Genomic DNA, 121,899 nt, shown 5'->3' with positions numbered 1-121,899 from the left:
CTTGAACTTTTCCAAAGCTGATGATGCCATTGTACATCATGTTTGACATTTAATCTTGTATAGCCTACATTATCTACTCTGAAGTCTTTTAGTTCTAATATTACCTTTTGTTTCCATGCATGTGTGTGTACATGCTTTTGCAGAAGCATACAACATTTAGGATGCAATATTGTAATTTTTGGGTTATAATTCTAAAGGCAATCTAACAGCCATTTTTTGTAACAATTTTCAGGCCAATCTAAGATCCTACATGTAGCAATAAGATACATGTGACCACTTTTATACATATGCCAGTGTGTTTATCCTAAATCTTTAATTTGTATGCATTGAGGACATCTCATTACTTTTATTGTGTCAATTCAGGAAGACACAATAGAACAATTCACAAACATAGAGGAGATGTACTGTACAATATTTGGAGTCCATTCTTCTTCGTAAATTGTACATTTGCATACACACAAACAGAAAATAGGACAGCCTTAATTATGTTACTGCACTTTTCCTTTTGTTAATATTAGGAGTTTAGACTTCATTAAAGCTAATTGCTCCGTTAGATTGTTGCTTTACTATTAGCAAGTAAAATCAAGCAACAAAAGCCTAATGTCTGATGGGCTGGAATAATCAAACAAAAATGTTTCTTAACATCATAATAATCAATACTGGCGACTAGTCTCAGCTAATGTACCAAAACTCTTATAAGGCATTTAGTTATACTGTCTGCTGTCAAATGAATATTCCTACTAGACAGCAAATAACTCCAGATGGCAAGACTTATTTGAGATTGTGCAGTGCAGGTAGAGATAGTGTGTGACTGGCATTCCACTGCACTATTAATACAGGGTGAATGGCTAAAATGTAGAGAATGTTCTTGCCTCAATAAGGGGACTGGAATGGAATGACAAAAAATTTTTTTAAACGTTCCACCTCATCTCCAGGGCATGGCATTTCCAAGAAAAGGAGGAGAATGATAAGTTGAGTCATTGAGTAGTAGTAGGTCCTACTCTTTGTATTTGAGCTGTCCTGACTTTCACCAGGGAACACTTTCGGCAACCTGTCGCATTGGTCATAATGTACGTGGTAGCTAGTGATTTCCAATTATGAAGGTATCTATGTTTAATTCAATTCAATTCAATTCAATTTTATTCATACTATCAAATCATAACAAGAGTTATCTCGAGACACTTTACAGATAAAGTAGGTCTAGACCACATTCTATAATTTACAAAGCCCCAACAGTGGCGAGGAAAAACTCCCTTTTAGGAAGAAACCTCGGCAGACCCAGACTCTTAGTAGGCGGTGTCGGTTGGGGGTGTGATGAACAGTGGCAATAATAGTCATAATAAAGATAATGGAACAGTGACTACAATGGTAGTCGTAGTAGTTCATGTCATAGTAGGGCACAGCGGGGTGTTACGGGGTGTAGTGTGGCACAGCAGAGCATGGGTGGACGCATGCGGATGCGGCAGGACGCACTGGCTTCATTTTATTTGCCAATTCTGGCAAGCTTGGAAACTTATTAGCGTCTGACAAACTGCTGCCAGACAGTCTGTTAGTCTCATTTTAATCAATAGCTTTTAATCTCTGTTCATTACCTGAGGCAAAGAGGCCCCATCAGGAGACTGATAGGGGTAACATGGTCTGAGTAAGTTATGTCTCATAAAGTGCAACCAAGGGGTTCTGTATTTGGAATTTCTTCTTCCTTCTATGTCTGTCAATACTGTCCTTAATACCTCCTCATCAGTGCTGGTCTGAGCCCCAAGGGTGATTTGCACTGAAGCCTTGAAAGAGTAGCTATGCCTGTTCTGACAGTGTAAATGTGGGGCACCTGGTAGATTGAAGGCATGTGATTTGCTGACTGGTGAGTTTAGCCTTTGGGTCCAGCTGGAGAGCATTAAAAAAAACTTTCCAGGAGCTCTTTTTCACTGCCTTTGAATTTAGTTCCTCGGTCTGACTAGAGTTTAAAAAAAAAAAACTTGCCACGTCTGGCAATAAAGTGTCAGAGAGCCATCAGATATGAATGTATGCTTATGAGGAAGCTAATATCAGTTACTGCAGTTACTACAGCTTTAACATTGAGATTTTAAATATTTCAAAATCAATTTCAAAATTATATTTTGCATTAAGTATAGCGGACCAGGTGAACACTAAGGCCTTGTTGACCTATACAGATGTGACCCGAGGCTTTAAGGGCCATTGGCATGCATGTCAATCCGAGCACATTTACAGGTAAAATGAATGATTTGATTACTAATCTTCTGACACAAAAAATATACAATGATGAAGACAAAACATATGTCAGGTAATGGAAAATATAATATATAAATAAATATAATAAAACAGAATGTTCAGAAGGACTAGCCTACATGATGATATATAGGCCTACTTTTGTTTTAATATATATATGTAGGCTACAGTATATTTATGTATATAGGCTATATATATTATCATTGTATTTTCTTGTTTTCAGTGTTTATTTTTTGTTTATTTTATTTGCTGAGAAGCATCGACGCTGTTAGCTATTAGTTGGCCGATGAGAGATATGTGAGATCTGGGCAGCAGCTCAGTGAGACAAACCTAACCAATAACACCCGGCTCCATATTCTCATTGAGCCTCATAATCGCACTGGCAGGACGGCAAGGATGGGATTAGAGAGATGCTCCTACACTCCCCTCCCGTCCAGCCTCCCTGGGATGTCTTCTTCTCTCTTCCTCTCTCTCTCTCTCTCTCTCTCTCTCTCTCTCTCTCTGCTCGGGCTTTGACGTCAGACGTGCTCCTGCTCGGTTGCTATGGCAACATATTTCCCTATACCACCTTCCTCTTCCCTCCCTCTCTCTCTCTGCTCTCGTAGGTCCACAATGGTACAGCCAGCATCAGCAAACCTCGGTTCCGTCCATCACTGCTTTTTTTCTTTCTTCATCGTCTTGTTTTGAGTCTTTTTTGTTCTCCTCCTCACCTCTTCGCCATCTTTATGCACGTTTAAAGTCAGCCTTTAGCTATGGTCACCGCAATGTTTCTAATCGGGATGTTTTGAAAAAGGACTGTCACCGGACTGGGATCGTCATCAGCTGGCACGGAATGGTAAGGCCGGGTGGGTTTGTTTTATGTGGATGCGATGCTTGCAACCTAGCTGCTTCGAGGGTGGAGTGATGAATATTGATCGGAAGGGAAGGTTAATGAAGTCCACTAGCGATGCCTCGGTGGGAAAGAGACAGCGACACATAGAGCTACACAACAAAAAAAAATTAACCCCATCTTGATACATTCACCACGATGTTGTTTTATAACAACTAGCAGCACTGTGCGGGGATTTCATTATGGCGTTAGACCTGACCTGACGAAATGTTGTCCATCCGCTCCATCCACACAGGCATCCTGCCATAGACTTCAATATCACAGAGCGTAATCATTAGTTTGTCCCTTATTGGACATTAAGAATAACTTCACATAATAGGCTCATATCCAGGCTGCTTCTCTTTCTCATTTAGCTAATATTCTGACTTTGAAATCCGCACCATTTATTTCTGTGAATAATATCCACATACTCTGACTGGTCTTAGGGTGAAAAAAAACACTGTTATGAAGCACGTTCTGCATTTTTGATTAGAAATGCAGGGGTGGTGCAAATGGATGATGCTCTTCAAAACACAAGGATTACATGGGCTACATACTGTAGGGCTTACATGCAGAGTTTGTCCCTCCTCCCCCTCAGAAGTCAGCTGCGCACCTTGTGCATTATGCAGACCATCACTACTTCACCAGGGATATGGGACCAGCCTCAGATCCATCATAAGTGCTAGAAAAGCAGATGTTCTCAGGCAAACAGTCGGAATTAATGGTGATTTATTGATTAATATAGGTATTTTTTCTCAATGGTGGTTTTAATACTGGTGCCTTAAGTGTGTGTGTGATACTAATTAAGGGAAGGTTTAGATCATTTCTGGAGGCTTTGTCATTAAAACTGAACTCATAACGCAGAGGGGATGGCATGTTGTTCACCCTAATGTGGGTTACATTCTGTGCAGGACACACTGGATTAAAAGAGATGCAGCCACAGAGGAAGGTAATTTCTTTTCATTTGTTTTGGGCATTCTTCTGCACACGGAAAGCCATTTAATTTCACTGTAAACCGACCTTGCCTATTATGCTGATTGCACAGGTACAAGTATAGAGAGAGTGTTGCATCAACTAAGCTTTCTTGCTTCTGTATTTGTGAGCACAAACAGCTGCATTTTTTTATTTGGCTTATATTTTTTAAGTTTGTCTTTCTTTCTGTATACTTGTTTGGTGCATGCCCATGGTCATGGACTAAACACAGGTGTTTTTCCGTGCCGTCAATGAAGGTTTAAAGGAGTCACAACAAACTCTCAATGTACAGGACAGAAAAGAGAGAGGTTTTAGCGCTGTGACCTTGGGTGCTGAATTATTCAGGAGCAGGCTTCCATGCTTGTGAAAGTGCTGCAGGGAACACGCTTAACAATTAAACAAAGCTTTTATGGGTGTTTCTGCAGTGGCTGAAGAGAGTAATTTAATATATAAATAGGTGCACCTTACCTCTCTTCATCCTCTTTATCATCATCATCATCATCATCATCATCTTGTGGCAAATCATGAATAGTTTTTCAATATTTCTGCTGAAATGCTAAAGTAGCTTCAGTTAATCAAACAATATGTTTTATTTGGTAGCCACTGCAGGTCTCCACAAAATGATATTCGGAATCGGTTATATTGATTTTTAGGTAGGCAGCTTAGTTTATCCAAGGGAGAATCATCAATTGAAATATCCAACAGCAGACCAACATTATCTTTAATTCCATTTTGTTTTTGCAGATTTCATACCATCGGTATACTTATCCTTTGTTGTGTAACAAAATAAGGTAATGTATTAAGACAAGATAACGGTAGGGTTGCAATCCAAACGGGGCAACAACTATTATACTATTATTATACTAACTATTAATTAAACAGCTGATTATTTTCCTGGTTAATTGATTATCTGTTTGGTCTGTTCATATTATGAAATAATTAAAATGTCCAACAGATGTATTGTTTTGTCCAACCAACAGTCCAAAACCCAAATATATTCCGTTTACAATTAAAAAGCTGACGTTATAGGAAATGCTGGGCATTTTTACTTAAAAAAAATAATATTTTGATTATTGGCTAATCATTGATCGAGGTAAATGGCTTAACTAGAGTGAAGTGGAACACAAGAGAAAGGAATAGTCTACAGGATTTGAACGAATTCTGGTGTTCCGGCAATCCCTGGATGATGGTAACAAAACAGGTCAGCATCTTAATTTTGACTAAAGGAATTAGAAACATCCATAACAGCATGAGCTGTCATGAAATATAATGTTTTCAGAGGAAAGGAGCATAACCAACAACAACAAAAAGACAAATAATGAAATACTAGTACAGTTCACGATAGCTGCGAAGGTTTAAAGAGGCTGAATGTGCGAAGTTCCAACACAATTCTTGCTGACCATCAATTACTTAAATGTCCTCATCAGTCTTATTGGGGCCATTCTGCCATGGTTCTCATGATTATATGGAAGGTCACAGTTGCCATTAGAAGAGGATGGATGACAAACGCTGACATAGTCTATCAACACCCAATTGCCCTGGCCGAGCGTTGTTCCTTGCTATTACTGTGGTTTTTATAACCCATCCCTCCATGAAGTAATGGTAATTTCAACAGTTGGGTCATGGTACAAAACCAAACAAGGAGGGGAAAAAAGAAGATAGACAAATAATTTGGTTGAGAAAAAGGTAGTATGAGAGAAATAAATGTATGTGAGGGGGTGAGGAGAGTCAGCATCACCTTTTTGAAGGAATAATAACATCTTAAGTATGACTGTGTTTGCATGAGCAGGAGTTTGTTCTCTTCATCCCTGATGTAATGTGTGGTTTATATTATTAAGCATTGACTATTACCAGAAGAAACAGTGACACAGTATTATAAATTCTTATGCAATTGAATTTTATTTACCCCGCCTGTGGTCGATCAAAATTAGCTTCTTAATGCTTTTATGAACGTGACTGCTGGCATTAAATTGCACATAATTATTATTACTGTAATAGACAAATAATGTTTTGTCTGACCGTATTTAGATCTGAAGTGATAGCTGTGTGTGGGGAACTACAGTCTTATTCTAATAAATAAAATGCAGTGATTGTTGCATGAAAGTTGATTCCCTAAGGCTGTAGCATTGCTTCCCACTACAGACCAGACAAACAGAGAAATGTGCCTGCAGAGTGAGATGCACAGTTACATAATTGGATTTGATCTGACAAATATGCAGCTTTTATTTGCTTTTATTTGCTCAGCAGATAGCTGAGTACAATACTTTAAGCTGTGTTAGATTTAGTCCCAATCTGCTTGCAGCACATCTGTGAAGAGACTTAAGAGTCACTAAGGGGTCGGGCATTGAGGCAACTCAGAGGCCATCAAAGGATTTTAGAGGGGGCAGTAAATCCAGGCTAAATACAATGCTGAAAACCTGCCTTATATCACCAAACTTTCCTCATTTAAGATTGGTGTCATTAAACACTGCTTAAGCTAAAGCCACATAAGAAATTCATAATCCAGTTTGTTATGAGGATGCACATATAAGTGATTTGGGCATATGACGAATATTAATGCATCAAGTGCAAGGTGTGGTAAAGTATATCAAGAGATGGACATATTTTTGCAGCAGTGATCTATTTTAGAAAAAAGTCTCTACTGCAACCATGGCATCAGGATAGCTCTGTGATCATGTCAATATGTTTAGTAGGTTGTTTTACAAAAGGCACAGTGGTTTCAATAAAATGTTGCGGCCTTTTTCCTTTACCTAATGAATTTCAGATTCTGTAAGAAAAGCTGTAAATCCGTTGAATGTGCTCATGCACCTGCCAAAGCTTTATGTGTTGCTACCATGCGGCTTATCAGAAAAGTGCAGAGTCAGCGTTTTTTCAGCTAACATGTCAGTTGTTTACTTCGAGGGAATCAAGGGATGTGAGTGAGACAACAAACACAAGACAGATAGTATACATGTTTTCTAGCTGTATAGAAAGAAATCAGTACGATTTCAGTGAACATTCAGATTCACAGTCTGTAGATGAGCTCGGGAGTCGGTGCTGTCTTGTTTTCCTGGCTTTATCTGCAGTTTGAAGTGCTTCCCTTCCCCTCCCCTGAGCCCAAATGGGGGGCTGTACTGCGTTTGGCTCGGGCTGCACAGTAAAGACAAGGCAAGGCTGAATACTGCAGGAGAGGCTGAGGCTGCTGAACCAAGCACTCACAATGGAGCTCCGAGGGAGGGGGAGGGGAGACAGTAGCAGCGAGGCTGGGAGCCTGGGAGCAGGAATGGTGGGAGCGAGGGAGAGACAAAAGAAAGGCAGGAAAAGGGAGAACGCAGGATCTCATCAGTGTTGAGGATGGAGGGAAGAATGATGACTATAGATGGATGATGTGGTGGTGCGACATTCACAAAATGTGTTTTAAGCCTGAATGCATGACAGAGGGAATAATGAGTGGTGGGAGGAGAGAAAACAAAGATGGATACGACAGGAAACAATAACACTGGTGTGCAGGCCAGGCAGGCACATTGTGTTTTATTAGTAGCCCTCTGGTTCTATAGCAGTCAATCAACCTATTTAATGCAGATATAAAACATTGTCTATAACTCAACTTAAATCCTAGCTGACACACGCAACTATGACATGTCTTTCTGTATATACCATACTGTGGGCTACGCTGAGTCAGAAACAATCTGTAAAATGCGATGTTCCTCTTTTTTCAGCAATCTATTTAAAATGTTTTCATGAGATATTTTACTACCAATGTTTCTATGAAATTAACATCTAGTCAAACACACCTTTCAGTAGATATTGGCATGGCATGTCCCCTGGCTGCACTTCTTCAACAAGTAATGAAATGGACTCTCATGACACACAGGAATTATCTCATATTCTCATGCACAATTCTTCGTATTGTAAGATATGTTGTCTATTCTTAGTTCCAGATGTGAAGCACTTTGGATACCTGCTGGTTGTTGTAAAGCGCTATACAAATAAATTTTGATTGATTGATTGATTGATATTCTGTCACAAAATAATGGTGTGCAGGTTTTTAACCTTAAGAAAAGCTCTAAATCAGATGAATGGGCCGATACACCTGCTTTGCCAAAGCTGAAAAACATCACACCGTTGCTGTAAGCATTTCATGTCAGATGTTATAAATAGATTGAATATTCATAATTTGCAGCGATCCATATAACATGTTAGTCTTTGTTGTTTACCACACTCACAGAACCACAACTTTGTTGGCTAGCATACCTTGCATAGTAAAATCTTTATATGGGTGGTTTGCATTTTATTTATCTGTTGCTTCTGATGTTGTCATGTTGTGGTTGATCTAACTTGCTCAATCAGGCATAGGACTTCACTATTTCTGAATACAGAAATGGTAGACAAGTACTGGTGTGTAATGTAAGATTTGGGAGGAAATGTGTGATCATTCAAGGAAGTGAGTAGTCCTTGTGTACTTTTAACTTCTTATCCCATCACACAGTGGCGTGTTCTGTTTCATTGCCAACAAACATTTTAATCATCACAGAAATGTCATATGTGTAATTAATAACACGAATGTTAGCTCCATTCTATGCATGCACAATAGACCCACAATAGACTTGCTGGAGCACTTAAATGTCAATCATTATATCTGTGCTTAACCTACTATAAGTCTAAATATTTGCTGTGAAAAGAGGATACAGCAGGCACCTAATAATGTTATTAGTTACATCTGTGTTTGATATGTCTTTTGATAATGCTGCGTTCACGTCAATCTTCAGACCATAAATACAAGCTGAGTGGGTGAAACCGTTCGTGTTGGCCTTTAAGACGGAGATATTGGGAATTTCTGACAGCAACGATATCTCCCACTTGTCATAAGGAACAGAAGTGTCAATAAACTGCCGGCAACATGGCTGCAAGGCCACCAACCCTGGCGGTTACTGAATAAATAAATAATATCCAATATTAATAATAGAATAAAGTCAGCTAATTTAAAGAGCTATACACTATTTAATAACACAGCAAAAGTAACTAATGTAAGCGATTTGTCTGGTGTGAGTATGTGAAAGTAACGTAAACTGTAACTAGTGCATTGGCTCAAAACAGTTTAATTACATTGGATCACAACATCCTCACATTCTTTAGTGTATCTCGATCATGGTCCTCAAGCCATCCAATCAGAGGCTGATATGCACCTTGGTTGCCAGGCGTGCACTGTAAACTAGCAGGTGGAACAAAAAAAAAACTAAAAGCGTCCCACAGTAGATTGTGCTGGGATTAAGAGCAAACGGGACCCAGTATGCAGTGTGATGATTGGTTTGCCTGAGGCATTGTTGTGCCCATGAGAGCAGATGTAACAGAATGCCCAGGATCCAAATACCAAAGACCAGCCACAACTGCAGAGCACAAACACACACAAACACACACACACACACACACACACACACACACACACACACACACACACACACACACACACACACACACACACACACACACACACACAAACACCAGCACAATTCAGCATCAGCATGGCCATGCAGCACTGGAGATAAATGGTCTACTGTATCAGTATTATGCATTAGCCCCTTCAAGATAATTAAAACCACTGCTCTCGCTTTTTTTTCTGTTTCATTGTTGAGTTTCTTTAGTTTTTTCTTACAGTAATAACGGTTGTCTCATTGGTGTAACAGACCCGGCCTTTTGTAATTGTGCAACACATTTGTGTCTGAAAGGGTTTGTGAGAGAGAGAGACGATGAGTGTGTTGCTTTGAACAGGTCTAAGTTATCTCTTAAACAGGTTTGAATTTGCGATCACAGACTGGTAAATTCAGAATACACTATGAGACATGAAGGAAGAAGCAGGAAAAGCAGCACTACAACATCCTGACTGACTGCTACAAATTGGCAATTTTAGACAATCTATAGAACTCCTGTGCAGAAACTCTGATGCAACACCAAGCAACACTCTTGAGTAAGCCTCAGGAGCTGTATACAGGAGGGGAAAACTTTTAAGAAATTGTAGTTGATGTTCATCTCATGCAAAAGTTATTTGATGCCAGTATATTCCCCTGATTTCTTTCTCTGAAGATCAAGCCACGATGTCATCTTTCTTTTCTTTTGAGTAGGGCTGGAAATGGAAATTTAATACTATTTGAGTACCAACCAAATTGTGTAGGTGGAACCAAGTATCAAACAAGTACGGATTGTTGAAAATGTGGCTACTTTTGTTAAATAAAAAGCAAAAAAATGCTTCACAAAGGGAATAAATAACTGTAGCGTGATTTGATTTGTCATTTTTGTTACATTTTCGTGATTAAACGTTACCGATAATTACACCGATCAATTCAGGTTTTTTTAATGACATGACAGTCCTCGCTTCCTGTCTTATTACTGTTAGTCTGTGTACATTTTCAAAAACTACAGCTGCAAGGTAAATTGTTTATAGTCCTTATCCAGTTAAGATGCCGCATAGTTTTATGGTTCGGCTCCATATTTATTGATCAAACATCTATTGTTTGACATTTCATCGGAAATAATCCACCAGGTATTAGTGAATATGAAAGATCCAGTCCACTTGAATTGGGCAACATATAAAAAGACTGAGATTCTTGAAAATGCACAATATTTGTCATGATTTAATTTTAACACAGAAATGAAAAGCTTAACATCATGATTCTGTTTTTCTTTCCTCTTCATCCGTGTTTTTTTCTCCTATCTTACTAAAGGGGTGTGAAATCATGCTATTTTTTTACTATTCAGTATTATATACTATCGTTCAAAAGTTTGGAATCACTTGTGATGGTTTTCTTCTTTCCTTTATTAACATAAAAACAGTATAATTCAGACACCAAATGTATTAGTTACAATTTAGCAACATTATGACCTATTTCCTAATTTGTTTAGTTGTTTTATGATATAATCAGATTATATTATGAAATAAAGAGAAAACCACAATCTAAACCAAATATGTTTGTCCGGTGTAGGTGTATGAAATATAGTGCTATCTATTGCCCACACAGCCTAACATCCTGGTGATGTTTGAATTATTAAAGTGTGCTGCTGGATCACAAACATTTTGGCCAAGTGAGAGGTTTAATATGTTATGTACACAGATGGCTAAAGATTAAAGCGACACAGATGGAGCTAGCTAGGTGGCGGGGCTTATTTCAGTGTTGACCTGTTAGATTAATAGCAAATATTGTGCTGGTTAATGTGGTGGCAGTGATGTTTGTCATGTTAAACATACAGCTGTGATAGGAAATTACAACAGTGGTTTGAAGGATTGCAAATGGTGTACTGTATATGGACGCACTAAAAAAAATCACATCTTAAACCTTTTCTTATAACCATTCCCATCCCTGTGCATGATTTCTCCAACCCGGTCTCATGCCAGGTCGTTATATAGTCACGTTATTGTAATCTATTAAGTCGTGGACAGGTTGTTCAGTCTGTATATGACTATTTTAGTTCTAGTCATACAGCCACTTTAGTGAATCAGAATCTTCAAATTGCTTGGCATATGTTAAAACGTAACGGTGGTAGAGAAAAAGGTTGGCCCAAATAGGCCAAATCAGAAATCCCACACACACTTTGTGTCCCACATCTCCTTTTTAATGCTGCCCTGCTCTCTTTGGATTTAGCAGAGACACTAAAGCCTTGACTGTGACATTATTAGAGGACTGGTGGAGCTAAGTGATACATTTGTGTCCTAAAAGTCCTAGATTTACTTCCTGAGAGCAAATTGCAAACCCATATCCTTTCAACTGCTTTTCTAGGTTTTGTGAAAGATCCCAAACCATTTGGGGACATTTTTTGCTGTTTCATGATCACACGACCACTCTTGCTAGGCCAGTAAAAATCGCTTTATTTTCAGGGCCTACATAAACATCACATATCAATTTATTCAGAAGAGATGATTAGCACACTGGGAGCTTCATTACCTGGAAAACCCTTGAAGCCAGAGTCATTGTGAGCGATAACTGCAGCCCATCTAGCTCCTGCTTAATGTGGGAGCCATTGTTGTTCAGAGATTCCATCCATCCATCCATCCATCCATCTTCGTCCGCTTATCCGGTGTCGGGTTGCGGGGGGTGCAGCTCCAGCAGGGGACCCCAAGGTGTTCCCAGGCAAGGTTGGTGATATAATCCCAGCTTTGCCTTCTCGCTCAGCTCTCTTTTCGTCACAACGGTGCGATAAATTGAATGTAGTACCGACCAATCTCCCGCTCCATTGTCCCCTCACTTGCGAACAAGACCCCAAGGTATTTGAACTCCTTCACTTGGGGTAAGGACTCATTCCCTACCTAGAGTAGGCACTCCATCGGTTTCCTGCTGAGAACCATGGCCTCAGATTTAGAGGTGCTGATCCTCATCCCAACCGCTTCACACTCGGCGGCAAACCGATCCTGTGAGAGCTGAAGGTCACAGGCCGATGATGCCATCAGGACCACATCATCTGCAAAGCGCAGCGATGAGATCCCCAGCCCACGGTACTGCAACCCCTGCCCACCCCGACTACGCCTTGATATCCTGTCCATAAATATTACAAACAGGATTGGTGACAAAGCGCAGCCCTGGCGGAGGCCAACCCTCACCTGAAACGAGTCCAACTTACTGCCGAGAACCCGGACACAGCTCTCACTTTGGTCGTACAGAGATTGGATGGCCCTGAGAAGAGACCCCCTCACCCCATACTCCCGCAGCACCTCCCACAGTATCTCCCGGGGGACCCGATCATACGCCTTCTCCAAATCCACGAAACACATGTAGACTGGATGGGCATACTCCCAGGCTCCCTCCAGGATCCTTGCGAGAGTGAAGATCTGGTCCATTGTTCCACGAACAGGACGGAATCCACATTGTTCCTCTTCAATCTGAGGTTCGACTATCGGCTGAACCCTCCTTTCCAGCACCTTGGAGTAAACCAGAGAGGTTGAGAAGTGTGATGCCCCTGTAATTGGCACACCCTCTGGTCCCCCTTTTTGAAAAGGGGAACCACCACCCCGGTCTGCTACTCCTTTGGCACTGTCCCAGACTTCCACGCAATGTTGAAGAGGCGTGTCAACCAAGACAGCCCCTCCACACCAAGAGCCTTGAGCATTTCTGGACGGATCTCTTCAATCCCCGGGGCTTTGCCACTGTGGAGTTGTTTGACTACATCAGTGACTTCCGCCTGGGAAATTGACAACAGAATTAGGGCTACCGCTGTCTGAAAATACTGGTTAGCTGATTGGATAAACCATCTGTCTATCACCATCTAACCCGCCTCAAAACCAACGCTGATTAGCCCGGTTGTTTGGCGAACGGCTCCAAATTTTCTCTATCTCAAGATGCCAGACTGATCTGTGAGTGGAAAACTGGAGCTCGCGAGATCAGGATGGTCTCACGAGGCTACCATCATCCTCCAGCTCTGCCTCTAACGTTCAGAGATTCCTTTCTTCTTTATTCCTCTAATGCAATCTTTTGAACTGAACTGTCAACAAAAAAGCTCCAGAAAATTTGCAAATCTACATTTAAACCAAATTTACCCACTAGCTCTTTCAAAGCTTTGCCAACACATACTAGACTACTTTTATGCAAATGCAATGTCTGGTGGTACAAGCTCTTTGAAATCTTGCTTTGTGTGTGATAGCAGTATTACATTAAATATAACTCAATGAAACGGCATGCATTATCTCCTCCGTGTCTAAATAAACTCACAGGTCCCCTGAAGGTTGAAGGGGTTAATGAGTTTAGCGTCAAAGTGAAAAAGTGTGAGTCTGGATAAGTGCGCACAATGTCAAAGAGGATGACAGGAGAAATGTTTGTTATTTTGGTTGTTGACTGAACTATATTTTTATGTATTTGCGGTGCTAAGGTTAAAATCATTCACAAATGTAGGGAGTTGCACAACTCATATGTCACAGATATCATTACTTGAATTTACACTTTCAAAGGGATACATGTTAAAGCTTTCCGTTTTTTTAAAAGGATTTAAATAGGCTTATTGCCTTTTGATTCTGAGAATTAGATGAGAAGATCAATACCACTTTCATATCTATATGCTAAATATGAAGCTACAGCCAGTAGCAGTTAGCTTAGCATAAGACATGTACAAGAAAAGGAAGAAAAAGGATACGGAAAGTAGTGACATGTTGACATCATGTTATGATATCATCTTATCTGCAGGTAAAGGGGAGTACGAAGAGGAGAAATATTAGGCTTCAGCTTGCCAGGAAGTCACCAACAAACATGACCATATTTTCTTTCACTCCTTGATGGCGCCAGATATATTCAGGTCTCATTTTTTAAACCCAAGTCACACCAGCATCTTGAAACACAAAAACATTAGTCATTGTAGCCATGCTATATTGTACTCTGATGAAGAATTGATTATATGGGTCAATTCTAGTGTGACGACTTGTTTTTCTCACTCTTATTGACAATAATGGGGACAGAGTAGAGAGAACACAGCAGTGAATTCAATCCCACACCAGGAGAGGTGTAAGTACAATGGCCCAAACAACTATTCCATCACTGTGCACTAGAATATTTTACTCAGAAAGACTGTAAATCAAACTGCTGTAATGTAAATGATCTGTAATGTGTTGCAGGTGATTCAGGATGAATCCAGGTGTAGATGAATGTACCACTACTCTTTGTAGTTTATATGTTTGGGATCAGTTCATTTCCCATCATATATATACAGTACATAAGAAATTGCAGGTCACAGACTTAAAGTTCCTGTTACCGATCCTGTGTCCACACACACACACACACACACGCACACACACACACACACACACACACACACACACACACACACACACACACACACACACACACACACACACACACACACACTCACTCACTCACCTTGACTCTGTCTCTCCTCTGTTTGTGTCTTCCAGGTATTTATGAGCAGACATTTCTTATATAACTGCAGCCAACCAATCCTGGATGTGAAGATAGCCTTTTGTCAGGTGTGTGTTCCTTACAGGTAAAAAAGGTAGGGCACTCATTCACTTCCATTTCCCCTTCATTGCTCTATATGTTGTGGTATTGTTGTGTTTCTGTATGTAAAAAATAGATAACTTAAGAACAGTTTTAAAGACATTTCATCTGAAGAATAAATATATAAAGGAGCATAATCCTGTTAATGTGAATCTCAAAATGGGTACCACTTGTGATTAGTAGCTCTAGTGTTAATATCCTGTGACATTTTTTCAGAAGGTAAAGAGTTTATAGCCTTGTGTTTATAATTAATTTCATGCAAAGCTAAAAAATAATTCAGGTTGACCTGATTTTTCACTAAATTCAACACCTCCAGTGTTTATCTGACACTGAGATCTCAACTTAAGACAACACAGAGAAGTGGCTTCCTAACTGAAGCTTAATCTCCCTTCTCCTCTTGAATTGTGACAGTGTAAACGCAGACCTCCTGTGGGTATGTCATTTCATAAACTGTGCAGTCTATATCATAAGTCTGCATGTGTAAGGACTGCGTGGTGTGCTACAGCCTATTCCGCTATAGCTCAAATTATCATCATGTTTTGCATGGGATGTCTGCGTTACACATGCATGTGTAATGCTTGATGCTTAATAGCCACTATAGCTGCATACAGCAAAGACTGCAGTCCACTGTATTGGAATAATCAGATCATAGGTTTAGTTGACTTGCCGGGCCATGGTGAATTTTAATGTATTACATCATATATATAAATTTTTCATGGTGTCTGTGGGAAGTGTTTCAAACTTGTGCCCCTCAGTAAAACACAGCGGCACAGCTTTGTTTGGTTTGTGAGCTGTGCTGTAATTACCCAGTCTGTAATTACCTGATATTTTTGTCGTGGCACTGTTTGTTCGACTGTTCTGCCCAAGTAATCATAGCCTGATTATTATTGTGTGCACATTCATAAAAAAATAATGTCTTTAGTCTTGTGAATACAGTGTGTAGTGGCACTAATATCATTACATGTCTATTATAGGGTTTACATTTCTGCATGGAGACAGTGTTTAAACTCAACTGTATGTCCTGTCCTATTTATTCTACCTTCCCAGTTTGACCTTTTATGCCCTAACACACACTTTTTTGATGTTTGGAAAAGTACCAATATAGACGATAATAGAGAATAGCAGCAGCTAAATAGATATTGACTGTTTTAACTGATTTATTGATGGTTGATGATTTACCAATAACTAAACAATAATAACTTCACAAAATGAAATGTACAATATGAATTTTACTGTTGTTGTGCAAATTGATGATTCCTGTCCAGAGGTTTTATTGCCAGGTAAGAAAACACATACATCTTCTGCATCAGCACAAACTTTCTGAGTCTTTCTCTTTGCCCCATGCAGGGTTTTGGAAAACAAGTGGATGTGTCATATATCGCCAAACATTACAACATGAGCAAAAGCAAAGTGGACAACCAGTTCTACAGTGTGGAAGTGGGAGACTCCACCTTCACAGTTTTAAAACGTTACCAGAATTTAAAGGCCATTGGCTCTGGAGCTCAGGGAATTGTCTGGTAAGTGCTCAACTGTGCGTTTCTTTTATGCCTTGTTTTACATCATGTCACGCTATTTGATGTGTTTTTTAATCTAGCATTTAATGTGTGATTACCTCATTTGGCTGTTAGTTGTTACTTTAATTGTCTTGTAGTTTATTGCTGTGGGAGATTATTAAGGGAGGAGAATCTCTGCTTATTGTTTTGACTGTTGCGTGAGTGAAGGGCTGCAATATATAATTTTAGAAAATTGTATGAAGTTTCCATGATTGATTTGGCAATGGGAAAGTGTTTACAGTTCTCCTGAAACCCTGATGTGTTTCCATTTTGCCTGACCAATCATAACATCTGAGAGCACAGCATGCAGCATGACTCATCGTTGCAGAAATGTTGTGATGAACAACATGAAAGAGAATCAGCTCAATGTAAAGCTCATGCATGTAGAAATCTATTTACTTATTTCTTTAAGGGATCATTTTGTACATCCTTTGGATTTTAAATCTGCAATGGTAAATGGATAGAGGTTCCTTTGAAAGGGCAAATACATCTGGATAATGAATAGTTTCTGAAGCTGGTGAACAGGAATATTTTAGATCACAATTAGTTAAGAGAAACACAAATAATTTTTAATTATGTCATCTTTAGTTATTACTTTGAATATACTTGTAATTAACATGATTAACTGTATTGACTAGGCTTTAGCTAAACCACAAAGTCATAAAGTAGTAATGTGTTTGTTTCCCCAAAACAAATTCAGGAAAATGGCAGCAATTCAGTGGTCAAGAAAAATTTGAAAGAATCTCTCTCTGATGGTTTTGGTAAATTTTAATTGCATCTAACTGACCTAACCTTTTGAAGCACCTAAGATGAACCAATTAAATAGTGATATATTTATTTTATGTTAGAATTTAGAGGGTTCAAAGGGTAAATAATAAATAAGCCAACAAGAAAATGAAAGATTATTGCTGCTACTACTTGTGAAAGTGTCAAAATATCAGTAGTGTTTCTCAGTAGAAGCTGATAAATATCAAAAACATATTAAATATATGCCAAAAAAGCTAACAATCACAATCTCTATATTTAGTAGAGAAATCAGGATGAGGATTTTTGGCATTAGCAGTAGCTCAGTCTGTGCGGACCGGAGAGTTGCCACTTCAAGTCCCACGTATAAAGTGAGGACAGGAAGCTGGAGAGATACCTCCTGGGCACTGCAGTGGTACCCTTGAGCAAAGTCACTGAACCCACAACTGCTTAGGGCGCCATCCTATGAGGCAGCCCCCTCCCTCTGACATCTCTCCATACATAATGTGTGTGTGTGTGTGTGTGTGTGTGTGTGTGTGTGTGTGTGTATGTGTAAATATTAAGGATTATTAAAGTATACATTAAACATTAAATGTGGAGTGAATGGCCACTTATGGGCTGCTATGAGCTGATGACATATCTGTTGTGAAGAATATGGATGTGTAGACTGTAATGGCCGAACACGCTGGGCACTTACGTGAGTCCTTAATCCGGATTGCAGAGAGAGCTCGTATTCATTGTAATTCATCTCACGCCTGCCCTGTCAGAATGCAGTGGTGCCGCTGCCAAGGCTCCACTTAAAGGAATACATTTTACAGTTGTTGTCAAAAGACCAAACAAATATAAATTATATTTATGGTAATGCAGTGTCACTGTAGTGATATACCTGCCTCAAAGACGCTCCCTGGGATGAGCCAAGTTGACATGTTTTATAACTGTGTTTCTTATGTAGTGTTTAAAGAATCACTGGCTCTTAACACTCTAAACCCCCTTCCCCTCCACTTGCCCTTTTTTCAATGTCCTTTCTTTGCTTCCCATGCCCTCAGAACCTTCTCTCCTTATGCTCCAAAGCAATTTTGTGCATTTGCAAAGGAGCTTGGGCAGGCTATAACTGCTAATGCTGGGATTGCGCCCATTTGAATGATATTGTAGAGATAGATGGCAGGGAGAGAGTGCAAATCTAATTTAACCTGCTCTGCTGTGTGCTGCTTAGCTCTGCCCACAGCTGTCATTTGTGTCATATGGTGCCGACATTAGCCGGATCGAACCACATAAAACCCCAAAGACTAGAGATCATGAGACCATGACATGTGCATTTATGTTGGAAGAATGATTTTGTCTTAATGTGATGATAAAATGATTAGAGTGTCTTGCTTACTGTGCATTATTATCAGGTATCAGGTATTACTAGGTAAACATCGGTCTGATTTTGCACAGAATTTAATTCCTTTTCACCAACAGTTATAACATACATGCACTCACGACAGCTTGTATGTAAATAACAATATACATTTAAGAAAGGGAGTTATCCAAAAGATTATCAACAGTGAGTACAGTAAGTATTCATTCTGCTTTTCTTATGCAATGAGGAGTGTCTTGCCCCTGTAAAGCCTGAGAACATGTTAATGAGGGAACACTTGTATAACTGACACGGCTCAGACTCACTCCGCCAATGTTGTCGGCCACCAACACCCCAATCTGTGCACATCTCTGCCCTAATGACTTGTGTGCTTGGTCACGATGAGCTTTCAGAAGAATCTAAGAAGGGATAAAGGCTTTAAGTAGTGTAGCTGGTCATGACATCATCTTTCACTCACAAAAGTGATCACAGGCTTAAATCCCTATTGGAGCAATGCTTTTATGAAAGGCTCCACTGTTTCCATGGTCACACACCATCCCTGGCCTACAGTCTCCAGAGAAATGACAAATCCGTTGTAGCCCACCTAGCTGTCCACAAACCCACACACAGTGTCATTTTGATTAGGGCTGCAGTAAGCCTGCATACAGCATTGAAACTCAATTTATAGCATCTTTTAGGAGAGTTAGTCAGAAAAGGCTTTTCATTGAAAACAAACATAAATCTATACAAACATAAATCTATACAAAAGAAAATTCTCAGAGTTGGGATTGTGTTGAGTAAGCAAATAACTCACTCTGCCGTAATGACCTCCAAAATAGTTTGAGCCACTATGTGGAAAAAGAAGCCATGTACTTACATGTCCCCCTCTATTTCATTGCATTATGCTATTTGTTGTTGTAACACCAAGAATGTTCATCATATTATCAAGTATAATTCTATAAATGGATATTTCAAAAGAATTAGAAATGGGACAATTCAGTGTTTATGGTAGGCGGTAGTATCTGAATGGTTACATGTGGAATCAAAGGAATAGTTTGACATTTTGGGAAAAGGTTAGATGAGGCGACACATTTTTGGCCTGATGTTTTCTGTATGTTACGGAGGTGAACTAAACCACACTCACATCTGGCTGTCTTCATAACAACAATTCTGACAGATCCTCTTTTATTTAACCTTCAATAACATCATAAAATAAGCATAATACTGCACATTCTTGTTCTTAAGTCAGTCTGCCTGAATCTTAAGCTTTATTGGCCGGTCATGGTGACTTCCTGGAGTATTGTGCTGCATTCACACAATGTCAGCTGAATGGGAAAAACAGGAAAACTGACTTGGTTGCCCCCACTGCTAGCTTGTAGTCACATCATTTACGCTAAATCAGCTTTTATTTGCTAAAATTTCAAACTGTTTCTATAATTGCTGAAAAAATGCTTATGCTATTTTCCTGTTAACAGCCACACTGGATATGATTTCATTGTTTTCTTGTTACCGAGAAGATCATACCCTTGGAGAAAAATGTTTTCAGATAAAATTATAAGATTAAAACAAAGTCATCTGTCATCTTTTTCCATGAGTCTTTTGTTTTGTTGGAGATGTTTTTGTGACCAATGGCATTTAGGGTGTTTGATTGTCACAGTGTTACAGCCTAGAAATCCAGACCCAAATCTGAAAGATTAAGGGTCTCGCTTTGAGTAATGAAAATAGCCAGACTCGAGGGGCGGCACTAAGCATGCATTTGAAAATATCACTGCACGCAATTAGATAACACTACGACCAATCACAACAATACACGGCGGGACGTATCCAGAGCCCCATACGCTTAGCTACCAGCGGAGCTAACTAGTAGATTAAACTGTTGTCATCTGTTTAGCTCGCCTCTGGCCCGCCTATATCAGATACACCGATGTGATTTGTGCAACACGGCTACAAGGGCATAGTTAATGAGCATCATTACTCAATGACAGATTGACTCGCTGAGCAAATTCAAATTGTACTCTTGCGAGAACTCTGGATTTCCAGGGTAACAGCGTCATGCAAAATGATTCATCCAGCCATGAATACCGTACTAACATAAATTGTTCCATTGTTCTCCACGGTTTTTCGTCTGCAGTGCGGGTTATGATGCTGTCCTGGACAGAAATGTAGCCATCAAGAAGCTGAGCAGACCCTTCCAGAACCAGACCCATGCCAAGAGGGCATACCGGGAGTTGGTGCTCATGAAATGTGTCAATCACAAAAATGTAAGTGATTCAGCTGAGGGGTAACAGGAAGGAATGCAGGAAGAATAAAAATGTATCCAGTGTCAGAATGAAGCATAGTTTTAAACTATTCCCCATTCAGTGTCTATTTTTAGTTGATAAATCCCTCCGCTACAAAAAGGAGACAAGGCACTGCAACATTGTTACAAAATTCGATGCCTCAAGAAATGTACCGAACTGGCAGGAGAGTGAAACAGAGAGCACTCCAAGGCATGAATGCAGTCGCAAGTGCCGCAGTTTGAACTCTTTTCGTAGTCTCTTTTTTCTTCTCCTCCACGTTTATCCTCACTTTTCTGTTCCAACCCACTTGTTCAGTTTACTCAGCAGTGTCCTTCACCAGGGTCATTATCAACTCCCCGTCCCTTGCTGTAACTCAGTGTATATTTGCTCTTCTCTCTTTCAGATCATCAGTTTATTAAATGTCTTCACACCACAGAAATCATTAGAGGAATTCCAGGATGTGTGAGTATACTAAACCCTTTCTTGCATAATTACATTTCCATGAAAAGTAATGATTTAGCCCATATAACAGACAAAGAAAAGTTACTTCAAATGACAGGGGGGGAAAGAAGGGGACTGATTCTGTGATGCATTATATGCTTATAACTCCTTCGCACCTGCAGTTGTAAGAACACAACTGCTGTAGTCAGTGTAGTCCACACTTGTCAAACTCAAGGCCCTCGGGCCAAATCCGGCCCGTTGCAGTTTTAGATCTGGCCCGTATATCAATTTGGTTTCACAATAAATTTTGGCCCACCTAGTTGTGCGCCAAACCAAAAATGCAGGAAAGTGTTTTTTAAACTGCAAGAACTACCTGACATTCAAAGCAGAATATGCGACAAAAAATGTACAAAAATGTTGGAAAAAGTAACAAATTTACAGAAAAGTGACAAATATTTGAGAAAGCCACAAAAAAGTTGGAACAAAAATGAGAAAAAAAGCTACCAAAATTTAAAAAACATGCATGCATGCATACTCTACATGTCTGGCCCTTGGTGTGATTCTCTTTTTCCAGTGTGGCCCTTAGTGAAAATGAGTTTGACACCCCTGGTGTAGTCAGTGAAAGTACTGTAGGTGTAACCCAAGGCTGCTGGAGGTATCCTGTTCTCAGACTGAATGATAAATGAGAGCACATTCACATTAAGAATGAGGTACAGACTACTGCAGAAGGATTAATGTGTCTTGGTGGTACCTCTTTCAAATGGTTGAGGAATGCTCAGTTTATGATTTCCACTGAGAGCTGTAGTTTTCAAATTACTTTGGTAAACAGCTAACTCATCAAATAATAGTCTGTCAACCACTCATAGATCAATAAAACCTTTTCTCAGGTACCTAGTGATGGAGCTGATGGATGCCAACTTGTGCCAGGTGATTCAGATGGAGCTCGACCATGAGAGAATGTCCTACCTGCTCTACCAGATGCTGTGTGGTATCAAACATCTGCACTCAGCCGGCATTATTCACAGGGTAGGAAAGCAAGACAGCTCAATTTCTTGTTTGACTGCTGAATATGGTTTGGGTTGTGTGTGTGTTTTTTTTTTTTAAGTTTTGGGGATAGCAATTTGTAATTTGTAACATCAGTAGCCATACAATTTGACATCACCTTGGTTACCTATTTGGCAGGCAAGGGCTCAGAGGAAAGGTAAGGTTTAATTTCTGGTGCTTCCATCTTTACTAGCTGTTTAACACATCTAGCAGATGCAGTTTTTCAGGCCAAGGACCCCTTAGCTAAAAGAAAGACAGAGTAGGGACCCCCTACTACATATATTGTATAATATTATAGATGATTAAATAAGGTAATGTCTCCAAACTTACCTCAATTATAACTTGTCTCCTGCTAGTTGTACTACAGCACTAACTTTAAAAAAATAAGCATATGCCTATTTTTGAATTATACTGGGCCACATGGATAAAAATAAAATGCAGTGAATCATTAAGCTTAACTGTATGGCTACCGTAGTAGGCATAGTAAGCTTATCTTCAATGTGTAAATTACATTTTTTCTTCACAAACAGGTCAATTTATCTTTGCTATTAAAATGTTAGATTCATGTTAATTGTGCAGGGGCAAATTATAATTTCAGATTACGGAAAAAATAAACATTGCTTTCAAAAAATAAAGCTGAGTACTATCAAATTCCTGCTTCTAGTTCACTGTTTACAGTTTCAGGTAGCTCTGATTGAATTGATAGCAGGTATTGAAATTTAAAATAAACATTGCTCCAGTATATATATATATATATACTCATACTGTTATGAGTTTAAAAAAAGAAAAAGATTGACAGATATATATATATATATACATATATCTGTCAATCCTTAAACTCATAACCAATGTTCAAGTCAAATACCAGAAATCATTGAAACCTGTCAACAGAAAAGATGGTTTGTAAATGACATAAATATACTCTACATACACAGTTTCTCACACCAGTCTTTTTCCCATCTCCAGGATCTCAAACCAAGCAATATAGTGGTGAAGTCAGACTGCACCCTGAAGATCCTGGACTTTGGTCTGGCCAGGACCGCAGGCACCAGCTTCATGATGACCCCTTATGTGGTGACTAGATACTACAGAGCCCCAGAGGTTATCCTTGGCATGGGATACAAAGAGAACGGTGAGAATTCGCCAGCATTGATTGTGTTTGAGCCTGCATGGGTCAAATTTAGACAAATTTAAAGGACTACACTGTCTATTGTTTGTTCTCTTTATTAATGCACACAAAAAGTCTAACGTCCACTTTTCCACAGTCAATTGAAAGAATTCACACAGATTGTTTAGTGTTTGTATAGCAGTATTTGCTAATAGAGTACATCACTAAATGAGTTAATTGGAGCTATTGTCAGTATTCTCAAAACTGCACTCGTTTACTGTCTTGCTGCTGCTGCGAAGAGGAAAAACTAAAGTTAATACAGACTGGGAACCATCATCTACCTCTAGTCAAGTAATCAAACTTTTGAAGCAATTGTGTTAAAAAGTCATTTTTTAGAAGTAAATAACAGTATAGCAGCAGCATGTCTATGTGAGTATTTAAAGTCTTTTTAAACCCTAATGACTTACCTGCAGTATAATTTAAAGTGTACAATAAAGTATACATTATTATTATTAATTTGCAGTAAAACAGAATGCAAATGAGCTTCTGACTGTAGCAAAAAAAAGAGCAATGTTTGTCTTTTCATGAGCACTAATGATCAGTAAAATAAATAAATAAATATATATATATATATGAAAATTAGACAAATGTTATCCATTAATGATCCCAACTAATCTATGAAACAAATCTGATTGAGTGTTGAGTTGCACTTTTCAAATGAGCGAAAGTGAATTCTGTTGGCGGTGTGAGTCACTGATTAAAAGCCCCCACAACATCAGACATGTGATTGAATGCCAGCCTAAGCAATGACTCATCGTTAGCGATATTCCTCCCGTGGATAGAAGCATATAGACTTTAAGAATATTCTGCCGCTAGTTAGGCTCAGCTTTTCTGTCTTTTTTTTTTGTTGCTCTTCTTCTGCTCTATGTCTTTATTTCATTCACGTTCTTCATGCTCCTCACTAATTATTTTTCCCTCACTGATGGACAGCTAATCACTGTTGCTTCTCCCAGAAAGCTTGATGTATCTAACATTAACCTTTGCCTTCCTCTCTTTTTCTTTTGCTCCTTCTCTGTCTTACTGTCACCTCTATGCGTGCAGTGGATATATGGTCGGTGGGGTGCATTATGGGAGAAATGGTGCGCCACAAAATCCTCTTCCCTGGGCGGGACTGTATCCTTGTAATCTGATGGTAACACTATTTTTGTGCATTGGGTTTATGTCTGCTGTACATAGAAGAATCAATTTAAAAATCAATCATTCTTTGTTTGAAATACGACCATCCATGTTGGGTTTCACGTGTCTGACTCAAGATGGATTCAACTGACTCTTTGAGTCGAGTGCTTGGAGAGTTTGGAATTAATGAAATAGTAGTTACAGGTTTGTCGTCCAATATTCTTTTAAAACATGTAAATGTTTAATTCATGCGGTAATAACCGTGACATACTTTTCACATTGTATTTTGGTCAGTAACATTTACTTTGAAGATTATTCTGGCCTGATGTTCTCTGTATGTTACTGAGGTGAACTAAACCACACTCCCATCCGGTTGTCTTTATACCAACAATTCCATCTGATCCTCTTTTAACACTTTTAATTTACCCCGCGATAACATCATAAAATAAGCATTGGTTTTATAATTTTGGCAAGAGGGGACTTCTCTCTCTTTGTCTCTGAATATTCAGAGTGTTTCTCTGAGTGCTACCTGGTGTGTTCTCCTGCAGTGAGGGGGCTGTAATTGCATCCCCAAAAATGACTTCTTTTAGAATAATGGATTTAGATAAATAGTCACCGTGCTGAGTTTGTGCACGTGTGCACACGTGAAGTGCATCTGAGGGTGTTAGAAATGTGAGTCAGAAACAGTTAGTAATCATTTAGTGGATTAATAATGAAGGCTTTATGTTTCCATTTTGAACATCGGTTTAATAGCGGCTTAGATGAACCCACTTGGTGGTGTGAGGAAGTTAAAAGATTAAAGGTGTAGACTGAGAAAACGAAAAAGCTTTCATTATGGTAAAGTATTAATAATAGTATGATGCAAGGTAGAAATAATGTAAATATGTTAAAGGACTTGTCATGGAATTTGTTGACTTAACAAAAATATAAAATATCACCAGCCTCATTCTGTAAAACTATGATTTTACTATAAGTTGGTCTCTACGTCCCTGAACTTGCCGATCCTGAAAGATTAATGCTCTGGAGAACTAGAAAACCCCTGCAATGAGCTCTGCACTATCTCTCTTCCTCTGTCTCTGCTCTCACAATGACCTGAAATTCTTATCACATAACACCCCATCCTTTCATACTGTAGCTCAATGGACAGTAGCCATGCACACCTTTTGTTAATCTTCTGCTTATTGATCAGTTTCTGGGCTGGTACCCTGTCGTTGCTAATCTTAATTTAATTCATAGACTTTTCGACCTGAAGTATTGACCTGGCTGAAGTTATCTGCACCTTCCTGAGTGTCTGTCAAATTATGATATAGAAGAGCAGTGTGTCTATACAGGTCACAGCACAGTGAGCCTTAGGGTGACTGGGTGTTTGATGGCCATTTAGTACAACATTGTGTTAAATAAGTGACTATCGAGTGATGCAAGGTCACTGAAGTTGTATTTTGTGTTTGGCTTAGTAATTAGTAAGTAATTACCGGTAAAACACACATCTATGTGATGGCATAAGAAGAACTCGGCACAGTATTCCTTCATTTTAGGAATACCACACCTTGTTATTACTTTATAACGTACCAAGTCACAGTGAAACAGAAGTTATAGCATCTTGCTCTATAGCTATAGCTCCAGTAATGGGCTGTATTTCTGAGTGGAATGGAATATATGATGTGGAGTTTAAATCAAATCACACATTTGATTGGATCACTCAAAAGCAGAAGTGGCTTAGCTAATACTGCACGATGGAGCTGCAGAGAGGACTGTTGCCCTATATATATATATATATATATAACGTACATCGCGTTTAAAGGAAGCAACAAATTTCATGTACTGGGACCCTACTCTCTACCCCTTGACTCACAGACCTGGGGTCACATGAGGTTCGCAGCTGGACCCTTCTTCAAATCCCATTTGATTGGATAAATTAATGTAATCCCACCATGAGTTCAAGATGAGTCATTGAAAATATTCTTATGTTTCACAGGAAAAGAAAGAGAGGGATTTTAATATGCAAATACTCAAAAAGCAACACAGGGGTTCAGGATTAGAACTTGGAAAATTTATTTATGTGTACTTATATGTAAGTAATATAGGAGGTAGAAATGTTCAGAGATTTTCGATAGATGTTTGTAATGCGAGTGTGTGTGTGCGTGCTTGTGCATGTACCTGTGTGTGTGTGTGTGTGTGTGTGTGTGTGTGTGTGTGTGTGTGTGTGTGTGTGTGTGAACCCAGTGGACATGTGGTCAGTCGGCTGCATCTTTGGAGAGGTGATAAGAGGGACAGTGCTGTTCCCTGGGACTGACCGTATCCTTCTGACGTTCCCTCTCGCTGTCTCACATGTAAACCTGAATATCGTAGAAAGCCCACAGCATTTCCTTGAGGGCAGTTGCGTTCAGGTGCATGATGCCCTGATTCAAAACATGAATAACCACAAACACAGTGGAGCGTCATGCTTTTGTGGCAATGACCCACTGTGGAAAAACACCTCTAGCTGTCTGAGTGAATCCAACAACTCGTTAAAGAGCCATGCATAAGAACCTTAGAGGATAAAAAAATGCCTCTCTGAGCACTGGGTGGATCATGGCCAGTGTGCAATCGAGACAAAAAGGAGGTGGAAGTGCGTGGCGTTCCAGCAAGATGAAATAATGGGACACTATAGTGGCCCTGGCAGCTAACTGCCTCAACTGGCACCCTCTGTGAGAACATTGGGAGGGGAGGGGGTTATTCGGAGAGTGTGGAAGGGTAAAGGAGGAAGTATTTGTTGCCAACTAGAAAAACAAGCTGACACACCCCACAACCATATTTGCACACACACAAACACAACCTCATACTACATGTCTCCTATTAATTGAAAAATCATATATGTTCTGGTCAGGAGGTTTATTAGCAGGTTTGTTCTTTTTGACCCAATGCTTGCTTTTAAGTAAGCTCAACATTGTAAGGGGAATATACAGGTATTTTGTATTTTAAGGAGATATCAAGGCACAAAGTGAATGTGTTATATAGGTCAAGGGATCACTGGAGATCTTCGAGTCCCAGGAAGCCAAGAAAATAATAATTCCAACAAAACTGGATGCGTTTTTTGAGGAAAGTTATTAAAGGGAAGGAATTAGGAAGTAATAGAGGTGGGCAAAGTATTGATTGGATGCATACTGAGACCCATAATTCTCTTTTCTTAATGAGACAAAAATTAGACCAGAAATTAAAAACTTGGTGACAATTTGTGATTATGTTTTTAGCATGTTTTTTTTTTATTTATCTTTGCTGATGTTACTCTGTTTAACAGACCCAGTTCTTTATTTATTTATTATTATATTTTCTTTGGTCTCACAGCCTCCATTATTATTAGTCCAACCTTTTATGAGTAAATCAAAAGATTTCCATTTTTTTTCTTGTCCTAAATACACATAGTATTGTGTGGGTGTAGCACCTGAGTGGACACTGTGGCAAACAGGATGCTGCATATTCCATGTGTGTTTCCCTTAATCTTGACCCACCGCCCCAGACATCGACCAGTGGAACAAGGTAATTGAGCAGCTGGGCACACCCTCACCAGATTTCATGAAGAAGCTTCAGCCTACAGTGAGGAACTACGTCGAGAACCGGCCAAAGTACACAGGTCTCACCTTTCCCAAGCTCTTCCCTGACTGCCTTTTCCCTGCCGACTCTGAGCACAACAAACTCAAAGGTGAGAACTGGAGCTGCATGAATGAACTGTACTTTAGGCATTTTATGAGATTGCAGACAGATTGATTATTTGAATTTAAAACCTTTGCATGTCTGTGTATTTGGACAGACACACATACTAATGTCCCTGTGGTGTGTTTCTGTAGTGTAGAGCTCTGCAGAATTTACAGCAGGATCTCACAAAAGTAATAACCTATGTCATGATATCACTCATAGGATTTCTTGATGATCTTTGTTAAATACAGAAGCCCTGAAACATAAGGTGTAAATAAAATACAGTTTATCTCCCATGTAGGACATAATAACATTTACACACAAAATATCATGTGAGAGATAAAGTTATGTTGTGGCAGAGCAACTGTAATAAAAACCACACAAGTACTAGGGAGGCCTGTTAAAACCACAATGCCTGCTATAAATCATAACAGAAGACTGATGTATGTCCATTAAATGTTTCAATAAATTATAATGCCTTGGAGGTGTTTTGACTACCTCTGCTTCATAGCACATCTCACACAGGAAAGTAGTATTGCATTGTCACATGAGAAAATGTGTATATTTTTACTTGATAGGTGCTACCAACTTTAGCAGTACCAACAGATTAATTTATTTTTCAGATGGTTTTGAGTCAAATATTTTACTACTATTACATGGATTTATATGACATTTGTGGCAGACAACCATGTCCCCCTCAGGATGAATTAAAATAACTATGGTGATCTCTTCATTTTTCACTTAGGACATCAGGTCAAAATGAGGTTTATAAAAACTTGCAAGTGCAAAAAGAGTAGCCTGTGTTTGCTTTTTTAATAGTAGCCTAGTAGCTAAAATAATGAATAAGCACTTGTTTAACATCCAAGCCCTTCTCCCTTTAATCTTACAGTATAAAAAATGTCCAGTTTTAGCAACATATGAAATCAGATGTATCAAATAAATCCAACATAAGGCAAGCTGCAGAGTGTCTAATATAACGGTAATCGATTGGGTCACTCATGATGATTGTAAACCCAAAATATAACACTGCAGACTGACAGCGTTTGATGATGCTTAATGTTAAGTCATAGAAGGGCATTAAAAGGAATCAACGGACTAACGTACAGTTGGGCTACTACTGGGAACACATTCCGTGTCACTATGTTGATAATCACACATTCTTGGGAGTAAAGCTTAAATCCCACAAATGCTTGATCAAGGGTCCGGCCCGGCCTGAGGATAGAGGCGGGAAATATTGGCCCGACCCGATATTTCGGGCTCAGGCAGAGAATCTAAACTCTACTTGGGAGGGAAAGGGACAAAAAGGTGAGCAGAATTTAAGGTGTTTTGCTGCTGTTATCCTGGCTCAGGGATGCATTTTACAAAGTCTACAGACTACCACTTGTTGTTGGCATTAAGAGTATAATACTCCCACACTTTAGAAGACTGTGTGCGAGCCTTTTTCTCAACGTGTTATTGAACTTGGGAGGAATCCATACTTGCACTGTTGCTGAAGGCAGCCGTGTTATTTTTAGATTAATACGCGTGACACAAATTATTTGTGCCGACACATTTACGTAATCGATGACGTCAATGAATCGCCTCAGCTGTGCTTTGTGTTTAGTGCTAGCAAATGTTAGCATGCTAATACTCTACTACTCAAGTAAGCAGGTGAATATGGTAAACATACATTCTAATCATTGTGTTAGCAATTTTCATGGTAAGTATGTTAGGATGCTAATGTTAGCATTTAGCTCAAAGCAACGCTGTGCCTAAGTACAGCCTCACCGAGCAGCTAGCCCCATTTCCTCAATAGGGAACAAAATGTTTGTTTTGGTCAATTTTTACCTCAAAAAAATTGTATTTTACATTTTGCTTTTGGGCCTCCACATTATTGGGCCTCTGTGAATTCAGACTTTTCTTATGGAGAGGGTTAACCAAGACATCATTTCTTTCTTCTGTCTCAGTGAGACATACAACTTCTCTTCCCAGTATTTTTTTTTTTAGGAAAAGAAGCTTTTTCGGCTACCGAACTCCAACATCAAAGCTCCTGTCTGGTAAAATTCTCATGAATCACTTTTGTGTTCTGGCTGCTCCCTGCTGGAGTGACAATGTTAAAGGAAAGGCATCTAGAGAGAGAGTGTGGGAGGGTGTGAGACTGGGTTGAATGCTGCTGTTTTGTATGTTTTGTACTGTCACAGGAACTGAGGCAGACATCTTTTGGGCTTTAGTTATTTTTTTAACTGCATGAGGAAGAGGCAGACAGTACTGTAGGGCAGAGAGAAGAAAGATAGATAAGGAACAAGGAAAGTTGGAAGGAGAGCGATAGAGGAGTCATTTTACAGATTTACCATCCATTTGTTATTGATGTGTTGATACTGAGGCAAAATGCAGCGGGTGCGCCCGGCTCATCTGTCTTTCCCTGTTCACTTTCTTCAGTCCTTTGCTGATGTAGAGCTATTTATAATGGGGTCAGTGCGTGTAGGAGAGAGATGCTGTGGTTTAAGGGTTCTCGATTTCAGATCAGTCCAAAAGGGCTTGAGGGTAGAGAGACTGATCAACTCGACTGCTGATGCTGATGCTTTTGTATGTTGAGAAGCCAAGTGTTTGTGAAAAAATACACTTCAGTCTACGTGCTGATGTCCTTATAAAACTAAATTTAGAGAGACACCAGTGGGAACAGGTCATTTCTTAGATTTCAGGCATTATTCAAATTTAATCAGCCTGTAAAAAATAGCACCAATACAATATGGGACAAGCCAGAATCTTGAATTAGATCAAAAAGGCAGAGATATCTGAATGGTTGATAAAGTGTAAACATAACAGATAGCAGATCAACATAAATATTATCATTTTTGCCCACATAATTCAAAATAAATAGTCAAAATACTGTTTTCCAAAGCTCTCACTCTGTAAAAATGCTGTGTTTATTTGCTAATCCACATTTGATTAAGGCTTTGTGAGATCCTGGTTTCCTTTGACAAGCTGCTGTTGTTTATTATTCTCTTTAAAGCCTGACATTTCTCTCTCTTCTCTCTCTCGTCCTCCTTTTCTGCCTTATTGTGTTCCAATTTCCTTTTGGCACATTAGTGGCATAGAGGAATGTTTTCTTGCATTGCGATCTTAACCACATGTTTTTATTCTTCTTCAAATCACAGCTAGCCAGGCCAGAGACCTGCTGTCAAAGATGCTGATCATCGACCCTGCTAAACGGATATCAGTGGATGAAGCCTTACAGCACCCCTACATCAACGTGTGGTATGATCCAACTGAGGTGGAGGCGGTGAGTAGGCCTTTGGCAGAGCTGTATATTGATTACCATCCCCAACTCAATCCTCTCTCCTCTGTCTTTGATTGGTCAGCACTGTTTACTTTGTATTTTAATTTGCCGTATTTTATTAATCTGCAATTATAATGATTTACAACACTAACATCACATTTTAAACTAAAACCTGTTGTGTGTTAGTGATAATTGCTGCATCCGTGTATTTATGATTGTGTTTGAAAATGTTATTTCACATCTCATTATCATTTTTTCTTTATATCTGAACTTTAATAGTTTTTACGTTCAGTAAAATAACCCCCATGTTTTTGCTACTCCTTACATAAAGAAAGTTCATTTTGCTGCTATTTATAGTGCATTGTTCTGTTTTGTAATGTAAGAGTGGTGGTGTTCCTGGTTTATTTGGTGAAGTCTAATTTCTTCATCAGTGCCTCATTAGTATGAGGTGACAGTGAGATTGGGAAAAGGCCATCTGCAGCACCATAAAGTTGCACAGATCTACTTCTGCTTGCAGCAATACACTAATGAGTGCATGACCAGCTGATGAATTCCAGCATTAAATATCCTGCTGGTTAATAGTAGCTTTTTGTAAAGGAACCACATGACACACCTCCATTGTAATTCATTTGTAGAGGATTTCATGACTGTGCACTTGTCTAAGTTGTTTAGTTTTTGATTTAATGATGATATTGTTGTTAGAGTTGATGTGGTATGTATGATATGGCATTTCAACACATGTTCTGCTGTTTTCCCTTTCTCTAATGTCATCTCATGCTGATGAAGGCCAGGGATCTCATCCAAATATCCATGGTAAATAACAACCGCTCTACATCAAAGAAAATAAGTGAAGGTTAAATGAGACATATTTGTTTCAGCACTGTCAAACATTAACCATATTTTAAAAAAAAGATCATAATATACATGTTGTAGAGGATAGAATGCATATCTTGATAAATCATTGTTTGAGGATAAAAAACCTCTCACTTCTGTCCTGCTGTGGCTACTGAATGTAACTGTCCCTCCAAGGTCCTATCAGAGAGGTTTATTGGGGGTCCTGTCACCTGCAGTGAGATTATGGTGCAGGATCAGAAGGGTTGACTGGGTGCCAGACAGCACATCTGTGTCCAGTTAGATAAAATGACAATCCTATGGACATAGACATCTTAGCTGGACAACCAACCAGATTTATTCTTACCTCACTGTCTGTTCGTTGTTTAATCCAGATTTTTCTGTAATATTTTGATATATGTGGCAAACAATGTATTGGTATTTAACTGCTTATTTTTCCTTCATTTACATTATTTATTTTCTTCATAATCCACATGTGCGTACTTTGTTCCCCGGCATGTCTTTGTCTACACACAGTACATGTTAAAGGGCCAAATTAATAGTCATGTGTTTTCAAACTAAACTTGTATCCAAGTCGTTTGATATCCAGAGATATCAGCCATAATGAATCTTGTTGATTGGGTTGTGAAAATGTTTGTACTCTCCCCCCGTTTAGCCTCCACCTCAGATCTACGACAAGCAGCTGGATGAAAGAGAACACTCCATTGATGAATGGAAAGGTGAGAATTACTTATTCAAACCAAAAAACCAAATACTGTACGTTATCAGGAAATCACCAAAAGTGTGTGATCTGGCAATATCAGAAGACCAATGAGCAATAGATGTTATATACCACTTTGTACGTTTTAATGACCTATCTTTGCTCTTTGGCAGAACTAATTTACAAAGAGGTGATGAACTTTGAGGAGAGAACGAAGAATGGCGTTGTGAAGGGACAGCCTTCACCTTCAGGTACTCTCAGTGCATAACCCTAATCGCTCTGTAAGTGAATTTACTCTAACCTTACTGGAGTTTACTTGTAAATAGAGAAACCCATCGTGTTGTTGACCATGTGTCTCTGTCTTTTGCATCTCCTTAAAAAATGTTTAAAGTTAAATGTTGTTTTGTGTTTGTGCCAAGTGTATTTGTTAAATGGTATTGTTGGACAGCTAATAAGTGATTGCTATTGCCTCTTTATATATTCAATGGCAGATGCTGTATGCACTTTAAAGCTTTAGTGCGTAACTTTTTGATATTAATAAACGTCCGTTACATTCAAGCCATTGCTAAATGAGTTGCTACAAAGCTAATTAAGATTATCAGCTCCACACAACTCTCTCTGTATTTGTCATTATGGCTGTGTTCAGAAGATTGTGGCGTCCGCTTAGTTTCCCGCGCAGAAACTCGATTGAAGATAATTTTTTAATAATTTTTGTTTTTTTAATCCTCTGTGTCCTCCTTGGCTACTACCAACTGTGTGGAGGGGGGGGCGGGGCGAAGGCTTGTATCATGTGGAGCGGCAGAAACTACGCACTATAGCTTTAATGAGTGTGTATGTGTATGTATAACATGTCATGACTTAAGATTTGGGTCCTTTGGAGTCCATCACAGGACATATCAGTCCTCAGCTGCAGCTGGCATTTTATACTGTTCTGTTGTCTGTAAAAGGACCTCCAAGCACAGTGAGTGCTGTTCTCATTTTTATTTAATTTTTTAACAACTTTATTTGCATATTTTCACAAATATTATGTGATACAAACAGTTTTGGAACAACATACTTCAAAAATATATAAATAAGGCAGTCATTTCCATTCAACGATCATTACAAACTTACATAATGACATAAAATAAATAAACTTAAAAAGAAAGGTACTTAAATACACAGTGAAAAAAAGAAGAAAGTAAAAAAAAAATACTGAAATTGAAAAGTAGGCTATATAATCACATTTCCTTGAAAAAAACTTTTAGTACATCCGCTATATAAATAATTTTCTTATTATTAATAGTTTGGATAGATTCAAAATAATTCAGAAATTAAATTCTAAAGTGATCAAAGGCTGGCCGAGATTTTGAAAATGTAGCTTTATGGGATATCACATTTTCCTTGTAGAATAATAGGTCAGTGCTGTTCTCATAGTTAGCCACAGAGAGGCAGTATGGAGTCATGTTAGCACACTGACCAGACCACCCAGACATCACTGAAATAGCTTTCTGCTCAGTTAAAACAGCTTTTCTCCTGTAAAAGACACAAACTTCCATTTTGAGGATTAGAAAAGCAAACAGAAGCTAAATCTTTCAGAGACAGTAGCATCTGCTGACCATGGAGAGGTAACTGCCACATGTGACCGTAAAGAGAAATTAATGTGAGGTCTGAACAAATTCTCTCTCACAATACCAAAACACCAGTGTATAGAAAGCCTCTTATTGTAGAAGGTTTATACACCTTCTGCATGGAATATCTAGACAACAGGCAGTTCAAACTGCACACAAACAGTGTTGTCTTGCTTGTTGCATCTCTTCAAGCTAAACTATTACAAAGTGAAGATGAGACATTACTCTATAAAGAGCTCATTGCATTAATTTGACCCATTATGCAACAGCAACTTTTCAATTCTTCTTCTCTACTCTTGTTCTCACAAATTCATGACCTCCATCTTTCTTCTTTTTCTTTCTTTTTGGCATCCACTAGTAATTAAGCAGAGGGGCTGGTCTAGTGTCTGATGCAGCAGGAAAACACAAGAGCTTAGCGCACACATGATGACTCGTTCAGAACCCAGACGGGTCTTGCAGCTCTTTTTGTGTTACTGCGTGTGTGCAGACATTTTTTATGCCGTATTATTATTTATATAGATGTTACCAGGCCAGCGCTACAGATTTTGTTTGTGCCACACTATATATATCATCTACAATATTGTTAATATGTTTACTATCATTCCTCACATGAGCCTTTCATATCCAAAGATGGAAAGGGTAGTTCACTGAGTGCAGAGGGCGGCTGTACAGTGCAAGATTGAGAATGGTTCAGACCTTATTAGCGGTGCCACGGCAGCACATAACAAGAGTTATAATCTCACATCACAATTTTGGAGTTTCCCAAAGATCAGTCTTAATTATTTTTTATGGTTTAAAAGCTTAATTAATCTTCCATTTCAGTAATCTTTCTTACAACTACTAGTGGGGTTTATGCTCAAGTCATCTTTTAAGATTTAAATTTATACTGCACCCGCATGGTGCCTTTTAACAGATTTTTTTTTATGTATTAACTGTAAGTAAACTTACAAGTGAAGTGAATGCTGGAATTATAGCCAGCCATTAATCCTGCTTTGTTCTGCGTTTTAGTTTGGGTCAGCTGAAGTGCCCACTAGTCTCCATTAAGCAATTACCTCCCACAGGGAACAGACACAAACAGCTGATTTACAGTGGGCCTGCACTGTGCGTGTCCTCTATAGAAACGAGGAGACTGCTGGTATGCTTGGAAGTAAAAGTGGTTGTGCGATTTACTCATTTTGGCAATATTATCATCCTTTTTTAATCAGGCTTTACTCTTGCAACTACCATCCCAAAAGCAAACTGCCCATTTTTCTATTGATTTGCTCATAAACTTTAAATCAAAGAGAGAAGAACCCACTTGCTGAGGATTTAATGAAAGTGCTGTCAGTGAGCAGTTTGGTTCCTTGACACTTTCTGATCTTTCTTGTTCGAAACATCCTTGTCTGCTCATCTAAAGTTTAGTCCACAGATCCACACAGCATTGAAGAGACGTGTCCACCTCCAAACCTTAAAAAAATATTCAAAAACCTTAAATTTGCCTTTTTAATTCTGGAGATCAAATAGAGCATCCTTTATAGTTTCATTTAGCAAGGAGATGATCAGACAGAGATGACCAGGGTCTTTAATGAAGTGTTTATATCACTAGTAATGTCAGAATAGCAGCTGACTGGGCTGAATTAAGAGTTATTTAATGAAATCTCAAAAAGTTTACTGCCAGCTGCTTCCACCTTTGAATTCAAAACAAGATCAATATGAGAACATTGGATTGCAATGTAAAACATTGTGAATGCCTAAGCAAAAAAACCCTCTATATAACTGTATCATTAAAGGTTGCAGACACCTTTATTGATACATAAATACATACTTGCATACCAACATTTCTTAATGCCATCAAAACAAATACATTGACTTATGCCAGTATAAGATCCAATCCAGTCAACTGTGTTGGGCAAGTTACTTTCAAAATGTAATACATTATAGATTACTAGTTACTGTCATTTGAGAGTAATTAGTTATATTACAATATTACTGTCTCTGAATTGTAATGCGTTACACTACTTTTGCATTTGTAGTGGAAGTTTCCTTTGCAGCAGGGGGAAGAGTTTTCAGAGTTTAGTAAATTGAAACAAATAAGACAGACTGAGACTAAAACCAAGTTGGGTTTTTGTATTTATTTAAAAAAGATATATATATATGCAAATATAGGATCAACATGATTTCACAAAAGGCCGCAGCCCAGTGTGGAGTCAGTTTCTCAAATGAGTGAACAGAAACACCAGGCTTTTATGCATCTTCAGAGTGACAACACACACGCACTTGGCTTAGTATGACGCTACAATTTTGACAGGCAATCTGATACACGAGAAGACAATCAGAGAAATACAAGAGACATCTTGGAGTCATCTCACCTCCTCCTCCCTGTACGACTTTCACCCCCCCGTTACATCTTAACTGGCATAGGAAAACTAGAGATAGTTTTAGGGTGACCTTGTACCTTTATCGGTTCAGGCTAACAGTGCTCACATAATGTTCCAGACTGGATGTCTCACAAAGTTAGAATCAAAATCTGCATGTGGGAAATGAGATAAACTCTTTCAGCATTTGTGAGAGAAGTAAAGTACGAATTAAACATAAAAATATAAGGAATTGTGCTTAAATGTAATTTTCCCATTACATTCCACCCTTTTGATTACAACCTAATCACAATACACAAATTACTTTAATGATTACATATATTTTTTTGCAAATAGCGTCTTCCATGTCCATGTCTTCTATTGTCAGAGGTTGCTAGCACTTGACAAATCGTTGGAAACAATCTTTACCATTGTTTCGGGTGTGTGTGTGTGTGTGTGTCAGTGTGTGTGTGTGTGTGTGTGTGTGTGTGTGTTGTATGTGTGTGTGTGTGTGTGTGTGTGTGTGTGTGTGTGTGTGTGTGTGTGCTATGGCCTTGCTGCTCTGTAAGCTTAGTCTACAGTGAGGGTTGACCAATCACCTCACTGAGTGGCTCTACTGCTCTCATTGTGTTTGTTAGCATGTCATCAGGAATTTGTGCCTTTTACATAATACATAATACGTTACCAGTTGGTCCTCACACAGTGGTGTGTCTGGTGGGTGTCCTCTTTACCCAAGTCCAATGTGTGGAAGTGCTGTAAACAAAATCTCAAAAGGGTGACAGGTTAAGTCGCTTACGCGTGCACATTCTATACCTCAGTACAATAAGCAGAGCTTTTGTCAAATGTAGGCATGTTGCATTTTGAATGCAAACCACTATACTTGAGATTTTGGTAGGAATTCTCCATTTTGGAATTATTTCAGTAAGTAGGGCTTTGGCTCCTACACTAGCTGACAGTAGTCTTGATCCAAAAAGAAATCATTTGTGAACCAATGTTGCTTCACCATTGTGAAACAACTGTTTTTCCCTCAATTGTATTTCCATCATCCTAATCATACTTTTTACACCTGGTTTTAACCCATGTGTCAACTTTGCAAAATTTAGGAAAGAAAAAGCTGGATAGCTTTCTGTTAGGAAGAATGAGCTCTACTGCTTGTACTGAGAGATGAGATGGCAGAGGTCCAAATCGGATAGCATCAGGAACACCTACAACAGAGATGCCCACACGGTTAGGCCACTGCTAGAGTTTCTGGAAGAAGAACTGTTAACCTAAAAAAAAAAGAAATCGGGGTTAGTGAGAGGTGTGTCAGAGAGGTCAGGTCATGGTACCACCTGTAGCTCTGCAACACCATTGTTTCTCTCTGTCAACTGGTGTGTGGAGAAGAAAATCAGGGTTAAGAACAGTGCATCTGTTAGAGTAACGTTTTGCAATCTAACAGAGTAGTAATATCTAAGGTACCTGGCCACAGATAAATAGAGTTTTTCATTCTGTTCCCCCAAAATGTGTGACGCAGAATGTGGAACAGGACGTATTTAATGCTTCGAGGGGCAGAATCAACTTTAGCAGAGAAATTTGCAACCGGACGGAGTTTTGTCGCCGTGGTGTTACACATTACTTTTGAGTTACTTTCACCAAAATAATAGCGGAAGTTTGACTTGGCAGCTAGCTTGTGAATTTCACCACCGGATCAATAAAGTCTCCTCTTTATCCACTTTGATACATCATAGATTATTCATAATATTTTGTATAATTAATATGGATATGCAAAGTAACTAAAGCTATAAAAAATAGATAAGTAAAATGTACAATATACAAGTAGGAGAAAATGAAAATACTCAATTAAAAGTATCTTATGGTTGTATTGAAGTACGGCATTGTTGTAAAATGTTTGTTTAAAGCACTTGAATAAGAAATTTATGTTGTTTAGTTTAAAACAGTCTAAAGGAAATGGTCAATTATAGTGTGATTAAAACTAACTATTTACATTATTTACAGTACTTGATTTACTTGATTTACAGCTGATATGTGAAAAGGTCCAAACGCTTACTTTTTTTTAACAGTAATTTAGTTTTACTGCGAACCGTCACAGGAAGTGCTTTTATTTTGAAGTAGCCTACACGGAAGTTGTCTGTTGTGTACTCTTGCTAGCTTACTGAGATGCAACATGTCCGTCAAGCTAAGTTGCTCACTTTCTTGTTTGTAAAACTGCAACTGTAATAATTATTACCGTTCATGACAGCAACATATTGAACAGTAAATGGTCACAAAAGACAAGCGTTTTTGGTCGTCATTCGAAGCAGTTCCACTACAGGCAGAGTTACTCTCCACGGCTGATAAACTGCAATGATTTACGTGTAGCAAACCTAAACATTAATTCCCGATGTTTAAATCTGTCAGCGGCTCGGACACACTGCTGTCCGAGCTGACGTACCGTCACCTGTTGGGACACAGATGTTATGAAATAATACGCACGGCTTTTTTTTCTCCTGTGAACAAATGCTTTGCGGTGTTGGGAAATTCTTAAAAAATGTTGCATTAAAATGCGTTGTAACTCGCGTTACTGAGATTGTAACGGGTAATAATATTACCGAAATTTAATTAGTAATGCGTTATATTACTGCGTTACAGCATAAAGGAATACATTACTGTAATTGCGTTACTTTTGTGACGCGTTACTCCCAACACTGCCAGTCAATGTCTGGGCTTGTACTGAAACTATCAATTCCTTCCTGTGAAATCCATTGGACCCAAACCTTACTTACCCCTGTTTCATCATAGACACACTGTGGTTGTGGTGTCCCACAGGTGTTGTTCATGTTGTTGACGTCTTGACCTCATTGAACCAATTCAGCTACAGTACAACGTTTCACTGTGCACACTTACAAAATATCTAATCTACTAGTTGTATTTCTGCTCCTGTCTTTGCCAGGACTCTTTTACGTTGTAACCCCTTGCTGCTGTTGATTCCCTTAGCACAGGTGCAGCCGTGAACAGCAGCGAGAGCCTCCATCCCTCCTCATCCATAAACGACATCTCCTCCATGTCCACCGACCAGACCCTGGCCTCAGACACTGACAGCAGCCTGGAGACCTCTGCAGGACCCCTGGGGTGTTGCAGGTGACTAGCCGCCTGCCTGCGAAACCCCATGTTCTTCCGAAGGTGAAGAACCCAACCGCAAATGACCGACTGAAAAAACACAACAACAAAAAAAAGATCAAAATGAATATATTGAAATCTGAAATGATCAAATCTAAAGCCTGTGCATTGTCATTCAAAAACAGCAGTGGTATTTAAACTGAAGTAAATGAGCTAAGATATATGTTAATGATCCTCTAGTTGCTTTGCTTATATTACCCCACATATCATGTATATGGCATCCAAACAAAACGACCAAATGCTTTGACTTGCATCTCCTGTACAGTGCATATTGGCGGGCTGCAGGTCTCACAATTCCTTACAAAAGCATTTATGCTCCAATCATTGTGGCAAGGTGGGCTGCCATTTTTTCTCATCACTACTGTACAATACATTCTCCTTTCCCCTTTTCCCTTTTCCCTTATCCAATCCTTATGTAATGGCACTGCTGTATTTTAACCTCTTAGACATCCTCAATCCCCACCCAACACAATCCCCATTGTAAGGTTGCCTGATGTGTGTGTTTTTATGTGGTTATTCTGCAGGGATATGTAGTCGCTCTCACCCAGAGGGCGGCGCTCCCGGCGCTACTTGTAAATAATGTAATTCTGTACAGCTGAAGGGCACACAGAGTGGGACTGACGGCCAGTACACTGGGAGTTTATTTCTTGACTAGCGCACCTTGCCACATCACTGCTTTCCACCTCAGTTGCCCCTACCTATTGCTGTAGTCCTGCATGGTTAGATTTAAAACAATGCTAATCTCACTGTATGCTAAAATGAGTCTGAATAAAGACTTTTGTTTATATACGATGTAAACTAACTCAGCTCCAGACAAGGGGGGGTCTGGTCATAGAATAGGACGAGTGTGTGTGTGTGTGTGTGTGTGTGTGTGTGTGTGTGTGTGTGTGTGTGTGTGTGTGTGTGTGTGTGTGTGCACGCACGTGCGTGCACGTGTATGTGTGTATGTTTGTTTGTTTGTTTGTTACCAAGCCATTAAGACATTAGTAAAATGTCAGGGCTGAATTTGGGACTTGGGCGTCAGTACACTCTCAAATAAATTATTTTGATTGTTTTCAGACTTCATAAAATGACCTTTAAGGGGTTTAAAAAGTCTGATTTGTGTGTAATGTCCCTTTTATTTCTCCTGGCAGTGTATGATCGGTCCCTCCACCACCCCACGGACTGGCCCACAGCCCTGCATGTCATTGTGTACCATTAACCCCTCATAGGTACAGGAGGTTGGTCTGTTTCACTGTGGTGTTGCCACCAGGAAATGCTACTTATTTATTTGACTGTCTGAAAGATAGAAGGCTTTTAGAAAGAGATACAAATGATACAGCAGGTAGATTAAAGGCGGGCGATGAGTGTTAACCTCGTAGCAATGTATCTTTTTGTTCTAAAGTAAACTCATTTTACCACACACTACACAAAAGACAAAAATGTTTTTGTCAATAAAAAAGGATCTGGGATAGAGGCTACCCAACAGTTATGTTAACTACATTATTTCTTAGGTGGAAGATTTATTTATTTATTTATTTATTTTGATAGATGGAACCTGAATATGGCAAGTGCCTTTTGGAATGAAGCATTGCAAGTGCAGAAATTATATATATTTTTTGGTTATTTTTTTCTCTGCTTCTTCTTTTTCTGCCTTAAAACTGTCTGAATCCCCAAGCCACCAACATTGGTGGAAAAATTTAAGGAAGAAAAACACAGTTTGGCCAGATGTTGCCGCTTTTACTTAAGTTTCTAAAGTGACATTTTGTGGTGTGAAATCAAATTGCTCTCTTCAGATTGTATGGCTTAAGACGTACGTATGCTCATACTAGTTTTTGCACAACATGAAAGGTTTTCTGCCATTTTCCATAAGGATTTAATTTCTCCTTATAACTGAATCTCTATAAAATAGTGTGACCAGATTTTCTCAAACTGGGACATCGTCCAGTTACAGCCCACTACTGTAGGTCACATCCAATCGTTGATATTGCACCCAGAGCCAATGCCATCTGATGTCCATCTTAATCACTGCTCACAATAACATTTTAGCTACATTAGTTAATTTATGTTTTACTGCAGCTTTCTTCTCATGCTTTATATAAAATACAATCCAACGAGAAGCAGGTGATCTACAGTATAACATGTTTATTAGTTTGTGTATGTGTTATTTATACTTAGTTATATAATTCCACTGTCATATTCCATGTTCTCAGGCAGGTTGTGTGGGTTTATGGGAAAAGAACCATTAACAGAAGTTGGGTTGAGAAATCAGATTTTACCAGCAAAGAAATAACTTCAATAAACATTTTTTGTTGTTAGATGGACAGACATTCTAGTGTTTGTGTGAGAAACAGATTACTACTTGCTTTATGCATAAAAATTGGATTACCTGTCATCACTTGACAATCTGGTAACTGACAACATACAAAGATAAGGTTTCTGGACACTCAAGGATGCTTATTGCCCCTTGATGAATCAAACACAGACATCTGTGATTGTTTTTTGCACGTCAAAACAACAACTTTTTAAAATATTTCCTACTTATGGAAATTGCATGGCTCATATGTCCACTAGTTTAGACTAAAGGTTCAATCCCAGTCGTGACATTGTTACATCATTGAGCAGTAATGACAGCAGTGTTCAAGTGGACACCTCACATCTAACTGTAATCTCCGGTTCAGCTGCTACAGCACAGTGGTTTCCTTTCTGCATGGAGTCTTCCTAAAGCACCCTGTCCATGTACATACAATGTCTCAAAATCCCTCCCCCCAAAAAAATGATATACATAACTTCTAATGGCTACTTTGTTAACACTCTTTCTGCCTTTGGCTTGTGTACAGTGAACCACACACAGACTTACAGTACCTGACACAGAGGGTCACTGAGGGTGGCATCTACAGAATAAGCGACAGCTAGATCAGCTTTCTGGTCAGGGTCTGGCCAAGGCAATCTTTTAAAAAAACAGGGTGCAACTTTGAAATTCTTTGTGTGTTTAAAATGTTGAATCTTTCACAAAGGGGTCTAAGTGTTTTGAGTTGACTCCTACAACCACATATAATCACAACACTGTTGCAGTCATTGCTGCAAGGGCATTCTTACCCATCCCAACTGCATTCTTCTTCTCAAGTACAAATACTGAAACATCCTTTTTTCTTTGTCTTTCTCTGAATGTGATCTTTTTTTATAAAGACATCCCTCCAGACAATTATGCTGTAATAAAAAAAAGGTGCTTTTGGTTCTGTTTAATGCGCCTGAATTTGAGATGATTTCTAACAGCTGGGTTGTCAGCACTGAATGTAGAAATGAATTGTTTCACTTACGTCATTGCTGCTCTGCTTTGTCATTAGTGTGTGTGATTTCAAAGGAACCAGCATTCAACACAAACTGTCTGTAAAGTTGAATTGGAAGATATGATCTGGCAATCTGGACAGATTATCCAACAGTTCATGTTTTCACATCTTTCTTTCAATACAGGATTTTGTGAGATTGCTTTTAAGAATGTTGATGGCGCGTTGGTACAGTTGTGTGTTTGGAAGTAGTTCATGTGTGTATTCACGTTTAGTCACATAAACTTTAGAATTTAGAAATGTGTCTCCTACCAATCCTGATCCTAATTTTTGTTACGAGGGATTTGAAATTATCTCTTGTCGATTCAGGATTAGGCCAAATTCATGCCATTCATTTCTAATCTCAATATGGCTGACTTGTCATTCAGCCATAATGTTTTGCCAATATAAAGTCAGAAGTTAGGATACATCTTATACTCAGCTGTGCCAACATAAAATCTTTGGACTCAGTAAGTGAGACCCCCAGTTTATTAATTTTCACCTTTTTCTCTCAAGTCATATTGTAAATAACAACAATCCAACAATGCAATAAACAGTTTATTGCACTCAGACAGGGAGGCAAGCTACTGCAAGGGTCGGGTGACGCTAACATGTTTAAATGTGGATGATTAAAATGTGGAACTCTACAATGATGAATCCCTGTATAGCTCATCTGAATCAGGTGATGTTGTTCTTCAATTCCTTTTCGATTCCTTCTCTCTTGTTTCTTTTACTCCGTGCTGTTTTAATGAATCATTCTTTTGACATTGTCAGGTTGAAAAAAAGAAAATAAATTGTATCTGTTTTACGCTGATCTCAAAGCTTCAGGCTATGGCGTTTCAAATAAAGTCAAAACAATGCTAAAAGAAAAAGAAAAAAATGTACTGAAAGCTGTTACTGTAAACACAACATTTTAAAGGAACTGTGTATGTAAAAATAGTATATGTATGTGATTGAAAATAAATAAAATCTTTGATCTTGGACAGCGGTGTACCTTTTTTCTTTTTTCCTGGAGTGATTTGCAGTAGGAACCATTTGTCCAAACTGTCGCAGTGACACTAAATCCCACCTACACACCTATAGATTTTCTTATATCTTTCATACTGTGGTAACTATACCTTTTCTTGTTTTACATTAGGCAATTGTAAGTGATTGATGTTGTTTAGCTTATATGTGCCGCTTTAGTCATTACAATGTTCCGATTAGTTACAAATTCACAAACATGTTTCTATAAATATCTCTGCCCAACAACCAAATTTGTTTGTTAAATTGAAAAAGTTGCAAACTTGAAAGACTCTCTTACAAAAATGGAATAACAGAGGGACTCAAATGAAAATGCATTTTTATTCATATTAAGTCATTTTTTTTAAATTTCTTTTGTGTATCAAGTATCATGTCATGAAAATATTCCACTATCCCAGTCCTCCTCTCCCTCCTGCCCTGTGTCCATAATCTGCTCTTTTGTGTGGAATTCACAGAACGAGGTGCCACTGTCAGATCGGCTTAAGCCTATTACAATCCCGGTGGAGGTTGCAAAATGAGAAACGCAGGTCCCCCACTCTCTCCTTCAGTTGTTCAGGCACTTTTTTTCTCCCACCCTATGTGCACATTCCAGATGTCCTGCACTGACCAGCAGCAGGTTTAAAAGGACCTGGTCTTTAGAGGAAGAGTAGCCGGCAGCAGCTTCTTTTTGATAGAAGTCCAGTCTGTTTTGTACCCATCAGAAAATCCACATTGTGTGTGTGTATACATTTGGCTTAAAGCTACATAAATACACTCATAAAGACTTCATCAATATGCAGTCACTTTACAGACATTCACTTATTGTACACCGGCCCACATGGACTCATGCACCATCATGCACACACACACCGCTTGCTACTGAATCTAGCCACCAGGCTGTTAATGTCCTAAATGTTGACACACTCGATGCTATAATCCCAATATTTTCACAGTTATGACCAACAAACACAACTCTGTGTTGGTACTTTGTTGCTGCAGCTTGCTAAAAACCAGTTGTGTCAGGAGAGTATTTTTTTATAACTGGCATCTCATATGCTTCAAGACTAACTGTAATTTCCACGAGCATTCAGAGACTGACAGCAGCTACACATCTGTTAATGGGGACAGAGACAATTTGTTAACTGAAATTCTAAATTTACCACAGACATTTTTATTCTATCTGGGATTGATGCCAATGACCCATCGTGCAAGTCTTAAAATGTATCTCTACAAGCTACAAAACATTCTTCATCCTCAGTTTCCACTCAACACGTGCCATATCCATCTGAATATGTGTCAAACCACAGTGCAGAAGTAGTGTCTATGATTATCTATAAAATATTTACAGTACAGGCTCTTTTTTTTGGTCATGGGGGTAAATGAAACAGCACAGAAGCACAAGCACATATACAGTATACTGTCCGATTTCAATGGCACACACATTGACCGACAAAACATTCAGTACCACCTTGCTGAGACTAAACAAACATGTAAGTGCAAGGATAAATCTTAATACAAAATATCGCACATTGATAACTTTGCTTAAATATCAGATAAACAAGTATTACTTTTCTTTTTACATACATATGACACTGTTTTTTATGCATTGTTTCCCTACATAAGCAGATACAGAATTACATGGAACAATAACAATGTTTTTGGTTAGATTATTTTGTTTTCAGGTCCAAGGTGGTTGTTTTTTTTCACTGAACACAACCTTTTTAAACATTGTGCCTTCCCTCCTATATGCCTCTATGAGCTAAAGTAAAAATAATAAAAGTAATGTGTGTCATCATAGACTATGGTGTTCTGTGCCTTTACTCCTCTTCCCAGTCTGATAAATGATAACCACCACAGTTTGAGTAGGTTGGAGAGTCTGTGAGCTGTTTAAATAATGCTGTATTTACAGATAATGCCAGTCTGGCATCACTCCAGGTGATGTCTACATTTATACAGGTGGCTTGTAGCCCTACACCTCCTATTTTATTTAAATTATAACATGCCATCAACCATTGCATTGTAACTTCCCAATCTTCCCTCGAACAACCAGCAGCCAAATCCGGTTTGGAGCCCTGGTAATTATCACATCATATAATAAACCATTTCCAGTCTTCCCTGCCTCCCTTCACTTTATCCAGATGGTGTTGTTACGATCTGGTCGGCGGGGGTCGGTGGCTGTGGTGTTGCCAGTCGCAGTGAGGTCACTAAACGTGGAGAAAAACTGCTCCATCTCTTTCTGCAGCATCTGATTCCGCCGCTCAGCGTCGTCCTTGGCACGCTCGGCGTTGCGCAGCTTGATCTCCGCCATGGTGTACTTCTTTCTCTCCTGGTCCAGCTCTTCATTGAGGCTGACCATCTCCGTCTCCAGCTCCAAGTTACGCTGCTCCAAGCTGCAAAGGAGGTCAACACAGGGTTAGGAGAAGAGACTGCGTTCACTACAACAGAGTCTAATGACAAAACAAACAGCAGCAGTTTATTTTCATTTTCAATACGCTAAAGAAATTGCTGCTGAATTGTTGAGGTTACCCTAACATCGAAACCACATCCAGTCCTGTTTTGTAGTCATACAACAATATTTGAGCACATGCTCTAATGCAGTCATGTACAGTATAGCTTTCTTGCACATTCCCATTGCATTGTACTGTCTGTGAAACCTTTTTTTTTTTCAATCTGCCAGTGTGCCGTGAAATTTTAAAAGATATCAAACTTTGCAAGAAAAGTAAGTACAAAAAAGTGCTCTATTGTACTTAGAAATAAGAGAAGAAAAAATTCACATATAGTCATCTTTAAAAGGAATGGCTTAACATTTTGGGAAATACGCTTATTCGCTTTTCAGTCGAGAGTTGGATGGGCGGATTGATTCCACTCTCATATCTGTGCACTAAATATATCCAGCAGCCATGTTCATTTATCTTTAGCAATTTCTTTCTAATGTAATCAAAAAACACTATTTCTCACAGACGGGACTCTACCTCTTTATCCTGGCCTCGTACTCGGTCTTCTGCTTGTTCATCTCCTGTTTGAGACTGGCCACTAAACTGTGCAGAGCACTGTGACTGCCGGGTCCATTGCCAACAGTGTAAACATCACTATTATCACTACTGCTGGTGCCCCGACTGCTCCTTCCTGCTCCACCTCCACTGCCTTCTCTGTTGCTGTTGCTGTTTCTGCCCTCCCCTTCTCTTCCGCCGCCAGGCTGGGGAGGCTCATTGTCCTGTGCTGGTCCATCCAGGTCTTCATATTGACCTCCATAAAAGTCCTGCTCAGGGCAGGTAGTGGTGGAGGAGCGACAGGAAGTGGAGTTGTCAGGAAGAGAGATTTCACAGGAAGAGGTGGACCAGGTGGCGCTGTCTACACTCTGCTTGTCCTCGCAGCTGCTGTTCAGACACGTGTTGGTGATGTGGTTCTGCTGCTGCACGTTCTGATGGTTTAACTGGACATTGTCATACGTGGACAGACGGTTTTGATTGGCTGTTTGATCCCCCTTGGGGCAGTCACGTGTTTTGTTGTTTTCTCGTAACGTGACGCAGCCATTTGTTACCCAATGACCACTGCGGCCGTTCAGACTCCCTGTGACGATATCAGCGCCGGAAATGCCCATGCGCACAACTCCAGTCCCATTCCCTCCGGAGCTGCTTCCACCTGTCACGCCACCGGTGCCCATTTTCGTGCCGGATCCTTTGAGCGTCCCACTGCGCCGCACCAATAAACTCCCACCACCACCAGTCAAAGTCTGGCTCTTTTCTTGACTGGGGTCTGAAGACGGCGAGGAGCTGAAGGAGCCATTTGTAACAATCCCACTGCCTTTGCTGAAAGCGGGGTTCTTTTTAACAGTCAGTGGTGGACTGCGGGTGATGTCAAAGCGTCCTATGACACCATTACGAGGGCTTGCTGATCGCGGGGACCCACTGTTGTCCACGTGTTGGCGGTGCGACGGAGACTCGGGTGCTTCCCAAACACACTGCCGCACCACCTGTGTGTTGTTGTTCTCGGCGTTCTGAGATACTGTAGTGATCGCAGAGGTAGTTGTGGTGGCTTGTCGCTGTTGTAGCTCAATGTTGTTGTTGACGAGCTCAAGGACCGTGGGGCTGTCCTCATCCAGAGGGAAGAGCACGTCGTGGCGGCCAATCAAAACGGCCATGAGCTGCTGGACCAGAACAGTACCTGACAGCATGAGACCACAAATCATTATCATTACATTTAAAATGTTCATTTATTTAAGCTTAACGTCAAAAACTAAAACAAAAATGTCAGAAAGCAAGACACGAGCACACGACCAGCAGGAATACTGACCTTCCATAATAGCGACTGGATCCTCGACTTTTGGCCTCAAGATATTTGGCCCAAAGACTGTGGCCAAGTTTTGGACGCTCATTTTATTCACTCCTGAATATGACTGGACTTCATCTAGAAATCTGGAAAACAGGACAATATCATCTTTTCACTGTTCAATAGTGATCACAGTTTGAAGTATTATCTGCTTTAACTATTATTTAATACCTGCAGATGTACTTGAGAAGGTTGTAGTTCACTGGAGGTAGATTCTCCACAAGCTTTCTCAACTCCTTCATACCCTGCAGATGGTGCAGATCATTTTTAGATAACGTAGATTCAATTGAGAACAATAATTAATATCGATACCACATGTTCTGATCAATCAGGGGCAATTTACAGTGAATTTACATCAAATACGGTACAACAATCACACCCAGACCAGATAGAGAACAAAAGAAAAGATTATTCATCTGCCATCTAAAAACAATTACCAATACATTATTCCCATTACTTGGGAATCTGAAGTATGCAATGACTGAGGAAATACTGTATGTTTTTGTCTTCACAAGAAGATTATATATTTTAAGAGGATTACTTTCTATATTCATGTATCATCAGTCACCGGTGAATCTGAAGTGATCTCAAAAGATTACAAACAACCAAAAACTTGCTGCAATCTACGGGAAAACTGGTAACCTTTTGTTCAGGGATATTGTGAATTCTGCTTACTCCTAGGATGTTTTAAAGGCAGGGCAGCACTAATCTATGCTTGAGGTGTTAAAACTTAAATAACAGATCCACGCACATGCATACACAAAGCCAGAAACTTGGGCTCTTAAGTGAGAATAAGAAAGATGTTTTGGAAACTGTGGGAAAGCAAAAGACTCATCCCCTGCTGTGAAGCATTATATTTATGGAAGTGAAATAAATCCTATTTGGATGTTAGAGGTTAAGACAGGCACAACAAAGTCATTGTGTGAGAAACAGCTGAGCAGAGTATGGATGACCGAGCAGCTTTAATACTCCAGAACAGGACTTTGGATGATTTATGTGAGAGCTTTTCAGTGCTCACTTCTGTTGATACAAAGTATGTAAGGTATAGGTAAAGAGAAACTCATTTTTCTTACCATTTCATCATCTTTGCTGAGGAGCTTGGCGCAGGCCAGAAAATCATCATACTTGTGGAAGGGGACGACGGGCTCCGGCAGCTCTCTGAGATACAGCTTCAGTAGAGAGGCTACTGTATGCACGTCTGTGTTACTGGAAAAAAGACAGGGGAGGGTTATAATTTATTATGGGTACATGACATGGAGGTAAATACAAGAATCATCATGATTACTCCTGCAGCAAGAGGACTATTGGGAAATGGTGAAAAATGCAAATACAATACGTGACAAAAAACATACAGTACCACACATTAAGTGAAGAATTTAAAAGGAATAGTTTGACATTTTGGGAGATAAGCTTATTCATGTTTTGGCATTGGAAAGTAGAAAGAAAATTGATACCACATTTATCTGTTCATTATATATGAGGCCACAGCCAATAGCCATTTTGCATAGCAAAGACTGGAAACAGGGGAAATCACTAACATGGCTCTGTCCAATGCCAACCAAATCAACCAATCAGAAAGTATATAGCTCACTAAATAATAACTTATATTTAGTTTGTTTAATCCATACAAAAACAAAGTGTGTAACAACAATTTACTGTTTGCAAACTATTTCCTGGCTGGGAGCCTAATCAAAAAATCTAGGATTTCACATAAGATATTTAAGTTAACAAAAGAACTTTACGTGGGAGAATCATCAATCTTTAGCAAACTTAAGAAAGCAAACAGGACACAAGCAACAGAAAGACATACATTTAATAGCGAAAGCAACAGAGGGAGAAACAACAACACTAAGACAATTTATATGATCTGCCAAAAGGTAAGAGGATTTCCACTGTAGCTTCAGACACTAATAAGCCAACGAGGCGAGGCTGCTGGGGCAAGGGAATATAATAACGGAATCAGCAAGGTGAGGGACAGATAGGAACAACAATCAGACAGAAGAGGGTGGAGTTGTTGCCACGGCATGCCATGAGTTGTGTTAAAGCGGAGGTAGGAGGGCAGAGATGTGTCATTGTGCAGCTAACATGATGGTGTGATTTTGTAGTCTGTGTTTCTAGGAAGTGGTGAGATGTTGATGTACGACCTGGATCCTGACAGTCCTGTCCAGGTTTTATTTATGGAGTGGAAGTGAAAGAGGGAGAAAGACCAGAGAAGAAGAAGAGATGTAGAGCTGGCATGTAACATGTATTTATCTGTCATCCTGAGTTATGGATTAAGGTTGTCACATTTAAGAAACCATGTCTCAGTACAGCCACCTACATACCAGATTGTAACCCCAATTTAGTTGCAAGCTGATTTTTAAGATTGTGGACTTTGTACTGGCCAAGCAGCCAGTATGCTTACGGTTTCCTTACCAATCAAAAGAGGGTTTTTCTCCACAGTCGAAGGCATCCTGCAGCTCTTTGACCAGGTTGGCCTGTCCTGGGAGTCTGAAAAGGCCCTCCTCCCGAAGGCCCCACTGCCGGATGAAATCCACACACTGCTCTACCAACATAGGGGCCAACTTGTTCCCAAACCGGCGCTCATACCGCACAGTTTCCTCCAACTTCTGACCGAAGATCCCTGAAACACAAGACAAAATGTTTAATAATGGTACAATATTGATAAATGGCAATGCTTCAAGAGATTAGTATTGGGAGACCTGTTTTACCTTACACTTGAACATTTATATTTATTCATTCAATGACCAAGCTTTTATTTTTATTTTATTTATAGTAGGATATTAAACTGTTATGTGAATTCAACATATTAAAGAAGCTGAGGGCATTGTTTCCAGGGTTTAATTATGTTTCTAACACAGACGTATACAATCTGTTTCTCTCTTTACAGCCAAGTTATTAATTGCATGATTCCAAAATGAGAATTATATTTTATCCTTTGAAATATTAATACTGTTTAATATGCTGCACTATTTAACATTCTCTACCAAAGTGAAAGGAGCATTTTTCAGAGAATTAGAAAAAAAAACATTAGACTAGCATCCGCAGCTTAAGACACATCAAAGAGAGCAGCTAAATCGATTGAGAGAAAAAAAATTCTGATAAGGCCGGTTAGGCAGTCCAAGCAAAAAATATGTACACCCACAAAGCCTTAGTCTGATGATCAAATCTCAAACTTCCTGCTGTGCACCTCTTGCCTTTTGTCTGAGGCAGTCGGCATAAAAAAAGAAAGAAAAAAGACTGATTTGCATTTGCAGCCGTCTCATGTGGATGCAACACAAGAGGGGATTAAGGCAGCCTTCCTGAGAGATTTGGATCTGCATACTTTTCCGGTCTCCAGAGACAGACAGAGGCTACTCACACACATGCATACACGTGGTACGACAAGGTACCGTACGGTGACTGAATTAAACCGAGCTTACCAGGATCCCCGTGATTTTGACAGCATTTGACACAGCAAGAAATAGTTTTAAACCAACTGGGGTTAATGTGAAATGTACAGGTGTATGTATTGGTGCACCACACTAATTCAGAATGTACCTTTTTTAGTATGCTGATGCAAATGCCTCAATACATTTTTCATTAGACGCAAGTTGCTTTTCATTAAAAATATAATCGTATGATGTCATACTACCCTCCTCTTGAAACTGATACAACTTGTAAGCTCCCAGAAGAAATGCCTTTTAATAAATTTGTGATAAGACAAAACACCAAAAGTGCCAAACTTAGCATTCTAGCATTTTCCAAAAAACAGCCCCAGTTTTTACAGTTATGACAGAAAGCAAAACCAAGAACGCCTCAGTTTGATAGCAGGTCAGTCAAACTGTCTTCATTTTCATTTCTCGAAAAAAAATTTTTGAAGCATCTTTTCTTATAAAAAAGGAGCTGCTCAGAAGATAACAGCGGAGTGTGGTTTCACTCGCTTCAGAGACTTTTCCGCTTGACACTCAAATAAGACAAAACAAGTAAACGGTCACAAATTCCCATATTTAAAGCTGTGTATCCATTTCCAAAATCTTAGACGAATCAGAGTGAAATATAGAGAAGTCAAGCTCTACCAGAGTAAATAATGATGAATGCCCTCACCTAAAAGAACATCAGAGAACCAATGTGAGAAAAAGTGACTGGATGAAAATAAGGTCATCCCACCAGACATTCTGGTTATGAGTCTAGGAATGTTTTCCCTGGGTCACATGTAACCGTGTGTGTGTGTGTGTATGTGTTTGTGTGTGTACCAGCTTATGAAGAGCGTTTATATGTATGTTTGCTGGTTCGTACCACAACCACGAAGACTTTGGCAAATTAGAGTGACACCTCCACTCTGCCAACCCTCAGCAGGTCCCTTCAACACTGTCAGGCTCGGTCAGCTACACAGGCCGACTGCTGCACGCACACACACATGCGGAGAGAGGTCCAGACACAACACTTTCTGATTTTTCCCTTTCCGTGGCTTCCTATCTCATTTTCCTTTTCTGTGATTCTTCTTCTGCGGTGTGGTGGAAAAATATCCCTCAAATATGTGACATCATTGTGATATTAACGCTTTCTTTACTTTACCAAATGTTACATATTCATGGAGATGCACAGTGAAACAAAACCTCACGCCTCAACCGTGTACAGATTATACAGTAACCCCAAACAAATCTGAGTGAGTCATATATTGCATGACAACTCTGATACACAACCAGAAGGCAGGTACACATCACATTTTACTCTGGAGAGAACGTTTAACTGTGGTATCACACTAAACAAAATATTAACTGTGATAACGCTATATGTTAAATGTGAAACAGACACGACACATGAGAAATGTCGTACAGTATATGTTTTAGCATGAAGAACATTTAATAAGTTTTTATTTTCTACATAGCATTTATCTAACAGCAACAACAGTTTCAATTAAAAGGCTATCTCTTTACAAATAAACAATTGGTAATTACCATGAAATAAATCTCCAAAGATCCAGATGGAGAGGCCACAGCTGCACATGACTTTAAACTCTCTCTTGTCCAACTGTTTGTTCAAGCTGGCCAGTAATTAATTCAGCATCACAGCAAGTGTTCAGCACAACATGACAGCAAACCTTCAGGGGCTATGAGCTTTTCTGTGGGTCAAACGCAGGCTTCGTTTTGGGAGCTCCCCTCCCTGCCTGTTGCTCTCTGAACACATTTTTAATCACACTTCACCAGCCAATCAGGGCTAGGGCTCAGTTAGTCTCTGCTGCTACTGCAAAATGTGAAAGCCTGGAATATGTGTGTTTGTGCTCTGTGTGTGTGTGTGTGTGTGTGTGTGTGTGTGTGTGTGTGTGTGTGTGTGTGTGTGTGTGTGTGTGTGTGTGTGTGTGTTAGCCTGGCTCCGCTCCAACTTCTTGTGGCATCTTTGACAAGTGGCTCGTCCTTTTGAAAAGCAGTCAACTGCAATATACATCAAACTCCCTGCACTGAAAACAGAGGGGCCAGCTCAGCCTCATCCATTCACTGTGTTACAGAGAGCTGCCCAAACTGCCTGTCCGGTCTCAAACGCTGCACTTGTGCCCTATGCTCATGCACAATGTAGGCCGATGTCTGCCAGTAAAGTCAATAACAAGCTGTAGCGGCGCAGCAGGACACCCGGTAATCATCACACTGATCTCAGAAACAACTCCATGAGAACAATTACAACATCATGCACTTCAGCTATAAATCACAGCGTACTTGATGATTACTACATCGCCACTGTTTGTTGGTTTATTTGACACATTATAATTGTTTTTAACACATTAATTTCCTCTGTTTATTAGCATGAACAGGCTGGAAGAGAAAACAAACATGCAGGATGAGAGTAGAGATTTAAGCAGCATAAATCTAGTGCTGCAAATAATCCTCGGACTAAAGCTGTTCATACATCATATCATGGTGAGGTCAAGTATTGTAGTGATGCAGCCAACATGTGGCAGGACACCCACCATATGGAGTGAAACATGGAGGAAAAGAGGAGGCAACCTGTCGCTTTACCTGCCAAACACTCTGGAAACATGCCTGTTTTAGATACAACTTTGAAAATACAGTACTATAAGAGTCAGGGTAAAGATATTGTGGGAAAAATGCAGTCATCTGTTTCCTTACAGTCCTCTATTTAAAAAAGCAAAACCTGTAATATGTAATCACATCTAGTTGGCATTGTGAACATAAATGTGGTATTGTACCTGAAAATTACTGCTAAGTCCTGTCTCTGTCATGCACCCAAAAATGGATTTAGGTTACACTATTATCACTGTGCACAAAGCTACTAAAGTTTGTACTTTCAGTCCTTAGCCAAACACAGTATCTGCAATATAAAGGATGCATTTTGTCAGTGGGATCAGACCACACAGTCAGCAGTTTGATGGCATTGCTCACAGATTGAATATACACACTTATCCATCCCGTGGCACAGCTACTGGAAACTTTAAAAGCCATTTAAATAAACAACAGACTGCCTGTAGAAATCGCATTAACATCAACAAGTTATTCAGCTAATAAGAACAATGGTTGGGTGTAGACTGACCTCCACCAAAAGGAGCCCAGATGACTCTGCGGATCGTCTTCACCCAATCCTCCATGTCATTCTGGGTGCTGGCCATAAGAAGGTAGGTCTCATGGTTGGCTGTCATCCGCTCTCTGTCTCCCCCTGTTCAAACAAAAGAGACAGAAACATAGATGATTACAACATACTGTAGATAGTAGCCAAAGTCTCTCATTGAAAATCAAACTGTCATCAGCATTTCTGCTAATCTGATCTCTTTATCTATCCAAGTTCTCTCTGAACTTACAATATTCTGCACAGTGAAGCTCAAACATCCAAACAAAGGAAACAATAAGCACAATGCATTTTTGAATGGAAGATGACTCTAAGGTGAAGCTCCATGCGGATTCTGACCTCCTAGTAACCCAACACAGCACTGACTTTAAATGTCCTTAGATGACACGATACTCTACTTGAACCTATACAGTAGGTGTCTCTAAAAAAATAAGGCAATTTTGGACATGCACACACTGCACTTTTAACTCTAACGCAGTAATAAATCAAGAGAAATGTTTATATCTCTGGGTAGTAGTGTTCCATTAGAGGCAGGCTCAGCTATCCTGATTCGACTTGTGGATAATAGCCATGAGCACTCTACTGTCATGGGATATCAGTCAGAGTGCAGTGGAGGGTCTGGACCTGTTTCACATAACCAATCTGGTTGCAGCGATTACTATGACAACAGAACCATTTGTACCGCTCTGCTTCAGCTTTATTGAGATGAAACAAACAAACAAACAAACAATGCATGGCATTTCACAGAGATGCACCTGCTCTATTATAGGAAGAGATGAGCTATTAAGAGACAAATGGACGTGTCACACAACCGTTGAATTATTCATGACTGTGACCACCAGGGATCCTGCTCCATTGATTGTATCCCAGGATGAGATCTGTGTCTTGCATATAAAAAATATTTATAGACTGCTACAACATAACATGGCAGGTTACCAATATGAAGTCCTAATGACTTGAAATGAAGCAAAAAATGATACTTAAACTGTTTTCTGATTGCCCTCAGGGAAATTTGCTTTTCTTAAAGAGCATAGATACATACATAACAGCACATAGTATAACATAAAAACATAAAATATATTTTAAAAAAACATAAGATTTATAAAAAAAAAAATACACATCATATATTAAATCCATGGACGTTTTAAAATTCAAATCATCAAAATGGGATTAAAAACAACAACAAAACATAGTCAACAATGTCCAACCTGCTGACGGATCATTAAAATGTAAGGTCATTATTATCAATGTCACTATCATGAATTAACAACAAAAACGTCTGGGCTTAAGGACTTGTTGCTCTGACAGCAGTTCCAGATGTAAACCAGCTTCGAAGAATAAATAAATCCTTGACTGATCAAACTGTCAACAATTTAATCCAAATAACTGGACAGCTGTATTTGGAGCCAAACTTTGACAGTGATATTGATGCACTCTGTCAGTCTCAATGAGATCTCATTAGCTGGCAGCAGATGCCAGTGTTTGCCCTGTGTGGCATTCTGCATGTTGTTTATGCCTAATTAAAGCTTGCACAGACCAACTCTCACTTTAAAGACATTTCAGTTTTGACCCATAATGTGATCTGTGTCCAGGAAACAAGTTCTTCCTTTTAATAGTTTAATAGTGTATTGATTTACACATAGCCTATACAAATACTACAGATTAATATACACATACTCAATAAAAGATGTGAGAGATGCAAAAAAATAATCTTAATCTGGGCACTCTCCACTGCATACTCCAATTAAAATAGAAAGAAACTAAAATACAAGTGGGCATAATGTGATTAGTCAGTACCCGGTGTTGGCTTCAGCCTCAGAGCTCCCATTAATTACACGATTAAGTAGAGACGATTAATCACACCTCCATATTTAGACTTGAAAAGCAACATATAGGTTTTTTTTTGCGTTGAAGCTATTTGAACATTTGCTACATATCCATTCATGACTAAAACATAAACAAAGAGGCAGCTTCAGCTCACCTCTTAAGCGCAGGAATCACATCCACGATGTTATTTCATCTTTCGCTTCCTCAACCTGCGACGTGCAACAGATTTCCAACGAAGCGAGACGATGCACAATCCGCCGATAACTGTGCAGCTCACTTCATACATTCATACATGTGAGCGATTCTTCAACCGGTGGGAAAGCTCCGTCGCTCCAAAATACTTCAGACAGCGCTTCTCGTTTAGATTAGTCTTGCACCGCCACCTATCTCGACAGCGCTGTGTCAGCGAGGTCCTCACACCGGCTGATAAATAATGGATTTAATTCAGAGATTGCGAGAGGAAGAGAATATCGATGCGTCGGTGTGTCCACTGTGTAAGACTACCAGGGCCGTGCTACGCTTTTTAAGGGTCCGAAGCAAATCATGCAGCCCCAGTTCAATGTTTCCATTGGAAATGCAAGTCTTTAAGAATGTCTCACAAATATGTAAAACCTTTTTTTTGTTTTTTTTAAGGCGTTTTTAGTAAACATTACATAAACAGTAATACATTGGATTGAATGGATAAACCATGGATTAATACACATTTGATGCTCCAGTGAGATTTATGGATAGTATATGTGGGAAGTAAACATATACTAGGCTGCTTAATGTCACATGTCACACAGTGCAACAGTGTGGTTGGTTGAAGTGTTTTTTATTAGGTTTTGTGGAGCTCTATGACACAGAGGAATACATTTTATCAGGCTTTGGTCAAACATGGAATACTTGTTAATAGTTTTGGTCTTTTGGAATTTGTTGAAGAATAATAGAGAACATAGGGAACTTGAATAGCTAAAGGATAGCTTAAAGTGACTATATGTAATTATTTTTTTCTGAAGCTCTGTCATTTTTCATACAATTATCTTAAATGACCTGTAACAGCAAATGAGATGAGAACAGTGAAAAGAACACAATTTTTTGTTTTTTTTTATGGCATTTTTTGGCCTTTATTTGGATAGGACAGCTTAGACTTGAAAGGGGAGCGAGAAGGGGAATGACCTGCAGCAAAGGGCCACAGGTTGGAGTCGACCCTGTGGCCGCTGATTCGAGGAGTTAACCTCTATAAATGGGCACCTGCTCTACCAGGTGAGCTAACCAGGGGCCCAAAAAGGACACCATTTTTATATAGTTTTAAGTAAGGCTTCTGCCCAGGTTCGATTTTTCCCTCGCAGTCACAGAATGATTTGCGGCAGGTAGCCGCCGCGACAGTAACACCTTCTGATCTGGTCACAGATTTCTTTGTAACACCAGAATGCCTGTGTTAGCATATCCAGCCTTTTGAGCCAGGTAAAAGGAAGGAGGAGATTTCTTTATATGCCTAATTGTACTTTAATGTTATTTTACAAGTTATCTGCTGTAGTTATGGCTGATAAAAGCTAAAAGGGAAAGGAAAAGTGAAAGTGAAAGAAAATGGCGATAACGTGAGTCACACTCAATCAGGCTAATTTCCCCAGTGTGGGATTAATAAAGTCTATTTTATCTTATGTTTCAAAAACGTCCCTGAATTGGCCCTCAGGTATGTAATATGTCTATTTGTCACATGTTTATGTGACAGTGACAGTGATAACGTCACCCGGGTTAGCTCATGAGACATCCAAAGTAGACAAAGTTATCGTATGCAACACTTGAAATGCAATGATGCATGCTGGAACGTATTCTTTTATTGTAATGAATGATTTTCCATCTGAGCAAAACATTCATCGCAACTGTATGACCTCCCCGTAACGGTAACTCAGTAATACAGTGGTTAATACAGCACCGTAAAGAAAAGACCTTTACGACAACATGGAATATTGCTTGCATTGTTTGGTCCTTGAGAGAAAGAGATGTAGGTTCATATCAATTAAGGAAGGCTTCTGTCTATTTAACTACAACTGACATCTCTGGTTACCATGTAACAGTAGTGCAGGCTTTGTTTGCAGCCATTTATTAGGCTGTGAATTGGAAAATACACTTTGTTGTAAAACGTAGCCTAAGCTTTAAAAAATAAGTAAGTGTTGGTCAAAACCTGTTCAAAAAATATTGTAATACAATAAACCTTTATTTCATTATAAAGTATAAGAAAAAATTCCTATCTTGTAACATGACAGAAGGAGCATTTTCATGCACTATAGTATATTTCTGGAAAATTCTTGAAATGCTTGTCCTGCTTTCTTTGAGCTGCCCAACCATGTGTTTATGTACACTCCTGGTCAAAATGTCACATTCCTCTGCCCCCTCAGTCGGATGATAATGTGCTGACCGGTGAAGTGAATCTGTCACATGGGTTCCATATTGACAACACTTTTACTCACATTATCCAATTTGGCACACAAAGGTTTCTCAGTCACATTTGCATTGATTGTCATGCAAAGTACTGTAATTGTGATTCCCTGGGCCTTCTGTGAGTGCTTTTGTCCACGTTTAAAATCAATCAGTTCTTTCTGTTTCCATTACTTGCATGGCAAGACAGTATTTCTTTTTTGGAAACAACAGTTGTAAAGCTGTTAAACAAGCGTGCAACAGGATTATACAGCATACCATGGCTATTACAACACACTTTTCTTCCCCCTGCCATTTCCTGTTGATGCTTAACTTTCCTTCACAGTGGCTGGATTGGCCACATTGTTTATAAAGATGGGAGATGTGTCAAACTTACTTAGCACATGGACAACTTCTTGGACAAAACCTGTGAGAGAGCTGTTCCTGAGATCTATTTATGATTAAGGGAAATATTTACCACCTATACCCGTAACACTGTAACCTGTATTACAAGTATTAGTATAAATGTTAATCTGATTAATTTTTAGCACATTTGTGCTCAAGAGCTTAATTTATCATACAAAGGGGTTTATAGGAAAAACTGACTTAAATCTGGCAGCTGTAAAGATTAAGTCATCAGTTTGTGAATGACATAGGTGCTATAAACTGCTACAGGGATTAATGTAATAGTGTTAGGTAAATTCTCCATATCTGTCCACTAACTAAAACAACTGGAGGCTCCCCTTTGGCAGATTCTTTACCGGTGTGGTGAAGATGCCTGCAGGTATTATTCTCCATCAGACAATTTTCTGTGACTGGCACTGTCTCAAAAAACCCTCATTGCTTCTTAAATGAGTCCAATCCCAGCTGAATTTCCCTGCCAGAGACAGTCGACTTATAGCACGACTGTACCTGAAGAGACAACCGTGACAGCTGTCACAATTCCCCTGATTCACCCCGCTTCGGCACACTGCTCCAAAACTTTTATAAACTCAGTAGTGAACAATTGTCAGCTTCACAGAGGCGCACAGAGCAAACTGGTACACTTCAGAATACAGCTTGTTTTAAAGGAGGATTTCTTATTCACCTTGAGACTCACACCTCATGAAAAAGGTTCAGGAAAAGAGAAAAATGCCACACCCTGTCACATTTCAACTTCTGCTATTTACATTCAGGAAACACTCCAACTGCATCATGCTACAGCATAACCACAGACAGATGGTTAATAAAATCAAGCTCAAAACTGTGTACAGCATTAACCAAGGAAAGACATTGCTAAAATGAAACACATGCGTCCTAATAATCAAGCATATTAATAACACACCTATGAGAAATTGCATATACTCAAACAAAACTGTAACATATCACTGACAACCTTGAATCATATTAAATGATCTTGCTGCGCACTGTGTGTGTTATAATTACTATCTGAGTTGGGTTCAAAGCGCCAACAACTGTTCATTTCAGTTTTGTCCAACGGCGTTAATAAGTGGCCGAGCCCAGCTGCAGTCTAGTCTTTAACTAATGGCTCAAAAACAGGTGTGAGACAACAAAGGATCCCACTGTGCTGCAATTGCTCACAAATACCTGGCGCCCCGATACACGTCACTCTGACCTGTAGCTCTGTAAGTATGTCCTGTAAAACAACACGCAGTGCATCCATTCTACAGAATGTAGAGTGCTGCATTGGGTGGCTGGAATCACAGAATAAAAGGTTTAATTTTGTGCAAATAACAGTATTATATCTTTTACTATCCACTGTCATTGCCACAGCACTAAGTAACTTTCACAGACGGCTACAGTAGTACTATAAAATGTATGCAAACATTGCAAACTGTATGTATTGCTAAGACGTGTCTTTTTGTTGAAAGGAATAGGGAAATACAATTATTGTCTTTCTACTCGTGAGTTAGACGAGAAGATTGATACCACTCTCTGATTGAAAATTGTATCAATCTTCTCAACTTTCAGCCAGAAAGTCGATAAGCGTATCCAAACTGCAAAACTATTCCTTTCATGTGGTGATTACAGGGCAGAGTATACAACTGAAACCTTAAAAATCTCCCCACCTTCAAAGCAGCCCAACAATGTGATACACCTTATGTAACTCATTGCAAGGGTCTAACAATAAAAAATGGTCAGTTTGTCGTATTGGCAGACACTGCCCAAAAGAGAGTGGGTGTTAAAGGGTTAAAAAATATTCAGTATCCTCAAAGGTGGAATACATTTTGTGGGAGACTTGTTGTGAAAGTTCTTCCAGACTTTGATTGTGCTGCTTGCCAAGTGGAGGAAGCAGCTGCTGCTGGCCCAGAAAACAATGCAGACACTGTAACTACATTGTTTAATTTTAAATGACAAAAAAATTTGTCATATTTCACCCAGTGTGTGCATGTGCATGTGCATGTGCATGTGCATGTGCATGTGCGTGTGTGTGTGTGTGTGTGTGTGTGTGTGTGTGTGTGTGCGTGCCTGTGTGTGTGTGTGTGTGTGTGTTTGTGTGTGTGTGTGTGTGTGTGTGTGTGTGTGTGTACATACGGAGATTAAATGACTTCATCAATGTCTGTTCTCTCTCGTCTGCAAGAGCTCTCTTGTTTGCTTTGCAAGCAGGGGCAAGTTGAGATTCAATATTGTGTCTAATGATAGTGTTCTCCAAAGTCCACACATCATAAATACCTTCAACCGAACAGGGAGTCACTCACCGAGTGACAATGGTGACAAGGATTAAAAGTGGAAATAAAAACTACCGTTTACAAGTGATGGCGCCCCTTATATACAGTCTGCTTCATTCATGAGTGATATCACCTCCAGATGATATAATCCCTCAACAAAGTGCAGCTGTTGCAACAAGGAAGTCTGTCATAAAGACGTCTGTGTGTTTAGAAAAATGCATTCATTGTATTGCAGTGGAGAGATAGAAAGCTATAAACAGGCCTAAAACAGCCAAATAACACACTTAGTGTTGTTACCTTGATGTGAGGATAGTAAATCACATATTCCGTATTGTGGTAAACTATGAATCGCCTGATGAACCATGTCCATGTCTCCTCCACACTCCTATCTCTGGCAATCCAGAAATGAAGCTCCCTGAGTGGGCTGCAAAGTCCTGGCCACCTGGGTTAACTTGAGGACGGGAGTTCCTGACGGAGGAGCTGCTCTGTCAGCTTTTTGGCCTGGCTCAGAATGAGTGAGCACAGCTGAGAGGGTGTGAAAGAGAAAAGGGATGGAGGGGAGGGAGGTGAGGTTTGAAGAGGGGGTTGGGGAGCACCACACACACACACACACACACACACACACACACACACACACTCACACACATTCACATGCATACTTCTCTTAAGCACTGTGGGAACAATAGGCAGATCTTTGAAGGCTTGGGTTTAAAAAGGCCACGGGTTTGACTCAGGGCATGACCCCATAAGCAAACATGGGATGTCCCATTCACACTGCAATGCTTTGTTAGCAACTGTTTAGAGCAGAATAATGTCATAAAATTGACTTTTTGCATGTGGGAGTAAGAGCATATATATTATATTTATTTCTGGCATTGTATTGTAATATTTAACAAATGTAACTAACTATGCAGGCTTGAATAAGTAAGTAAAATGAATGTAGACAAAGTTAGAGTAATGACTGTTGGTCAAACAAATTAAACAATTTGAAGACAGGACATTGGGATTCAGGAAATTGGGCTAGGTTTTTAACAAAAATATTACTGACATTTAATGGACTAAATGGTTAGTTGATTAGTTGAAAAAATAATTTAATAATAACAACAGCTTAATCAATAAGGAATAATAATTGTTACTTGCAGCTCTACATGACAATAAAGTCCAATCACCTGATGGTTGACAATGATATGAAAACGGGAGATGCAATGATTAGTTGATTAATTCAGCGGTTGATCGAAGATTGGTTTAGGCAACTATATGAATCAAATAATCATTTCATTAAAAAATAACTAAAATACTTTCTATGTTTTAGTTTATTGGAAAATTACTTTCTTTGGGTTTTGACCGATTTATTGATAATGCAAACAATTGTTTTTGTCCATCCCTAGATTACAATGTACACCTAGCATCTTCATATCATGATGGTTGATAATTATGAAAAAAAAAGTCAAAATGATACTACATCTTACTCTTTCATATCCAAATATCTTAAACTCTCATTACAACCTATACATTTGTCATGCTGATAGCATGGCGTGTAAATCATCTCTCGCTGCAGCTATATCGTCCCATGTATCTATAATGGGTGTCCTGTTCCACCTGACCCCCTGTGAGGTATCAATGGCTAATTCTCTTCCTGGTGTCATGGTGGTCCTTGCCTGTCAATCGACATAATCTGAAGGCAGACACCACAACATTAGCCTCCCCAAAGACATTGTGTGGTGGAGAACACAGACTCCATAGAGCTACTTTGGCTATCCATTACCATCTGATGCCGAATGAGTAACAAAGTGAATAGCAGTGATAGAGGTCAAAGGGGACAAGGGTTGTTTGGCTCTACTGTCCCTCTAACAGGCGCCCATAGGGAAGAAGGTAATCATGGCACCAACAAAATGGAGAATAATGGCCACGTCAACTCTAAATTCTCTGTATTCTTTGGTGGTGAAAGGCAAACATGATACCTTGCTGTTGAGTAGTTTAAGTGAACAGAGTTTTAATGAGTTGTCATGAAGACAGTCGGGGGAAGCAGTGGGTCAGTCCGCTCAGGCAGGTCACAGGCATGTCAGAAAGCCAAGTGTCTCCGTTCTGATTTCATGCCAACTAAATAAAGAGCTGTGTCTGTGTGTCCTGCCAAGGCTGCTGTAAATATAGCATTATGTAAAGGGGAATCAATTTCAACTTTAGGAAAAGGAAACAGGGCTCAGACTTGACCTAAAGTCCAAAGCTTGTGTTGAAACATAATGATAACGTCGGCATGATAATTATGAAGACTAGAGACTAATACAGATGGAAATGTGAGTTGTACAGAGTCCCCTGGTGCATTTGGAATCAATCGTACGTGCCTTTTTGTATGTTCCACTACATTTAAACAGCATTTTCCAACAATGCTATCTTAATTTTCCAGTGTAACGGAAAAGAATACAGTATGTTTACGATGATGGATTATATGCGGTATCTTAAATTAAGTTAGAGTTTCCTAAAACTAAGTAAAATAAACTATATTTTACTTTGGAAAATGGTAGGACTATAAAGTATGTATGATTTATAGTAAATGTAAAGAATAATAATAACAAAAAAAGAAGTCCTGGAATGATCCTTTAATATTTAACTTAGCTTGAAGTGTCAACAGCCTAAACTGAAAATTGTAAATATAAATCACAAATGACATTTATAAAAGCTCTTAGCCATTGACCACATTCTGTTTAACCCATATTCATTTCTGTGGTGACTTGCAGTATAACGTGAAATTAACCACACATGACAAGACTTTGAGGTTTGTTAAAATACTAAAATCTTTACGAGTGAACCATTAAAACCACTGACAGCTTTGGTGACTACTGACTGGGGGATTAATATCCCATTAAAATGTTTGGAGTGTTGAGGTTTGTTGAGGGCTGGCAGCTGTTGTCACTTGAACACGTGCACGCAATGCTGGGTGGCTGAAACCTTACATCAGTGATACAAGCAGACTGATACTTCAGAGGGAGCTTCTGGAAAGGTGCAGTACATACAGTACATATCCAAGAGGAAAAACCGTGAGTGGCTCTGCATGACAGCTCTCTAAAATCAACCTGACACTAGTTTGCAGCATGGTATAATCACCATATCATGTTTCATGTAAAGCCATATGCACTTCAAACAGATATATTCTCTGTAACATGCATATGATGCTGTGTGTCTGTGTGAAACATTTAGTCATCCTTACGGTTCTGTAAACATATTTCACTATGACAGATCACCAATTGGACCAAGTGTATATATCATGCACTCATGGCCGTGAGACTATAAATCTGTGTGGCTTGCATGCCAGGAAATCATACTTGGTGTGCACTCTGCAACCCAAAACTAATGATCTCCCATGATGTTTGTCCAATTTCCAAATTAGTTTAGATTTAGATACAGGATGTTGTCAGTGTACGAACACACACACACACACACACACACACACACACACACACACACACACACACACACACACACACACACACACACACACACACAAACACACAAATGTAGATAAGGATGCTGCAGCTACAAATTATTTTCTGCAGGATGTTTTACTGTGAAAAGTGGAGATATAATAAGTAAATTGTTATTTTTGTCTGCAGCATAACATCACATCATTCACTTCAGTCTGCTGCTTTGTTTTTGTTTATGTTTCAGATATTGCAGCTTTCATCTTAATTACTAAGATAAAGAATGGAAGGAATAGACGTAGACAAACATCCTGGCACTCTGCGAATGGACTGAACCTCCCTTTATCCAGGCCAGAGAATGAAACAAGGAGTGGACTTGACAAAGTACCTGTTGCTCCGCTCACTAATACCTTCTAATATCACCTTTCAGCGCTGATGAGGGCTTCAGGGCAGATGCACACCTGCACTCCCCCACAGCCAAAATTGGTAGGCTGAGTCAGGCTGGCCTTTGGGAAAGCCCTTTGAACTTTTCAGACAGGGGTATAGAAACCTGACTTCTGGTTTATTGTGTGACTTATTCTATTTATTCTTATTCTTTCCCCATGAAATCCAAAGAGAAGTAGCAACAAAAGAGGATCATGAAGGAAACAAAAAAAGCTTGAGTCTTGCTGGATGTGCTGTTGCTGAAGACGTTTGACCAGACCAGAGAGATGCAACAAAAATGTGAAGAAGAAAAAATCCTGAAGAAAAAGCCTCCTCCTGATTTTCATTCACCTGAAGTAATTTCAAAAATGAACTCACTATGGTTATGTGTCATAGAGGCATTGAATCAACATTTTCATTTGCTTGATTGCTTTTGGAGATTGAAGGGCCTGTCAGAGTTGAACATTATTTTTGATAGAAAGCAGAGATAGCAGACATTCATCAATCATCACACTGAAAGAGCCTTTCCCACCACTTCATATTTCTACTTAGTGACTGATGAGATGGAATATGAGTGACACGATATGATAGTGTAGATATCACAAATGTGTTCCCAGTGCAGAAGCAATATGTGTCACTGTGTAATAAACTCTACCTTGAGTCTGTCTGTGCCAGTGCCACATACTTTTAACACATATCTGTGTGACATATGCACCACAAAACCTCACGTTGACTCGCCGCCCATTTATCTCGACAGCCAACGGACAGCATCCATCAGCTTTGGCAAAGATAAGCATGTTTTTGTTTTGACCATCGCAGCAGTCCTGTCTGCGTTGCCGCTCCACATCCTCGTTGTTTTCTCTGACAAAGCTGGCCAAAGCACTGCTGGCCTGAGAGGGCTGCAGTGCAGTGGGGGAGTGCAGGCAAGCTGGGTCAAAGAAAAAAATTGGTGGTGATCTAAGTGGAGAGACAGAGAAATGCTGACGACGAGATTGGCTCTTTGTGTGTTTGAGTGTGCGTTGCTGAACTGTTGTTAATGTTGTTCGGTCAAGTCTCTCGATTCAGACCTGTGCTATTGCAGTCAAAAATCTTAAACTGAGTGTCACTGAATGTCAAACCGAGTTTGACATTCAATATTGTTATGCCCAATCATTTAGTTGTATTGTCTAGTCACTTATTATTTGCTAAAGAGAGAGATGTGTTGAATTCAACCAACCAAGTATTTTATACATTTAGTTTTTTGAGTTCAACATCTCAAACATAAACACCTCTCTTCGCTTTCCTCCTCACTTCCATCAACAATTCTTGAAAACTTCTGCTCCAATATTTTACATATAGAGTATTTCTTCTTTCTCCCATCTGTTGCTACACATTTTTGCTTGAGAACGTCTATACCGGGATGGATTTACAGGCAGGCTGGGAGCCATGATTTCACAAGTCTGTTCTGTTATCTGCCTCAAGCAGCCAAGCAAAGTGAAATGTGACCCAGCTATGAGAATGCTTTTTTTGCTTAGCATGATTTTCTTCCCTCTGGCAAGATTTTTTTAAAGCTACATATCTAGTACAGCCACACCTGGGTGGCATTTAAACAACATACAATATATGGTTTAAAAGCTTATGTTAATATACAAGTTATTCCAAGGGCTCACATGGTTAAATCCTATACACATCATTTCAGTGTTGTTAGAATAGTATAGCCTTCCTTTAGTTAAAGTTGAAATATGTCATGATCAGTAGGGTGCAGGGCAGTAAAACATGTGGTTTGTTGGCATCTTTCATTTAAGCAAATAGTTTGCAATAACATCCAATTGGTTAATTACATTTTCAACACAAACCAACAATGAGGTGAAATAATTTTACAAGTGCAACATAATATGCTTGATCATCTTTGCTACTTTATACCTTGGTAGTAAGATACAGATGCTTTAGTATTTATTATATTAATATTAATATAGTGGAAAGGGAAACTGCAGATGTTACACATCACAGTCTGTGTATAGGTCTTGGGGAGTACTACTGTATATGAAAAGAAAAAAGTGAAAAGTTGTATATAGCCTTTTGTGGCTCTAGCGGAATGCCATTTCAGTCAGAATCAGTTGGGATTGAAGGCTACAAGTTTCAAAATGAAAGAAATCTGGGGGGTGTGGGGTTAGAAAGAAGTGAGCTCACCAGACTTCTGTAGCCCGCTCCTTATCTTAGCTCGTGGCTAACCACTTGAAGCAACATTAGCTGCTGTTAGCACAACACACACGAGTTCTGACTGAATTGTTGCAAGAGTTGCATTGTGGGTAATGTAGGCACTAAGTTTTGACAAGGAATATAAATGTGTGGAATAAATAAGGTACAATATCTCTGGTTCTGCTGCATCAATTTTGATACTTAAAAAAACTAAAACTATCCATTGTGCGTTGGACAGTGTTATTGTTATATAAAAATATATCTCCTTTATGAAAAGAAAATGAAACTGCAGTGTGTAGAAAGTGTAATGTATTGAAAATATAAATGAATGACATGTTCAGCATGAAGGAGTTTGATGGTCATTCCCATCCTGTTATTACAGTGCCACAGAGCAAAGCCCCTCTATAAAAAGATTTTTACTGCATATAAAATTAAGCATTGTGCGAGTAATAATAACTCAATTATTCACAGAGCAAGTTCGCCGATGTTTATATGGTGGACAAATAAAAAGGAACCTGCAGCAATGTCACCACAATGGCAGGGAAATTAGGAATGCATGCATCATAAACTGCTCATCTGAAATCACAGCTGCAATAAACATAAGCTATGAATTCTATCTTGTAAAATACCCATCTGCTGACATGATGAACAGACAGCACATGGAAAACACACTTCCTCAGTGAGAACAGAGAGTAAGTAAGAGTAAGTTTGAGACAAGTAAAGCTACCTGAGAAATCCTTCAACCCCTTCCTTCAGTCGTAACTTTAAACAGTACCCAGTCTAATAATATCACTGCCATCGTAATGACACGCTCCAAACCAGACACAAACATGTTAGTATTCATTACAGTAATGTATAGAGACAGACCTGGGTTGGAGTTAAGATCCATGGGGCGCAGAGGAAGACGGGCCCCCTTCTCAGCTGGAGCTTGAGGGAGCAAAAGCCACGCTGTCGCTGCTGACTGCCGGCCACCTGGTGCCACCTCTTCATCTGCTCTTGTTCGGTGCCACAGATAGATTTATCTACTTCTGTTTCTGCTAAAACAAACTCCACTACACTCACTATCCTTCCCACTCTCCCCCTCCACCTTCCTTTGCCTCTCGCTTCCCTCCACCTCATATAATTCTTAAGCCTAAAACTTCATTTTATTAAGTCAAAGGCAGGTCAATGTGACACACCAATCAGCAGCACTTAGGCAAGGGTCAGGCTAAGGCTAGTCTGTCTGCCTCTCGGAAGCCTTTCCTCTGCATATACTTCTGTCAAAGGAGCTGAAAGAGCAGAGGAAGCATATTTCGAAGTCACACACGAAAGAAGTGTAGGAGAGAGCGGCCGAGTGAAACCGAGTGAGACAGCGAGCCGAAGGCAAGATGGTCTCTGAAGGAAGTGAGAGGGGTGGGGTGGGGTGGGAGCTGGTGGTGGTGGAGGGGGAGGGGTGCGTTGTAAATCAAGCAGCCCTCCCCAAAGTGGGGACCTGTAAATCTGGTGAATGAAGAGTGGGCACTCGGCCAAATGAGTCATCCGCAGTGCTCTATAAATACTGCCGCGCAGGGTCGACGAGGCTGCTGCTACTGGTGGCCAAGAAGCACCGAGACACTGGGGTTTCTCCCTCTTGGAGGAGAGTCTTTAATAGCCTCCTTATCATTTATCAATCCAGACATAAAGGCGAACCCCGCATCGTTGGCTTCCATCAAATGGCAGAGGGCACCGTTTTCAATCTGAGCTTGGAGGAGGATAAGATTGAAGAACAACACTACCTGTTGGATTGAACTCAGAGGGGGGAAAAATGAGAAGTGGGCAGACATCTAAATATTTATCCAGACAGAAATCAGTTTACATACCATTGGTCTGAACATTCAAGTCAAGTGTCCCCAGCAGACAAACATACTGTAGTAACCCAGCAGAAACTTCACAGGAGGCCAAAAAGTGCCCTCGGTGAAACCTGGCCAACCTGATACTGTACATGTGGGAGCAGGAGTTAGAGTGGGAGGCTAATGGAGGACATTGCTATGTGACATGTCAAATACCGATCCCCTCAATAAGGCTGTTATGTAAGCATCTGGGCTTCCTGTCCTGTCCCTCTCTTTGGCCAGAGACGTGGCCTGTTTGCAGGCCTCAGTGCATTTCCTGCAGAGGATCTCACTCATGCACACTCTCACACACAGGAATAATAACGCACAAGAAAGAAAGGAAGAAGGCCTGCGATTCTCTTACAGGAGCATAGATGAGAATGAGGCGGATGTTTCAAACAACATCCACCACATACAAAAGGTATGCAGCTTATTGTTTGGACATGCTCAATTCCCCGGTCTCCTGCTTTTTGTCACGTATTGAAGCAGCAGTTCAGCTCATCACACGAGAGTCTGGGTCTGGTTGACATGCGAAGAATGTATGCATGGGTCAAATAAATGTGTGTAAAATGTGTCTTTTGTTCAGCTGCGTTACATTCTCAATATCTTATTTGTTGTCCTTCACAGCTCTGATACAAAGCCATTTACCACCACAAGCTGCTCGTTTATCATCTTTTCATTATCTGACAGCTTTGTGAATACTTTGTAGCCTGATACACAATATACAAAGTGTCGCAAGCGACTTTGGGATGTCCACTCATCCTACACGTTGTCCTCTTGTGTTGTTACTGCAGCTGCCTTTTCCCATTTAGTGGTTGTTCAATCATGGCTTTATGAAAAATGGGCTTCATCCTTCACTGTGCAGTTTGAGCCATTATGTGAGCACCCACGAGCTTTGGTCCCATCACTAAAATACATAAACTGCACATTGTGTTGTTACTGAGACACATTAGAGGACTGTAAACGCTGATCAGACTGCTGTTGAAAATACTGACAACATATAAAACCATCACTCATATTCATGTGCTGTTAGAAAGTTGTATCCTCCCACTTACAAAAGAAAGTGTTTTATGTGCACATATGTGCATGTGCAGACACGAGGGAAAACATATATGGTGCATCTTTCCTTAAAGCAATATTTCGACATTTTGGGAAATTATTTGCTTTCTTGCTAAGAGATGAGAAGGTTGATACTACTGTCATATTTTTCTATTAAATATGAATCTACAGCCAGGAGCTGGTTACCTTAGCTTAGCATAAAGACACAGAAAGTTAATCTCTTGATTTTAGCCTCACTCCTTAGCATAACCCTAAAAAACTGCTTTCTTTGGGGGCAGTTTGTCTTCCAACAGCTGGATGTAACAGTCCATCTCTTTTCTTAACAACTATTGCGTCAAACTTAGAGATGTTAGCCATCACACTCAGCATTTGACAACCATAAAAGGACAACATTTTCTACAAACTTCAGCTTTCACTGAACTAAACACTCTCCAGACCGTCTTTCGTAATGAGCAGTCTGTAAAAATCCCACAAAGAAGGGAGAAATCCTTGTCAGAGAGTCCAATGCCCCCTTTAACAAACCTGATCATTATAAAGATCTCCACTCTGAGTCTACAATGACTGAGTAGCTTGCTGCTGCAGCTCTGGCAGCCCAAACTCCGACAGCACCTCCTCTAATGTTACCTTGGAAAACCTGGTCAGTGACCTTTTCCTAATCCACAAAGCAAACTCCAAACCTTTCAACATTCTGTGAGAGGGTAAAACGATGATTCCTCTGCTTTGAAAAAGTAGTGTGCATTTTTACTTTTAAATCCATTTGACAGTCAGACAGACTTTCCTTTCCAGCACCTTGTCACAAGCTTTCAGCGGAAAGGAGTTTGAGTTGTCTGTGTTTGAGGACACAATCCCCAAAATGTTCTGCTTCCAGCTTCTGCCAGTACAATGGAGCTGCTCCGAAATTCTATGTGACACTGAAGAGTCTTTTCAATCACAGCACTCCTACGTTATCCAGATAGAATTCATCCATGCCCACGGCCTTGACATCAATGTGTTTTCTAACTATCTCAGCAACCTCTGCCAAGGAAATGTTCTCAGACTCCAATATGGTTCTCCTTTTTCTACCTTTTTATTTCCCAAACTACTTTTTACATCTTCAAACTATTTCCCCAGTTGATTTCCAGCATTTCCCTTCCTCTACAAAGACACACTGAGCAATGTCCGGCCTTTGCCTTCTGGGACACCAAATGGTGAATCCAGAACTCGTAAGAAGTGTAAAAATCATCCAATTTTGCCCCCATTATCTGCTCCTCCCAAGCTTCTGCTTTAGCAGCTAGGCAGCAGCTTACCAGCCTACAAATAACTTTCAGAGGAAGGAGTACCAACTGGGTTCAGAGGTCCTATTTTAGACTGAACAAACACACTGGTCTTCACTGGCATCAACCAGCAGCACTTTTAGCTTCCACTTCCAAATAGCTAACTCCAATTAGCCGCTTCCATGGCAGCAGAGGTATTTGGACAGGAAGGATGGTGAGAGACATTTTAGTTGGCATCCAGCCCTGTCTTTGTCTTTGTTTTCAAATTAAATAATTTAGTTTCAATGATACAGGTGAAGTGTTGATTAGTTTACAAGCTGTTTCCCATCATAGTTTAGCGTGTTAGCATGCTCTAATAAACACAAGACGTTTGGCTGCAGAGTTCAGTATGACACACACACACACACACACACACACACACACACACACACACACACACACACACACACACACACACACACAGTATTTTGTTCTCTCTCTCTCTCTTTCCGTTTCTCTTGATAGCCTTGTTTAAGTTTTGCAGATATTTAGTCATAAACCAAAGAACTGGACTCATTTTAGATTTTGACCTGATGTGGTGATAGATGAAAAGTTAACACAAATTATCTTGAGAAGTACGTACCAAATTCCATTGCAGTCCATAATTGTTGAGATATTTCACTCAAAACCATAAATGGCAACCTTATGGTTGAGCTAGAGGAAAATCCAGGTCATCTCCAAAGTCATTGAAATGTATTGTCTAGAGACCATAAATGTGTATACAAAATGTTGTGCCAATCCATGTTATAGCTATAGAGATATTTCACTGGATAACAGAAACATTTGAACTGCTTGTGGTGCTTTATGTAAAAATCAGCATAGTCATCAGAATTCATTTTCCGGGGGCTATGAGTATGGCTAATAAATTTCATGAAATCCATCCAATAGTTGGTATGATATTTCCCTAAATTAATGTTTTAAAAAAAAATCACCCAATCAGTATGATTCATCATCTGGGGACCATCAAAGTGGTGGACTAACCAACAGAATGACATAGCTGTTCATAGAGCCATACCAATAACATGGCTAAAAAAAACAATGTAATAATGTCAACACAATGCACACTGAACTGTCACAATCTCAATCACAAACATCTTCCCCTGAGATCCGCCCTGCCCTGGAAAAAAGGTTAATGAAGCCAGTCGGTGGCTCACTGTTTTCTACGCTGAATGTTGCATCAGAGGAAGAAAACTTGTGGGTTTAAAATATTAAGGAACGTAAAACTGTCTGACATCATGACCTAATTCAATATGAAAAACGTCTTTTTTTGACTATTTTCTCATTTTATGCTGCCAGGACGTTGATAGCAGCCATACGAGTCTGTCTGATGGTCCTCTGCCTCTTTGTAAACGCTGGTCTGCTTGGGATCATAAATTCAGCTATCAAGAGAACAACAAGGGATGTGAGTCTCAGAGGCCCCATAGCAGAAATGTCAACAGCAGCAGATTGCCAGGCCACAACTCCTCCAGGAGGCCATATGCCGCTGGGCCACAGACAGCACGCTAGAAAAACATGTGATGTGCATAAACATGTCTACACACACACACACACACACACACACACACACACACACACACACACACACACACACACATATACACACAAACATACACTGAGATGAGAGAGAGAAAAGAGAAGTTCAGTTTCTGACCTTTTTGAAAATGTCATATCACAAAGCAAATTCTTGTGAGAGAAAGGACACACACGCGCGCTCTGAACAGAGCGCGCGTGTGTGTGTGTGGGGCGTACAATTTAAGATAGTCAACGCTATTATGTGCAAAACACAATCTTGTCACTCATGCTTTTACGGGCTTCTTCATTTTTAACACAATATCCATACATTTCACTGCTTACCGTCTTAATGCATGCCTTGACAATGCTTTATTCCTCTTGGATTTATGATGCATTAGAAGCTGTGTGGGCACTATACATCCAACTGCTAATTAAATCAATATATCAAAACCTCTGAAACAGAAAGCTGCTTCTTGTTTATATCCTGTGTGTCAGATTAATTTGATCAAACTTGTGTATGGATTAATATATATTCTAGCTATGCAGTGAAGTGGGTGTAAGAGGTGGAGAAGTAATTATATTTCCTGGAACTTTTTCATTTAATATAGCTGGGAAGGGTTTTCTCCCTGTGATCCTTGGAGTTTGATGACTAACCCTGTTGTAAAATAGTGTATTTTATTAAAATTATGATCATTTTTATATGTTTTTCTCTTTGTTTTTTCTTTGCAGATTCTTACTTTTATCATCTTTCTTTTCCCTTTGACACTTGATGCGTATCTTGTACATTGTACTGCCACACCTTTTTCTTTGAAATCTGCTCTATGTGAACTATTTCTTTGACGGTGTTTGATTCTTTTTAATTGTATGTACCTGATCTGTCTTCACTGGGGCTGTGCTGTAATCTTTATTCTTCTGCTTGATCTTTTTGATTCTATTTTTTCTTATTTCATTTTCTATTTTATTTTACTCTTTTAAAATGTATGTTTAACCCATTTTCTTGTCTCTTTTATATATTGTCTTAATTACTTTTATGTCTTATGTAAAGCACTTTGACTTGTCGTAGAAATGTGCTATGCAAAGAAATCTGCCTTTCCTTGATTATATCAACATGTTTAAAAGAGCATGGACTGTCACACACCTGCACATTAAGGAAGGTGTGAACTAAAAACCAAAACTCTATACTATAAATAATAGGAAGATTTTAAAGTTCCTGGTTTTGTGCGCAAACTAGTTGCTTCTCTCTGGAGCATGCCTTGTAATAGAACCGTAAATTAAGCTGTGAGCTTGTTGTGGACTTAAAATAGTCCAAGGTCTTTCAGGCACTCCATAAACACCATGGTAATGTGTGCATTGTAGAGCTACTGTACAGATGAGGCTGACATGAGAGGATAAAACTTGATTATAAAACTCATATAATACTAATATTCTGTCAACTCTCTGAAATAAACACGAGCTGCACCAGTGGTCATTGAACCTGATTAAATAAAAGAGTGCACACATACAGTATATACACCAATGCTAGCACCAGAAGTTATCCATGAAAAAAAACAATACATACATATATCCTGACACTGAAATGTCAGCAGCACACTACAGATTCATATACTTTCTAAAGTACTCCACTGGGGCCATATACACTGGTGCCTAGAGCTAAATATTCTTAACCATCTACAAAGAAGTGGAATAATTGTTTGGGGTATTAAAGCCCCCCCTGCTGGCTTGGGCCTTTTTTATTTATTTATTCATTTCACCAATCCATCTTCCCATCATCAACTTTAGGTGCTTATATTCCACATGCCAGATGAACAGTAGGCCTACAGTGGTCTGTGGTCTTATAAGTGCATGTCTTTCTTCACCCTCCAATAGTAATCATGCAGTCATTACTTTTTAATTAGAAGTCTGTATATAGGTTTAGGTAAGATTAGCATTTTATCCTGATAAAGCACATTCCTAGACTGATCATCCAATGACAGTTTGTTTTCAATTTTAATGATAATGATAATTAATGTTTATTTTTTTCGAACAACATAAAATAATAAACCAAAAAATAAAATACAAGACAGAGATTTTCACTTAATAACCAGAATAATAACGATAAGTAGGGTCTCTATGCTAGAGGTCTTCAAATGAATACCTACTTAGGGTTCCATTAGGCCATGGTAATACCCATAGGTAATACCAGAGTGAAGATCAGACAGCTGCAATCACGATAGAAGAATGTGTGCATGTGTGTGTGTGTGTGTGTGTGTGTGTGTGTGTGTGTGTGTGTGTGTGTGTGTGTGTGTGTGTGTGTGTGTGTGTGTGTGTGTGTGTGTGTGTGGGGCCAAGGTGGTACCAAATGACCTGCGCGAGCCTATACATCCATGGCGCACGCGAGTGGCAGGTGAAAGGTCAGAGAGCACAGGTCAGGTGAAGACTAAAGAAAAAAATCTTTGTTTGTTAGCCTACAGATCCTTGCTAAAATAACACACATAATCATTTAACCATAATTTAATTTTAATATTTTTCAACGAAAATTTGAAAAATTATACAAAAATGATCATTCACTCCAACATCGTGAATCATATCGCAATATCAGTCAAAAATAATCACAATTAGATATTTTCCTCATATCATGCAGCCCTACTTGTTAATAGCAATCAGTTCTAAAATCGGTGCCAATCGGGTCTCTGTCTCCCGGGTACAATCGGGTTCGAGTCTGACATTTCTTGGTTCTATGCGGATCCGGGTCCCAGCTTTCGAATAATAGACGGGTCCGGTTTGGTTCCGGGAAGTAGCCTACTTTTTTGGGTCTTTTTGGGTTTGGACACGCATTTTTGAACACGTCAAAACCTCTATACATTAGCATCTTCTGTGCATGTCCGAGTCTGATTTACTCACACTCTGCCATGCCTGCCGACTCATATTTACATTGTGATTATCATAACTCAATTACACAAGTCACATAATTAATAACACATTCACCTCAGTGACATATGACACTCATAAGTCTTTGCAGAGGTCACCAAGGTGGCTCTATATGGCTATCCATCAGGCATGCATGTCATGATAATGATGGAGCGATATTCAAGGACGCACTGACTCAAAAAACTAATTTACATATAAAACTCATTAAATGTTATCACTGATGAGATTTGTCCTGATGGCAAAGTAATAGTAAAACCAGGATGTAAAGAACTGCAATAAAACAAAGGTACGAAGAAAAAGTGAACTCAAGGTCCACTAAGTAGCTTTTTCCAGAGCTCTCAATTGCGTCTGGCAGTCTTCATCAGTGGATAGAGTTTACTCAGTTATTGCTCAGTAACTGTTAATTACTGTATTACTAATTAGTCAATAAAACAATTTTCCCACTCAAATACCAACAGTGTAGGCTATAATCCAAGCAATTAAAGCATTTGTAAATGTATGAATTCAATCATATTTTAGTGAATGTTAGTAACTTAAGTAAATTTGGCACTATAGTCATTACTGTACATGTATGTAGATATTAATTCTCAGCACAAAGACTAAAATTTTGCAGAATTCATGAAGACTTATACGTTAGTGCATTGCTTCCATTTGTGACAATATATGTATATGTTTATGTACATATAAATGCAGAGGGTACATTCCTTCTTAAAAGCTGTACATATATCTACTTGGCAAATAAAGGATATATATGAAAATGCACTCCATTTTATTCAATGCAAAAAAGATTAATTTATAGACAGGACTGGATTAGGGGACTATCCGCAGTACTGCAGTGACACAGAAAACCACATGAAGGCACTATTGCCTCTATTTAGACAGGGGCTCCGAGCTTTTTCTTCATCCCAACTTAATCACAACACTGTGTCAACTCAAATTGAGGAAATGCCTAGATATATCTTTACTTTGTACAATAAGCTGAAGCCAAAACATGTGCCCTTAGATACTAAAGAGGAAACTCTTCAGGTATGTATTATAGACTCAGGCTTTGCCCTGTTAACAGTCATTATGCTTGAGGCTGTCCACCTGCTCATGGCAGCATGATGCCAAGGTCCTCCCATGTATGAAGGGATGGTGGCCTCTGGGGTGAGCGGGGAAATATTCCCATAATTCAGCAGCGGTGACTTGCTGTGGCCTGACCAGCCACTCCAACCAGGCTATCAAGAGAAACCGAAAGAGAGAGAGAACAAAATACTGTGTGTGTGTGTGTGTGTGTGTGTCTGTGTGTGTGTGTATCTGTGTGTGTGTGTGTGTGTGTGTGTGTGTGTGTGTGTGTGAGTGTGTCATACTGAACTCTGCAGCCAAACGTCTTGTGTTTATTAGAGCTTAGGGATAGAGGAGTGCACTGTTTCTCCATCAAAATCACAGCGGGGAGTGTTTCCTGTGTTTATTCTTGTTTTATATGACTGGGATGGTGAATCACAGTTGGATCACCACGGAGAGTGACATTTCGCTACAGGTATTCATGCAGCTTTGACAGGTAAATAAATGAAGAGTCTGTGCCATTTTGACTAACTTCATCATAGCTAAAGGCAGGCTCTGCTTGCTCATTGTATTGCAGTCTCATAACCCAGATCCAGTTATATCACACAGCTGTATTCAGATCATACCTGACATTCTTTGGAGGATTCACCAACATCAGATAATACTGCACGCTGATCCTGAGCAGCAGGATGTTCTGATGTATTCTAGATGTATGGACTAAGAGAATTTTTTTTTTATTCTGTCAGTGTATGAGAGATACTCTTAAAAAGCTACCTTTTTCTGTGATCCCTTTAGGAAGTTTCAGAATTTTGAAAAGTTTGCAGGTGCATCCAAATGTGGCTACACAGAAAAATGTCTTCTATCATAATGTGCATGGCATGAAAATGTTCTGCGTAGATAATCTGCAAAATAAACATTTAATGCCATGAACAAACATTTGTACTCGTGCATTTTGGTTGTTAATCCCTCTTCGCTTTAGCACAGGCCCATGTGTGCTTGCACATGTTGTAACCTGTCAGTGTGATGGAAGACTGCACTGGTGCTTAGTCTTGGTGTGGGCGAGCAAAACAAAAGCCCCACTGTGTCTGTACCTGTGTGCCTCTGTCACACAGTTAATAATAAACACATGATTCTGGTCTAAATATTGTTAGCCAAGTGGTGAATCTGCTTCATAAGCCCCCTCTCTTCCGCATTCATCATCCAGATGTGGATGTGTGCAGTGAAAGAGACCATGACAAGAGAGAGGAAAAGAAAAAGCATCAGAGTGCGCACAACACAGGTGAATAAAGGTTGCAGAGATTTTTCGGAACATTTTCATGGCACAGAGTAGGGTGACCGATACTGGTTTTTCAAGGCCGATAACGATTTTAGTAGTTAAAGGTCCCATGACATGGTGCTCTTTGGATGTTTTTATATAGACCTTAGTGGTCCCCTAATACTGTATCTGAAGTATCTTTCCCAAAATTCAGCCTTGGTGCAAAATTACTGCCACTAGAGCCAGTCCCACAATGAGCTTTCCTTAAGATGTGTGTCTATAGCTATTGAGGAGGAGAGAAGGGGCCAAGGTGGAGGGTGGGGGTGTGGCATTGACCAATTGCCACTTTGCTCGTTTGAAAACCTCTCTCTCATGGGTGGGCCAAATTCTCTGGGCGGGCAAAGCAGAGAAAGGGGAGGTAACCTCGCTCCTCATGACCTCATAAGGAGCAAGATTCCAGATCGGCAAATCTGAGCTTTCATTTTCTCAAAGGCAGAGCAGGATACCGAGGGTTCGGTTTACACCTATCGCCATTATAGCCACTGGGGAACCATAGGCAGGCTGGGGGAATGCATATTAATGTTAAAAAACCTCATAAAGTGAAATTTTCATGCCATTGGACCTTTAATGAAAGCAATGGCCGACATTTGGAACCGATATGCATTTACAGTGAAAATAAAAAATATCTTTAAGTCAAAATTAAGATTTTGGAACGTTACAAACTCCAACACAAAACTTTGTTTAAATGCTTTAAGCAATTATTTAATAAATTAGAAACTTTCAACATAATACATGGTAAAAGATAGTCAGAAAGTGTTGTGGGCGGGACATGAGGTCAGACTCAATGGTGAGTGAAACCGAAGCAGAGGGACAGACACAGAGCTATAGCAGAGCCACTTTTTAATTAAGTAACTTTATTGGGTATCAGGCAAATAAAACGCCGATACAGATAATCTGCAAACTGCCAAAACAACACACTGATAATTGGCTAGGGTCAGTAATCGGTCTATCACTAGCACAGAGTAACTAAGTAAAACTCTCCAGAAAATCTAAAAATACAGAGTTGTGTCTTAATCTGAGAGCAGAGTCGGCACAGATGTCATGATGCTGCTATTCAAGCCCCTGGCCGTCACCCGATACCCAGCTCGTGTTCAGAGCTCACCAGCACCCTTGCAAGACAACGGACATCTCTGTACAACTCTGACTTGCACCCCATTTCCCTTACTCCAACCCCCCCATCACATCCTGTCTGTCTGTCTGTCAGAGACTGTCCATGTGTTGTATTCAAACTGCACGGCCCCATTTAGACCAGTGGAATATATGTGTTGTGTTTTCCTTTCATTTGCTCTCTCTGCTTTACTAAGACCTCTTTATTTGCAGTCTCATAACAAGCGATGTTCTTTTTCTTCATAGGGCTTTCAGAATGGCGAAAACAGTTTAGTAGTACTAGTGGTATTTTAGAGTTGAGTTACAGATGTTGAGTCCTTGTTTTGGTTTAACAACCCAGAGACCCTTGTAGTGAACATTCGGATATTGTCACATTTAAATCTACATGTTTGCGTGAGTGATTATACAGCATCGGAGACCATAACAAGCTTGGCATTTGATAGTTTGAAGAAAAAGTTTACTACTGACAGTGTGTTCTGAAACTGCACAACTTGGTACTTGGACTAATTTGACATTTTAGGAAATTTGCTTATTTGTTTTCTTAGTTAGAGAGTAAATGAGAAAATCAATACCACTCATATATATATATATATATATATATATATATATATATATATATATATATATATATATATATATATATATATATATATATATATATTTCAATATGAAGCTACAGCCAGCATCTGGTTATCTTAGTTTAGCATAAAAAACAGGTTTAATAAACAGACATAAAACCAAAACTTGTTGTTTTTACACTTCACTTTTTGTACAGAGCAAATAAGGAGATATAATGTGTTAAATAATGAGCTTTAGAGGTGCTGTATTTTGTTACCTTTGGACAGAGCCAGTCTTGCTGTTTCCAGTCTACTGTCTGTGGCCTTTATTTAGCACTGCACTATGGGTATACAATGTAAAAGGATCCGAGTGTTCCACCTCTTACTAGTTCCTATTTTTAACAAAAAGTATAAATCCTCTGTGTATATTATATAAGAGCATTTTATTCAAAAAACAAAGAAGAAAAACAACACATGCCAACTAGTTAAGGACAAAAAGAAGAAAATGTTACATTCAGTAAAGTAAGCCTCATCAGTCATTTATGACCTTGGTTAAAAAAAAAAAAGACTAGATCTAAAGATCTAAAGGTTAAGTCATTAATTATTTTGGGCATCCTACAGGTAACCGCCCCTGAATTTTTGAACTTGAACACACCACAAACGTTTTAGGATACACGCTAGTGGGAAAACATCTGTCCGTATTCATTCCCTAATGGTAATATAATATATATTATCGTACATTTCATATTCCTAATCTATTAGGGACAAAAAGACAGTAACTGTAACTGATCTGTATTAATCTTTTAGTATTAGTCAATAACTGTTTGTACTTAAATCACTTTCCCCCACGTTAACTGAAGTGAAGCTATTGTGAACATTACATGGTTATGGTTATGGATAATAGCAAAAACTGAAAATGCATCATATGGGGCTATATCAATATGTTAACTTTTTTTTACAGCCACTGTATAAAATACTAGTACAGTCATTATCTCTGTGGCCTCAAAACCATGCAGTACTGAAACAAAACATGAGCTGCTTAGGTTTGAACTGCTCCTGACAGATATTTGACCACATTCACCATTACTAGTGCTACAAAAGAAACACCAAACTCTTTCATAAAACCTCCATATCCAACATAGATGCCCTAGATACTTGGAACATATGACAACCTTTTAAGGTGAGTTAAGTGGAACACGGCAGCTGGAAACAGCAACATGGAAACTGTACAAATTATGTTATGCCTGCAAAAGCAGGCAGAGAAAACTGAGTCACTGGATTTTAAATTTACTCCTCCCTCTTTCAGTTGTTTTTTTACAGAAGCTTATACAGTCTGGTCCAGTGGGGGAAAAAAGATTAAAACTGTTTGTAGTGGCGAAGACTTTTTTTGCTAGTTTACCAGCGGAAAAAAGGGTCCCATACGCCTGGCGCACAGATCAAAAGGGTTGTACTTAGTGTCATCTTAATTAATCATAGGTGTGTTTTGGGTGTAACATGCAATTAACCAATCAAAGTGTCATCTCCCATTCCCTTTAAAAGCCAGGCGCGTATGTACCTTGGCACATTGCTAAGCAGGAAGGAGAGATTTTCAGGAGAAGAAACAGATCTGCTTGTGCGTGAAGTGATAGGGCCCTAAGTCTCATAAGTCAGGAGAAATTGAAAAGCTGTCAATACACCACATATTTTCTCCAGAGGAAAAAAAACACATCAATTCACACAACCAATTTCTGTTCACATGCTTCACGTGTTAAAACGGAAAGAGGAAAATGAAAATGAGACCTAAAGGGAGAACATTGAGTCAGTGAAGCATGGGAAGATTGAATTCTTTAGTGTACTGTAATCAAAGTCGTACTACAAAATCAATTGGAATAAGACTGATGGCAACTTGGTTCATATCAGTGATCATATTCAGCAGTGTATTTCACCATCTTCATCCTTCGAAAAGTTGGTTAAAATATATAATCACAACACTGATGCGATCTGATCTGATTGGATGTCCCCGATAACCTGACTCCGCCAGATGGATTGCTTCGCATTTGCTCGGCATATCCAACTGGGTACTTTCCGTTGGAGAATTTTTGGGAAGGGGCGGAAATACTTGTTAGCTGATTGGATGAACCATCTGTTTATCACCTATGTTGGTGATAGACGGGCCAAATCAACCAATCAGATCCACGAAGCGTATGAAAATACAACCACAAGCCCGCCCCTGCTGCTGCAGGCAAAGCATAGCTCGTTAGCTCAGCATGCAAGCAACATGTCGGTAAAGGAGATTTGCCGTTTGTGTAACGAGAATTTAGGAATAAAAGACACCATTTCAGGTTCCCGGACCATATTCCAAAAGAAGGATCCAAGAGAAAAAAAGCATTAGCGAGCGGCTAACAGAATTAGGGCTACCGCTGTCTGATAATACTGGTTAGCTGATTGGATAAACCATCTGTCTATCACCACCTAACCCACCTCAAAACCAACGCTGGTTGGCCCGGTCATTTGGCTAACGGCTCCAAATTTTCTCTGCCTCAAGATGCCAGACTGATCTGCGAGTGGAAAACTGGAGCTCACGAGATCAGGACGGTCTCACGAGGCTATGTCCCCGATCCTCTGCAACGTTAAACTCTATGTTCTGGTCATGCATTTCAGCAGTAATGTTAGGCTTGGAATTATGTGCCACACACAGTTTCAATTATAGCTGTCAGCTCTGTAGCTACAATGGATAAACATATCATACTAAAAACATATTTATTTGTATGTAGGTATTTTTCAGTTGGACATTGCAAACTTTTTTGCAACTTTCACTGTCTCCCGCAACTTCATTGCAACAAACATACAAAAGACATTGCAACTTTTATCGCAATTTTTTACAAAAGCTCCAGCGAAATCAGGCATTTTGGGCCGCAACAATCTCAAAATCCTGGAGGGACTGCTTGTATGTGTAAATGTACTTGGCAAATAAAAATAATATTTATATAACCTGATCTGAAAGGTGATCAAACAGCATAAAAATACCATCAAATCCCCTCATATCTAATGCTTTTAGACACTGAATGCTGCTTTATATAGAGGCAACTACCACTACATGAATTGCTGTCAGTTAAACGGCGTCAATTTTTTTATCGTGAGATTAACGTTCTTTTTGGCATAGCAAACTTTGTAGTTTTTTTCACATGCTGTTGCAACAACTAGTAACGTTAGAAAAACTACAACACCACACCGGATCTAGCTAGACCGGAAACAAAACAACAGGCACACCGCACACACTTGTTTGGGTTTGCGAGCTGGCCAAAGAGTAGTAGGCTAATGTTACGTTTTGAGTGGATGGCGAGTGCTAGACCCCGAAATGGATGCCAATAAGATTCTGAATGGAAAGTTTACTTTTGAAAAGTTGCCAACTGGTTCCACTGACAAGACCAAAGTGATCTGTGTGTTTTGTTGTCGTAAACTGAGCTATGATCGCAGCACGTCCAGTCTGAAATACCACTTGATGGCCAAGCTCACAGCTGATGCCAATTCTCCGCCCCATCGCCAAAGCCAGGCGACAAAAGCACAAAGCAAGCCGGTCCACTTTTCCATGTTGATAAGAACATTAAAATGAGAAAAAATAATGGAACAAAAAGAAATCAAGGGACATTTAGAATAGATAAAAATGTGCAATTAATTGTGATTAATTGCGAGTTAACTATGACTTAATGTGATTAATCACGATTAAATATTTTAATCGTTTGACAGCACAAGTGCTGATACATCAAAATTTCTACCATGGCATATGCACACAAACATATGGACATCAAACTGTTGAATTGTTTCTCTATCTAACACAACCACCACTTCCAACCATGAGAACTATTAATCACAAGTTGACTTTTTTAATGTGAACATGGAGTGGCTGCATGAAATTATCTCTGCAGGAAACTGTTAATCCTCATCTGTTGTGGTAACTATTAAAAAAAACAGCAAATTCATTTGCATCCAAAAACAAAAGCACCATTAAGATCACATCTGGACTTTTCATTTGCTGGCCAAGTTACTTATTTAATTTTGGCTCAGTCTCAGCCTTTAATTAACCTTTTACTGACAAAAGTTATCTGCACCATTATCTGCCGGGTCACACTGTTTTCCAGTTTGTGTGTGTCCAATGGGAGCCACAAATCGTGTGAGAAAATGTCTTGATACTTATATGTTGGTTTCCTCTGAGAGAACTACAGTGGATACACACCAGGGGAAAGATAAAGAGACATAAAATGCTAGTAGTTGTTGCACACCCGGTGTCTTCTGCAATCTTTTTACTGTAGATGGATCAACTGGTGCGGCTGCTGCACTCCGCTTCTGTATCTTTTACCAGCTGTCTCTATTTCCCCAGTGTGCATGTGTGTTTTAAATATCTATTCCATAGTCTCACATTCCTGGCACCACTCTGCCTGGGAAAATACCCCACTATTCCTTTGTGTTGTACTCGGCCATGTTTCCATACAGTCTCCTGGCGACTGCGCGTGTGTTCGTCTTTGAGTTTATGTGTGGGAGTGTGTGTGGTCAGTGGTTTAAGTCAGCTTACTAAACTAAACTAAATAGTTTAACATTTTGGGAGGCCCACTTATTGGCTTTTTTGCCGAGAGTTAGATGAGATGATTGATACCGCTCTCAGAGAGTTGTATCAATATTCTAATCTAACTCTCGGTAACAAAGTAAATGAGTATTTGTCTCACAAAAACAATTCCTTTAAAGAAAAACAGTAGAATATATATATATATATATATAAGTGTACTGTAACTGTAATGTATAGGGCAGTGTCAAACTGGAACATATTGCCTTTACATTTAACACAAATGACATGATAGTGGGGATGTGAATGTGGATTAATGTTGTGTTTACCACTATTGTATTGATAATTTGGTATTCATATGGTATATCATATATAAGTATGAATGTAATGTTGATTTTCTTGTTTTGTTTTATCTTTTGTGTGGACCCCAGGAAGAATAGTTGTTATACTGCAACTAATGTGGATCCTAAATAAATAAGTCCATTTTATAACTCTATAACTTCATATGTATATATGCAATCCAGGCAAACAGCAGGCAAATAAAATGGTTAACATCAAAAGCAGCATGTATAAAATCAGACGACTTTCACAGAGTTTAAGACCTCACCCACATTTAGATTGCTGCAGAAAAAAGGGATTAAAAAAACATATGTTTTTCAGCCTCTCCGGGAACCATCACATTATCGTGGTGGAGAGGTTTGTGTGTCCCTATGAACCTGAGGGCTGTGTTGTCTGGAGCTGTGTGCTCCTGGTAGGGTCTCCCAAGGCAAAGTGGTCTCAGGTGAGGGGCCAGACGAAGAATGGTTCAAAAACCCTATGAGCCAACGTAGAAGAGGTGAAGTTACCCTGCCCGGAGGAAGCCTGGGGCCCCCGCCTGGAGCCAGGCCCAGATGGCGGGCTCGTCAGCGAGCGACTGGTGGCCGGGTTTGCCACGGAGCCCGGTCGGGCACAGCCCAAAGAAGCAACGTGGCAACTCCCTCTCTATCCCATGGGCCCACCACCTGTGGGAGGAACCGCTGGGGTTGGGTGCGCTGCTACACGGGTGGCAGTGAAGGTCAGGGGCCTCGATGGACCAGACCCGGGCAGCAGACGCTGGCTCTGGAGACGTGCCTGGGCGCCTCCCTAGGGAGGTGTTCCAGGCACATCCAGCTAGGAGGAGGCCTCGGGGAAGACCCAGGACTAGGTGGAGGGATTATATCTCCAACCTGGCCTGGGAACGCCTCGGGATCCCCCAGTCGGAGCTGGTTAATGTTGCTCGGGAAAGGGAAGTTTGGGGTCCCCTGCTGGAGCTGCTCCCCCCGCGACCCAATACCGGATAAGCGGACGAAGATGGATGGATGGATGTTTTTTTTCCTTGTCATGCTCCAGTCAACATTGCTATCATCATTTTGTCCTCAGTAAAGATAGAAACTGATTAAATTGCTCTCATCTTACCTGGAATGACCTCGAAGAGAAATTTCCCCCCTTCATCGCCGCTGGTTGGATGCTCTGTAACTTTGTTTCCAGGTAAGAAAATAGCTCCCTGTGGGGATCAAAGAAAGGGCTGATAAGATGCAATAATATCCCAAAGACTATTTGAATTAAGATGCTTAAAACTTAATTCTGACTCACTGACTGGCTTTTGGTTTGTAAATCTGGGTAAGTAAGGAATATTTATGTTGAATAGATAAATCCATATACTTTTTCATTGGCTGTTTGGAACAGATACAGTGTGTTCTCTAACAACAATTTTTTATTATATCCGTGCAGTTAGTTTTTTTGGTAGCACACCAATTTTCACACATTATCACAGAAGAAATATGTTTAAAACACTAACATGTTAATCAAAGGATTTTGCATTGTCATATACATCAGCATCTCTGCCGGCCGAGAAGGTGGTGCATATGTTCCCAGGGATGGATCTGGATGATGAAGCTGAGCCGTTAAAAAATGTGGCAAAGTGGCAGCATCATAGAGGATTACCATCTCTCTGCCTCAGCTCTGTCCACATTGATACATCATTTGTGTGACACTGAAGGCCAGATATTCTCTGCTTTAAATAGCAGGAGCATCAGCTTCATCAGCTTTTTCCATAGTCAACCTCTCAATAACTTTACTGTTGAGACTTCCTGCCCATTTAAAAGGCTGTGGGGCAGATCTATGTATCTAGCCTTCACAAGTTTATATCGACAAGGTTTCATTTGCAGGATTGTTCCGCCCGGGTGTCCCTCATTTTCGGCCAGATGTCCCTCACCTTCCGCTTTCTTTGTGTTGGCGTTCTAAACTCTGTTCGATTTATGAGGACTATGGTTAACTGCTCCTCAGATCTCTGCAGGGTAAATCCAGAATCTGTCGAATCTGAGTTTTTGTTGCACGACTAAAACAACTTTTGACTGTACACACGTTCCACCAAAACAAGTTTGTTTCTGAGGCTATTTTGCAGAGGCACCGTTATTACATCCGCCCAAGACGATTCTGATTGGTTTAAAGAAATGCCAATGAACCAGAGCACATTTTTCTTTATTCCGGAATGCTGTGTGGACTAGCACTGTGGAGATAGGTCTGGCAATGCGAGAATAAGTCTGCGTGACTACAAAAAAGGATTACAGCACAGCCTGCTGCAGGTTGACCCTTTATGCATTCAAACAGTGACTTTTTACTTGTTTAACAACTTGGACATCAGTGTCACAATGCAGCATCTGACAGTCATTAGGGTGGCCTCTATCTGAGTTAATGTTAACGCAGACAAGATGTACACTGGTGACAGGCAGCATCAATATTTCGGAACCACACACATTAACAGGATCTGAGGGGACTGAGTTTCCTTCCTGCTGAGAGAGAGAGCTCTTTAATGAGCCATAACTGTGACAACCAGGAAGTGGAAACCCTACCTGAGGCCCCAGATGAAGGGGGTTGTAAAGATGGGACAGACATGCTCCGAATTAGAGGAATGAGGGAGAGAGAGCTTGTTTGATGTGGTTTTCAGCAAGAGAATCTGCTCAGCTTCAGTATCTTGGGATTAAAAGCTTCTTTAAGAGTTTTTTTTTTTTTCAGTGAACACAGATCTTTTTGTCATGTACTGATTCTAGGGAAACAGGAGATGACTTAAATGAATCATGTGTGGGTGAGATAGATTTAAAAAAAAAAAAGGCTTTTGGACTGTATGTATATTTAAAAATAAAATAAAAGGACCTGTGTAGTCCCTCCATATTGTAAACCCTTACGAAACAAACGTATATCGCAATATACTAGAATTTATATGGCAATACATTAGAAAATATTTTTCAATATATGAGACACTTCCTCATATATTTGAAAATATATTTCAATATATGAGACACTTCCTCATATATTTGAAAATATATAGCAATAAATGGATGGAAAACTATTTCTATATATTGATTAATATATTTTAAAATGCATTGATGTGCAAACAAAACTGTATTACATTATTGCATGTATGTGTATTGAAAAACAAATTATGTGTTAAGCAATAAGCTCATGCATAGGGCATTGAGCTTGATCAACAATAGTCCAAATCACATTTTTGCATGACATTTACATTATATAGCCATATGGATGGACCATATATTGCTGTGTATTGATTCATACAGGATATTGTAAAATGAAGATGACAGAGTATTATAAATTAAATCATCATTAACAGCAAAATATTTTTTTTTTCTTTGTGTCCACCTTCGGAGGCACACACAAGCCTGTCTATGACACAAGCCACTGTCTGTGCATGCCTCAGCGGCAGAGGTGTATAAAGTACTAAAGACCCAGACCTGAGTAAAAGTACAAGTGCTCTATCAAAAAAGTGACTTGAGTAGAAATAGAAGTGCTCTTTAAGCACAACACTTAAGTGGAAGTACTAAAGTATTCAACATTTTTTGTACTTAAGTATTGCAAGTAGTTTATTTTAAAATATACTACTCAAGTACTAAAAGTAAAAGTACAAGTATTGTGTTATGTAGTTAAAAAGCAGTCAAATTTTGAATAACATATTGTTGGAGTTCAACTTTTTACTTGGTATTAAGACGGAGAATTACAGGCAGTCACAAGCTGTACATGGCTGGATATGAAGGAAGTTTCTGAAATAAACCCCAAAAGGTACATTAATGTCACAGCTGTTATAACTACTATTATCTGCTACAACAGTGGGTTATTAATCACTTATTAACACATACTGAAATAAAATGTGTGATGTAGTGGAAAGTTAGCAAGCTAGCAAAATACAGATAAACTAGCAGCTTCACATCACAGGGTCAAACGGTTAACATTCAGGACTCACTGCAGACTCAAACTACTCAGGAATAGATTACTCTGCTGCAACAACAGCTCAATAGAAAGAGTACAAACTTAAATCGTCTCTGATTTCATACAGGCAATCGCCGTAATGAAAAGAAACACAACGCAATCTCTGGGATTTATTACGTAATTTACGCGATTATCGTACGTAACTAACATAGCCATAACTACACACACACTGTAACCTACACAGTCTCCGTAGCGTGAGGAATTCACAACAGCACATAAAAAATGTATCGGAGTAAAAATATTAAACTCATCGAAAATATGTACTCAAGTAAAAGTGGAAGTAGGAGAAAAAAATAATACTCCAGTAGAGTACAGATACAGCCTTTTAGTACTTAAGTAGAGTAGTGAAGTAGTTCTACTTCGTTACTCTATAGCTCTGCTCAGCAGTGAGAGGAGACAATAAGAAAAAATAATGAAGTTTGCGCTAGTGAGCTGGTCAAAGGGGAAGGATAAAGATGCTCTCAGTATAGTCCCTGTAAATTGGATCGTAGACTTTGATCCTGAAAACTCTAAAAAGGAGTATCTTATCGAGTGCCACAGTATCGGTGGTATAAGAGGCCTACTAATGGGTGGCTGGTTGAACCAGCACACATTTTGCAGTTGGCAGGCAAGTACAGTGCTTATTTGTTTTTTTTACTTGGTTAGTCATGCAGCATTAATCATGATAGCAATTATCCTGTTGAGATTTTGGCATTATTGGCCTAGTAACGTTTGCTGTATACATTTTTAATTAGCAGTGAAACATTAAACACTTATTTTAAAAGTCATAAATTGAAGAATTTCAGCTAAGATTTGGGTTAATAAGAATACTTAACTGTCACAGTCAACATTGTCAGCCAACATTATACAGTGAAAATTTGTTATTGGTTTGGTGTTTTGTCTTATTTTGGTAAAAATGTTTTTTTCTGTTTTGTATTTTTGCTCTGTTTCCTGTTTTATTTTGACGGTCTTGTTTTCTGTCTTGTCTTGTTTTGTTTTACTTTCTGTGTTTTCCCGCCCTTGTGATTGCCCTAATGTGTTTCACCTGTTTCCCAGCCTCGTGCCACCTGTCTTGTGTTTCCTCGTTAGCCTGTGTATTAAGTCTTGGTGTTCCCCTTGTCCTGTGTCAGATAATTGTGTGTGTCTTGTTGCCTGTTTGTAGTCCTGTGTGTTAGGCTTAGTGTTCCTGGTTTTTTTGTCTCCTGTCTCTGAGTTTTGTGTTCGTTCTCCCTGCGGTCTCTGTGTTCTGGTTCTATTATCCAGCTCTGTTTTGCCTTTTTGCATTTTTGGATTACCTCAGTTTTTACTCCTTGTCTTGTTTCTTGCGTTTTTGCTATTTTGGATTCTTGCTGGTTTTACCCTGGATTTCTGTGTTTGTAATAAATCTTCACATCAACTTTCTCCCGCCTGCCTGCTCTCTGCCTTCGGGTCCTCAACTTCCCTGAACCATAACAAAATTAACTCTTGTGTGTATCTGCACATCCCTACCAGCAAACCAATTTGCCATTTGCCAAACACGTGTACATAAGCTTCAGATGGAACCATGGTGACATGCCTTTCATTCTGTTTGTTCTCAGGTCAATGTCCCTTCAGTTGCTGCTTTTGAAATAAACCTCATTCAATTAATGTGCACTGTATTGAGGTCTTATTCAATCTATTATATTTTGATATATATAACAAACATTGTACATTATATTTCATATTTAACATGTATACAATATATAAAATTATAATTATATATAATATATTATTTAATATCAAATATATCTAAGACATTTATGTTCCCATATAAATCTGATTATATAATCTTGCACATTGAAGTATATTATCTCATATAATTTTACATATATATTTACATATATACAATGCCTCTTCCAATATATAATCTTGTATAATGTGGGACATATTTCAATATATATAACAATATATTAAATAATATAAATCAATATATTTAAGACATATATGTTCCCATATAAATCTGATTATATTATCTTGTACATTGAAGTATATTATCTCATATAATTTTACATATATATTTACATATATACAATGCCTCTTCCAATATATGATCTCATATAATGTGGGACATATTTCAATATACATAACAATATATTACATAATATAACAATATGTATTTATTCAATATATGAAAACGGCAATAATTGCAATATTTTCCCATATATTGCAATGTATTGCAATATATAACTTACATATATAATATATTATTATATAATACATCATATAATATATTACTATGTAAATCTCACAATACATGAAGACACATGAAATATATTGTCACATCATATATTGATAAATATATTTTTGTTGCGTAAGGGAAGCCACAACACCACTGACATTCTTTCCCTCTGTTTCTAAGCCACAGCCACACTTTCCATACTGACATCTTCCCTGGTGGCCTGTTGTTTGCTGCAGACAAACCCAACCACAGACAGACAGTAGTAGAGTAATATTTACCAAGCAAAGAGTACGGTAGCCTGCAAAAAAAACTATTTTGGGGTGTTTTCTGCATTTTTATATTGCTGTTAACAAGGATGAGGTCATTTTTTGGAAACAATCTAATGACACAAACCCACTTATCTTTGTTCTCAACGAAAAATCTCTACACACTCATATGGGACGGAAGAGGCTCAGAGGAATCTGTTCGAGGAAAGCAACAGCAGGAGGCTCAGGTTTTTAAGCAGCAGACCAGCCTGTCATGGGGTCTGTTTCTGAGGCTGTGTCCAACAGTATGCTCCAAACAAAATCTATTTTGGATTGTTTTCTCAGACTGCAAGCAAATACCAGAATACTGACTGTGTGACTCCAGCTCTGTTCAGTTAATAGCAATTAAATCCAAATGTGACGTCCTTTTTGCTCATAAAACCTGACATTTTACCTCGGTGAACATTCAAGTTTGTTTATGAGTATAGTGGCTCAATCCCAAAGTGAGCCCTGAGGACTAAGGACTAAAGACTCACAGACTTAATTGATCTCAGGTGCTAAGTGAGTGAGGGTGTGAGGCCACATGGGCTCAGATAGCTAGAAATGGGATTGGGACAGCACTTCACTAGATCACGTTACCTTGGCAACAAAGATGTTGCTGACACTTCCCAGTTTGGGAATTTTCATTTTAAGTTTTTTGCTTTCCACACGGCCAAGGCACAGGAAACTCTTGTTTTACAAGCTGGACAACAGGTTGGTCTGTGTTCCGTGGTCGTATGTCGTGCTGTTGTGTAAACGTCACAACGCTTTGAACTGTGGGTAATTCCCTTTGGTGAAGTCTGCATCAATGCAGGCTCACGGAAAGGGCTTGGTAAGTGTGTACACAAACCCTCACAGCAATTGAAATTTGACATTTGAACAACCCTAAACCCTTACGAATTTCGCGAGGACATGCACTAAAGTTCGTGAGTCTGTGAGTCCGGACTTTGGGATTGGGCCATTGTTCCCTGCAGCCTTGGATGTTTCCTTAATTACCCCTTAGGTCAGATTGGCTTTCTCAATGAAATGATAGGAAGACACAGTGGGACCAGCTGGACACCATGACATTTAACATGTTTTAATGAGCTGATATCATTATAATTTTGTTATCTACATAATAATGAAAATCATGTGATGATCAATGTGATGATTTGGTCAGCTGGAAAGATGCTCAAAGAGTTACTCCCTATGCAGTTTGATACCTGCATAGGTATCGGGCAACTTTCTGTGTTTACCTTCATTTGCGAGTCAAACTAAATTGAAGTTTGACTCATCCGGCATATACGGAGCAACATTATCATTCATTTAGAGTTGTGTTTCTGGCCACCTAGTCTATATCAACAATGTTTCACTTTAGGGATTGTTCTCGTGCCGCCAGAAAATTCCGCTGGATGTCCCTGATTTTCGGCCGGATGTCCATCACCTTCTGCTTTCTTTGTGTTGGAATTTTAAACACCGGTTGATTTATGAGGACTATGGTTAACTGCTCCTCAGATTTCTGCAGGGTAAATCCAAAAAGCTAGCTACCATCTGTCAAATTTGTTTTCTGTTGCACAACTAAAACAACTTTTGAACGTACACATGTTCCACCAAAACAAGTTCCATCCCGAGGCCATTTTGCAGAGGAGCCATGGCTCTGTCCGGCACTTAGCACCGCCCAAGACGATTGTGATTAGTTTAAAGAAATGCCAATAAACCAGAGCACGTTTTTCCTCCCACCCTGGAATGCTGTGTGGACTAGCCAGACCCTCCTCCGAGCGCTGTGGAAGAAGGTCTGGCAATGCAAGACTACTGGCCACCTCCATGAATGTAAGTTCAATTCTCATTATCCTTTTAGCTCTGTTTTTGCTCTCCGCCAACTCCTGAAGAAAATATCTGTCTCTTTAGCTGCTAAATGCTAATGTTTACCAGCTAGTTGCTAACCTTTTGCCCTTTTGTGCTGACCAGGTAGTGTACAGTTGCCTTTTCGCTGAAAACAGCAGCCTGCTACGCCAGAAAATGACACGATGAGAGCAGTAAGTGTGAACTAAAACAGTGAAATTGTAGATCAGAAACGCGTGAGCTCAAAGTCGGGTGATAATTCTCTGAAGTTTCATCATTATTAGCGACCTGTTTTCCATATAAGCAGTGATGTGATCAATCATTAATATTCTAGTATTATAGCTGATAAAAGCCGCTTTAAGAATAAAAATTATTAGGCCACCAGAATCTCTCATGGCAAACAAATGATACATTTTAAGTTAAGAGATAACCTTGGCTTGTTAAATAATGATCTGGATTGATGAATTAGTATAGGAAGCAGGACATGTGGCAAGATAATGAAATGCAGAGCAATATATTGTGGAGCAGAAATTGATTTCAGATTGCAAACAGTTAAAGCTCACACTGAAGTCAATTAACCAAAAGTTATTGGTGTAACAGGTCATTTAAGTGCTCATTAAACCTTGGCTGGTTGGTCAGCGGCCCTTTTATCCAATAATTACTGTTCTCCAGCGTCAGTGACCTCTCAGACACAGGAAGTCAGTCTCTGTGGGAGACCTGCAGACGTTACCTATAATTTTTTTTTCTGTGTGGACTAGTAAGTGTGTAAGTGCATACGTCTGTCTATGTGTTAATTCTTTTCACTATCAGAGTCTACTTTTGCTCTATAAGACCTGTCTATTTAAGTGGCAACGAGTTATTAATGGTTGTTCTGCTCTGATCGCTCCACTGAGTCCATCGCTCCAATAAATGTCATCATTATTTCACAGTTATAAAACAGGTAGCTCTGATCTTCGGCTCCGACTTGCTAAAAGCCACTCAGTAAATCCACGGCTGCGACTGCATAAGATTCACTAAAATATTAATATGCCAGTCAAACGCAATAGGGCGGAAAGAGTAGAGGACTTCTCCATTAATTATTATTTACTTGGTGGATTAACTGTGGGTGAATAATGTGAGAAGTTAGACATAAACCAGGAGAATATGATACAGAGTCTGAAAGTCTGAAATAAACAAGAGGAGAGTTAAAAAGTTGGGGAAATCACAAAGCAAGGCTGTTACATTACAATGTAACATTAAACCTAGTATGTGCTAAAAACAGTGAGTGACAAAACATCTCAGACATGATTTTTAATATAGAAAAGTAACGCACACAAAGGGTTTTTGTGAGCTGCTGATCATTGGAGGTAGACTTAAACGTAAGAAAAAAAGTGTCAAATATGCTGGCTCCATATGCATTTCTCAATGCAACAATGTTTGTTGTTGTTGATTTTGAAGACGGCCTGAGGGCCAAAACGTCATCTAAATAAAATAGAGAAATGCATGTGGAGCCACACTTTTTGTCTTACTTTTAAGACATGATTTTTAAAAACACTAATCATAGAAGAATGGGGAATATATATATGATGGTCTGAACACGCAACACACATTAATGATCTACCATTTAGCCAATCTAAGTGTTTTTTTTGCATTTGTTCTGAAATAGATGAATCATCACAGTCAGGCTTTAATGCTGAATTTATGCAAATCACACACTATCAGGCACTAAATACATGAGTACTACTACACTAAACTGAATAGAAACACAACGCTGGACCTTCTAGCAAAAAACTGTCTAATGTGCAAGAACATCTGGGACAGAGAGCTATAGTAGCAGTCAACAAGGACAAGAATGGTATTCTAAAACCCCAAGAAAGCCTACAGTGATTTATGTGCAAGCAACTAGAAAACCCACGCTGTCCTGTCACTTTCTTGCAGGAATACCTGTCCCTGCTGCTGCCTGCCTGATGCACAGACCTTTTTTTAAATCTTCATCCAGAAAAGATCTACCTACACCTGTCTGAGCTTTCTCAAATCCTGAAATGTAAGACAAGAAAAGATAGGAAAGGTCTTTTTTTCCTTTTAAAAATAATAAAATGCAAAAGCAATTACTGTGAAATCTTATAAAACCAAACTGATAGAGAGTGAAGGGTACACTGTCCTCTATAAAAATGTAAATCCTTAAGAGAAGAATAATATAATGTTTCAAGAATGTTGATAACTTGTAGTTTCCACATCCTACTGTATACCACCCTAATTCATTAAAACAAAAATAGATGATTTTTGACCTTGGGACTGAGACACATGTACTCACGCTCATATCTTGAAAATACTGCACACTGATGGTGATTAGTCTTAAATTGTGGTATAATCTGTGACCAACATAAGAGTTTTTTTTTAAATCAAAAATACTTAATGACAATTCAGTTGCAAATGTGGAGACTTGAACATGTGGATACATTTTATGTAAATATATTGTATAATATTATGACACATACTGTATGAACAGCTCAAGATATGAGTTTTAGATATTTCCTGTGAAATACTTTTATAGCTTATTCAGCTGAACTCTCAGTTCCAGTATATCCACACCTTTAAAACTAGAGCACAGCTGCAGGAGGCATCACTACTTTGCCTTGCAAAGTATACAAATAACCAACCACAGAACAGGACGGAGCCATATTCCTGCGCACTGACTATTTTTCAGTGAAATTAGTTTGCAGCTAGTTAAGCTTGGCCCTCTCTTACAGTACCACCTTTTAAAACTGGAGCGCAGCTGCATCCACCAGAGAGAAACAATATTTCTGTGTATTAACTATTCTTGCAGTGTAGCTTGGTTGTGCCACATACTGTTTGTGTGACATCTCAAAGCAAACTGCCTGGAGTCTTAGATGATAAACATCAACGGGACTTAAAGATAACTGGCTCATGATATGATAACATTTAATTTGGCTATACCAAAGGAAATTAATGACATGATTGAAGCTAGGTTGGTAGATTGAACAAATGCAAATTTCATGAAAGCCTGCCTACAACTGTGTGATATATTATGTGTGTAAAGTTTTATCAGGGATAAAAAGCTTGTCATGGACCAGAGTCTTGGTCAAGGTGTGTGAATATGTGTACAGTTGACAGAACAACCATTTGTTATTACACCATTTTGCCAAGTACTAAGATTCAAAACTTTAATTTAAAAAACATGGATGCAACAAAATCCCAAAAACCTAATGTAGTCATTTTGTACATTACTTTATATCAGTAGATATATATTGATCCCCAAGGGGAAATTCAAGGTCCCAGTAGCTTACAGACATCCCACACAACATTCACATACATCACAAACAGGATGATAAAAAGCCAATCCACATGAATAGCATTGACAATAAAATACAAAAATACTAAATAAAATTAAAAATTTAAGAATCAACATGAATGTACCAAGGGATGTATAAGCATGAGACACTTGCAGTGACAGGGTAGGGACTGACCCTGTGATTCAGTATGTATGGTAAGGTGCTCTATGAGAGTGTGTGTCATGGTGGTAGTGCAAATCGGTCCAATAGCGCAAGGATAAAGTCTAGAGACCAGCATTAAATATGGACACTATAAGAGAATAATGTAAACATAGTAATATAAAAACTATAGCAGTAGAAGGATAAAGTTTAAAAAAGACAGTACAGATCCTACAGTACTGCCATACCAGTGTGTATGTATTGGCAACTTACCCTTTAAAAAACCTGGTCAGTTATTGCTTATGGGACATCCCATTGCCCATCCCAACAGAGAAATCAGAAAACATTTCAGATAACATTTACATTTCTATATGTTAGTTTGCATGTTTTGTATTTAGTTGCCTGTGTGTGTGCATATATTGTGTATTGATTTGTGCTCCACCTTGATGTACCCTTAGTGGTAATTTAAACTCTTTCCTTCCTGCTACCCATTACGCTCTCTATAAAGCTGATGATATTGAGTATCTTATTGAGACATGCTATGCTTGTAAGATAATACCAAACCTCAAGCATGGCTTTGATTTATTGTTCAGTCTCTTAACTAAACTTCACAAAGCAAGAAGAAAGAAATGAAGATGAAATACATTTATAGACCGCAGAATTATAACAAATATCGTGATACCCGATTCTGCTCTCAGCTCTCCCTCCAGGGCTTCTGAGAGGACACAGAGTGGATTATATGGCATGAACTGATACTGCTGATACACATTTTTGTCTGACAGGTCACTTCAGTCGCTGACTTGAGGACTGACTGAGCAGTGACTTGCCACACAAAATAAGAAGCACCCAGTAATAGTACCTCAACATGTCTCTGTTAGCTTGTCCACATTAGGTACAATTCATTTATAACCTGTCGAACCATCAGATGTATAGGAATTAGAAGATTTGGAATTTGTAGCCACAACAATCTGAGCTATTCCTTTCCAAAAACAGCTAAAAACTTAAAATGATGCTGTTTGGAAGAACAAAAAAAAACAGTAAATTGCGGGCAAGAAAGCCAAATTCGCAAAACTACAGACAATAACAACACTTACAATTCTATTCTGCGGGACAATGCGCAGGCTAATACATGTAAGATAAACATGGTCTTTTGCCCAGGGAAACCAAGTGAAACCCTTGTTGTGTCTGAAGGATTTTGATGTGATTCAACACTGCTCCTGCATCAGCTGCATAGTCTCTTCTTGTGAGGAAATGTGCTCCCCCACTTGTACAAATACCACTACACCTGCACATACCTAAAATTTATAGTAGTTACCACCTGAGGTATTGGAGACTGAGAAAGTGCTCAGAAAACTGAACTTGCATCAACTTGTTCCAAGTCCAGTGAGACTTAATTGACTTTTCCATCCATCAAAACAGAGCTTATTAGACATGCAGTCGCCATACAGGGAATAGTCTCTGCATTTAGTGTGCGTACTAGGAATACTGACCACCAGAACTGTCTAATGATTCATTATTTTCATGCTCTAATGTATTGAGCCTGCTGAAGAAATGCCTGTACCTAAATATTAATGTCAAACCAAAGTAATAATGTCAGGAATAAGAGAAGATGCACTTGGCTTTTAGTATGTCACTCATGCTGACTGTTGTGACCCAGCCATGTGCATTCCTGTGCATGTTCAATTAATGTCACACCTACACGTAAAATCTGTGTTTGAATCTGTATCCAGAAAGATGATGTCAGGCGTGCGTTTAATGACGTACAGAAAGAGGGTGTTTAGATAATATCCACATTATTGTCCACATTCCTTTGACATTCAAGTCAGATCACGTCTGGGTGTGATGTGACTCACTGCAACCATCACACCTTACAAGTACACATAAGTATACACTCTGCCATGTAAAGTCACAAGCGTAACCATCATCTGTGTCTGTCAATGTCAAAAGTGACGACATAGTAACTGCAGCAGCAAAGGTCAGACAAATGGTACAGTGTTAATGTTTTTATCGAAACAGCAGCAAGACGACACAGTCTTGCGGTATGAATAATTACCGAACCGCAGTGGCATTTTATTTACTCCCGTTAAATGCCAAGGTCAAACTGTTTCTAGCTCAAGCAGGGAAAACAAGGGATTTTCAGTGCCTTATTGCTCTGTTACATTATTGATGTAATGCAAATTCTCATCAAAGTACTTTTCTTCAGATCATTTTGTCTGAGTTTGGACACGGCCCCCTCGTGATATGAATGTTAATCAATAATTTGTAAGACTTCTTGTGGCTAGAATCGTAAATTCCTAATTACATTTTAATATGTCTTGCATTTCTTAATACATTCTAATAAAATAAAATTGGTTCAATGTATTCATTCACAATTCTCTCATTCATTCATAATGTTACCTCGCTTTACTTCGCTGGAATACAAAAACAATGCTAAGTGGTTTAAATTACAATAATCATACCATTTCACCCACTGAATGAATACTGTCTTTGTTTACGGCTCAGCCAGTTGAAATCTGAGTGCATGTGTGCGTGTGTTTGTGTGTGAGCATGTCAGTGAATACATGCATGCTTGTGCATGCCTACATCTCCATGGGCGAGTAAGGGCAGGCAGATGGCATGTTGACGCTAAGCCCACACGTGCCGTACCCTACGCATGCTTTTCAGTGACCCTTCACCTCCATCTGACTCCCATTCTTTAGATTCCACGCGTTGCTCGAAGAGGTTCGGCCCGACTGTATGGGACACAACACTCTTTGTAATAATGTTATCTACAAACCTCAGAATTCCTCTGAGCAGCAGTGTAACAATATCTCATCTGATCTGGTCTGTATAAAGTTATGCGCTACTAGTATTTCTCAAGACCAGTTTAGTACAATTAGTTTACTTTGTGTGTTGCACATACAAACACAGAAAGGTGGACCCAACAACATATTCATTCATTTAGCTTCCCATTTTAACCATTACGACCTGTTGTGTGGCCCCTTATTGGCAGGAATTTATAAGTGTTTCCGAAAAAAAACATACAACCATTACAAAAACAGTTCATATGAACATTTTCTAGTTAGGTAAAAGCGACTAAAATTCAGTATTCTTATAATAACAAGGGATCAAATGACTGTTGTGGTGGAACATGTGTAGGTTCAAAGGTTGTTATAGTAATGCAACAGAAACAGATGGTCTGGCTAGCTGTCTGAATTCACCCTGTAGAGATCTGAGGAGCAGTTAACCATAGTCCTCAGAAATTGACCGGAGTTTAAAATTCCAACACAAAGAAAGCGGAAGGTAACAGACATCCAGCCAAAAAGAGGGACATCCGGTGGAATTTCTGGCAGCACTGGAGCAATCCCAGAAGTGGAAAGTCGTGGATATAGACTAGTTCACTCCTAACCGCTCTCATAGCATCGTTTTTCATAGGCAGTAGGCAGCTGTTTTCAACGACAAAAAAGCAATAAAAACCCACTGTATGCTACCTGCCCAGCATCTCAGTGTTGTGTTTACAACTTGTTTCCGCTGCTCCCAAGTTCCCAAAGAAATCAGTTATTGAAGGGTTACGGATTGGTTATACTTAGGTAACTAAAACTACTTGGTTAGGGTTTGAGAAAGATTGGATGGAGCCCTCGCCATAGTATAGGAGTTGGACACATTGTATGCCTAACCCTCCACCCAGACCTCCTCTCTAGAATATAGAAAAAGGTTTTGTGGTACTATAACAATGTCAAACCTTTTTGCTTCTAAGAGACCACATGACGACAAAGGTCGCTTATCAGGAAAATGTCGCCTTTGTTTTAAAATGTGACTGTTCATGTCTAATTAGTTCAATTTTTGTTGGCGTCTGTGTTTCCATAGGCAACAGAGAGGGGCAGATGTTCCTGTTCCCACTGAGGAAGCAGCAATTAGGCTAATGTGACAGGTAATACATTTCTTCAAACTTCACAGCATGTGAGAGAATTAATTAATAGCTGATCTAAATATGGCTTCTCACCCGTGCGTTTTGTGGGCCGGGACAGAGAGATTTAACTCCACTGCACACACTCTAAGTTAAGAGATAGATCTTGGTCCCCTCTTGAACATCAGAGCCTATAGGAGCTACAGCTCTCTCTCCCATTTGCCCTACATGTGTTCTTTCTTTCGGGATGTCGGAAACTACAGTAAATCTTCTATTTTGTTGGGTACTGTGTTGGGGTGTTGTTTCTGTGCTATTCCATGCTGCTCTGCTTTGGAGGTCACAAAGATTTAACAACTTTGAACACACTGCTCTGTGCCTGACCTAGTTTTAGTGAAATGTCCCATTCTCTGCAAAAAGTAGCAGTTCTATGTATCTGAATTTTATGTTGGCTTTGTTTCAGAAGTAGAATAGGGTAGAAAGTTACAAAACATTGAAGAGTAGCTGAAGTTGCGGGGTCATTAAAGAATAATATTTCTGGGTGGATAAATATAGATGGCAAGAATAGTTCAAAGGGAAACAAATTGTTTTTCTGTCATTGTCTGTACATTATTATGAAGAAGGGATTCACAGCATTTGCATCATTCCCTCAGGATATTCACAGCACCAAGAACTAAAGCAAAAGTGTTGGTGCTCCTGTTTTAAATACACTACTTAAGAATCAGAGCTACCCAAAAATAGCAGTAAAGAGTATCTCTTCTCCCTGTTTCTGGCCAGTGGCCCACCTTCAGGTCTGGCGCTTTAACCCTCAGAGCCTTCTGCTGCTGGTGTGGCTTGGGTTTGGCTGAGCTGAGCTTGCTGGGAAATCAGCCAGACAAAGATGTGTGGGTAGAGGAGTAGAATTAAGATTTCAATTGTGCTCAAGTGCTCAAATTTCCACTGGAAAATTAGGATATTGTTTAGGTATTAGAAATAGTTCAGGTCCTTTGTGTATATTTTTTGTGCAGACAAAGAACAGAGCTTCTGGTGTGAAACAGCTGGCTTCTACAATTGCAAAAGGGTAACACTCCTTAATAAATAATAATGAGTAGTTACCAGTGAATGAGTAAGTGACAAATTAGTAAATAACTGCAAAAACAAATTGTGAATTTAGATACTGACCAGTCTCATAATTAGCTGTCATTCTTTAGCTTAGCATAAAAACCTGTACTGGCTCTGTTCGAATATAATAATAAAAAAACACCATAACATATTAAGCTTACTAATCAATGTTATATCTTGTTAGTTTCATCCGAGCTTTAGATGTGCTAATAGGGAGATTGTTTTTACTTTCGGACACAGCCGCACAGGCTAGCTATTTTCCCTTGCTTCTAGACTTACTGCTAAGCTAAGTTAAGATAGTAATTGTCTCCATGCTGTAGCTTCGTATTCAACTGACAGATATAAAAGTTGTATCAACCTTCTCATCTAAATCTCAGCAAGAGCCTATTTCCTAAGATGTCGAACTACTCTTTTAATATCACTTGTAATCTGTATTCAGTTGTCCCTGGCTCCCTGATGCTGAATCCCAATGAAAACAGAAGTAAAATAAATCAGTGACAACAGATTCAAATTTCTCTGTATCCCAGTTGTTTCAACTTCACCAGAGACAGCTTGTTAAAAACATGCAGCGCCTTATTGAACCAAACCTGGTGAAATTAATCATTAATCCCTTCTCTTCCACATGTCTGTGATTTGTCTTTGTAATGAGAATCAAATGTCTGTCTGTCTGCTTCTTTGTTCAGTCTACACATCCTCAGTGGGAGCGGCTGCCCGGCTACAGTAACGTTAGAGACAGCCTTATTGTCTGCATCACTCATTGTCTCCTCTTTTTTCTGGATAGCTTTGTGTGTTGGCTTCATTGACAACAAGCTCACAACAGTTTACTCTGACTTATCGTCAAACAGTCAAAAACAACCTGGCTCATTTGAATCAGAATCGTATCTTGTTATCGCATTTGGCTATGAGATAGCCCCAGGTGTCCCCTATTGTTTCATAGACATGGCACTTTGAATGTTTGAGATTGAGCCTGAACTTGGTCCTTGATTCATTCCATGTGATGAGCAAAACATTTACACAAAATGTCGCACATATATTTTTTTTCAAACTAGTAGGCGCTATTTCAAAAACATCTGCAAAAAATAACATAATTACAGGAACTGAGGATTTAGATAGAGACAGCAGCAGAGCATTTTGACAGTAATAGAAGTTGGTCAGGGAAGTGGGACATAAGCCAACCACTTGATAATTGACCACTTTGCATTAAGGGCTTTGGCAATTGATTTAAATAAGATATTAAACCGTTAAGCTCTGTATTATTTACCTTTAAATAATTGTTTTATATTGTAAGCTAATACTGGTAGTACTACTACTATAGTTTTTATTTCATTCATTCTAGTTTTATATTAGTTAGTCTTAGTGTATCTCTGTGTACCAAAAGCATGCATGCTTAACTTCTAAATCTAAATGAGTTAACCTGACTAAGAACAGCTGCAGCATCTGGCAAGCACATGGTAACCAAATAATTCCCAAATATTTCAACCTGCGGCATGCACCTTTCTGATATGATCAGCTGTTCATAGTCAGTGTCTATGCCATTTGCCAGCTCGATCAGCTCAGAAGAGATTAAATTGGTTTGTTGATTTAGCTGATAGTTGTATAGCAGCCCAAACTCAGTGATTGTTTTTGTGTAATTCCATTTACTTAGATTGGTATTTGATATTGCACAATGGATTAATGTGAATATTCATTGTACTACAAGTTCCAGCATGATTAACAGACTTGGCATCTAATTACTTTTGTCACACAGCAGTCTGTGAAATGTGTTTGTGGTGCCATTATTTCAAAATCAGTTTGGTTAGTCTTTCAGTGTGTTCGCAGCCTTACCAGGGCCTTGGTCTCCTCCTCGTCTTTGTAATAGTGAAGCTGGTCCCCTCGCAGAACAAACCAGCGGCTGTGCCAAGTCTTGACAAAACCTCCTTGCTTCCTGAGCCACCCACACCTGATGACAGCCGGCCGTCCCTGCCTCTGGCTCTCTGTGCTTTGCTGACCTCCACTGCGCTGGGGACTGCTGTGGGACACACACTGGTCATCCATTGCAGCAACTATAATCTGAAAAAGAGGCAAAAAAGTTTACATTTGTTTAGATTTGCAGAAGTTGTAAATTCTGAGTAGGCAATGGGTAAACATTAGGTCAACAAATACATTCTGCAACATATTACAAACAGATGCTGCAGAATAAAAAAAAGAAATGCTCTCTTAAAACTCAGCACGGGTATTTAGAACAGAAGTCCAGTACTGCTTCAAGTATAAGCTTCAAGTTTCAATATTCTGAAAGATTTCAACCAAAAGAGGAATGTACTTGTATGATAGAGAGAGTGTAAAAATGACACACACCATGATGTCACCACAGTCCGACGCAAATGTTGGAGCAACAAGTCTTTTAATTTAAAGGAACACGCCGACTTATTGGTAGTTTAGCTTATTCACCGTAACCCCCAGAGTTAGACAAGTCGATACATACCCTTCTCGTGTCCGTGCGTGTTGTAACACTGTCTGACGGCCCCACCGGTAGCTTAGCCTAGCACAGAACCTGCAGGTGACTGGTTCCATCTAGCCTACTGCTCCCAATAAGTGACAAAATAACGCCAACATGTTCCTATTTACATGTTGTGATTTGTATAGTCACAAGGTGTACAAAAAACAACTTAACATGAGACACAGCCATCTTCTAACAGTAAACAAACCGGGAACTATATTCTCAGACAGGCTTGCTGCAAAGCAAATCATTCTGCCCAAGTACTATATTCTTCCGCCTGAGAATATAGTTCCCAGTTTGTTTACTGTTAGAAGATGGCTTTGTCTCATGTTACATTGTTTTTTGTACACGCTGTGATTCTACAAATCACAACATATAAATAGGAACATGTTGGCGTTATTTTGTCACTTATTCGGAGCAGTAGGATTGCTGGAACCATTCACCTGCATGTTCTGTGCTGGCCTGATGCCGCTGGAGCCGTCAGACAGCCTTACAGCACGCACGGAGATGAGAAGGGTATGTATGGACTTGTCTAACTCTGGGGGTTACGGTGAATAAGCTAAATTCCCAATAAGTCGGCATGTTCCTTTAATGAAAACCGTTTTCTTCCGCTAGAGTCCATGGATTAGCCCCGAGTTACGTTTTTCTAATGTCATTTTCAGTTCTATTGAAATGCGTCACCTGTCTTTCTCAAAAAGGTAATCTTTTTTTTTTGTGATTTTGAAAAATGTAAAAGGGATGTTTATTTGCTGTGGTCAATTGTGGAACATTATGGAACTTGAGGGAGAGTGTTGAGTGTTGAGTGAGTGCAAGAAGACAAGGGCAGAAGAGGAAGTGTGGGAGGAGGAATTCATAAACCAGATAACAAGACCACAGGCCAAACGTCTAATCTCTTTTATCTGTTTCTTGTGTCACCCACCTATATAAATTGGCCCGCCAGTCTCAACATTTATAACAGTTTTTAAGTTTTAATATGACAGAACCCTTATTATTCAAGTAAATAAAATTTGATCTGGAGTTTGTACAGTATGATAAGTGTGTAGTTATGTTTCAGAAAGTTAAATTACATTGTTAGGTTATGAAAGATTTTGGTGATGACAAACTTATGTTTAGCCATGGCTCTATTGAAGGCAATGTTGGTCGGTCGTTCGGTCGGTCGGTTGGTCGGCCCACTGTGGCCCAGACTAAAGTTCAGTTTACCCAAAGTGACTATTTTGTAACATACTCATATACAGAAGACAAATGGGACAAATATCTTTGGCTGGGCCTAAAACCTTCCCACACGTCAATACATATTGTACACACAAGAGAGCACTCATAAACAACAACGCACATGCAATAAATCACCCTACACATATTGTTTCCATATGCATGATAGATTGTTTAAACCTCTGCATCATTCAGTGACATTTTCTACTGCTGCTACAGACTGCTGCTGTCAGCTTTAAGCATTGCCATGTTATCAGTGGCTCTGGCTGAGCTTTGCTTGGTGGAAGTCCAATCAGCCCACAGGTCCAGATGAGGACCAGATGCAGCCCAGCAGTGTTCCAGGCAGCAGTGGAGCAAGTGCAGCAGGGCTGCTGTTGTGATTTCAAAACTTTTACTGGTTCCATGCACACAGTCCAAGTAAGCGTGTCTGGTATTAATGAGCATCCATAAACACGCTCACTACTCTGCTCTAAGAAAATAGTTTTTCATTTGTTTTGCATTGTGCTACTACTATGTGTATTATCTTTTGTCCATCTCTACTTTATCTTTGCTTCACCTCAATGCTGGATCTATGTGTGTGTGTGTGTGTGTGTGGGGGTCAGTGCTCATATTTCAACAGCGGTGAAAGCTATCATCTGAGCAAGGGAAAATTCAGCAAGGAAAAATTCTTCATTTTGTGGGATCATTTAACACTTATATTAGAGGGAATAACCTCTGTATCTCTCTGCAGCTTCCTACACACTTGATTCTCTTAGTTTAAAGGTCCCATGACATGGTGCTCTTTGGATGCTTTTATATAGACCTTAGTGGTCCCCTAATACTGTATCTGAAGTCTCTTTGCTGAAATTCAGCCTTGGTGCACAATTACAGCCACTAGAGTCCCACAATGAGCTTTCCTTAGTATGTGCCATTTCTGTGTCTGTAGCTATTGAGTAGGAGAGAGGGGGGGCAAGGTGGAGGGTGGGGGTGTGGCCTTGACCAACTGCCACTTTGCTCGTTTGAAAGCCATGATGTCTCTCTCTCATGGGTGGGCCAAATTCTCTGGGTGGGCAAAGCAGAGAAAGCGGAGGTAACCTTGCTCCTTATGACCTCATAAGGAGCAAGATTCCAGATGACACATCTGAGCTTTCATTTTCTCAAAGGCAGAGCAGGATACCCAGGGCTCGGTTTACACCTATCGCCATTTCTAGCCACTGGCGGACGATAGGCAGGCTGGGGAAACACATATTAATGTATAGAAACCTCATAAAGTGAAATTTTCATGCCATGGGACCTTTATCCCATGGACCTTTTTTGCTTACCAATCTGTAAGCACACACATGAACACACACAGCCTAAATCACAGTGTAAGGTTGATACCATGGTTGATACACCCATCTGTTGATGGAGTCACCTGCTGTGTTGCCAGTCTGGTGCCACAGCCCCTTCACAATTTCATGCCTCCTGTACAGGGCCTAGTTAACAGCACTGCTGGGACTGGCCTGTGCTGCTATTAAGTGAAAAGGTAAATAACTCATAATGTGAGTAACTTGGAGCTAGCTGAGAGAAGAAACACTATTTAAAATGTACATTACACTGTGGTCCAGTCTAGTGGTAATACATTGCCACACAGGGAGAGAAGGCATAATCATTACTACATCTATAAATCAACAGACAAATAGAAAAAGATTAGTAGAAAAGTTAGGGGTTCTTTGGCCCACGCAGGAACTGCATGATGAATTGTGTCTCAGAAAGTTACTCATTTTAATTTTTATTAAAAGCCAGATTGTGGGTTCAAGCAGACTGGTGAACTGGGGAACTGGTGTGTTAACAACAGCCATAAAATAATGAATCCTATATTTTGTGAACAATATGGAGATACACTATGGTGGAATAAGCAACTGCTTTTAAGCGGACATTGGATGATGACGAACACGATAAGACCACGTAAGTGGTGTGGGTCAATCGGTCCACCACTTTGTTTCAGGCTGAAATGTCTCAACAACAATTAGTTTGCCATTAAATTTCATACAGATGTCCATGTTTCCCAGAGCATAAATCATAATGACTTTGGTGATGCCCTGATTTTTTATTTAGCACCACCATGAGGTTACAAGATAACAACAATAACAGTTGGTTGCCAGCCGATCAAATGTTTAATTATCAAACCACTTTGCATGCATACTAGTAATATGGATTGCAAGGAGGCTGGATATTGTTTTGTTTTCTAGATTAAGCTGCCAAAATCATTCAAAAATACGGAAAATTGTGGATTCTCAACCACCGCTGCTTGAAAAGCTGTTAACTCGGAGTAGATGTCCTGTATCTGACAGAGAACTGATCACTTACTCACTGACTCACTCTTCTGACTTTTTGCTTACTATATATAGTTCAGTACACTGCACAGCTATCACTGTCTTCTTACATTATAAACATGGGTGCTTTACCAGGCCAAGGAGCTAGCAAAGCAAATACATTCATTTATGTTAATATACCAGATTTTTGTAAAGCAACAACCGAACAAGGGCTAAAGGCAAGACATCTGACCTGGTTTTCAAACCTGGATTTTATATGTAGCCATTCTTTTTGCAAACAATTCTCCAGTGAACCTCCTGATGATGCCAGGTGTGGCTATAAGCACATTTGTGATGCAACTGCAAAGTCTCTGCAAGAACACATCACTACCTGACTGTTTTGTTTATTCAGCACATTGAAAACAGCCTCTCAGTGGTGCCCTGTAAAACACCTGTGTGTGCAGGTGTGTGGATATACTGTGTCTTTGTGTGTGGCAGTGTCTCTGTCACCTGAGCCCCAGTCTCCAATATAAGCAACTACATATATAATATTGATGTTTTTTTGCTCATCATAACAACAAAAAGGAACATCTAAAATAAATAATATGATATCTACTTTACAAGGCAGCAGGAAATGGCACGTTTATGAAAGGTAGTTTCGGGAAAATAAAATGTCACTTCTGAACCTAGAAATACGAATAGAAATAGTTTCTAAGGTGCAACCTATTTTAAAATGGATGCCTTTGGATCCTTGTTAAAAAAAAATGCCTATACATATATGTTACATTTCAAATTAAGCAAGACTTGTATTCAAAATTGCTGGAGGAGAACTCATTTTGGGATTAAACTTTTACATACTACACAGAAAAAAAGACATAGTTAGAGATTGACATGAAGCCTAATTTTCCTCTTTGAGTTTGGTGATGACATCAAGTCAAATCTCTAGAGTAATGAATGTTGCCGTATGATGGAGCATTTCCTTTCCAAAGGGGAAATTAAAGCTCAACATTACCATCTGCTCATGTCTAGTAACACTTGATTCTGTCTCTTGAGTTTAAGAATATCCCAGATTTTTCTCACAGCACGTCTGAGGACTTTGACCATACTAAGAAGTCATTGAGAAGAGACACCCTGACCTTCACTATAAAAAAAAACAACAGCTCAGTATACAACACACACACACACACACACACACACACACACACACACTTACACATACCACAAACTAGAAGAACAACACAACGATAGTCATGAATCAGCCCCCTAAGGTTTTGTGGCATGCACTGTAATTTATTTTAGCAGGATGCAATACATTTGTGGCTCTGCGGCAGTCGAATAAAATGAATACATTCCACAAGTAAAATAAAAAAAAATGGATGGATTGACTTTTCTAAGAGAGGTACAAATCCTTCAAACCACCATTAGTCTTTGTCTCCATTTCAGCACAGTTATTAGTATTCTCTGTCTGTCTGTGTCCATCAAATGGATGCTGAGCCAGGCCATCTTAGCATCAGGGACACCTTGTTGTTGGTTTGAAAATATCCGTCCGTCAGTGAAATCATAAAATGCAGCTACTGGATGTGTCTTTAGTGATGAAAGCTCTTTTCTTTGAATTGTACAATAAATCATTTTCAGTTGTTTCCTGGGACACAGCCATTTGATGTAAACTTGTGATGATGACTCTATTCGTGATTAAAAAAAAAGGAGTTCTGTGTTTTGTCGAGTGCTATGGCATGATAAACAGTGTAGGATAACTCAGTAACCTTTACAGATTATATTAAGTATTTTCCTCATGTGTAAATGATTTCAGAAGCACCATATGTTAGCTACATCACAAATAACATTATACCCTTACACAAAGGAAAAAATGATTTCTTGAGGTCTAAACAAGATGGGAAGTTTGATAAGATTGTAAAAACACAGAAATGTGATACTGCAGACCTTGTCCATACAGGACTTGTCTCACAGCATCAGGAGGTTGCTAGTTGTCTGTGCTTGCACAGAGCGTTTGTTCCCCATATGGGAGAGTACTGAAGCTAACAGCACACAGAAAGCCTGAACTGCTGTTTGACACGGCTTTGTTTGAATTGAGCTGCTTTGGGGGAAAGGATATTGAATCTGGCTCATGCTTTGGGAAATTAAAGTTGTGCTTGGGAAGACTTTCAACAGTTACCTCAATCATACATTTTGGGCTGCAAAAAGAGGAGCATTTAATTCCCATAATTGGAACTTCTCCGTGAACCATCACCTTATCGTGGTGGAGAGGTTTGTGTGTCTCTGTGAACCTGAGGGCTGTGTTGTCTGGAGCTTTGTGCTCCTGGTAGGGTCTCCCAAGGCAAAGTGGTCTCAGGTGAGGGGCCAGACAAAGAATGGTTCAAAAACCCCAATGAAGAAGCAAGGTAGAGATGGAGTGACCCTGCCCGGAGGAAGCCCGGGCCCCGCCTGGAGCCAGGCCCAGACGGCGGGCTCGCCGGGCGAGCGCCTGGTGGCCGGGTTTGCCACGGAGCCCGGCCGGGCACAGCCCGAACAAGCGACGTGGCTCCCATCTCTCCAGCCCATGGGCCCACCACCTGTGGGAGGAACCGTTGGGGTCGGGTGCGATGCCACATGGGTGGCAGTGAAGGTCAGGGGCCTCGACGGACCAGACCCGGGCGGCAGACGCTGGCTCTGGGGACGTGGAACGTCACCTCTCTGTGGGGGAAGGAGCCGGAACTGGTGCGGGAGGTGGAGCGCTACCGGTTAGATCTGGTGGGGCTTACCTCACGCACAGTCTCGGTTCTGGAACCATACTCCTGGATAGGGGTTGGACTCTTTTCTTCTCCGGAGTTGCCCAGGGTGTGAGGCGCCGGGCGGGTGTGGGGATACTCACAAGCCCCGGCTGAGCGCCGCTGTGTTGGAGTTTACCCCGGTGGACGAGAGGGTCGCCTCCCTACGCCTGCGGGTTGTGGGGGAAAACTCTGACTGTTGTTTGTGCATATGCACCAAACAGGAGTTCGGAGTATTCGGCCTTCTTGAGACCTTGACTGGAGTCCTGCATGGGGCTCCAGTGGGGGACCCCATTGTTCTGCTGGGGGACTTCAACGCACACGTGGGCAATGATGGAGACACCTGGAGAGGCGTGATTGGGAGGAACGGCCTCCCTGATCTAAACCAGAGTGGTTGTTTGTTGTTGGACTTCTGTGCTAGTCATGGATTGTCTATAACGAACACCATGTTCGAACATAGGGATGCTCATAAGTGTACCTGGTACCAGAGCACCCTAGGCCAAGGTCAATGATCGATTTCATAATCGTTTCATCTGATCTGAGGCCGTATGTTTTGGACACTGGGTGAAGAGAGGGGCAGAGCTGTCAACCGATCACCATCTGGTGGTGAGTTGGGTCAGGGGTGGGGAAGACTCTGGACAGACCTGGTAAGCCCAAACGTGTAGTGCGGGTAAATTGGGAACGTCTGGAGGAGGCCCCTGTCCGACAGACTTTCAACTCACACCTCCGGGCGGAGCTTTTCGTGCATCCCTGTGGAGGCTGGGGGCATTGAACCCGAGTGGACAATGTTCAAAGTTTCCATTGCTGAAGCTGCGGGAGGAGCTGTGGTCTTAGGATCTTAGGTGCCTCAAGGGGCGGTAACCCACGAACACCGTGGTGGACACCAGTGGTCAGGGAAGCCGTCCGACTGAAGAAGGAGTCCTTCCGGGATATGTTATCTCGGAGGACTCCGGAGGCAGTTGCAGGGTACCGAAGGGCCCGAAGGGCTGCAGCCTCTGCCGTGAAAGAGGCAAAGCAGCGGGTGTGGGAGAAGTTTGGAGAAGACATGGAGAAGGACTTTCGGTCGGCACCAAAGTGTTTCTGGAAAACTGTTCGCCACCTCAGGAGGGGGAAGGGGAACCATCCAAGCTGTGTACAGTAAGGATGGGACACTGTTGACCTCCACTGAGGAGGTAATAGGGCGGTGGAGGGAGCACTTTGAGGAACTCCTGAATCCGACTAATACGCCCTCTATGTTAGAGGCAGAGCTGGAGGATAACGGGGATTGTCGCCGATTTCCCAGGCGGAAGTCACTGATGTAGTCAAACAACTACACAGTGGCAAAGCCCGGGGATTGATGAGATCCGTCCAGAAATGCTCAAGGCTCTGGGTGTGGAGGGGGGTTGTCCTGGTTGACACGCCTCTTCAACATTGCGTGGAAGTCTGGGACGGTGCCAAAGGAGTGGCAGACTGGGGTGGTGGTTCCTCTTTTTAAAAGGGGGGACCAGAGGGTGTGTGCCAATTATAGGGGTATCACACTTCTCAGCCTCCCTGGTAAAGTCTACTCCAAGGTGCTGGAAAGGAGGGTTCGGCCGATAGTCGAACCTCGGGTTGAGGAGGAACAATGCGGATTCCGTCCTGGTCGTGGAACAACGGACCAGCTCTTCACTCTCAAGGATCCTGGAGGGAGCCTGGGAGTATGCCCAACCGGGTCTACATGTGTTTTGTGGATTTGGAGAAGGCGTATGACCGGGTCCCCGGGAGATACTGTGGGAGGTGCTGCGGGAGTATGGGGTGAGGGGGTCTCTACTCAGGGCCATCCAATCTCTGTATGACCAAAGTGAGAGCTGTGTCCGGGTTCTCGGTAGTAAGTCGGACTCGTTGCAGGTGAGGGTTGGCCTCCGCCAGGGCTGCGCTTTGTCACCAATCCTGTTTGTAATATTTATGGACAGGATATCGAGGCGTAGTCGGGGTGGGGAGGGGTTGCAGTTTGGTGGGATGGGGATCTCATCGCTGCTCTTTGCAGATGATGTGGTCCTGATGGCATCATCGGCCTGCGACCTTCAGCACTCACTGGATCGGTTCGCAACCGAGTGTGAAGCGGTTGGGATGAGGATCAGCACCTCTAAATCGGAGGCCATGGTTCTCAGCAGGAAACCGATGGAATGCCTTCTCCAGGTAGGGAATGAGTCCTTACCCCAAGTGAAGGAGTTCAAGTACCTTGGGGTTTTGTTCGCGAGTGAGGGGACAATGGAGCGGGAGATTGGTCGGAGAATCGGGCGCAGCGGGTGCGGTATTGCATTCAATCTATCGCACTGCGTTGTGACGAAAAGAGAGCTGAGCCAGAAGGCAAAGCTCTCGATCTACCGGTCAGTTTTCGCCCTACCCTCACCTATGGTCATGAAGGCTGGGTCATGACCGAAAGAACGAGATCCAGGGTACAAGCGGCGAAATGGGTTTCCTCAGGAGGGTGGCTGGCGTCTCCCTTAGAGATAGGGTGAGAAGCTCAGTCATCCGTGAGGAGCTCGGAGAGAGCCGCTGCTCCTTTGCGTCGAAAGGAGCCAGTTGAGGTGGTTCGGGCATCTGGTAAGGATGCCCCTGGGCGCCCCCTAGGGAGGTGTTCCAGGCACGCCCAGCTGGGAGGAGGCCTCGGGAAGACCCAGGACTAGGTGGAGGGATTATATCTCCAACCTGGCCTGGGAACGCCGATCCCCAGTCGGAGCTGGTTAATGTTGCTCGGGAAAGGGAAGTTTGGGGTCCCCTGCTGGAGCTGCTCCCCCCGCGACCCGACACCGGATAAGCGGACGAAGATGGATGGATGGATGGATGGAACTTTACAGACTGTTGGCTAAACTGTTAAAAATGTTGGTGTTAGGTAGGGACAGTGGCAGAAAAACTTCAGGGAGCACTGTCGAGAGAATGTGCACTCAACAAACCTGGATCTACCAACTTTCCCATCGTGCGGTTGCTATAAAGCATCACATGCCAAAATGGTTAAAATGACTGTGCTAAGTGCATTTTACAGACATCATGTACCATACTTTTAGTAATCTTTGAAACAATGTGTCCTTTCAGGCAGTCGATTCTAAGGCTTAAATGACAACTTTCACTGGCGGCTTTGTGATCTAGCTAATTAAGCTAAGGTTAGCCTCATGAGTTGGTTGTAAACTCTGTCTATTACTGACTATTGTGTTATTATATAATGTCTCCATCTGACTCATTTTAATGCAATTCAGCATGTTTGACAGCTGACTGAATCCACCTGGCTATAACTTAGACTCTGTCTGTGTTTCGTTAGCAACCATCTCTCTAAGGCTTATTCAGATCAAAGCCAATAGATTTGACAAAGTCCATGTTCACTTAAAACTGAGTCTCATTTGGTTGGGTATGTGCACAGTACTGTACCCTGCTAACATCTAAAAACATGCAACAGAGGAAACATGAACTTCTAATTGCCAGTCAATGCTGTCAACCCTTTAAATATCCAGAAGCAACCTTCCCCCTTAAAGTCTGCACAGTAGGGCCTCCATGACCCACATGTGTTAAAGACAAATATAACCCTCCGCTACCAAAGCTGCTACTTTCGAGAGCAGTCTGTTTCTGTTGAAAAGTCAAAGAGGTGAGAGGAGGGCATGTTTCTTGCTGTGCCGTTGGTGTGCTAATAGTTGAATAGGAAGTGAAAGAGGAAGGGCTTCAGAGCATTCGCAGATGGAAGTACTCACACACGTGAAAAAAACAAAACATAATCCATTCCTCTAACACATACACCAGTCAGGTCTATCATGATTTAATACTGAACGGGGTTGAAGTCAGGTCGCGATCTGAGAAGCTATCCTTCATTATGGGGTACCCACACAACCCACTGTGAATCACAGAGAGAAAGGCTAGATGGATGAAAGCAGGAACAGAGGAAGGGTGGTAAGGGTGGGCAATATAATGTATCACAAACACAGAAAGATTGGTTCTTGGAGATAAATTTCCTTTTTGCTCCCACTGCTGAAACGCCAAGTAAATTCCCTGGCTTTCCTGTATGATTCAATGTGATGAGTCAGTGTCTATTTTGTCTACACACCGATTTAGACGCCATATGTGGCCCCCTTCATAGTCTACAATGCAGCCCTTTTGGTATGATATACTTGCTACCCCATCACTAGCATCGTCGCCCCTCCCTCTCCATTTTCCTCCACGCCATGTGTCACAGTATGTCTGGGAAACTGAGCAGCAGCTCTGTGGAGAAACAAGGGTGAAGACTTCACATTGACCACTGACTCATTCTACATGTGTTTGACACACTGTAAGGACTGAATGAATGATACTGTTGATATGGCTGGCTATCCTTTGTTAAATACAAGGGAATATTTTCCTGACAAAGTAAGATACGATGCTAAAGTCAGAAAGTGAGAGGGCAAACTGAAAATCACACCTGTGATCATAGTCATTTCCCTCAGAGTTGTTTGCAGTTTGGGGAAAGCTGACTCTGCATTTTAACCTTCATAAATGTCCCTATAGATTCTCTGGGTGACCTAGCAGATGTTAAAGGAGTAGTTTGACATTTTCACACTTATTTACTCTGGTGGAAAGTTTGATGAGAAGAAAGGGCAGGGGTAGAAGGGGGGGCAAATTAGAAAATAATATGTTAATTAGTGAGCGTTAGATATGCTGGGACGCAGATTTTCCTCTGACAGAAGCAGGCTAGCTGTTTCCCCATTTTCAGTCTTTGTGCTAAACTAAGCTAACCATCTGCTGGCTGTAGCCTTATATTTAACGGGCAGAAATGAGAGTGGTATCAATTTTCTCATCTGTCTGCCAGAATGCAAATACGAGAATTTTTCAAAATGTCAAACTATCCTTTCCAATTTGATCTCAGCTTTTAGCACAATTTTGCTGCCGTTTCAGTCCTCCTTGTCTCCATCTCTCTCTCTCTCTCTCTCAATCTCAATAAACCAATATCACAGAGTTAGACCAGGGAACAGTTGAGTGAAGCAGCTGACACGAGGAACCTGATCCCTGGGCTTTCCAGCAGCACAGCTTGTGCACTGCAGACATTCCTGGCACACGGGGGTCATCATATCTTCCCTCCTTCTACCTCAGCTCATGCCTTGTCTGCTTTCATGTCTTCCTTTTTTTCTTTTTTTAAACACATCAGGTGGGGGAAACAAATTGCAGAGATGTCTCTTTTTTTCAACACTTATCCACCTTGTCCTTTCCTTCTCATCTTTTCATTCTTATTATTTGAAATCTTGTCTCATTCTCCTTTTCTGCCTCCTTTTCCCATTGTGCTGTGAATAGTTGCAGTCAGCGACATCCTTGTACATGTGGCATAACAGACACATTAATCCAGACATAATTAAGTTCCCTTCTCTGTTTTGGACAGCCGACAGCCAGACAGGGGGTAAGTGTTTTGGATTGGCATATGCAACAGCCTCACCATCTGTATGTCCTGCACCAGAATTAGCAAGCCCCTGCACTAATGCTGGTCTATCAGAACGACAGTGCAATACGTGCACTGAATTTTGATTACATGGCTAAAACCTACCTGAAAAGTTGAGAAAATTGATGCTTTCCAGCCATCCAATAGTCATTGCTATGGTGACTAACAGTATATTTGTGTTTCAGTTATACTGTTACAGGCTTGCGATGAAGCTACAGTAAAATGCTTTAGATAAAGATCGTATCTTATAGTTATTTTCAGCAGGCATCTTTATATAACGAAAGTGATTTCCTCGTGTGCATCTCTACTCCAATCTCAATATGATGCTTACTGCTGGAGACACAGCTGAATGAGTTGTCACTACTGGTGTTTAACACATTGGAAATACATGACATTAATGAACCATTAGTGATCAAATCCATTAGAATATTTGTGAATCTGTGATTGATGTTCGAAAAGCTTCTTCCAAAAAGTACAGATGAATCTTACCTTATCTCATGGCACATGCTGACCTCCTCAGCTTGAATAAAATATTAAACAGATCCCGCAAAACACCACCAAATGTCATATCAACTACCATATACCGCTATGCTCGAGAATGCGGTGTTACTTCTGTAATTTTAGATGCAGTTTAGCTCCAGTTATACCTTCTTAAAATATAAATTACATAACTTAAAGGCTCACTCATCCCCGACTGGAGACTGGACCAGTTAGTCAAACCATTTGTCTTCAGCATCTTCACATTCCTATTTCATGGCAAAAGTGAGTGGAGATGTCAAGAACAATGGGGACATTGCCACAAAATCACCAATATATAACAATAAAATATACCTCAGAGGCAGAAACATACTATAAAATTCAAAGAGCAGACTCACCTTTCAAATAAACAGCCTTGTTGAATTCCTCACCGCTGATGTGTGGTGATGCACAACTATTGTATCCAATCCAGTGACAGGTAATCAATCAACACCAACAGAGATCCTGGACTGAGACGAGCTGAAGTTATCCTCCAGCTCAGCCGCTGCTGCTGCTCCCCTCCTGAACAAACTCAGTGTGTGCAGAGTGGATTGAGTTAGCTGAGGGCCCAGACGAGCTGTTATAAACTTTTCCCCTGACTGCTCACACCATCTGCATGCTGAGAAAGTCTCCGCTGTGAACAGGATGGCTGTCGCGGTCAGCACAGTCACACATGGGGCAGCATTACAGCAGGAGTCTGCCCAGACACATGCACTCACTCACTCACATACACACAAACACACACTCTCTCTCCCCTAACGCTGCAGCCTATGCAGTCCGAACTCCTCCAGTCATTCTGGCTGGTGAGACAGTCACACTCAGTCTGAGAAGGCTGTGTATGTATATGTTGGTTACAGAGAGGAGGAGGGAGGAGAGAGGGAGGGTGTGTGTGTGTGTGTGTGTGTGTGTGTGTGTGTGTGTGTGTGTGTGTGTGTGTGTGTGTGTGTGTGTGTGTGTGTGTGTGAGAGAGAGAGAAAAAACATGTTTTAGGAAGTCTGAAGATGAGAACTGACTGAGCAGTGCTCCAGCAGTGCAGCTCACTTTCTCTTTTCAAATTATACTGTGAGGAATCGGCAGTTTTTAAAGACTCACAATGTGTTCCACTCTTCTCAAAATATCAACAGCCAAGAAATGACCAAACTGCATGTTTAATAATGTGGAATATAAACCCTGAATTCCCCATATATCACCTGTGAGTAATTCAGCATACAAACACTAAAAAGCTGCCCCAGTTTTAAGGCTTCTTTAAGATGTCATATACAAATGATTGCATGCGTGCAGCTCGACAAACATTTATTCAGTGACACTATCCTCACTTTGGTGCAAGCCCAGCTGTATACACAACAGTGGAAAGTGCATGTTGTTTACCTGGGAGTGGTCTAAAATGTCTTCCTATTCTATAATCCCACAGTGGTTCCTTCTGAAGAAGAGCATTTTTCATTTTGTAAGTACTCTACAGAAATAACAGTGATGAATGTGTACAATAAATGGAGATAATATTATACTGTAGGTATAGGCTTTATACAGTATTCATGGATCTGAGGCTGTTGCAGTTTCAGCAAATTACTGTCTGCTTTTATGGAATTCTGACATGTAGAGTACATTCCTGAGCTCAATCATGCAATCATTAAGCTCCTTATTGACTCCTCACCACCTTAATTACTAGACATGGACTATTGATTCAGGAGAAGAGATCGGGCAAAATGAAATGAAAAGATGTTCCTCTCTTACAGATTCCAACGTATGGTGTCATGCAAGCTATACAAATAAAAATGAAGTAATTAAATTTAATAATACACAAGTTTACTGTAGAACAGTTAAGAAATATGCATAAACTGTACACAAAAAGAAAAGGTTGGAACAAACTTCAATGCAGATGATCAAGAATGGAGGAAGAAGTTTTTTTTATGCTGTTTTAAAAAAGACATAAAGACAAAAACAAAACAAAAAAGGTATATTCACCACCAAAATAAGACTATGTGTCTATCTATAATATAGTGAAATGGGCAACATGCAGGCTACAATGTATATTATCACCACAAGACAGATGCAGAACCTTTACACGTGTATCTCTCTCGGCCACATCCCCTGGTCCTGGAAAATGTAGTCATTACTAACAAGGGAGGGGAATTCCAATCTATATGGGAGGTGGCTGATCAACAATAATGACTTCCTCAAAATCAAATCAGGATGAGAATTAGTTCATTCTCACATACAGTACAGTAAATGAGAAGTGGGAGAAATGTGATTGGGGAAGTGTGTGTATTGTGATCTGATTCAATAAGCGTGATCCTGGTTGGGCTATTGAGGTGTTAGAGGTTCAAGTGTTGGGTCAGGCTGAATATTTTATCTATTGATCTGTTTGATCTAAGCAGTGAGGCCAGAGTGAGGTCAACATTATCATCTGTCAAATGATTTATCAAAGAGGCAGCAGCACGAATCTGTCAAGAGCTTCAAAACTGACACTTTTCTGAATGCACATACCATGATAAAATATTGGCAAGATAGCCTTGCTCCACTTTGTTTCCTGTATTTAACTTTTGTTTCCTGTATTTAACTAGTTCTCTAGTGCAGGGCTATCTGAAATATGTAATCAAGATCTCACATCTTGCATTGAAGGCATATTTGCATCTGCAGCGGTAACATTTGTAAAGCATTTTTTGTTACAGCACAATTTTATAGCCATAATCCTGGCACTAATTCAGGTCAATGTGCACGTCTTCTTCAGCCACCATTATCAGACCATGCACCCCAAATGTAACTTACTAGGTAGCACTGGTTATTAGCTTTGTAGCTATTCATTTGTTGCTTAAGCAAAGCTAAAATGTATCCATTTTGGACAGTGACTTTGGTACCACTGCTGTGACCCATACTTGCTCATGTTCAGTAACCATTAAGGATAGTTGGTAGAACACTCTTTGCTCCTGACTTCTCTTTGTTACTTTTGTTACCCTATAAAAAATTTTTTATGAAATTGAATGGCATGTCATTAAAAGAGTAAATCTTATTTTTATTTGCAGCTGTGTAAATATATTTATATTCAACAGTCAACAGTAAGAACATAGTGAAATCCATTCCTCCCAATAAAATCTAATCTCCATACAGAAAGATGAGTTTTCTAGGTGTTTTGAAAAGCCTCATTAGATTAAACAACGATTAAATGAGATGTTAAGAACAAACAACAGTAGGCTCTGACTGAGCCATCTGTCCACAGCCATACTTCAGCATTTTGTATTATATTTGCAGGATGTGGAATGCCGAACATGAAACACTGTGACCTTGTGACGTAAGAAGTGGCCATCTGTAAACAAACTGGAGCTGCATAAGATACTCTGGGGGGACCGTATGTGATAGGAGATAACTCAGAAGATCAGAATGGATGAATCTTCACAAAGGAATCCTCCGGGAATTAAAATATTCTCAATGGGTCTGCTGTTCTCATGGCCTTGCAGTCAGAGGTTTTGGACAGTTGGTGACTTCCGGGAAGATAATGAAAATTTTTGCAGGCCTGCAGCAGACAGAAAAGAAGCCTTTCCCAGTGGACTGGTATGCCTTTGGAACTCATTTACTTTGATTACATGAGACTTCTAATATCGCTGCATTAATATGTGATTCTCACTTTTGTCCCTCACTGCTGTACATTCTTTATATAGCCCAGTTCCAGTGTGTGGCATGGCATTAATAGTCATATTGTTAATGCACCATCAACATTGGATCACATACTTCTATTTGAAAGGGGTCGCTCGTAGTGATGAACCCACAGACCCTTATCATTTGACTCTGCAGTACCCATCCTGAACTTTATAGCTTGTTTCAGCTCATTGTTTTGGTTTTAGGGCCCACAGTTAATGTTTTGGTTCACTCTCACCGCTCTCATCAGCATTATTGATGAAACAGCTTTAAAAACCTGTACACTACCTGCTCAGCACCACAAACAGCATATAGACAAAGTTAGCAACTAGTTGGTGACTATTGGTGGAACATTTAGCAGCTAAAGAGACAGATATTTCCCTCAGGAGTTGGTGGAGAGCAAACCAAAGCTAAAAGAAGAGTAAATACTTGACTCCCAATCATCAGGTGGACACAAACAGAACTTCAAATGAGCATTAATATTTCTCCGTATCTGCTGGATGTTTAAATTGGCAACTGTTTACTAACAAGTTCCCCATATCAACTTAAATTAGGTGATAATATGTCAAAGTTGTGTTTACAGTACCAAAATCACAGATTTATTATCCAAATTGTTTTAGTCATGACACCATCACCAGCACAACTCAAAGTAGTGAATGAAAATCTAATGTTGGAGGCACCCTAGTCTCGCATTGCCAGACCTTCCTCCACAGCACTGCGCAGGAGGGTCTGGCTAGTCCACACAGTTCACGTTCAAAGGTTGTTTTAGTCGTAAACAGAAAACTCAGATTGGACAGATGGTCTAGCTAGCTGTCTGGATTTACCCTGCAGAGCTCTGAGGAGCAGTTAACCATAGTCCTCGTGAATCCACCAGAGTTTAAAATTACAACACAGAAAAGGCGGAAGGTAACAGGACATCTGAAAACGGACATTCGAAAAGTGAGACATCTGGGGGAATTTCCGGCAGAATGAACCCAGATGTGGAACGTTGTGGATATAGACTAGAGGCACCCTGGTGGCCTAGCTT

General features: G+C 39.9%; 2 protein-coding genes across 13 annotated transcripts; one reads left to right on the top strand and one right to left on the bottom strand.

Annotated features, from left to right (window-relative positions):
- The first annotated feature begins 2,818 nt into the window (after window positions 1-2,818).
- On the top strand, window positions 2,819-44,600 carry mapk10 (mitogen-activated protein kinase 10). 9 transcript variants are annotated; one of them, XM_028601580.1, is made up of 16 exons: window positions 2,819-3,079; window positions 4,024-4,061; window positions 14,946-15,017; window positions 16,396-16,565; window positions 20,816-20,945; window positions 21,367-21,425; window positions 22,292-22,430; window positions 23,415-23,580; window positions 24,658-24,729; window positions 28,229-28,411; window positions 31,542-31,666; window positions 32,450-32,476; window positions 33,171-33,234; window positions 33,389-33,466; window positions 40,137-40,275; window positions 41,448-44,600. In XM_028601580.1, exons 2-16 carry the CDS (start codon window positions 4,044-4,046, stop codon window positions 41,452-41,454), a joined length of 1,449 nt encoding a protein of 482 aa, XP_028457381.1. In that variant the 5' UTR covers window positions 2,819-3,079; window positions 4,024-4,043; the 3' UTR covers window positions 41,455-44,600. The 9 variants fall into 9 exon arrangements, with proteins under 9 accessions (XP_028457381.1, XP_028457377.1, XP_028457378.1 ...); XM_028601576.1 differs by having other exon boundaries at window positions 2,819-3,089; XM_028601577.1 differs by having other exon boundaries at window positions 2,819-3,089; window positions 40,137-40,317.
- Window positions 44,601-44,944: 344 nt separating this feature from the next.
- On the bottom strand, window positions 44,945-118,046 carry arhgap24 (Rho GTPase activating protein 24). 4 transcript variants are annotated; one of them, XM_028601571.1, is made up of 10 exons: window positions 117,602-118,046; window positions 104,418-104,642; window positions 87,033-87,120; window positions 55,476-55,598; window positions 51,366-51,573; window positions 50,024-50,156; window positions 49,122-49,195; window positions 48,915-49,036; window positions 47,594-48,785; window positions 44,945-47,011 (listed from the first exon to the last, which is right to left on the bottom strand). In XM_028601571.1, exons 2-10 carry the CDS (start codon window positions 104,625-104,627, stop codon window positions 46,747-46,749), a joined length of 2,415 nt encoding a protein of 804 aa, XP_028457372.1. In that variant the 5' UTR covers window positions 104,628-104,642; window positions 117,602-118,046; the 3' UTR covers window positions 44,945-46,746. The 4 variants fall into 4 exon arrangements, with proteins under 4 accessions (XP_028457372.1, XP_028457373.1, XP_028457374.1 ...); XM_028601572.1 differs by lacking the exons at window positions 87,033-87,120; window positions 104,418-104,642; window positions 117,602-118,046 and adding exons at window positions 62,702-62,929; window positions 69,289-69,777; XM_028601573.1 differs by lacking the exons at window positions 87,033-87,120; window positions 104,418-104,642; window positions 117,602-118,046 and adding an exon at window positions 69,289-69,777.
- Window positions 118,047-121,899: the final 3,853 nt, after the last annotated feature.

This window comes from Perca flavescens, chromosome 16 (assembly GCF_004354835.1).
Source record: "Perca flavescens isolate YP-PL-M2 chromosome 16, PFLA_1.0, whole genome shotgun sequence".
Classification (NCBI taxonomy): Eukaryota; Metazoa; Chordata; class Actinopteri; order Perciformes; family Percidae; genus Perca; species Perca flavescens.
The sequence above is the reverse complement of the archived record's forward strand: the minus strand, read 5'-3'. Positions and strand labels throughout refer to the sequence as shown.

Bases quoted from the DNA above. Each gene is read 5' to 3' on its own strand.
- arhgap24 (XM_028601571.1), bottom strand. From the start codon at position 104,627: ATGGATGACCAGTGTGTGTCCCACAGCAGTCCCCAGCGCAGTGGAGGT. The intron at 50,157-51,365 runs GTAAGGAAACCG...TCTTTTTTCCAG, and splicing joins GAAAAACCCTCTTTTGATTG to TAACACAGACGTGCATACAG. The intron at 48,786-48,914 runs GTCAGTATTCCT...TCATGCTGTCAG, and splicing joins TCCAGTCGCTATTATGGAAG to GTACTGTTCTGGTCCAGCAG.
- mapk10 (XM_028601576.1), top strand. The intron at 21,426-22,291 runs GTGAGTATACTA...ACCTTTTCTCAG, and splicing joins TTAGAGGAATTCCAGGATGT to GTACCTAGTGATGGAGCTGA. The intron at 22,431-23,414 runs GTAGGAAAGCAA...TCCCATCTCCAG, and splicing joins CAGCCGGCATTATTCACAGG to GATCTCAAACCAAGCAATAT.